This window comes from Somniosus microcephalus, chromosome 8 (genome assembly GCF_052327205.1).
Source record: "Somniosus microcephalus isolate GS21.2 chromosome 8, FLI_Smic_1.0, whole genome shotgun sequence".
NCBI lineage: Eukaryota > Metazoa > Chordata > Chondrichthyes > Squaliformes > Somniosidae > Somniosus > Somniosus microcephalus.
Window position 1 is genome coordinate 60,397,349 of NC_140994.1, and position 144,179 is coordinate 60,541,527.

Below are 144,179 nucleotides of genomic sequence, written 5' to 3' on the forward strand. Positions count from 1 at the left end.
TCACCTTATGTACCTTTTTGTACTTCTCCTGTGGAGATTTCTTGCTGTTGGTTTTCTTCCCAGACCTGCAGACTCTTGCTATGTGTCCTGCTTTTCCACACTGTCTGCACACTTGGTCCTTGAACCAACAATCCTTCTGGTCGTGTGTTGTTCTGCCGCAGCGATAACACTTCCCTGTTCCATAGGACATTTCATTGGTGCCATATTCTTGCGGTCTCCGTTGTATCTCTGCAGCGCCCCTTGCGGCTGCTTCGTGTGATACTGCCATACTGAAAGCCTTGTCCAGCGTAAGATCCTTTTCTGATAGAAGCCGTTTCTGGGTTCCTTCGTTTTGAAGCCCACACACAAACTTGTCCCTTAACATATCTGCTAGTCCCACTCCAAACTGGCAGTGTTTCGATAGCTTGCGCAGTTCCGTTAAGTACTCAGCATTGCTTTCATCTTTGTATTGGTTCCTTTTATGGAACTTAAATAGTTCTGTTATCAGCAGTGGTGTGGGGTTTAAGTGGTCCTGTAGGATTTCTACTATGCTTTTGAAATTCTTATCCACGGGCTTCTCTGGGGTTATTAGGTTTCGCAGTAAGCCATAAGTTTTTGCACCCATGGAATTTAACAAAACCAGTGCTTTCCTAACATCTGGCACTTCATTCGCCCTGCAGTACACCTCAGTACGTTCCACATATGTCGCCCAATCTTCGACTTCATTGTCGAACGTAGAGATACTGCCACTCTTCGGCATCCCTGGGTGTGATTTAACTGTCAAAAATGGTGTCTCCCGCGCTCTCCCTTCTTCTCCGCTGGCACAAAATGGCGTCTCCCGCGCTTTCCTTTCTTCCCGCACTCGCCCTTCTTCTCCGCTGCGGCTTCTAAAAATGGCATCTCCCGCGCTCTTCCTTCTTCTCCGCGGCTCAATAGCGTCTCCCGCGCTCTCCCTTCTTCTCCCTGCGGACATTGTTCAGCCCTTGAGCCCTGGCTGTGCTCTGCGCATTTTTTTTTTTCTGTGCGCCTTTCCCGTTTCCGCCGCTCGGTCCTTAACCCGGCTGCTGCTTTACCCTCTCTCAATTTTGTTTTTCCTCGACGCCGCTCGGTTTTCAACCCCCGGCTGCGCCCTGTGCGCTTCACCCTCTATCTTACCCCGTCGACGCTGCTCGGCTTTTTCTCTGCCGTCGGTCGGCTCCAGCCGCCGCTGTCCGGGAAGGGTCTGCGCTGTACCTGTCATCAGTCTGTTGCTGATCGTCGTGGCTGGGGAACCAAGCCCGGCTCGCCACAGCCTCCCCTGCGATGTTCACTCTCTGCCGGACGACTGGGCGGTTGCTCGTGGTCGACGCCCGTGCTTCTGGCCTCGACTTTCTTCCACCGCCCTCCAGGAGCGAATCCTTGAAGGGAAATGCAGAGTTGCAGGTAGATTCGAATCGACACTCGTCGCCACTGTTAGATCCGTGATTCTGAGAGTATGATGTTTTTCAATAACTACACGGATGCTGTAACTTAACAATCAACAGGTGTTTACTGGAGTAGGGTAGTCTCAAGACTGGGGTACAGAGGCATGCTCAAGGCTTATATACAGGTGTGGTCACTGCCGGTACTACAGTATACAGGAGCTGTAAAAGTAGTTCTCTCTTAAAGGTACATACACTACAGTTATGGTTCTGCAGAAATGCAAGCCCCATACACAAAGTCCAAACACTCATGTACACAAAATTTCAACCTTCTATAAACTTAGGTACAGATGCTCCGCCAAGGCGAAAATTCAAGCCTTAAGTGAAATGAGTTGTCTCTACTGCAGGTTCAGGTTTATCCTAAATTCCAGCAAGTTCCCGGTAGTACCGGCTCTAACTGGAAGCTTGCAACTTGGGGGACAGGAAATTGCATGCTGGTGTAGGATTTGAAGACCTGCAAGCGGGTAAAGAGGCCAGCACAGCAAAAATCCTTGTAGCATTGTAAGTAAAAATGTTCAAATCCAATAATAACAGATCTGCAGGAGCACATACAGCAACCCCACCTCCCGAGTTAGTAAGGAAGTACTGACGGTACTTCTCCACAAAGTTAGGTGAGGGGGGTTGCACTATTTGGATCAGAAAAACATGGAACTCAAAAGAGCAACACAGCAGCAGTTACCTGGACAGCGAGTGCAAATACAACTACATCCTGCATCACAGCTCAACGCTGAAACAAAATTCACGGCCTTACCAGTATAGGAATGGTAAAAGGAGTCATCAACCTCTTGTAAGAATGCAATGTATAAAGCATGTCAGTCACTTAGTGACCTCCCCCACTCTGTTAAAAGTAATTAAATTGCTTAGCTTCAGTGCCCAGGAGGTGGTGCAGTGCCCAACTTGGAAGTGTTTCTTCCCTCACAGCCTTACATGCAATAACTTCACATGGACTCTAATTACATGTTTATGCATCCGTTATCACACCCAAAGTTTTTGTTTTGTGTGCTAAATATTCTCTCAGATTCAGCATCACTAGTCACTCCTGAAAATGGATGCTGAATCCCCTATGATGGGAATGCACCTTTTCTGGCCCAATATCTAGTTAAATAATAGTATGACTTAAGGATCACAACAGAAAATCCTTGACCCATATACCTGCTACTGTAACATCACATGTACAATCACATGTACATTCTCTCTTTATAACTAGGCAGACTGAAAAGCACACCATCAAGACCATGCACAATTTCAAACCATCAACTGGTTTATTTTATATACAGTACATGAATGAACAATATACACAGCAAGAACAACTTCCCACACCCTGAGTTGCTCGAGATCATCCTACAAGATCATCTGTGAGAGCCCGGGGGCAATGTGGCCGAACCAGCGACGATGGCAGCAGTTAGTGCTTGCGTTACATCAATCTGAGACTGCATGAGAGCAGTCTGAGATTGGATCACAGCAGCCAATGACTGAATTGCAGCACTAAGCCATTGCGTTGCGTCAGCCTGTGCTGCAGCGGAGTGCTCCACACTCCTTGCCAGTCCATCAATGCTTTTGGGCACCTTTCCCATTGCACCCATGAGCTGAGTGTGCATGTTCAATGCCTGGGTATTCATTTCTGCAATGAGGCACTCCTCCTCTGCGTCCAGTGCAGCAGGACTCGCTGGCCTACTCTCCCTCTGGGGAGATGGCCCCCAAGCTTCCCTACCCCCATGGCAGTGCTGCAGCCCGCTGGGTCCCAGAGCTTCAGCCTCATCAGACCCTTCCCCCCTGCTCCCCTCCAGGGAAGGCGTGGTCCCAGTGCGGGCATGGGCTCCCGCGGGAGATGCAGGCGCTGAGGCTCCGGCTTCCTCTTCCTCCTCGCCTGGGCTGTCGCTCCCACTGCTTGGTTGAGGGACAGGCTGCTCAGCTGATGGTTCACTATCTGAAAGCAGGGAGGTACAAGAGTGGCTTTAGCGTCAAGACAGGGGGGCGGTAAGGGAGCAAGGACTGGAGACATTTAGTAAGTTGGATTGAAAGTGTAAAAGGCTGGTGTTGTGAGGAGCAAGTGGAATGAGAGAGGAGAGAAAGCTGATGAACATACCATTGCTATCCCCAAGGGGGTCGGCCTCTCCAGTGGCCACGGCACCTATCATCTGGCTGGCAACGATCCTGTGGACGCGCGCCTCCAAATCGCTGAGGGTCTGCAGCTCAGCCGGCCCTCCACCCATCCGTTGCTGCTGCCGCCCATTGAGATAGCTTGGCCTGCAAGAAAAAGGACGGCGTCTGAGTAAATGTGCAGCCATCTGTTTGCCTGATGTGCCTCCCATAGTCGAATAGCCCTTACTATATGCAAGGTGTGGAATCTACGTGTGCGTTTTATGAGATGACCATAGGTCTTGCATGAGTGTTGGGCATTTGAGCACAGAGTGAAGTTGAGATGGAGGGATGTAGAGGTATTGAAAAGCAGCCACTCATCCTGACCACTTGAGTGAGGTTGTTGAACTTCTCCCGACATAGGGTATGGGTCCTGGGCACCATGCTCCTGGAGGAGACGTGCTGAGCCACCCCCCTCCACACTCTTCTATAATCACGTGGCAATGGCCTCTGTTATGTCTGACATTGGTGATAGGTACTCAGTTGCCTTGACCTGAGCACATGGAGTTTGATAGTGCCGTTATTGTTGTACATTCGGCTGCGGACTCCACTTGAAAGGCAATGTTGACTGCCTATGATGACGACAGATCGTCGGACTCGAGTAACAGTCTTTCACGCACTCTCACGTTGTTGGTGTGCTCTATTAGTTGATCACGCACCATCTCATCTTCTGGTGTACCGAACTTGCATGAGCTAGCTAACCCCCTCAAATTAGCCACGTATTGATGCACCGACTCGCCGGGGAGTTGGTGACACTGTCTAAAAATGAATCGCCGCAGGAGGGCACTTTGTGGGGCAGAGAAGTGTGTGCTTAACAGAGCCACAGCCACATCATACGTTTGAATTGAGTCTGCTGCGCATAATGTCCCAAGAACACGCTGGCCCTCCGCTCCCAAGCAATGGGATAACAGTGCCTTTTTCCGTGCTGTACTCACATTTTCTAGTCCAAGAGCAATGAGGTAGGTTTCAAAGGACTGTAACCAGCGAACCCATGGTATCGGGGGCTCACCGGGTAGTGCAAGGAAGGGAGGAGGTCGTGGAAGAGAGATTTCAGCCATCCTCGTCGCCAAATGTTGCGTTTGCAAAGATAATCCAGAGGCCGTATGCAGAGTTCAGTTCATGTTGCTTTTAATGGCTGATCCAAACACACTCTTACAGGCAAAAGCAATCGAATAGCTATATCCAATGTCAGACACAATACAACGATAACAGCACTATCAAACTCCATGTGCTCAGGCCAAGGCAATCGAGTACCTATCACCAATGTCAGACATAACAGCCTCCTGCCACTCTGTGGGTAGAGTACTGATCTTTGGCACTCCACTGCGCCAACCAGAGCCACCAAGGCCCAGTCGCTGAAGCGCTGAGCTCGTTCCGTGGGCCTCGCCATTCTTCTTTGCAGCAGAATTCAAGTTCAGGTCTGTCCAGGCCGAGATTCAAGGCTGCAATGAGCAGGGTGTGGCTGGAGAGCAAGATTGACCCTCCCCTTTAAGAACTGGCCGGCGCCAGTGTGTCTGTGTTCCATTGCTAACTGTCATCACCTGAGCTTCGTCAGCGCTGAGTTAGCGCCTCACTCCTCGGCGTTAGCGCCTTGAGAGGTATGTAGCACCCGATTTAGCGCTCCAACCACCTCCAAGGGAGATAGAAGCCAAGTTTGCAGTCGGAGGCGATAATTAGCGCCAGGCACTAAACTTTGTGCCCGGCTGATAATTGCGCCCCAAACAGGGCGATACCGAATTTCTCCCCCTAAATCTTTAACATTCCCATACACAACAAAATTGAGGTCTCCCACACACAGAAAAAGGATACACCCATACACAAAAAAAGTACACTCCCCTTCTTGCCCCTATCCTCTCATTCATTCCTCCAAACCTCCCCAGTGTTCTCAATAGACTTGAAAACTAGAAGCTTGTAACATTAAGAGCTTGCTAAGGATGACCCAGGATTATTATGCTTTTGACATCTATATGGGATATGCTTGAATTGTCACAGTCAGTTATGACTGGTGTGGAAACTTCACTTGACCCCAGCGCCATTAATTCTCTCAGTAATTGAATTTTGCTAATTTTACAGGCCCACAGTACAAAAATGTACTGAAGCGGGTTCTGTCCATCTTCACAACTGTGAAAATGATGGATTAGTCCTTGCCTTGTGCAGGTACCTCCGCTGGAATCTCAGAAGCTTTTCTTCCATTGTTTGGAATCCATAAGCATGACAAGCAAAATGCTGCCTTTATTGCTTGGTTCTGGATTTTTTTGTAGCCTCTTAATCTGTGGCTGACTTGCTGTGCAACAAGATGGATGTCCTAGGATTGGACAGATGTAGACTTTGTACAGTCTGAGGAAAGTTCTGGGCTGAATCTTGAAGATTTGCAATTGGTTCAGGTTGTTTGATACCCTGGCAGTGATATCGATAAAGACCCTCTGGATATGGCCTCCTGTGCAGTTCCCTCCTCCTCCTGCTCTGTGGTGTCTTGATTGACGTTTCCAATTATGCACTATTCCCAAAGGCAGCCCTACCAGATTACCTATGTCTGCAACCAGATATTTTTTGAGGCAAAGAGTAACAGCAGTGCAAAAGAAGCAAGACCTCTCTGTGCAGACAAGTGAACTTTCAAAAATACTAAAACTAAGCAAAAAACACCCAGAAGTCAAACAATAACCAGAATTAGTAAACCAGCAACTAACCTGAACCCACTTAAATAACGCTGGAGAGGGGGCTTCATCATAGTTAACGTCATGTTGTGCTGAGCCTGGTGAGCACGTGGTGGGTGAAGCGTTGGGGTGGTCCAAAATAGAAAACATCCTCATCTGCATAAATTATTTTTGGCTTTAAATGCTGCCACGTGCAAGTCTGACGTGAACACTGCCTCCTCTACCAATATGGCAGGCAGAGTTTGATGTGTGCGCGCATTTCCTGTCCTCCATTTTGGGGCCTTAGTAGGCTGCATGGCACCTGAAAAATGTGCTACACGGCCCAATCTTTCAACAAATCCTAGGCATTTCACATCAATATTGCACAAAGCCTTATGTGAATGCTCAGCACTCACTGTCGGTAACGGTAGCATAGTTGGAATGTTACTGGGCTAGTAATCCAGAGGCCTGAGAGTTCAAATTCCACCATGGCAGCTGAGGAATTTAAATTCAGTAAATTAAATAAATCTGGAATAAGAAGCTAGTATCAGTAATGGTAATCATGAAACTATCGGATTGTTGTAAAAACCCATCTGATTCACTAATGCCCTTTAGGGGAGGAAATCTGCTGTCCTTACCAGGTCTGGCCTGTATGTGACTCCAGACCCTCAGCAATGTGGTTCACTCTTAACTGCCCTCTGAAATGGCCTAGCAAGCCACAACCGCTATGAAAACCATGATCAGAATAAAACCGGACGGACCACCCAGCATCGACATCGGCACCGGCTACAGACACAACAACAGCACACCCAGCCCAGTTGACTATGCAAAGTCCTTCTCACCAACTTGTGCCAAAATTGGGAGAGCTGTTCCACAGACTACTCAAGCAACAGCCTGACATAGTCATACTCACAGAATCATGCCTGCCTTTCAGCCAATGTCCGACAGGTGGCGGCACAGTGGTATACAGTTGGGAAGGAGTCCTGGGAGTCCTCAACATTGACTCCGGACCCGATGAAGTCTCATGGCTTCAAGTCATGGGCAAGGAAACCACCTGCTGATTACCACCTACCGCCCTCCCTCAGCTGATGAATCAGTACTCCTCCATGTTGAACACCACATGGAAGAAGCACTGAGAATAGCAAAGACACAGAATGTACTCTGGGTGGGGGACTTCAATGTCCATCACCAAGAGCGGCTCGGTAGCACCAATACTGACCGAGCTGGCTGAGTCCTGAAGGACACAGCTGCCAGTCTGGGCCTGTGACAGGTGGTGAGAGAAATAACACGAGGGAAAAAACTACCTGTCGCAGATGCATCTGTCCATGACAGTATTGGTAGCAGTGACTGCCACACAGTCATTGTGGAGACGAAGTCCTGCCTTCACACAGACAACACCCTTCATCGTGTTGTGTGGCACCGTGCTAAATGGGATAGATTCAGAACACACCTAGCAGTTCAAAACTGAGTATACATGATGTGGGCCTTCAGCAGCAGCAGCAGAATTGTATTCCATCACAATCTGTAACCTTATGGCATATCCCTCACTCTACCATTACCATCAAGCCAGGGGACCAACCCTGGTTCAATAAGGAGTGTAAAAGAGCATACCGGAAGCAGCGCCAGGCCTACCTAAAAATGAGGTGCCAACCTGCGGAAGCTGCAACACAGGACTACATGCATGCTAAAAAGCAGAAGCAGCATGCTGTAGACAGGGCCAACAGATCCCACAATCAACGGATCAGATCAAAGCTCTGCAGTCCAGCCACATCCAGTCGTGAATGGTGGTGGACCCTTAAACAACTAACGGGAGGAGGAGGCTCCATGAATATCCCTATCCTCAATGATGGTGGCGCCCAGCACGTGAGTGCAAAAGACAAGGCTGAAGCGTTTGCAACCATCTTCAGCCAGAAGTGCTGAGTGGATGATCCATATTGACCTCCTCCTGAGGTCCCCACTGTTATGTATTGTGTGTTCTATTGTGTGTTCTCCTCCCACCTGTGGTGGCGCTGTCACAGGAGATAAATGGTTGGGTGTTCTCTGTTAAGTTTAGCTCTTTTTGTTCGGAACTTTCCAGAACTTCCTTTCCTTCCAATAAAGCACTTCATGTTTGAATCTCTGAGTCCTAAATTGTGTCTAGGTAGAAAGGTACCGACACAACAAGTGGCAACGAGGAGCGGATGAATCTGCGTACGTTACGGGTGCAGTGAGTAAACAGAAAATTTAATTTGAAATGTGAGATGGCTACTATATTAGGAAACGTCGGTGATTTTGATGAAAATGTGGAGCAATGGAGCGCATATACAGAACGTTTTCACTATTTTGTATTGGCGAATGCAGTGGCAAATGAAAAGGTCGTGCCTACCTTTTTGAGTGTAATCGGGCCGAAGACATTCAATTTACTTCGCAGCCTCGTGCAGCCAGATAAGCCAGGAACTAAAACATATAAGCAACCAGTGGAAATTCTTGGAGCACATTTTTCACCAAAACCTCTGTGAAATCTAAATCTCTCAGCAATAACCAAACGGAATCAAGAGGAGGGGGAATCAGTGACGATGTTTATTGCTGCTTTAAAAAGGTTGTCGGAACACTGCCAGTTCAAGGAGGTGCTGAATGACACCATTAGAGACAGACTTGTGTGTGGTCTGCAAAATGCAGCCACACAGAAGCGCCTTCTTACTGAGGACAACCTTACTCTTGGAAAGGCCATTGAAGTTAGTGTCTCCATGGAGATGGTGGAAAAGGAGGCTCACCAGTTGAGTTCAACAGGGAGAGTTCACAAGGTGTCGTCTGAGCCTAAAGGTGCGCGGAACAGCACATGTTACCGTTGTGGGAAAACGGACCATCACGCTAATGACTGCTGGTGCACGGAGCTGGAATGTCAAAATTGTGGCAAAAAGGGTCACATTGAACGCGCCTGTAGAGGTAAAAAAAGAACAGACAGAGCTGGGAAGCATGGAAGCAAAATGTCTGTATTTGGACAAGAGAGGAAAAAGAGTGTTCATTCAGTGCAGTATGATGGAACAAGCAAGACAGAGGGGAGCGACACCTCTGAGGAGGAAGAGTTGCACATACTAACGGTTGCAGGTGATTCAAATGGCTACTGGGTGTCACCACTGGTGGAGGGACAATCAGTGCGGATGGAGGTGGACACAGGCGCGGCTGTGTCCCTTGTTTCAGACATTGTCTACAACAAAATGCTAAAGCATCTTAACCTTCAGCCAACAAACATTGTGCTAAAGACGTATACCGGCGAACCTGTGGCCATGAAAGGCATCATTGAGGTGACAGTTAAATTGAACGGACAGACTGCAAAACTGCCACTATATGTGGTAAAGGGAAATTACCCATCGCTACTGGGACGTGCGTGGCTAGAGAAAATCACGCTGGACTGGCCTGCAGTCCGCATGATGTCAAAAGGGGAGTCAGGTCTGACTGCAGTGTTAAACAAACATGCAGAACTCTTCAATGGGGAACTTGGGAGCATGAAAAAGATCAGCGTGAGACTGTACATTAAGCCTGACAGCAAGCCGAAGTTTCACAAAGCCCGACCTGTACCCTATGCAATTAGGCCAAAAGTTGAGGCTAACTTGGAGGCCTTAGTCGAGAATGGAGTCCTGGAGCCTGTGAGCGTGAGCAAATGGGCCACACCCGTTGTTCCTGTCCTGAAAAAGGATGGATCTGTTCAAATCTGCGGGGATTTTAAAGTGACTATTAACCCGGTGCTGTCTGCGGAACAGTACCCTCTTCCCCTCATTGATGATCTTTTTACGGGCCTAGCCGGAGGGCAAAAGTTCAGCAAAATAGACTTATGCCAGGCTTATCTACAAATGCATGTCGATGACAAATCAAAGGAGCTGCTGACAATTGTGACACACAAGGGGCTATACAGGTACTGCCGCCTTCCGTTTGGAATTATGTCGGCCCCTGCTCTATTCCAAAGGGCAATGGATCAGATTTTGAGTGGACTGCCAGGAGTCCAGTGCTACCTGGACGACATCCTTGTCACTGGGACAAATGAGGATCATCTTCTGAACTTGGATGCGACACTACAACAACTGAAAGAGTACGGACTCAGAGTTCGTAAAGACAAATGTGAATTCTTTCAGTCTTCAGTTGAGTACCTGGGGCATGTGATTGACGCTACTGGCCTGCATAAGGCGCCGTCAAAGGTCAAGGCGATCGTGGAGGCCCCAGCACCCCGGAATGTGAGCCAGTTACGTTAATTTCTGGGGCTACTTAACTACTATGGGAAGTTTATTCCAGACTTAGCAACATTGCTGAAGCCGTTACATCAGTTGCTATGTCAAGGCAAAACATGGAAATGGACTGAACTGTGCAACGAAGCTTTCGCCCAAGCAAAGAAAGCATTGCTGAAATCGGAGGTCCTGGCACACTTCGACCCAAAGCTACCCGTGCAGCTAGCATGTGATGCATCACCATATGGTGTGGGAGCAGTCATATCCCACATCATGCCTTCGGGTGAAGAGAAACCTATCGCCTTCGCATCACGCACCTTGAACAAGGCCGAGAGTAACTATGCGCAGATCGAGCGCGAGGCCTTGGGAATCGTTTTTGGAATTCGAAAATTTCATCAGTACCTGTTTGGGAGAAGGTTCACACTCCTGACGGACCACCGTCCATTGACTTCAATCTTCAGGCCCCACACCGGAATTCCGTCTCTGACTGCAAGCAGGATGCAAAGGTGGGCTTTACTGTTGTCAGGACACACATACGGCATCAAATATCGCAAATCAGACTTGCACGGCAACACAGACGGTCTCTTGAGGCTACCCTTGCCTGTTACTCCCCCAGAGCCTCGTCAGATAGACATCTTCTACTTTAGACAAGTGGAGGGAGCACCTGTCACTGCAGTTCAGGTGCGAAGGTACACCCGCAACGATCCAGTCCTGTCTGAGGTAATGGACGATGTCATTCGAGGGAGAGCTATAGGAGATTCTCCTAGTTTGAAACCTTACGTTTCAAAAAGAAATGAGCTCTCCGTCCAGGCAGGTTGTCTTCTTTGGGGACGCCGTGTCATTATTCTGCCACCTCTGAGGGAACCTATACTGCAACAACTTCATACAGGCCACAGTGGGATGGTTCGGATGAAGGAAATGGCAAGAAGCTACTTCTGGTGGCCAGGTCTCGATGGGAATATTGAGGAGAAAGCCAAAACATGTTCCCCATGTCAAAGGGTCCGGAATGTTCCACAGCTGGCAACCTTACACCCCTGGGATTGGCCTGCAGAAGTGTGGCAGCGAGTACATGTGGACTTCGCCGGTCCTTTCGAAGAGAAGATGTTTATGGTGGTTGTGGACGCTCGTAGCAAGTGGCCGGAGGTCGCTGTGATGAGGTCTACCACGGCAGAGAAAACAATTGAGAAACTTGGTGAGATGTTCAGCCGTTATGGCTCACTGGAACAACTCGTAAGTGACAACGGTCCACAATTTGTATCACAGGAGTTTGCAACCTTCCTGCATGTGAATGGTGTCCAATACATCAGGTCTGCGCCCTATCATCCCTCTACTAACGGCCAGGCAGAAAGGTTCGTGCAAACTTTGAAGCACGCCTTGAAGGCATCGCAAGGTCAGGGCTCAATCCACCAACGTCTGAACAGCTTCCTGTTGTCCTGCAGGAACGAGCCGCATGCCACAACCAAAACTTCCCCCGCTTCGCTCATGATGAAGAGGCAGTTGCGGACAAGTTTTGACTTACTCAAACCTCCAAGGGCAGAACAGGTTGTCCATTGTCAACAACAAGCTCAAGTTGAAAAGAGAGAGAAAAGAGCCAAGGAGAGACGGTTTCATCCGGGAGAGCACGTCCTAGCTCAAAACTACAACACTGGACCGAAATGGGTTCCTGCTACGGTGATCGCGCAGACGGGCCCTGTGTCTTACTGCTGAGGACGTCGTCTGGAGAAGACACACAGATCAACTGTTGCTAGGAGCAGAGACAGCCACAGAGGCTCCAACGGCTGGTTGGCCTGAACTGTTTCCGGATGATACCGCAAACCAGCATCCTTTGCCACGGTGCTCTTCTCCAACACAGGAAGTCAAAGAGACTGTTCCACCTGTGCAAACTCCTGACTTTCGACTGACACAGGCACCTTCTCCATCCAGGCCTGTGTCAATACCTACTGCTGTGGCAGCCAGCGATGACCGCCGGTATCCTGTCAGAGAGCGGCGGCCTCCAAGACGCTTGGATCTGTAGGCTTAGTGACTTACCCACAAGACTGGGGCAGAATAAACCCCAGGGTAAAGTCAGGGTTTGAGGCAGTCTACCTCTACCCTAGGTTCGTTGAGTGCATTGAAAGTAACTTACCTGTTGAGGAATAATGTGGACCTTCCATTTAAGTGGGGTGGAAATGTTATGTATTGTGTGTTCTCCTCCCACCTGTGGTGGCGCTGTCACAGGAGATAAATGGTTGGGTGTTCTCTGTTAAGTTTAGCTCTCTTTGTTCGGAACTTTCCAGAACTTCCTTGCCTTCCAATAAAGCACTTCATGTTTGAATCTCTGAGTTCTGAGTCCTAAATTGTGTCTAGGTAGAAAGGTACCGACACAACACCCACCATCACAGAAGCCAGTCTTCAGCCAATTCGATTCACTCCACGTGATATCAAGAAAAGGCTGAGTGCACTGGATACTGCAAAGGCTATGGGCCCCGACAACATCCCGGCTGTCATGCTGAAGACTTGTGTTCCAGAACCAAGCTATTCCAGTACAGCTACAACACTGTAGGGGGTGGTGTGGTGTGGTTGGCGCGTACGCCCAGTCAGTTATGCCTCTGACTGTTTGTGAGCGGTTCAAATCGCTCTCTCGCCCCTGGGTTCTAGACACCGGACTTAGGTACAGGCGGCGATACAGAAAAGACTCGAGTAGACAGGTGGTTTGGTTGTAAGCAAAACCAAGATTTTTATTGAAAAAAAGGAAATTAACACAATCTTATGAAAAGTTACTAGTATAAACTTTACAGGCAAAATACAAAATAACTATACTTATACAGGGAATGGGGAACACACGGCACATCGAGGGAAAACAAACTATCTTAACAATCACCTTATCCTTATCCCACCCCCTATACCTAACTAGATTAAGCTATGAGGGGCCAGAATTCATGCTCACCAATCCAAAGTAAAAGCCAACTGTTAACGAGTGCGGGTTTTGAAATCTGGTCTCTGGTCCTTCTAGGTACCCCGTCGCCACATGGTCTTCAAGGGCGCGGTGCTGGGTCTGCATCTGTGACACACCTTCTCCCCTCTGCTACCGTCGTCGTCTCGTCTCGATGGGTTCTCATCTTCTTCTCCCTCGGGCGGTCACGTTATATTTATCGAACAGTCATCAGTCGTTACCGTTTAGATTTTACTAGCCATGCATCAAACGCCTGTATATTCGTTGCGACGTAGACACCCGTTTGTCTTCACCGTCCACAAGGACTTTCTTCCCTAAGCGTCAGCTTATAACTAGGCGCTTGGTTTACTTATTGATACATTTTTTCGCTGCCCTGCTCTGCCCTTATTGAGTTATTACCGTCTTCTTCGTCTCCACTCGCCTCGTCTTGTCGGACTACCATACAAGTCCTAGGTTACCTGCTCAACTTCGTCTCGCCCCTTTTTGCGGCCTGGGCGTCCTGGATGGTTATGGACTTGGGCCTCGCTCCCCTTCCTAACAGTTGGTATGGTGTCACTGGCTACTGAAAATCTGCTCCGGGGAGAGAACCCGCCACGAGGCCAGGGCACGAGTACAAGCGGCTGCCCAAGAGGCCAGATCCACGAGAGCAGAGTCAAGGGCAAGAGCAAGAGTCAAGAGAGCGATTGCTACCCGGGACCTGCAGTTATACTCCTTACGAAAACCCTTATCTGCGCGCCAAATCGGGTTGGTTCATTGTCCCAATCTTGGAGGGCTAATTTAAATAATTGTAGCAATTTAAACTATGTTGAGATACCGCGACAAACGTGGGAGTCGAGACCAGAGTTGATGGAACACACCTGCTTTAATTTACATCATGGCAAAGAGAGCTTGAAAAGCCCGCGCAACCACTTAAATACTCCCCAGACAGGAAGTGCTCCCGGCAGCCTGTCCCTGCGGGAAACAAGTTGCGAGGAAAGGGCCCCCGGCTGGGGGCGGCTGCTGCCGGCAGTGCGCCTGCGTAAACTGTCCGTGCCGCCGTGAGTGGATTATGTCCAATGGTGGCGTGTCGCCACAGAGCGCCCCCCAGAATCCGCTTAGGAGGAGTGGACGAGTCGTGACGGTGGTCTAATGGTTCTGCCGGAGCGGCTCTGAGTGGCCGCCGGTCTAGTTGGTGGGGCCGGGCAGTTCGCCGCCGGCTGTGCTGGCTTGCTGGCGGGACGGCCTCTAGTTGGAGGTCGGGCCACGGGGACCTGTTCCCCTGGTTCTGCGTGTGCTGGTTTGAGTCGGTCGATGGAGACTGTTTCGACCCTGTCACCGAGTCGCAGCTTGAAGACCTTGTCCCCGGTTTGTAGTACCTCGTACGGTCCGTCGTACGGGGGTCGCAGGGGTCCGCGGTGCACGTCGTGTCGCACGAAGACGAAGCGTGCCTGCTGTAAGTTTGGCGGGACGTGAGGTGCGAGTTTGCCGTGTCGGTTGACCGGAAGTGGGGCGAACTGTTGAGCGGAAGAGAAAGAGTTGAGCCGCTGCTGTTCGGCCGACCAAGGCGTGGTAGCCTCCAGGAGGAATTCGCCTGGTACACGCAGCGGTTGTCCGTAGACTAACTCCACTGCTGAGGACTGGAGGTCTTCCTTGACTGCGGTGCGTAGGCCTAGTAGCACCCACGGTAGGCGGTCAGTCCAGGTACTGTCCTGCAGGCTGGCGCGGAGTGAGGCCTTGAGTGACCTGTGGAAGCGTTCACACAGCCCGTTGGCCTGCGGGTGGTATGCCGTGGTTCGGTGGAGCGTCACCCCGAGGTTGCGTGCTGTGGCCGTCCAGAGTTCGGAGGTGAACTGGGCGCCTCTGTCGGAGGTTATGTCGGCCGGCACGCCGAACCTCGCGACCCAGGTGTTAACGAACGCCCTGGCGATGTCAGCTGTGGTGGTGGAGGTCAGCGGCACTGCCTCAGGCCATCGTGAGGAGATAAGTTTGGCCTTGCGATGGCGGCAGAGGACCGACGATGTCGACGTGTACGTGGTCGAAGCGGCGGCTGGGTACCTCGAAGTCTCCCAGGGGTGCTTTTGTGTGCAGCTGTACCTTAGCCCGTTGGCAGGCGAGGCAGGAGGTGGGCCAAGTCCGAACATCTTTGCTGAGGCCACGCCAGACGAAGCGCTGGGAGAGGAGTTTGACGGATGCGCGGGAACCCGGATGGGAGAGCCCGTGGAGCGCGTCGAAGATGCAGCGGCGCCAGGTTGCAGGGACAACCGGCCTGGGTTGGCCGAGTGAGATGTCGCAAGTGACTGCCGTGGCTTCGGGCCCGTGCGCGACCTGGGCTAGGCGTAGCCCTGGCAGGCTGGTAGCCGCCGAGAGGAGGTCTGGGTCCGTGAGCTGGGCCGCTGCTAGTTGCGCGTAGTCGACCACTAGGTGATTCGCGCAGATGGCGGGACGGGAAAGACAGTCGGCAACAACGTTGTCTCTACCGGAGATGTGCTGGATGTCCATGGTAAACTCGGACACGGCCGCGAGCTGGCGTTGCTGCCTAGCGGACCAGGGTTCGGTGTTCTTGGCCATCACGTATGTGAGCGGCTTGTGGTCCACGTACGCGGTAAAGGGGCGGCCCTCCAGGAGGAACCTGAAATGGCGGACCGACAGGTGGAGCGCGAGGAGCTCGCGGTCGAAAGTAGAGTATTTGACCTCCGGGGGGCGCAGTTGGCGGCTATAGAAGGCAAGTGGCTGCCACGCGCCATTGACCCACTGCTCGAACACGGCCCCGACCGCGTGGTCGGAGGCGTCGGTGGCGAGCGCGACCCGGGCATCGGCCCTCGGGTGCGCGAGCAGGGTGGCGTCGGCGAGCGCGTTTTTGGTGGCGTCGAAGGCGGCTGACGTGTCAGCGGTCCAGGCTACGGCCATCTTGCCGGATTTACCTCGGAGGGAGTCGTATAGGGGCTTCATGAGGGCTGCAGCTCTGGGGATGAACCTGTTGTAGAAGTTCACCATCCCGAGGAACTCCTGGAGGCCCTTGATGGTTTTGGGGCGGGGGAATTGCTGGACGGCCTGCACCTTGTTGGGCAGGGGGACGGCCCCAGCAGGGGTGATGTGGTGACCGAGAAAATCGATCTCGGTTAGGCCGAATTGGCACTTCGCCGGGCTGAGGATGAGCCCGTGTTGGGCTAGGCGCCCGAACAGGATGCAAAGGTGTTCGAGGTGTTCCTGTTTGGAGGAGCTGGCCACGAGAATGTCGTCTAGATAGACGAATAGGAAGTTCAGGTCCCGGAGGACCGAGTCCATAAGGCACTGGAAAGCCTGGGCTGCATTCTTGAGGCCGAAGGGCATCCTCAGGAACTCGAACAGGCCGAATGAGGTGATGACGGCCGTTTTGGGGATGTCCGCGGGGTGTACGGGGACTTGGTGGTAACCGCGCACCAGGTCGACCTTGGAGAAGACGGTTCGTCCAGCCAGTCGGGCCGAGAAGTCCTGGATGTGCGGCACCGGGTATCGGTCGGGGGTGGTGGCGTCGTTGAGGCGGCGGTAGTCCCCGCAGGGGCGCCAGCCTCCGCCGGGCTTGGGGGCGATGTGGCGGGGCGAGGCCCAAGGGCTGCTGGAGCGGCGGATGATGCCGAGTTGCTCCATGGTGGTGAACTCAGCCCGCGCGATTTCCAGCTTGGCCGGGTTGAGTCTGCGGGCGTGGGCAGAGACCGGGGGGCCGGTGGTGGGGATATAGTGCTCCACACCGTGTTTGGCGGCTTTGGCCAAAAAGGTCGGGTTAGTGAGGGCGGGAAACTCGGCTAGTAGTGCCGAGTAGTCGTCCATGGCTCTGGCGAGGCAGTAGGTCGTCAGGCCAGCCGAACGGGCCGGGGTGATTGCGCCAGGGATGGGGGCCATAGTGTTGATGTCGACGAGGCGGTGCCTCGGAATGTCGACAAGGAGGCCGTGGGCGCATAGGAAGTCGGCACCGATGAGTGGGCAGAGAACCTTGGCTGTGAGGAACTCCCAGCGGTAGCGGCGGCCTGCGAGGTCGAGCATGACCATGCGGGTGCCATATGTGCGGATGTCAGAGCCATTGGCTGCGGCCAGCGTGATACCCCGTGCGCCGCGTTGGATTTCGAGGGCGGAGGCGGGGGTGATGCTGTGCTGGGCTCCTGTGTCGCACAGGAATCGGCGGTTGGTGCTGTCGTCGGTGACGTACAGTAGGGGCCCCTTTTGCCCCGCGGCCATCGTGGGGGCTGGTGCGGGGGGGGGGGGTTTGAAAGTGCATGGTGGCGTGCAGCGTTGGGCCCTAGTGCCAAAACGGGTGTGGTAGTAGCAGTGACCCGGAGTGGAAGGACGGTCGGGCCTAGTGGGCCGGGGGGACCGCGTGGTCGTTGCCGTGAGGTCAGGTGCGACGTCACGGGCAGTCTGCGCGGAGAGCAGCTGGTCGGCCTTTTCGGCTATCTCATTCAGGTCCGTGGAGCCAGACTCCACAATGAGCGGGCGGATGCTGGCGGGGAGCTGCCGAATGAAAAGCGTGCGAAAGAGGGCGCCGGGGTTTTTGTCGTCCGAGAGGGACAGCATGTGGGAAAGCAGGTCTGATGGTGAAGCGTCACCAAGGCCTGGGAGGTCGAGGAGTTGGCAGTTGCGCTGGTAAGAGGATGCCTGAAATTTTTTAAGAAGCGCGGCCTTCAGATGTTCGTACTTGCCTTCCTCTGGTGGATCCTGCCGCGCTGCCCAAACCTTGGGGACTGTGGCGTAGGTGAGAGAGGTGACGAGCTAGTCGTACTTCGTGGCGTCGACTGTAATGCTTCTCAGCCGGAATCTGGACTCGGCTTGAACAAACCAGGCCTCGGCCAGGTTCTCCCAAAAGTCCGGTAGTTTAACCGTGACTGCATTTGTATCTGCCATGCTAGCTTAGGATTCGTCCTGAGCGTCGGGGTCACCAGTGTTGAGATACTGCAGCAAACGTGGGAGTCGAGACCAGAGTTGATGGAACACAACTGCTTTAATTTACATCATGGCAAAGAGAGCTTGAAAAGCCCGCGCACCCACTTAAATACTTCCCAGACAGGAAGTGCTCCCGGCAGCCTGTCCCTGCGGGAAACAAGTTGCCGGAAGAAAGGGCCCCCGGCTGGGGGCAGCTGCTGCCGGCAGTGCGCCTGCGTAAACTGTCCGTGCCGCCGTGAGCGGATTATATCCAATGGTGGCGTGTTGCCACAACTAACTGTTTTTAGATGGCCGGTAATTGCACATACTGGCCCGATTCCTGATTTACTTTTGTTATTAATACATCTAAAATCGGCCTGCCCAGCTTCGATAGCTTCCCTAAGCTGTTTCCGATTATTTATGCAAACAACTTGATGGCCTTAAGTATAGGCCTCACTGGTTTTGATCTGTCTCCGATTTGACTTAATGCATAATTCAAAGTCCTGTCTGCTTTCAAAACACAAAATTCTCTCTTCACAGAAACTGCAGCCTGGGTTTCGATTTCCCAAAGAGCTGCTTGTGCCACAGAGTCCAACCTTTTTAAATCTTGCAGGCTTTTGGCCACGAGGTGCGGACGCCAAATTGGGTACCCCTTTTCATTAAAATGTCTATGCAGGGTGTTGTGTCTCCTTGTGTTCTTAGTAGTGTGTAATACAGACACTTTTAACTCATTTAGTTTATGACTTTTACTCAGTTGTATTCTTGCTTTTATGATGTTGCTGCCGCATGGTGCGGAGTGATACAAGATGTCCAACCTTACACTGCGCACTGCCTTTCACAGTGTGCCACATAGCAATATAAATACACTAACCAAAGTAGTTCCATATAATGATGTAACAAGTAGTTCCATTTAACGATGTAATAATATAACGATGTAACATCCCTCTTTCTCAAAAAAACTAAAACATGAAATTTAATTTAATTAAAAAAAAATATCTAAACTATTATCAAATACAAAGAATCGTGAGTTTTCTTTTCTTATTCGCGATATCGCTCAGGTGGTTGGATATTGTCCCTCCATCTTGTGGATTTGGTGGTGACCACTCCTCTCTGCGGTGTTTTGGTGTGTTCCGTTCTTGTTGTTGTTGTTGCTGTCGCACTTGGAGTTAGAGTGTGCATGCTCGTGTTTGTTTGATTTGTGGCGCTTGTTTCTGGCATTGTACTGCTTGTGGTAGCTGGTGTTGTCAATGTTGCTGATGTTGTCTGCTGCTTAACCAGTTCAGGTGAAGGTCTGATGTGGAGTCTGTTCCGTCTGTATTGGTTACCAGGTTCGGTCTCTACGAAGTAGGATCTTGGAGTATCAGCTTTTCCAATGACCTTGGCTGGATTCCAGGTTTTCAACACCGGGTCTTGCACATGCACTGATTGCCCATTCAGCAATTCTGGTAGCATCTTTGCATGTTTGTCGTAATGTTTGCTCCCTGCGACTTGTGCTTCTGCCAGCTTCTGTCTGAAGTCCTCCTGGTCCTGGGGAAGATGTATTTTTGCTGGTAGGGTAGTCTTAAACTTCCTCCCATTCAGCAATTCCGCAGGTGATTTCATGTCTGCTTTCAGTGGTGTTGATCTGAGTGATAGGAGGGCAAGGTCTTGGTCTTCCCCCCATCTCACTGCTTTTGATGAGAGTTCTCTTGACAGTCTGGATCTGTCTTTCGATGAACCCGTGTCCCCTTGGGAAATGTGTGGATGAGGTTACTATTTTGAACCCATACTTTTCTGCCAGAGCTCTGAATTCACTCGATGTGAACTGGGTTCCATTGTCACAGATTACCTTTTCCGGGATTCTTTGTTCAGCAAACAAGCTCTTTGCAATTCTGGTGGTAGTTGTGGCTCTCAGATCTTTCATCCTTCTCACAAAAGGAAACTTGGAATAGTAATCTGTCACTATGAGATACCATTCTTGATTGCACATGAAGAGATCTGCCCCAACAGTGTGCCATGGTCTTGACGGTATTTCACTAGGTATCATCTCCTCTTTCTGTTGTGCATTTCTGTATTTCTGGCATATACCACATGCAGAAACCATCTGTTTGATATTTTTATACATGCCTATCCAGTATACAGCTGATCTGGCTCTCAGCTTGCATTTCTCCATTCCCATGTGGCCTTCGTGTATTAGATGGAGAAGTTCTGTCTGCATCGTCTTTGGCACGATGATCCTCGATCCAACAAGGAGAATACCGTCTTCTATTGCGATGTCGTCTCTAATCGTCCAGTATTGACGAATTGTCGCCTGTACCTGCTGGATTCTCTCCGGCCACCCCTGTATCACTTGTTGTGTGAGTAGTTGCAATTCCTCATCTTTGCTAGTCTCATCTCTGATTTGACTGAGCTTTGTAGGGGTAACATTCACTAGGTGGTGGATTTTTACTGTTAGATCCTCCACCTCATGTTTCTCATATGATGACAATCGAGACAATGCATCTGCTAGCACCATTTCCTTTCCTGGTTTATATTTAAGCGTGAAGTCGTAGCTTTAGAGCCTTAGAAGTAGTCTTTGCAGTCTTGTAGGTGCTTCGCACAGATTCTTCTTGTAGATCTGTTCTAGTGAACGATGGTCACTCTCTATTGTAAACTGCCTTCCATACAGGTATGTATGGTACTTCTCGCATCCATACACTACTGCTAATAGTTCTCTTTCTATGTTGGCGTATCTCGTCTCAGCTGACGTCAAGGCCTTTGATGCGAAAGCTATTGGCTTTCCTTCCTGCACAAGAGCTGCCCCTAGTCCTCTGGTAGAAGCGTCTACTTGTAGAGTGACTGGTTTTCTTCTGTCATAATATGACAGACTTGTTTCTTTGCACAACAATTCTTTAAGTTGTTTGAAATTCCTTTCATGTGATTCAGACCACTGGTATTTGGCGTCTTCTTTCATTAGCTCTCTGAGATTTGTTGTATGTTCCAACATGTTTGGGATGAAAGAACTCATGTATTGAACCAAGCCGAGGTAACTCCTCAGCTCTTTCTTATCTTTGGGTGGTTTCATTTCAGCAATCGCTGCAATCGTCTCAGGATTTGGCTTGACTCCCTCTGGTGTGTAAATCATACCGAAGAATTAGCATTCCTTGACTTTAACTATGCACTTATCAGCATTTAACTTGATGCCAGCCTTCCTGGTACGCTCCATGGCCTCATGTAGGTGCATATCATGGTCTCTTTCATCTGCTCCATAGATCTGAATATCATCAGCTATTCCTATAGCTCCTCCACAGCCTCTGTATGTCTCGTCTACTTTCTGTTGAAAGATATCTTGACTGACCTTTAACCCGAATGGTAGCCGCAGGAATTTGTAACGCCCAAATGGTGTGTTGAATGTTGTCAGTGTTGTTGATTCCTCATCCAACTTCACGTTCCAATATCCATTTCTGGCATCTAGTTTTGAGAAAACCTTGGCTCTTGCCAGTGATGGCGTAATCTCCTCTAGCGTTGGGGTGGGATAGTGGTCCCTCTTTATTGCCTGGTTTAGATCTTTGGGGTCCAAACATATTCTGAGACGCCCATTTAGCTTTTCTCGTACCACAACTGAGTTTATCCAGTCTGTGGGTTCAGTGACCTTTACGATCACTCCCTTTTCTTCCATCTCCTTTAGCTCTCTTTCAAGCTTTGTCTTCAGCTCGATGGGTACTTTTCGTGGAGCATGGATAACGGGTTTTACCTCTGGATCGATGGTGATGTGGTATTGGAAATCTCCGAAACATCCCACTGTATCATCGAAACATTCCAGATACATGTCTATCAAGTCTTTTGATTTGTGGGTGATTCTCCAGCGGGGTGTTGCTGTCTATCCTCAGTGACGTTTCCGTCAGCTCGTGATTCACTGAGATCAATCTCAACTTCTCGCAGCTGTTTAATCCCAGGATCGCTGGCCCCTCAGTGTCGGTGACATAGAACATGCAGTTGATGTTCTTTCTTTTATGTGTCCCTTTGACAAAGGTTATTCCGAGTTGTTTAATCTCACTCCCCCCGTATGCTGTCAGCGTGACATTACTTGCCTTTAAACAACCCTTTTTCGGGTAGCCATCTTCTCTCAAGTTTTCAGGAAAGATCTGCTGGTACAGTCTCAATGGGAGAATGTTGCTCTGAGCCCCTGTGTCCAGCTTCAACTTTAAGTTGATGGTTGTGGGCTAACCTTTGACCCTCTTTTCGATTTGGATGATGGTGTGCAATTCTCTCTTCGGAGTATTTTCCGCTCTGGACATCTCGTGAAGCTGTACCTTTATGGTTTCGATGTTTAGTGTATTGTCATGACCATAATCATCATCATCCTGTTCATCCATGGCATGGATATTGTGTTTCTTTCTCTGGTTCTGCTGTCCGCCTTTGTTTTTGATGTATGTTCCTTCTTTCTTCATTCTACACCTCTTTTCCCAGTGGTTTAGTTTGCCACATGCATTGCAGCTTGTTCCATATCCTGGACATTTCCCCCTGTCTGTATAATCGTGCGGTCTTCCACAGTTTCTGCACATGTTTCTCCCGTTGTCATGTGCATGTCTTTGTGTGTTGTACTTTTCTCTCACTGTATCCACTCTTGTCCGTCTCAGAAGCCGTCTGCATGTCAGCCATTTGAGAAATCAGCGTTCTCATTTGCTGCTTCATGAGCTCTCGCAGTATCTATAGCCTCTGTTATTTCGAGCTTTTCTTTCCCGATCAGGGCTTTTTGTACCTCTGCATGCGCTGACCCCCATATCAGCTGGTCCACAAGCCTTTCCTCCATTTCCTTAAATGCACACTTGCTGGCTTCATTTCTCAGCCTTGTCAGGAAACTGTCAGCTGTTTCACCGGATTCCTGTCTTAGACTCTGAAATTTGTATCTGTGTATACGGTGATTGAATTTAGGCTCTAGATGGTTGCTGAATTTCTCAAAGATTGTCGCAGGGTTTTCCTTTTCCTCTTCAGTCAAACTCCAGCTATTATACAAATCTAGACCTTTTTCTTCGTTGGCAGTACCCTTCAGGAAGCTTTTGAATGTAAGGTCACATTTCTGTTTGAACTTGCAGAATGCCTCTACTATATCGTCGGCTTCCCAGTTCATGAGGGGTTGCATTTGTGCAGTCAGTGCAGCGGCAGCCGCCATCTTAGTTGCCCGTACGATTCATACTCAATCACCACAGACACCGGCACTCACGATCAGCTCATATATTCACTTTTCGTCTTATTCATAGTTCGTATGGCACAAGTTGTACAGGAAACTTTCTGGTATCCGGCATGGACGGGACTGAGCTGGTGCCGGTCGATCAACACTGCCGGAGAAACAAGCGCTAATGTTAAAACATACGGAGCTTCTGAGCTCCGTCTGAAGCAACAAACCCTGTTGCTTAGCAACAGCTTCAAAACAGTCGGCGCAGCTTGCAAGCGTCTCTGTAGCTAAGCAACAGCTTCAGCTAGATGCTTGCAGAGCCACGACTGGAGAAAAAAAGCAACGAAAAGTAAAAAAACTTATCTGAACCGACTCCTGAATTTTGCCGGTGGATAGAGCGTTCCGGACATTTAACCTCCGTTTAAACGAAAGTTTCCTGTACTCACTTATACCGCTGCCACCATGTTGTGTCTCCTTGTGTTCTTATTACTATGTAATACAGACACTTTTAACTCATTTAGTTTACGACTTTCACTCAGTTGTATTCTTGCTTTTATGATGTTGCTGCCGCATGGTGCGGAGTGATACAAGATGTCCGACCTTACACTGCGCACTGCCTTTCACAGTGTGCCACATAGTAATATAAATACACTAACCAAAGTAGTTCCATATAACGATGTAACAAGTAGTTCCATTTAACGATGTAATAATATAACGATGTACCACAGAGTCCCTTTTCTTATTAATAACCTTTGGGGAAATGTAGAAATTTTGCGAATCTTACAACACTGGCATCTATCCGACAATGTGGGAAACTGCCCAGATATGTCTTGTCCACAAAAAGCAGGACAAATCCAATCCAGCCAATTACTGCCCCATCAGTCTACTCTCAATCATCAGCAAAGTGATGGAAGGTGTCATCGACAGTGCTATCAAGCAGCACTTACTCACCAATAACCTGCTCACTCATGCCCAGTTTGGGTTCCGCCAAGACCACTCGGCTCCCGACCTCATTACAGCCTTGGTCCAAACATGGACAAAGGTGCTGAGTTCCAGAGGTGAGGTGAGAGTGACTGCCCTTGACATCAAAGCAGCATTTGACCGAGTGTGGCATCAAGGAGCCCTAGTAAAACTGAAGTCAATGGGAATCGGGGGGAAAACTCTCCACTGGCTGGAGTCATATCTAGCACAAAGGAAGATGGTTGTGGTGGTTGGAGCTCAATCATCACAGCCCCAGGACTTCGTTGCAGGAGTTCCTCAGGGCAGTGTCCTAGGCCCAAGCATCTTCAGCTGCTTCATCAATGACCTTCTCTCCAAAACAAGGTCAGAAATGGGGATGTTCGCTGATGACTGCACAGTGTTCAGTGCCATTCACAACTCCTCAGATCATGAAGCAGTCCATGTCCGCATGCAACAAGACCTGGACGACATTCAGGCTTGGGCTGATAAGTGACAGGTAACATTCACGCCACACAAGTGCCAGGCAATGACTATCTCCAACATGCGAGAGTCTAATCACCTCCCCTTGACATTCAACTGCATTCCCATCGCCAAATCTCCTACCATCACCATTGATCAGAAACTTAACTGGACCAGCCACATCAATACTGTGGCAACAAGAGCATGTCAGAGGCTCGGTTATTCTGTGGCGAGTGTCTCACCTGACTCCTCAAAGCCTTTCCACCATCTACAAGGCACAATTAAGGAGTGTGATGGAATACTCTCCACTTGCCTGGATGAGTGCTCAAGAGCACTCAAGAAGCTCGACACCATCCAGGACAAAACAGCCCGCTTGATTGGCATCCCATCCAGCACCTTACACATTCACTCCCTCCACCACCGGCGTACCATGGCTGCAGTGTGCACCATCTACAAGATGCACTGCAGCAACTTGCCAAGGCTTCTTCGGCAGCAGCTCCCAAACCCATGACCTCTACCACCTAGAAGGACAAGGGCAGCAGGCGCATGGGAACACCACCTCCAAGTTCCCCTCCCAAGTCACACACCATACTGACTTGGAAGTATAACGCCGATCCTTCACCGTCACTGGGTCAAAATCCTGGAACTCCCTCACTAACAGCACTGTGGGAGCACCTTCACCACACGGACTGCAGCGGTTCAAGAAAGCAGCTCACCACCACCTTCTCAAGGGCAATTAGGGATGGACAATAAATGCTGGCCTTGCCAGTGACGCCCACATGCCATGAACGATAAAAAAAAAATTTCAAAGCATTTCATTGTGACTAAATTGGACTTGCATATGTAAATAATCATACTTACTGTGCCATATTCTTAAGCTTGGCCTGTAGTCCTTAGACAGTGAATGATATGGTGATATTTTCAAGAGAGCCCTAGAGCAAAACATTTAATAAATTATAATTCAATTAAAAACTCAATAGCTGTTTCTGTTTGGTTTTTTGTTAACTCAAAACGTTTTTTGCTGGAAGAAAAATCAAATTTTCAAGTAGCTTGAATTAAGCAATTTTAATAAAAACACTTCATAAAAAAAGCAATAAAATATCAAAAGCAATTATTGAAATCCACATGATTCAAACCTGAACACTGTACAAGCTAGGCAATGCAAAGTTTAATCATTTCACAAAAGCATGATTTTTGTTTTGCTTCCTGCCGACAGCACATCATTCACAATGTACTTAGTACAGAAAAAAGTTCCATCGGGGGTTCTGGCCTACTTGTTAGTTACAATTGCAGAGAATTAGACACCATGACCATCATAGGGACTGGTTCCTTTTCTTCCATCCGATTGCTGGATCCACTCTCTTGGGCCTTTCCCTCCCGCAGCAGCAACCTCCTGCACAACATCACAATTTCTGTTGAAATCAGCAATCCAGACATCAAGGTATCGTTATCAACACACATGACGGATTCAAACCTCATTATCTTCTGGCAGTCACAGCAGAGAACCCATGCATTCAAAGAAGTTCACTGCTTCAGAGTCAGCCATCAGGGCCTAGGTGGGTGGGATCTTCAACTGTGTAATATGCAGTTGTTTCCTGTTGATGGGATGAATTTACAGTGCCAAATGCAATTAGTAATCAATTATGTTTTTAAAAGCCAAAACTTTGTGTGAATACCACAGTTGTCAACTATTGAGACAACTTTTCTTCTTTGCAATACTATGGTTTGGTCAAAGTGATGCTGGCGCTCATGCATTTTTGTTGTTTCAGTAGGTTATAGGCAGAGCAACATATAACCTACTGAAACCACAAAAACATTGGGATTTTTTTGGAATTCCCAATCACCAACAGCTTGCTTTCTTCTCCAGTCATCCAAGTGAAACCATGATGGTAATTTGTTGATTGGGTTTTTTTCTCACCTGAGTATTTTCTTGCTGATGAAAACCAAAATTCTGCTTGGATACAGTCTGTAAAAAAGGCCAATTTCATTCATATTAAAGATGACTTTGGGCTATAACAAGAAAAAAACTTCAGGGATGCTTCCCATGGGAACCTTGCTCATCTCCCCATGTCTGGACCTAGAGTAGATTCGTAAAAAAATTTTTTGAAGCAGCTAATCTACAATGCAAAAACAAGTCATTTCCAAATTCTTCAGCAACCTTTTCCAGCAAGGCAAGTTGGGGTAGTCCAAGAAGGTCAGCTGTTCTGGCCTGTTTGAACCAGGTTGAATTTGAATTAAGCAGCTTCACTGGATAGGGCCTGCTTTGGATGGGAATTTGAATTAACCAATACTTGTAATTCAAATTAAGAGGTTCTAATTAAGCAATGAATTTTCAATAGAAAGTATTTTTGCACAATTTTATTTCAATTAAAATCATTTGAATTAAGCAACTTCAAATTAAGAGGTATGGCCTACACATGTTCAAAATTGGGGGGAAATTTCCATGACTGCTCCTCCAACAGTTTATAACTCAGATATTGTGTAATAATTGAAGCATTAAAACACTTAAGATTGATTTCTAGAAACCTCAGACAACTGTTGTATCACTAACCTTGCCCTCCACAGTTTGTGTTTATGGCAAATCCACCAAATAATGCAAAGAAACCACAATAAAGTAGCAGGATATGTGCCAGTGATGTGGGAGTTAACATGAGACACTGTAGGGTTAGGCATCTTCCTTAGAAACTGAAGAAAAAGTGATGTAAAGTTATGTTTTCTGGGTTATTTCCCAATTGTTGGTAAAGGTAATCAGTTTGAGTAGAAATTTGAGGGTGAATGTGCAGTCAGTCAGATGGATCTGTTACAGCTTAGGCTCCCTCTCCCAACATCTTTCCCCCGTGTAAGTGGCTTGACAACAGTTTTCATAAACAAACTGAGTTTCTTCCAAAATGAAACCTGCACCACTATTCTCTGCCGCATTCAGGTCAAAGCAATTCATACCAATCATGGTTAACTGCTTACATAGAATACACGAGCAACCCACCCTGTTCTCTTATCACCTCAGACAACCAAAAATATTACACAGTCAGACCACTTTACATGAGCTAAACTACTAGGGAGAGAAAATCCAATGTGCTATTGGGACTAACGCGGGGCAGGACTTCCACCCACAACAATACCCTGTTCCTAAGCTCATCCTAAATTGTGGTGTCAGGTTATTAGAATAGGGGGAGTCGTGAAAGAACAGGAGATCAGCCCCAAAAGGGACCTTGAATGGCTGTCACGGTAGGATGTCTTCCTAGCAGAGATATGCAGCTGGACAGACAGGTCATTGGGGTCAGGGGCAGGAAATTCAATATCATCTGCACTTTGCAATGAGAGGTTGCAGTGGCAGTGAGTGTCCCTTCTTGATCCCCAGGCCTTCTTTACAGTGGCAGAAGTCCAACTACCTCACCAGAGAGGCCAAAATAAGCTACCTGCTCCCACTGGCCCTTCCTTGCAGTCTCTCTATATGTGTTTATTCCTTTTATTACCCTCACAATGCTCTTAAGACTGTACTCTGAATCTCTGATCCCTTCTTCAATCCAGACTCACCTGCTACCTACAAATGCATTGTGCACCATGCATTAGCAAGAATACACCTGTCCTTTCTTGACATTTGCCCCTCAAATAATTTGTTGAAACAGTTGTAAAAAAAATAGGCTACCCATTCTTCACTGCAACACTCCTATCTTCTCTCTCACAAGACAAGGTGGCTGATAATCACCAAGAATCTCAGGCCAAGGGTGGAGGTCCCTGAACAATAGATCTCTAACACCTTATAAGAAAGTAGCCCTGACGATCCATAAGGCCAGTGGCAACTGCAGGTTTGTCAGGACCATTTGCAGTTTGCCTATATAATGGTTTAGTAGCACAAACAAAGCAGCAAGAAATCTGATGACACCTTCAAAAGGTGCAGGTGAACTGCTATGGTAGCTGCATAACATTGTAACATATCTTCTTTTCCTCTAGCTAACCCAAAGCAAGATGCCACTGAGAAAGAGAGGGTGAACAGCCTTTCATCTCTGCCTAACCATCACCCACATCGTCACTGAATCTTTCTCACCCACTGGACACAAAATTCCACCTGATGGGAGGGTGGGGGATGTAGATACTTCCAATGAGGGTTTACACTAAGTGAGGCCACACGAGGGTTCCCCATGGAGTTAGATGAGAAAGTGGGGTACGACAGTGGGAAGCAGAGGCTTCATAGAAGTCAGCCCCTGGTTCCAGAGCTGCAGACTCAGATCGTTGGGTTCCTGCTCTAAAAATGATGCTGGATGAACATGACACTTGCATGGGGACACTGAGGTTCATCTCAGAGAACTTGAGAGATGACAGGGGTCATGCCATTCTCAGTATCAATATCCAAGGAAGATTTGGCACAATATAGCACTACTTAGGTAGGACCAGGGGTCATAATTTTAAATTGCATAAGGCAAGAACTAGGCTAGATGTCAGGAGGTGGCTCTTTTCCCAGAGAATAGCGGACCTCTGGAACAGGCAATCTGCTCATGCAGTGGATGACGATCTGCTGAATTCCTTCAAGCAAGAACTGGACCTATCTCTGGCTGGGGCGGAAATTACCTCATACAAAAGGTAAGTACTGCATAGCATTAGCAGGGCCAGTGTGGTCTCCTGGACTAGTTTCAATCGCCTAAGGAGGTTGGTGAGGAACTTCCCAAATTGTACATTCATATGTACTTGGACTGAGTGATGGCACCAGGAACACCTGCATCTGGCACCCCAATAGGGAAGCCTCCAGACCAACTAGTGCCTCCAATATGGATGCTTTAACCATTTGCCTTCAGGCCTTGGGGACAATCTGGAGAGAACATCGGCAACCGGCTTCGAGAGATTCGGAGTATCATCTTTTAGGGTCTGTAAGTTCTAACTGATGCCATCAAGTGTGCCCTAATCAATGGGTGCTCAGATCCAGGATCCAGTCCAAGCGTTGCGGCTAAAATCCACCTTCATGATGCAGTCTTCTATTCCAATGATAGCTCATGTTGCTTTTCAGCTGGCCCTCTAAGATGCCTGCTCATGTTGGTGGCAGGATAAAAGACCAGGCTGTCCACACACCTACAGTGACATCACAGCTTAAAGGTCTCAGAAACCTTGAAACGAGGGCCACGTTTGGTATTGTGTTTAAATGGAAGTTGAAGTCACAGCTCATTCCATAATTGCTTAATGAACCATTTACCACTTTGAACAGACCTCCTCCGAGACATCATCAAGACAGTGGTGTGGTCTGTAGACTTGGATAGAAGAGTAATTCCGACTCCATCCCTCTCCCTGGCAATTGTCAGAGGCTGAACCAGACTATTCACAACCTTGGTGTCGTATTTGACCCCAAGATGAGCTTCCAACTACATATCCGTGCCATCAATAAGACTGCCTATTTCCACCTCCGTAACATCGCCCGACTCCACCCCTGCTTCAGCTCATCTGCTCTAGACTTGACTATTCCAATGCAATCCTGGCTGGCCTTCCATCTGTCACCTTCCATAAACTTATCATCCAAAATTCTGCTGCCTGTATCCTAACTCGCACCAAGTCGCGTTCACCCATCACCCCATGCTCGCTGACCTACACTGGCTCCCAGTTGAGCAACACCTCGATTTTAAAATTCTCTTCCTTGTTTACAAATCCCTCCATGGCCTTGCCTCTCCCTATCTCTGAAACTTCCTCCTGCCCTACAAACCTCAGAGCTTTCTGTGCTCCTCCAATTCTGGCCTCTTGCACTTCCCTGATTTTAATCGCTCCACCATTGGCGGCCATGCCTTCAGCTGCCGAGGCCCTAAGCTCTGGAATTCTTGAGCTTGAGCACAGAGCTTGGAGACAGAGCTGGGTAACTTGCAATCGGAGTGGATCACAAACTGAAGCTAAGAATTAGATGATAGTAGGAATTCGGTGGAAGTGGAAGGTGGTTTCTCATGTCCAGCTCAAAAGGAGGAAAGCCACAGAACCCGAGGATTCTAAAATAAGTATCTAGATATCTAGGCCTAGAAATTCAGTCTGGACACTTTTGGGGCGCTAAAGTCGGGCGTTCGCTAAAGTTAGCGCCCGCCGGAAAGTGTAGGCCACTTCGCCGAAATTCAGTAGATTTGGCCAAGAGTTTGGGCGAGCGCTGAAACTGGCGTTGCAATGCTATCTTCAGGCGCTAAGCCGGAGATGCGGCCTGATAACGCCGAGGCCGGGCGCAGCGCAGGTGCGGGCATGTTTTGATTGACAGCAGACACCCTGACGCCGGCCAGCTCTTAAAGGGGGAAGGGTCGACTTTGACTGCTGCCACGCCCTGCATAGTGGAGCCCTGCAGCTAGGCCTCAACACTGCTGGTGGGCCAAAATAGCGCCTGAAGCCATGGAGAGGGCCCGTGAACGAGCGCAGCGCTTCTCAGAGCATGCTCTGAGGGTGCTGGTTGATGGTGTGGAAAACAAAAGAGAGATCTTGTGCCCGGACAGTGGCAAGAAGGCTCCCAGGAGGCAGTACAGGAAAGCCTGGAAGAAAATCGCCCGCAGGGTGTCATCCACCTGCGATGTCCCCAGGAGTGCGGACCAATGCCGGAAGAAGTACAACGACCTCACTCGGTTGGTGAAGGTGAGTACCCTTTCCAGTGTCCTCCTCATCCTTGCATGTGCACCTCACATTATGGGCAAAGGGACCTCAAAGGCCTAATGGCCAGCCCTCCTCCCGCAGCTATGGCACTGGCATGATCATCAATAGCACTTTCTGCACTTAACACACTGGCCAAGCTATTCGACCATGGGAGGCAGTGCACACAGCAACAGGGCACCACACTGGCCAAGCTATTCGACCATGGGAGGCAGTGCACACAGCAACAGGGCACCACACTGGCCAAGCTATTCGACCATGGGAGGCAGTGCACACAGCAACAGGGCACCACACTGGCCAAGCTATTCGACCATGGGAGGCAGTGCACACAGCAACAGGGCACCACACTGGCCAAGCTATTCCACCATGGGAGGCAGTGCACACAGCAACAGGGCACCACACTGTACTTACAGGCCGTCCTTTCTCTTGCAGGCCAAGCTGGCGCAGAATTTGAGGAGCCAGTCTGTCACCGGTGGAGGCCGTCCTGAGTACCAGGCGCTCAGTGAGCTGGAGGAGAGCGTGGCTCGACTCATGCGTGGCCGGGTGACTGGCCCTGTTGCCATCGGAGATGCGGACCCTGTACTGGGACCCACTGGTAAGGACATGACCGGTTGGACCTCTCTCGTTGCCCTTGCGCTTCAGATCTACATCCTTTCCCACTGTCCGACAAATGCGCATAATGCCACCACTCAGGCCTCCCTCGCTGACGCCCTGTCCTCACTCTAAAGCTACTCTTGTGCCTTCCTGCTTTCAGCTGGTGAGGAGGTGGTCCCTCAAGCTGAGAGTGCCAGGCCCTTGGAGGAGGAGGACGACGAGGACCAGGAGGAAGGCGGCACATCGGGGGAACCCTCATCCGCGCCAGGGGATGGCAATGGAGGGGAGACGTCTGGCCTGCAGGAGAGCCAGGGGGAAGTGTTGCAGGGGAGGGCAGTTCCTGGGCCCAGTGGTGTTGATGCACGCGGGAAGGGTCGGGCAGCACGGCGGCCTTCTCCCCAGAGGGGGGAGGTGTTGCAGGGGAGGGCAGTTCCTGGGCCCAGTGGGGTCGACGCACGCGGGAAGGGTCGGGCAGCTCGGCGGCCTTCTCCCCAGAGGGAGAGTCCGCCCTCCAGTCCGGAGACGGTCCTTGCCCAGGAGGTGCGCCTCCTCGATGAGATGTCAGCGGCGTCAGAGCGGCGCCACCAGGAGTTCATGGGGGTTGTGCAACAGATGCCTCAGGCCATTGAGTCCCTGGCTCATAGTGTGGTCGCTTTCGGCGAATCACAGGCCAGGGGGGTCGAACAACTCGCGGCAGCGCACGACAGGGGTGTCCAGCAACTCGCGGCAGCGCAGGACGCGAGTCGCGAGTACATGAGTGGTGCCGTCCAGACACTGGCAGAGCTGATGCGGGCACATACCAGGGCAGTTCGGGCACTCACTTCTGCCACACTCGCTGTGGCGCGGAAGCATCACCAGGGCACCCGCCGCCCTGCTGCAGCACAGCGGTCTGGCCTCCACCAGCTTGCTGCGCTTGCTGCACTGCCAGCCCGGCCGAGTGCCAGTGTCTCTGGCGAACAGCGCGCGCCTGCCATCAGCCAGCTTGCCCCCATTGGTGCAGCCGACACTGCCACTCCCCCAGCCAAGGTGCGACGAGCTGCTGCTGAGACTGATGCTGGCCAGCCACAGCTGCAGCAGTCACCAGCCGGCCCCTCCCGGGCCGGGCCTCGTCTAGGCCGACCCCCAAGGGCATCTGCCGACACGCATTGTCACCCTCATGAGCCTTCCCCCAGCCTTGCCACAGCCACAGGGCCCAGGTTGAGGCGGAGCAGCAGGTCGGGCAGGGGCCGGAGAAGCCTGTCTAAGGACTCGCCCTCTCGGCACACCCAGTAGAGTGTGGTGATAGCGTTTTTTTTTATATGGGGGGGCTTGTGTTCTGGGGGGGGGTTATTTTGGTAAGGCCGAAGATCAAGGCATTTTTTGTTTTTATGGGGGTGTTTGTGTTGTGGAGGGGGGGGGCTTATTTTTGTAAGGCCGATGATGAAGGCCATTTGGATGGGCAAGTTTTGTTAGTCCTCCCCAGGTTTTGGGAGTGACAGATGTTTTTGACTGTTTTTTGGGGGTCTTGTCTGTTTTTCTGTTTCATGTGGGAAGGGCCCTGAGTTTGTGAAATAAAGCTTTTTATTTATTCAGCATGTCCAGGTGTCATGTTTCAAGTGGTTGTTGCGTTAACCGGCTGAGGGCTTGCGGAGCGGCTGCCTTCAGGTGCGTTCATTGCCACAGGCCATTCCCTGACAGGGGGCCTAGAAGTGTCGTTCAATAAGCCGCCGGCGGACGGCCCTTGGACCTTGTGGCTCCCTCCTGGGCTGGTACTCCTCCTCCTCCTCCTCATGGTCCTCCTGCTCGTCCTCCTGAGGTGGTGGTGCAATGTCAGGTGGCAGTGCTGAGTCCTGCGGATAGCCAGGTTGTGCAGCATGCAGCGCACGACGACGAACTGGGAGACTCTATCCGGCGAATACTGTAGAGGTCCGCCGGAACGATCCAGGCAGCGGAACCGTTGCTTGAGGACGCCTATCGTTTGCTCTATGATGTTCCTTGTGGCTTGATGGCTTTCGTTGTATGCCTCCTCCGCTGGGGTCCTGGGCGCGCGGAGCGGGGTCATGAGCCATGTACACAAAGGGTAGCCCTTGTCCCCGATAAGCCATCCCCTTGGTGGAGGCTGTGCCTCGAACATGTCAGCCACAGTAGTCTGGCGCAGGATAAATGCATCGTGGCTGCTTCCTGGAAAGCGGGCATTGACAGCTAGGATGCGCTGCCTGTGGTCACACACCAGCTGTACATTTAGGGAATGGTAGCCCTTCCGGTTGCGGTAATCCTCGGCATTGTCGATAGGTGCCCGCATAGCCACATGCGTGCAGTCAATGGCGCCCTGCACCATGGGGAAGCCCGCGATCCTGCCAAATCCGACTGCATGCTGCTCCTGCCTCTGTAGGGTCATGGGGAAGGAGATGAATTGGTGTCTCCTCGCGAAAAGTGCATCAGTGACCTGCCGGATGCAGCGATGCGCGGCGAACTGGGAGATGTTCGCTATGTCCCCAGCAGCGGCTTGGAAGGAGCCGCTTGCATAAAAGTTCAGAGCCACCGTGACCTTCACTTCCACCGAGAGAGACGTCCTGCACATCAGCTGTGGACGCAGATCTCTGTGAAGCAGCTGGCAGATCTCTGCAACCACCTCCCTTCTGAAGCGCAGCCTCTTAACACAATGCGCCGCAGTCATGGTGAGATAGGACACCTGCTGCCGGTATTGCCTGAGTGGGTAAGGCCTACGTTGCCGACGCCTGATGGCCCCTCTGCGTCTAGGCATGGCTGGCCCTCTCTCACAGCGTCTGCGAGCCCTTCGCACATAATGCTGCAACTGAGGGTTGGACCCCCATACAGCCCCCATAATAAAGTTGCAACCAGTGAAATCACAATGATTCAAATGTCAAAGCTCTGGCCAGAAGCCAAAAATACCTCTCCTATGTTGTCCCAAATCAGTAAGCTCTGTCCCTTGGTCTCTGTCCAGAAATCCAAAGCAGTAAAGTCATTGCAGCAAAATGGCTGGGCTTTATAGGTCAGTGTAAGTGCCCTTTAATTAGCGCTCCCCGAGGCCCACAGGGCCTCTGTTGCGTTCCACTTCACAGTTCTTAACAGCGCCACGCCCACATTGGGCGGGCGCCACTGAATTTCCGGTTTGGGGCGCACAAACAGCGTTGCACGACGAAATGACGTCATAAGCTGCGCGCGCAGCTGAGCAGGCGCAAACACTTTGCGCCGGCGCTAAATGTCAACTGAATTTGGGCGTAGGCGCAGATCGGTCTGCGCCCGGGCACTAAGTGCCTAGCGCTGGAAATATACCCCTCTTATGGCGTTAACAGCTGGCGAACGCAACTGAATTTCTAGGCCCTAATATTTAGGTTCTTTGTATTTAGTATCTCAGTGGTTCTTGTTAAGCTTGAGTAAATAATTTAGTCTTTGGATAGTTTGCTTTTGAGGAGCGAATAGACCAATACACTGTAGTTTAGACCTAGTTAACAGTAATTATATAAATCACCTTTTATCTAAGCAGTTTCTTTTAAGCTTCTAATTAGAATGAAGGAACAGCTACGACCCGTAGCCTGCAATTCCTGCGCCATGTGGGAGCTTCATGTGTCCCAGAGGCCCGTATTTGCAGGAAGAGCCTCCAGCTGCTCAAACTCACGTTGAGGGTTTCTGAGCTTTAGGGGCTGCTGGATTCATTGCGGGGCATACGGGTGGCTGAGTGTTTCCTGGATCGCAGGTTCCAAGAGGTAGTCACCCCACAGCCAGATAGTGTTCAGAACAGCTAGTGGGTGGCCAACCGGAAGGGTAGGAAGAGGCAGGCAGTGCAAGAATCCTCTGGGAGTGTGGCACTCTCAATATTCAGCATTGAATACCGGTGAGGGTGACAACACCTCAAAGGAGTGCAGTCCCAAGCCTGGCACTGTGAGGCAAAGGTTTGCACAGGGAGCTACAGCAAAGTGTAGGAATGCAGTAGTAACTGGGGGTTCGATTGTCAGGGGACAGACAGGTAGTTCTGCTACTGTCCACGTGAGAACAGTATGGTATGTTGCCTCCCTGGTGCCAGGGTAAGGGACATCACAGAGGGTGCAGAACATTCTGCGGGGGGGTGGGGGGGAGGGGGAAGAGGAAGAGCCAGAAGTCGTGGTCCATGTCAGAACCAACAACATAGGGAGGAAGATGGTTGAGGTCCTGCAGTCAGAGTTTAAGGAGCTAGGAGGAAGCTAAAAAGCAGGACCTCTAAGGTAGCAATCTCTGGATTATTCCCTGTGCCACGCGATAGTGCAAGTAGAAACAGAAAGATATGGCAGGTTATTGCATGGCTAGAAACATGGTGCAGGAGGGAGAACTTCCGATTCTTGGGACATTAGGACCAGTTCTGTGGCAATAGGGACCTGTTCAAGATGGACGGGTTGCACCTGAATAGAGCTGGGACCAATATCCTGATGGGCAGGTTAATTCATGCTGTGGGGGTGGGTTTAAACTAATTCGGCAGGAATAGCTGGGTGCCAGGGATATAGCATTAAAAAGTAGAAACAAGGTGCACAGAGGACTGGGTGAGACAGTTAGAGTTAGAAGTAATACAGATTTAGGTCGGATCATAGAAAATACAAAGAGGTCTAAGTTAGGTTTGAAGTGCATGTGTGTGAAGGCTATAAGTATATGGTTAATAAGGTTGGTGAGCTGCAGGCGCAAATAGCCACGTGGGAATATTATGTACTGACGATAACTGAGATCTGGCTCAAAAAGGGGAGGATTGGATGCTTAATATTCTTGGGAACAAGGTATTCAGGAAAGATAGGGAAGGAAAAGAGGGGTAGCAATTTTGATTAAGGAAAATATTACCGTACTAGAAAGAGCGAATGGGGGAAAAATTTGTTAGCAACCATTTTGGGTCGCTAAGCCCCAAGAGGGAGGTGGAGCGCTAATTCAAGCACTCCACTTCCTTCTTAGAGCGCTAACCCAGAATATTGGGGTGGTGCGTTCTGCAGCGCCACGCACTGGGCCACATAGTGCTGCCGCATGGAAGGGTTCTTCCCCTCATTAAAGGGGCGAGCCCAAGCCCACAACAAGCGGGGTGCCATGCCAGCAGCCTGGCACTCGAGGAGTGCCGGGCTGCCAGATCGGACCCCACGTTCAAAGACGCAACAGGCCGCGACAAGCAAGTCAGCTGATTTTTTTTCCCCACCCGCCCGCCAGCCACCTCCCCTTTATTTAGCGCCCTGCGAGCCTCCTGCTGCTCCATTCCCGCCCCCTGAATCAGTTGCTGTCATCGCCCGGTGCAGATTTAGGGGGCGCAGGCCAATTTTGTAGGCAGGGCGAAAACAGGGCGTTGCGCACAGTGATGACATCATCACCTGTGCAACAGAGAGGGGCCCTACCGGTTACCGCCACCATTAAACTCCTGCTGAATTTAGCGGGAGTCGTTAGCGGCACCATGCCCAGGCAAAAAGTTGTTGCCGCTAACAAGAGGCGCAAATACAACGAATTTCTAGCCCATAGTCCTTGAGGGATCAAAGACAGAATCTACTTGGTTGGAGTTGAGAAACAATAAAGGAGCTATTATGCTACTTGGTGTATTTTATAGGCCACCAAATAGTGCAAAGCTGATAGAGGAGTAGATTTGTAATGAAATTACTGAGAGGTGCAAGAACTGTAGAGTAGTGATAATGGGAGACTTTATTGAATGAGACAGTGATTGTGTTAAGGGCTGGGAAGGGGAGGAATTTCTGAAGTGTATTCAGGAGAATTTACTTGATCAGTATGTTTCCTGTCCAACGAGGAAGGAGGGATTGCTGGATCTAGTCCTGGGGAATGAAGTGGTTCAAGTAGAGAATGTCACAGTGGGAGAAGGACAAGGATCAATCTAGAATAAAAATACTTTAACTGGAGGAGGGCTAATTTCAGTGAATTGAGGAGGGGTCTGGTCCAGGTAAATTGGAGTCAAAGACTGGCAGCCAGAAATGTAATGGAGCAATGGACAGCCTTTAAAGAGCAGGTGGTTCGGGTAGTCTAGGTACATTCCTACAAGGGGAAAGGTAGGGCCACCAAAGCCAGAGCTCCCTGGATGACGAAGGAGTTAGAGAGTAGGATGAAGCAGAAAAGGGGAGCGTATAACAGATGTCAGCTTGATAATAGCAGTGAGAATCATGCTGAATATAAAAAGTACAGGGAAGTGAAAAAGGAAATAAGAGCAAAAAGACAGTACAAGAATAGATTGGTGGCTAACATAAAAAGGAATCCAAAGGTCTTCTATAGGCATATTAACAGTAAAAGGATTGTCAGAGGAGAGGTGGGGCCAATTAAGGACCAAAATGTAGAACTATTGGTAGAGGCAGAAGCCTCTTTGCATCAGTTTTACCAAGAAAGAGGACTTTGCCAGAGCTATGGTAAAGGAGGAGATTGCTGGGATACTGGATGTGCTAAAAATAGATAAAGTGGAGGTACTAGACAGACTGGCGATAATTAAAGTGGATAAGTCACCCAGTCCAGATGGGATGCATCCTAGGCTGCTGTGGAAAGTAAGGATTGAAATTGCAGAGGTGCTGGCCACAACCTTTCAATCTTCATTAGCTACGGGGTGGTGCCAAAGGACTGGAGGATTTCAAAAGTTACACCCTTGTTCATAAAAGGGGAGAAGGATAAACCTGGCAATTACAGGCCAGTCAGTTTAACTTCAATCTGGGTGAAAATTAACAGCCACTTGGACAAGCATAGACGAATAAAGGAGAGCCAAAGATTTGCTACAGGCAAATTGTGTTTGACTAACTTGAGTTTTTTGATTGGGTAACAGAGAGGGTGGACGAGGACTGTGCAGTTGATGATGTGTATACGGACTTACAAAAGGCATTTGATAAAATACCACATATTAGGCTTGTTAGCAAAAATGAAGCCCATGGGATAAAAGGGGCAGTAGTAGCATGGATACAAAATTGGCTGAGGGATAGAAAACCAGAGTGTTCTGGTGAATGGCTGTTTTTCAAACTGGAGGGAGGTATACAGTGGCGTTCCCATAGGTTCAGTATGAGGACCACTGCTGTTTTTGATATACATTAATGACTTGGGCTTGAGGGTACAGGGCACAATTTCAAAATTTGCAGATGACACGAAACTTGGACGTGTCATAAACAGTGAGGAAGATAGTGATAGACTTCAAGAAGATGTGGACAGGGTGGTGGGTTGAGTGAACACATGGCAGATGAAATTCAACACAGAGAAGTGTGTGGCGATACATTTTGGTAGAAAGAATGAGGAGAGACCATACATAACTAAATGGTACAATTTTAAAGGGGGTGCAAGAACAGCGAGACCTTGGGTTGTACATACACAAATCTTTGAAGGTAGCAGGACAAGTTGAGAAAGCATATGGGATCCTTGGCTTTATAAACAGAGGCATCGAGCACTAAAGCAAGGAAGTTCTGCTAAACCTTCATAAATCACTGGTTAGTTCCCAGCTGGAGTATTGTGTCCAATTCTGGGCACCACACTTTAGGAAGGATGTGAAGGCTTTGGAGAGGGTACAGAAGAAATTTACTAGAATGGTTCCAGGGATGAGGGATTACAGTTACGTGGATAAACAAGAGAAGCTGGGGTTGTTCTCCTTGGAACAGAGAAGGCCAAGAGGAGATTTGATAGAGGTGTTTAAAATCATGAAGGATTTAGATAGAGTAAATAAAGAGAAACTGTTTCCAATGGATGAAGGGTCAATAACGAAAGGGCGCAGATTTAAGGCGATTGGCAAAAGAACCAGAGGCGACATGAGGAAAAATCTTTTTACGCAATGAATGGTTAGGATTTGGAATGCACTGTCTGATGGGGTGGAGGATACAGATTCAATAGTAGCCTTCAAAAGGGAATTGGATAAATACTTGCAGAAAAAAATGCAGGGATATGGGGAAAGAGCGGGGGAGTGGGACTAACTGGATTGCTCTTCGAAAAAGCCAGCACAGACTCGAAGGGCCTCCTTCTGTGCTGTACTATTCTATGAATCCCTCCCTAAACCTGTCCACCTCTTTCCTCCTTTAAAATGCTCTTTAAAACCCACCTCTTTGACCAAGCTTTTTGGTCATCAGCCCTAATATCTCCTTGTGTGGCTTGGTGTCAAATTTTGTTTGATAACACTCCTGTGAAGCACCTTAGGACGTTTTACTGAATTAAAGACACTATACAAATACAAGTTACTGTTGTTGATCATCTTTTTCTTTGGTGTGGTGTGCTCGTCATTTCCTCTTCCTCCATTATAAGTGTAATGTATGTACCTTTAAGGGGGAGAACTACTTTTTACAGCTCCTGTATCCTGTAGTACCGGCAGTGACCACACCTGTATATAAACCCTGAGTAGTGATCTGTACAGTCAGTTGCAGTTTGAACCCTCATTCAGTAAACACTTGTTGATCATTCCCTGCAGTCTTTGTCTGATTATTGAAGGACACAACATTAAGATACACGGATATAACATTGGCGACAATGCAGATTCAAACCTACCTGCAACTCTGCATCACCTCCCAGGGATTCGCTCCTGGAGAACAGTGGAAGGAGGTCGAGTCCAGAAGCACGGGCGTCGACCACGGGCAACCGCCCAGTCATCCAGTAGAGATTTGAGCATCACAGGGGAGGCTGTCGAGAGCCAGGCTTGGCTTTCCAGTCACGGTGGTCCAGCGAAACGGGCTGGCAACAGGTACTGCGCAGACCCTTCCCGGACAGCGGTGGCTAGAGCCGACTGAGTGGCACAGAAAAAGGCCGAGCAGTGTCGACGGGGGAGAGAGAGAGCAGAGCGCAGCCGGTGTTCAAGGGCCGAGTCGCATCAATGGGGGAGAGAGGCACGCAGGAAAACGCGAGGCGCTGCCATTGCCACGAGGACCGCAGAGAGCAGCATTGGCAGCAGCGCAGGAGCAGCACACAAAACCCACAAGGCGTCGCCATTTGCCACGAGGACCACCGAGAGCGGCGTTGGCAGCAGCACGGGAGACGCCATTTTAAGCCGCAGCGGGGAAGAAACGAAAGCGCGGGAGATGCCATTTTAAGCCGCAGCGGGGAAGAAAGGAAAGCACGGGAGACGCCATTTTAAGCCAGTCTAACCACACCCAAAAATGCCGAAGAGTGGCAGTATCACAGCGTTCGACAATGAAGTCGAAGATTGGACGACATATGTCGAACGCATAGAAGTATACTGCAAGTCGAATGAAGTGCCAGATGACAAGAAAGCGCTGGTATTGTTGAATTCAATGGGTGCAAAAACGTATGGCTTACTACGAAACCTAGTAACCCCAAAGAAGCCAGTAGAAAAGGATTTTGAAAACATAGTGTCAATCCTACAGGACCACTTAAACCCCACACCGCTGCTGATAGCAGAAAGATTTAAGTTTTACAAAAGGAACCAGCATAAAGATGAAAGTAATGCTGAGTATTTAACGGAACTGCGCAAGCTATCGAAACACTGCCAGTTTGGAACGGGACTAGCAGATACTTTAAGGGACAAGTTTGCGTGTGGGCTTCAAAGTGAAGGAACCCAGAAACGGCTTCTATCAGAAAAGGATCTTACGCTGGACAAGGCATTCAGCATTGCAGTATCACATGAAGCAGCAGCACAGGGCGCTGCAGAGATACAACGGAGACCGCAAGAATGTGGCACAAATGAAATGTCATACGGAACAGTGAAGTGCTGTCACTGCGGCAGAACAACACACGACCATAATGATTGCTGGTTCAAGGACAAAGTGTGCAGACAGTGTGGAAAAGTAGGACACATAGCAAGAGTCTGCAGGTCGGGAAAGAAAACCAGCAGCAAGAAATCTCCACAGGAGAAGTACAAGAAGGTACATAAGGTGACGGAGAGTAGTTCAGACGAACAGAAGAGTGATATAGACTCCGGAAGCAAGGAGCTGGGTTGTCTGAAACTACAAAATGTGATCAAAACGGAGGATCACCAAACTATCTGGGTCACGCTCAAGATAGCAGGAGTCCAAGTGAAAATTGAATTGGACACAGGATCAGCCCTAACAGTCACAAACCGAAGGGACTACAAGCGGCTATTCTCACATATACCCTTGAGAGATACAAAGATTGTCTTGAAGATGTACACGGGGCAAAAAGTCTACCCCAAAGGAAAAATAAGGGTGAACGTTATATATAACGGCAAGGAAACACCAAAAATGGACCTATATGTATTGCCAGATGGAGAACCACCACTACTAGGACGTGAATGGATCCGGAAGATACAGCTAGATTGGCATTCCATACAAGCACTGACTGTAGATGCCAAAAAGGATGACGACGTCACACCTGGACAACTGTCAAAAATGCTAACTGATGCACAAAAAGTGTTCCAGCAGGGACTCGGAACACTAAAAGGCATAACAGCGACGATCAAAATAGAGGAAAATGCAAGCCCAAAGTTTTTTAAGGCCAGACCGGTACCTTATGCGATCCGCCCAGCCGTCGAAGCAGAGCTGGAAGGTTTGGAACGTTCAGGAGTGCTGTCCAAAGCGGACTGGAGCGAGTGGGCTACACCCATCATTCCTGTAATGAAGAGGTCATTGAGTAATACGCCTGGGGAACCAAAGAAGGTTCGCATTTGTGGGGACTTCAAGGTGACAGTGAACCCAGTCCTTCACACGGTACAATATCCGCTTCCGCGGATTGAAGATATTTTCACCTCGCTATCTGGAGGGAAACGCTTCACTAAGATTGATCTGGCCCAGGCGTACCTGCAAATGGAGGTAGAAGAAGCCTCGAAACAGTACCTCACGATCAACACTCATAAAAGTCTCTACCAATACAACCGGCTGGTGTTCGGGGTAGCATCAGCTCCGGCTATTTGGCAAAGGGCAATGGAACAAGTCCTGCAAAGGATTCCAGGGAGCCAGTGTTATTTGGACGACATCCTGGTCACGGGCGAAAATGACAGTGATCACCTCGCCAACCTGGAGCAGGTGCTCACTAGATTGAAGGAATATGGGCTCCGAGCTAATCGCCACATATGCGAGTTTTTCCAGAAGCAGATCTTGTATTGTGGCCATGTTATTGATAAAGAGGGGTTACATAAGTCCCCTGAAAAGATTGAGGCAGTAGTCAAGGCTCCAGCACCGGAAAATGTGTCACAACTGAGGTTGTTCCTCGGGCTGGTGAACTACTACCATAAGTTCTTGCCGAATTTGTCTACCGTACTACACCCACTGAACACCCTACTGCAAACGGGGGTACCATGGAAGTGGAGTGACGAATGTAAACTAGCTTTCCAGAAGAGCAAAGCATTGATCACATCAAAAGAGGTGTTGGGTCATTTCAACCCAGCACTACCAATTCGGTTGGCGTGTGATGCATCACCCTATGGCATTGGCGCAGTGCTGTCGCCCAAATTCCCGGACGGCTCGGAGAGGCCAGTAGCCTTTGCGTCTCGGTCACTAACCTCAGCCGAGCGTAACTACGCCCAGATTGACAGGGAGGCCCTCAGCCTAGTGTGGGGAGTGAAAAAGTTCAATCACTATCTGCACGGGCAGAAGTTCATCTTGCTGACTGACCACCAACCACTTGTCTCCATCTTTAATCCAAAGAAGGGCGTTCCGGTGATGACTGCGCAACGGCTACAAAGATGGTCCCTTTTTCTAGGGGCGCACCAATATGAAATCGAGTATAAGGGCACGAAACAGCATGGAAACGCTGATGGGCTATCACGCCTGCCACTGCCTACTGCGGAGGAAGCACCAGCAGTGGATCCTGTCGAAATATTTCATTCGACTATAATTGAATGCTTGCCAGTAACTAACGCTGGTACAGAGGAGACCCGAAATGACCCGACACTGTCTCGGGTATATGATTTGACGGTGAAGGGATGGCCAGCACATGGCGACTCACTGTTGCCAGCATTCTCATCCAGAAGAGAACAGCTGTCAGTGTGCCAAGGGACCTTGATGTGTGGATCCCGAGTGGTAATTCCACCCAAGTTAAGGGAGAGAGTGCTCAATGAGCTTCACGAAGGTCATCTGGGAGGGGTGAAAATGAAAAGCCTTGCTGGGGCTTATGTGTGGTGGCCGGGGATCAATCAGCAAATCGAGGACCTGACAAAGAGCTGCTCAGGATGCCAGAAGGTCCAAAATGCACCACCACATGCCCCTCTACACCAATGGGAGTGGCCCTCATCTCCATGGCAACGGGTGCATATTGATTTTGCTGGTCCATTCATGGACTCAATGTTTTTAATAGCCGTGGATGCGCACTCGAAATGGCCTGAGGTGATCAAAATGTCCTCCACCACCACAGAGAAAACTATTGCAGTCCTACGGACCATTTTTGCCAGGAACGGCTTGCCAGAGCAGATTTGCTCTGATAACGGACCACAGTTTGTGTCCGAAGAGTTTCGAAGATTTATGAAAAGGAATGGGGTAAGGCATCACACATCCGCCCCGTATCATCCAGCCACAAATGGATTGCCTGAGAGGTTCGTACAAACCTTTAAAAAAGCAGTAAAGGCCATGTGCGATGACGACATTCCACTGCAGCATAAGGTGGACAATTTCCTGTTAGCCTACAGAAATGCGACACATGCAGTCACCAACCAGGCCCCGGCCATGATGTTCTTTAACCAAAGGTTGAGATCTCGTCTGGATTTGCTCAGACCAAATGTACGAAGAGATGTTGAGAGTAAGCAATTCCAGCACATCAATGAGAAGCCGACAAGGAGCTTCAATGTAGGGCAACCAGTCTTGGCCCGCGACTACCGAACAGAGAAATGGCAACCAGGAACGATATGCACACGGCAGGGGCCACTAATGTACACAGTGGATGTTGGGGAGAACATTGTGAGACGCCATGCTGACCAGATCCTAGAGTCACAGGAACGAGTCAACCCCATGTCTCGGCCATACGTACCTGGTGAGGAACCCGACGTACAGGTTGCATCTACCTCAGAAACAATAGCATTGGAAGCTGATGAATCAACTGACGACAGGGTGTTAGAATCGCCTCCGCACCAAGAGCGAGACACTCGGGAAAGGCATTATCCAGAAAGCCTCCCCAAAGACTGAATTTATAAATAGACTATTTTCAGTTAATGTTGCATGTTAAAAGTGTTAATTGTAATTAGTTGATATTTAATTGTTAAATGAGTGTTATGGTACTGTTAATCTAAAAGGGGAGGAATTGTAATGTATGTACCTTTAAGGGGGAGAACTACTTTTTACAGCTCCTGTATCCTGTAGTACCGGCAGTGACCACACCTGTATATAAACCCTGAGTAGTGATCTGTACAGTCAGTTGCAGTTTGAACCCTCATTCAGTAAACACCTGTTGATCGTTCCCTGCAGTCTTTGTCTGATTATTGAAGGACACAACATTAAGATACACGGATATAACAATAAGGGCATTATATGGGACTGCCCATAGGTGAAGGGATCAATGGCAGAAAGGTGCAAAGCAAAAAGTTTCCTAGCCAGAAACTTAGAAAGCAGCTTGCAGAATACTTTTAATAGAATCATAGTTTACAGCACAGAAGGAAGCCATTCGGCCCATCATGTCTGTGCCGGCCAAAAAAAGCGCTATCCAGCCTAATCCCACTTTGCAGCTCTTGGTCCCTAGCCTTGTAGGTTACGGCATTTCAAGTGCATGTTCAAGTACTGTACTTTTTAAATGCAATGAGAGTTTCTGCCTCTACCGCTCTTTCAGGGAGCACATCCAGACCCTGCCGCGCCGCCCTCTGGGTGAAAAAAATTCTCAACTCCCCTCTAATTACCAATTACTATAAATCTATGCCCCCTTCTCTGCACATTCCTGTGGAACTCCTGCTCATTCTCCTGGGAGCAAGAGAAATTTCCAGGAGTCATAGAGTCATAGAGTTATACAGCACAGAAAGAGGCCCTTCGGCCCATCGTGTCTGCGCCGTCCATCAAGCCCTTTCCAATCTAATCCCATTTTCCAGCATTTGGTCCATAGCCTTGTATGCAATGGCATTTCAAGTGCTCATCCAAATGCTTCTTGAATGTTGTGAGGGTTCCTGCCTCTACCGCCCTTTCAGGCAGTGAGTTCCAGACTCCAACCACCCTCTGGGTGAAAAAGTTCCTCCTCAAATCCCCTCTAAACCTCCTGCCCCTTACCTTGAATCTATGCCCCCTTGTTATTGACCCCCCTACTAAGGGGAAAAGTTCCTCTTTATCTACCCTATCTATGCCCCTCATCATTTTGTACACCTCAATCAGGTCCCCCCTCAGCCTTCTTTGCTCCAAGGAAAACAACCCCAGCCTGTTTAGTCTTTCTTCATAGCTGAGGCGCTCCATCCCAGGTAACATCCTGGTGAATCTTCTCTGCACCCTCTCAAAAGCAATCACATCCTTCCTATAGTGAGGCGACCAGAACTGCACACAGTACTCCAGCTGTGGCCTTACCAGCGTTTTGTACAGCTCCATCATAACCTCCCTGCTCTTATATTCTATGCCTCGGCTAATGAAGGCAAGTATCCCATATGCCTTTTTAACCACCTTATCTACCTGTTCCGCTGCCTTCAGGGATCTATGTACATGTACACCAAGGTCCCTCTGACCCTCTGTACTTCCTAGGGTCCTACCACTCATTGTGTATTCCCTTGCCTTATTTGTCCGTCCAAAATGCATCACCTCACACTTTTCAGGGTTAAATTCCATTTGCCACTTTTCCGCCCATCTGACCAACCCGTTTATATCATCCTGTAGCCTGAGGCTTTCCTCCTCGCAATTTACCACCCCACCAATTTTCGTGTCGTCTGCGAACTTACTGATCATACCTTTTACATTCTCATCCAAATCATTTATGTAGATCACAAACAGCAAGGGACCCAGCACCGATCCCTGAGGTACCCCACTGGACACAGGCTTCCAGTCACAAAAGCTTCCAGTCACAAAAGCAACCTTCGACCATCACCCTCTGCCTCCTGCCACTCAGCCAGTTTAGGATCCAACGTGCCAAGGCACCCTGGATCCCATGGGCTCTTACCTTCTTGACCAGTCTCCTATGCGGGACTTTGTCAAAAGCCTTACTGAAGTCCATGTATACCACATCCACAGCATTTCCCTCATCCACACACCTAGTCACCCCCTCGAAAAATTCAATCAGATTGGTCAGACATGATTTACCCTTGACAAAGCTATGCTGACTATCCCCGATTAATCCTTGCCTCTCCAAGTGGAGACTAATTTTGTCCCTCAGAATCTTTTCCAATAATTTCCCTACCACAGATGTTAGGCTCACTGGCCTGTAATTCCCTGGTTTATCCCTGCTATATCCTACCAGTTTAGGCTATTTAAATAGCGCGTTACCCCGCAGAGAATAACAATCCTTCCTGCAAAAAAGGAGCGTTTCATTGAGACACTGTCGATTGTTCCACATCAGAAAAGGAACCGGGTCCACACTGGCTGACCTGAAACATAAAATGGAATTAAATACTATTCAAAGACTCAGGGAAAAAGCGGAACTACTCAGAATGAAGTACCTTACTCTAAAAAGAATGCAATGCCATATAAACGCCTCGTTTCAAGCAGCTGCAAAAATAAACTGAAGGCGGGCTAACGGTCAGGCTTCTACCGATCGTCGCGTGATCTGCTCGAGCAGCAGGCAAACGGTCCGTGTCACATGCTGCAAACTGCGAGCGCGTGGGCGAGCCCGCCCTTTTTTGAACTGCAGGGCTAAAGTTGTAGTGACGGGAACCACAGCGGAAGGTTCAGATCTAGGCAGTGTCCGTCCAACATAGAGTAACGCTAGAGTTACTTACCCGATTGGGTGAGATCACTTACGAATGGCAGAGACAATTCTTGACCAGTTAGTGGCTACACAAACCAGGCAGAAAAAATGACTAACTGATGTATGAATTACCACACTAACTGACAACAGAATACCGATCAATATTGCAGATGTGAATTATGAAATATTCCCCCAATATCATCTATTACCTGACTTGCGCTCTCTTAGTCAAGACTACCATGGCAACAGTCACAGCCCCCAATATCCTACCAGGGCAATATTAAATAGTATCGTGACACTTTTACTGTTTGGGCTTTTCCCCATACATGTTCTTGATCCCATAAGTGGAATTGTCTTAGCAAAGAGAACGGGGACTGCCAAGAAAATTCAGAAGGTTTCAGGAAAGTATTAGGAAGTTTTCTAGAAAGAGCGTAAAGTTGAAAAGAAATTGTAATAAAAAAGTGAAGCATTTCTGCATAAATCAGGGAGACTACAAAAGTTGAAAGATGAAGAAATGTTGAATTTAGTTAAATAGAAATAAACCCTGTAAAGAGTATTACAGTTGTTTAAATCTGTGAACGTAGAAAGTAAAGTAACTGTACAGTAGAGAGAAGAAAATGATGAAAGAAAGAAAACAATAATCATGGGTGGCATCCCAGGAGAAGGCAGCACTGCCCAGTGCTGCACCACTCATTTGTTAAAATCCCTCCAGTCTGGTTTCCACCCTTTGCATAAGCATTGAAATGGCCCTAATGAAAATCACAAACATTCTCTATGATTGTGACCATAGTACATCATCCTCTTTAACCTCTCTTCAGCATTCACCATTGTTGACCACACCATCCTCCTCCACACCTCTCCTCCATTGCATAGCTGGGAACACCAGAGGTAACAGTGCGGGTGCGGGAGCAGGAAGAGAAGCCATTGCAGATAATTTTCTGGCTACGACTGGATAAGTAAGAGTGGAACCAGGCAAGTGCAGTCCCACCCAGCTGGACGATGGTGGAGAGGCATTGGAGGAGTGTGGTCAACCATGTCAAAGGCTGCAGACAAGTTGAGAAGGACGAGGGGGGATGGTTTACCTTGTCACAGTCACATAGGATGTCATTTGTGACTTTGGTAAGAGCTATTTCAGTACTGTGGCAGGGGCAGAAACGTGATTGGAGAGATTCAAACATGGAGTACCGGGAAAGACGGGCACGGATTTGGGAGGCGACAGCACATTCAAGGACTTTGGAGAGGAAAGGGAGATTGGAGATGGATCAGTAGTTTGCAAGGGCGGAGGAGCAAGGGTTGTTTTTTTGGGAGAGTTGATGACAGCAGATTTGAAGCAGAGGGGGACAGCACCTTAGGAGAGAGAATTGTTAACAATATCAGCTAACATGAGAGACAGGAAGGGAAGTTGGGTATTCAGCTGTTTAGTGGAATAGGGACGAGAGAGCAGGAGGTGGGTCTCATGGACAAGATGAGCTTGGAGAGGGCATAAGGGGAGTTAGGAGAGAAGCTAGAGAAAGATGCGAGTTAAGGGCTAGGGCAGGGTGTTTAAGCCAGATAATTGTGTCAGAAGTAGCAGAGTGTATTGCTGTTATGCCTCCTTCATATTTGTGAATCGGGCACTGAGTTTTTAAAAATTCATTTATGGATGTGGACGTCACTGGCAAGGGCAGCATTTATTGAGAATCGCTAATTGCCCTTGAGAAAATGGTGGTGAGCTACCTCTTGAACCGCTGCAGTCCATGTGGTAAAGGTACTCCCACAGTGCTGTTACGTAGGGAGTAATGTTCCTGTTTAGGCCGCGCAGCTGTCTGAAGTTCCCATGCAGGCCGCTTGCCAGTTTCTCAATGGAAAAACCGTGCATGCACGGAAGTTTAAATGGGCAGCACAGAACCTTAAAGGGGCTGCACACCCCCCAAAAAAATGAGGGACCATTGGTAGGGAATTCCAGAATTTTGACCCAGTGACAATGAAGGAACCGCAATATATTTCCAAGTCAGGATAGCATGTGACTTGGAGGGGAACTTGGAGGTGGTGGTGTTCCTATGTGCCTGCTGCCCTTGTGCTTCTAGGTGGTAGAGATCACGGGTTTGGGAGATGCTGTTGAAGAAGCCATGGCACGTTGCTGCAGTGCATCTTGTAGATGCTACATACTGCAGACACTAGGTGCACCGGTGGTGGAGGGAGTGAATGTTTAAGGTGGTAGATGGGGTGCCAATCAAGCGGGCTGCTTTGTCCTGGATGGTGTCAGCCTTCTTGAGTGTTGTTGGAGCTGCACTCATCCAGGCAAGTGAAGAGTATTCCATCACACTCCTGACTTGTGCCTTGTAAATGGTGGAACGGCTTTGGGGAGTCAGGAGGTGAGTCACTCGCTGCAGAATACCCAGTCTCTGACCTACTCTTGTAGCCACAGTATTTATGTGGCTGGTCCAGTTAAGTTTCTGGTCAATGGTGATGACCAGGATGTTGATGGTAGGGGATTCGACGATGGTAATGCCATTGAATGTCAAGGGGGAGTGGTTAGACTTTCTCTTGTTGGAGATGGTCATTGTCTGGCACTTGTGTGGCACGAATTTTACTTGCCACTTATCAGCCCAAGCCTGATTGTCGTTCAGGTGTTGCTGCATGCGGGCACACAATGCTTCATTATCTGAGGAATTGCGACTGGAGTTATATGTTCCATGGTCTGTTCTGGGTGACCATAGTCGCACACTGGAAAGTTTTTAATTCTCCATTTGTGCATCAAGTATCTGCATGTGCTATGGTTTGGTTTAGGGTTACCCATAAGTTGGAAGATCGAAGCCAGGGTCTTCCGCTTCGGGTTTTTCACAAGGTGTTTGTTTGTGACTTCTTGTGAACTCCATTTGGCTTTCCAAGCATCATCAGGGTTGAAGTCACATTGTCGAAGATTAAGCGCGTGGGTCCAAAAGGGCTTGCGCAACTTCAAGCAGTGGTGAGGGATGTTATTAAGCTGCTGGTGGCTGGAGAGACGTTCGTTTTCCACGATTTGCTGGACTTCCCGGAAAGTTGCGGCATCACAGTGAATGAATGCGGGTGTGATGTGCGACAGCACGGGCAGCCAGGGGGTTGGGGTCGACTTGAGGGTTCCAGTGATGTTGGACATGAGCAAGTCGAGTGTGGCTACTTCTGGCCCATACTCGGCTATAGCGTACAGAAGGGTCATCACTGATGTCCGTGGCACTAATGCTGATGCTCCACGGCTTGAGCTTGCCAATTTCTGGACCAGGTTGACCCTTGTCTTTGTCGGCAGCTACCTTCTTCAAGTGGTCATGGAAGGTTAGCGTGTTGTTAGGTTATTGACTAATCATGGCAATTAATCTCTATCAGTCTGCAATAAACAGTGACAAAAGGCAAGAACAACCCGTGGTGGAAAACATTGGGAACCATGGATCCAAAGTCACTTGTTTCCTTAAGCATGCTACACTTACTATATGTCTTGGCGAGTCGGGCAGAGGAGCGCAGCGCAACGAGCAGCAGCAGCAGACTCACGACACGCTGCAGCACGTCGGCCAGCAGCTCCATTTCGGGTAACTCGCAGTCCGGATGGGAGGAGGGGAGCCGGGCATGGTGGCCAGAGTGGGAGAAGCAGGCCACCACACGTGGAGCCGGCAACAGTGAGGAGGAGGCCGCGGTGAAGAGGAGGACGGAGCGGCTGAGGGATATCGTGCTCCCACTGCCACGGGAAGCCATTGTATTGACTCTGAACGCGGCGCTGTATGTATAGCTGACGCGTCCCTACGGGGAACAAGCATTCCATTGTACTTGTTACATATGGCAAATAAATCTAATCTGATCTGATCTGAAATTACATATACTGTATCACAAAATATTTGCTTTAAAAAATCTATTAATTTGTATTTGAATGAATCAATACTGCTCTCTGCGTCCACCGTCTCCTGAGGAAGTTCCATATAATTTAACTTATTCAGTTGCCTTGAAACAGTGGTCTCGGTCATAGGCCTTTATTCCAAAGTTGTTTTTCAGTTGCACTTTGAATTGTCAGCTTTTTGGGGCCTGCTCATCCGCCAGTTTTGTTGGTTGGCATGTGTGAAGAAACCAAACTAGGTATTTCTAAACACAAGTGCGCATATTGCCCAGCGTTAATTTTGATTTCGAAACATACAGCCGTCACAGGTGCAGTCACTACAGCCGTCACAGGTGCAGTCACTACAGCCGTCACAGGTGCGGTCACTACAGCCATCAGTCGCCACTCCAACCCGCTTGGCGCCATTCACTGCGTCTGCGCTGTTTATATCACGCAAGGGCTTATTTTTTACGTCATCTCGCACATGCGCGTTACTATGTTCTGGAAATTTCTCTGGCGGGGTGTTGGTTGTAGGGGATAGATCAGAAGCAATAGTTGTATGTTACTTCAGACATTTATATTAAAAAGCTGGGGTAGGTTTCCTCTCATTTTTCTGCTAATTAAAAGATACTAAATTGGTACATAAAAAACCTATATTGAACTTTGGAGGTAAAGCGCAGTCACTTGAGATTTTTGTATGAAAGGATCGAGGCCTGGTCTGTGGTGCCTGTTGACTGAAAAAATCGAAGTTAAAACGTTTAACAGCGCGATTTTTCTATTTGCTGCAGTGACTTTCATCGGCTCCTTTAAGCCATGGTGAAGAAGAATACAGTTCCTGATGGGTAAGTATGATCAGATTGACTGTAGACGGATTTAGTTACAGGACTAAATATTAGGTGAGTCCGTGCCTAAAATGTCGACCAACGGGTAAGTAGGAGCGAGACCGCCGCCATGTTAAGCGGCGCTTAAGCGCAACTATTGGTAAGTAAACAATCCCTTCAAAATTGTAAGTATCACGCTTGCGAGTTTCACGTTTTTGGAGGATAAATCGTACAAGGTGGTATATATACGTGTGAGTGATGAGTGTATGTATTCGTGGTTTGTATGTTGTGCACACTGAAGAGTGCACCGCTGATCCTGTTCGAACTACACGTTCCTATAAACCTCTTTCAAGTGTCAAATAGCATTTATGTAGGAAATCTTTTGATTCGCAAGAGACGAAATGTAGACTGTAGCAAGTCCAAGATCTTGCTTATAAAGGATATAAGATTTAATTTTGTACATCGTTGATGCAAATAACCAAATTAAAATGAAATCAGACTTTTAGTTTTGACATTTTGGGTGTAGAATTCCTGTGGTATCATCTGGAAAAACAATGATACCTAGAAGGAACAACAATTAAGTTAATATAATATGCTACCGGAGGTTGGTCAGCTTTATTTGTCATATTTGGCTTAATTGAAGCCCTGATACAGCTTTTCTGTAGGCAGAAATTTTTTTATGCTTACTATTTTATCCAAAACTAGGAACGGACTACAGTGTATTGGAGAGCTCATCAATCTTTCAAAGCTTAAGCACTGAAAGAAAAGATGTATCTAATAAACAGCTGCCAGTTTTAAGTCCCTTTTTATATTACAGTCCAATGGTCCTGGAAAAGTGATGGTAAAAATGGGTTTCCATTACTATTGGTTTGACAGATGTTAGATTATTTATGTCCAGGAGTACCAATAACTGCAATAACCCAGAGCCTGTGGTCAGTGGCAGTCCTCTATCAAGGTAAAAAGGATGTAAAAATTATAGTACTAAGTGCCGATGGATATTGTAGCCTATGGCACACCATTTTGTTGAATGAGTTGGAAAAATTGCAATAATCCAAGTAACTAAGAATAAAATAACATTTCTAAGATAATGCAACGGTAATAGCAGTAATAGAGTGCTCACTCCTGCTTTCACTACAGCAAATAGATACTGAACATTCTGGCTCATCTTTATTTCCAACTATTTTCTTAATATTTGATTTTGTACTCTTGTGTTGTAGTTTAGGTTATTTCCCAGTACTTGCTCTCAAGTTCACTGTCATGTATGGCTTAACAATTAATCATTATTTGTGGTAAACTGCTTACTGGAAAATATGCAGGATGCCCATTTTGTTCTCCTGTCACCATCAAAAGTGAAAAGTAACTGCCAGGCCAAAGCTATTGGTCAAATTATTTGCAGGTGAAGTAATATACAGGATAATAAAACTGACTAGTGCTTAATAATAGGACAAAGTCAATCCACAAGGGTCATTTGAGAGGTTTTTTTTTAGACTCTGATAAGCAATAGATTGGGTTTGCCTGTTTCTAAAGCTCTTAAGATGAGATGTTCTAATACGGGTTTCAGTTTTCACAAAATTTGTTCTTAGCCCAGAACTGAAAACTAGCAATCAGTGTTGTGGTTTTATTCCATGGAACTACTTTCATATTAGTGCAACTTTTTATTTTGAAGTTTTAAAAAAAAAAAAGAATGTTTACACTCTGGGATGTGAATTCTTAATGGATGAAAATTACAACTGCCTTCATATATTTTCCTGGATCTCCTGACTGGGTTTAACGTCTTATAATGGATTTTACTAATGGTTGATCAATCAGATGAAGAGCATCTACTCTGACAGGCTGTGCATGAGACCATCCACGGACATGTTTCCTTACTATCTGCAGGAATTCTTTTATCAGCTATTTTTTCATACAGACGATGTGTCTGCTTCCTATTTTGTAAATTAGTGACTGTCTCCATTCTAGATTGGCTTTTTTTTTTAGAAAAGTATGAAACTGATAGCAATGTGCATTACCATGGCACTCTATTACGCATGAATGAAACTACTCCGAAATATGGAACTGAATATAGAAGTCAAAGGAAATTGGTCTTGATGTTTGGTTATATCCAAATGCAGAGATCTCCCAAAATTATGTATTCCCTCTTAGAAAGGATATTAATCTGATATATATTTTGAGAAGCTGCCTCATCAGTAACTCTTGAGGACTTGAAGCAATGTGCCTCAGCACTAAATAGCACAACCAGAAATTCAACCTGATGCCTTTCAAGCTCCTAATCTTAATTGTTGAAAACAGCTATCTTGAAGATGCATGAAAAGAATTGTATACTGCATTTCACTCTTGGTCTTTTGCCATAATACTACCATCACATGCTTTAATCATGGGTGAGGAATGCCATTTGATCTCTGCAACTAAGTCTGAGATGAGCTTATTTATAAAAGCAAACACTTTGCATAAGTTCAAGCCACACCTTCACCTTGCCATTCCATTTAATTTGAACAGATGCTGCAACCTGTCTGGTAGAGAAAACAAATCTAACCCCCACTGATGAAATAAGTTCAGGGTGTACTTTGTCCATAAATAGCTTCACAGCACTGTGTAGCTCCAAATAAATGTAATCACTTTTCTACTAGACAACCAATGCCGTGCACAGCGAAGCACAAGGTCTAAAGAGTGATGCGTTACTGAGCTCTTAAAACTGATTTTTGGCTTCAAGTTAGTTTGCAATTTTCAAAGCTGCCTTCACAATGTGCTTTAACGCAAGTTACTCCCAATTAATAATGCAACAAAATTGACACTAACCTGAATACTGATAGCAGTGCTGCCTGTGCCCCATCTAAAGCAGTGGCAGTAGGTTTCTGTAAAAGTAGCTTGGCTTTCTGAATGAGGTATCGGGGCTTGCTTAATGTGTTTATCTTGTGTTTTAAGATTTTTGTTAATGTGATGCAGTGCACCTCTTCTGTTAATAGTACTTTCATTGGAGTTCGCATGTGCAAATGCTGTTAGCTTCAGTTGGTCAGAAACATCACTGGACTCATTTATTGCAAGACATATGCACAGCTCTGCATATAGTTGTCAAACGAACGAGCCCTGCAATCTGAGCTGTAACCGAAACTGCTATTCATTTCAAGAATGCAATCCAATTACATATTCTAATCTTAGTACATGCAGCACTGTTCTATTTTATATAGTACACTGTCCATGCCCTTCTAAAACAATGTAGCACCTGATGTACCATTAGTAGCAGCATTGGAGATTTGTTGGTTGTGTGTGTGTTTTGCATATAGTGCACAATTTCCTGTAACTCATTCTGTGCTATTCCTGCGATTTGGGCAACGTTCGCATGGCCTCATTTATTGTTCATCCCTAGTTTTGCAATTTTTTGTTGAGTTGTACAGTGTTCAATTTGTCGTGAGCGATGTCTGTGATTAATTTATCAAAAACTACATCACACTTTTACAAATGCAAAACCCTTAAAATGCTGGGTGCTTCTGAGTGCAATCTTAAACTGACCAGTGTATTCCAATCTGCAAAGTTTTCTGGCCAAACAATAATTAAACTGGGTGATCAAGTACTGTTTCCTTGTAATTAAACTTTCTGGCCTTCAAAAGACTGGTTAACTTAAATACTGTTCCACTGTAGCCATAGAATAATACATTATGCTTTACAACGTATACTATACTGAAACAGCATAACAGCTGATTTAATATGAGCAACTCCATGAAAGATCTATTTTACATACTGCTTTGAAATGCCTCACTTTTATCATACCTGTAAATTTTTCTTTTTTTAAAATAGTCACTTCCTGCTGATCTCGAATTGTTAGGCAGTATCTGAGGTGAGTTGACCTCTAACCTCAGGAAGGCACAGAATTTGTCCCTTGTGGTCACAGAGGGACATAACCACAATTACATACAGATGAACTTCAGCAGCTGAATAATACATTGGGAGGTTCCATGGTATTATAGTCATGTCCTTATGAAACAGCGTATCTTCCAAATTAATACTGAGCATGCCACAGGAGTTCTGTTGGAAGTTAATAAAAGGCATGAGAGGAGAAAAAAAGACCAAACTGATTTGTATAGCAGTTTCAGACTAATTTTTATAGACTCCTGGAAGTTTAATAAATCTTTGCCTCACTAACATTAGAGGGAACTTTTAATGTTATTTTATCACTTGGCATAAAAGTGTACTTGGGCATCCAGTATATAACTCTTGAATCAATAAAACTATTAAGGTGTAGTTAATTAATGTCAGAAGGTATGATTATGCTTTCAAGTTGATGCACCAGAACAGTTTGAATTAGATCTAGAAGTTGTTTAAACAATATTGCTAGTATTTATCTGTAATAGTTGGCATTGTTGGATGTAGTCAGGTAATGTGCCACACATATTTGAGACTGTTGGTTGCTTGAGATTTGGAGTTGGAGAAGGACATGCTGGATTGCGCTAGGCTACAGAAATACCGATCAGAGATTTCCCACAGCTTCCTGTTTGAACAGTTACGGATATCTATCAGTTAATTATTGCCTTATGTGGGGCATATTAATTTAAATACTCTGCAGTATTAGACATCTGGTACAATAGCTCTGCAGTTCAAGTTGTGCCATAGGCTCACACAGCTGCCATTAATTTTGATTTTCTATAAAGCTGAATTTCTTGTTCTGTACAATATATAGAAAGTTCAGGACTTTTCAGAACAGGAAGTATTGCAACTCTGGGCTCAGGTGAGAAATGTATCTACTTGTGCTCTTGGAAGTTACATAATCTGGCCCTACCCATTTGTATAGGTAATCCACAGTGGTAATTGATAGCAAATTGTTTCATTGGCACAGAGTCACTGATCCAAGACCACATAACAGTCTGCAAAATAAACTGTCAAACTACAGCCATAATTAATTTTGGGGTGCCTGCTTCCTTCTGCACCATGTGCTCTTGTATCCAAGTCAAATTTTAATATTCAGTCTTCTGATTAGCTGGAAATCTGCTCCGAAAGCTGGTATTTTTCTCCCCTGCAACCTGTTAGGACCAAATTAAATGATGTATCTGCTCTATAATGGAATGAGGAGGCAGAAGAAAGTTAAGTGTAGATTCTAAGCACAACATAAGAAATTAGTTCAACTAGAGGGCATATAAAAATAGTGGGAGTAGGAAGAAAATGATGATGCAAAAGGTTCTTGTATTTTTTAATTTGAAGTATCACTTGTATAATGTTAATATCACAGTAATAAAGATGCTTCTAAAATCTGAATATAGTTGCCGTAATAGTGGAGTTGGTGAGTATGCGGGGTAAAATTTCAAGTATGGAATTCAACTAATTTAAACATTGCTCTGGAATAGTTATTTGGAAAATGGTGGTTACCTATGTATTCTCATTTTGGGATTCACGTGACACAAAATGAGTGTAGCTAGAGCTGTTTATAACAACCATGTGAAACACAAGATCAGATTAGTCTTGAAATTGCATGTTCATTGGTAATGAGTTAGAAAAGGGTTGGATTTCATGGATAGAAATCAGTCAGTTCACTCTTGGATGGATGATTTTGCTTTTAAGTTATCAATTCTCCAAAACAATTTGAATTGGATTTAGAAGTTGTTAAACAATGTTGTTAGTTAATGAAGCATATTTGTGCATAATTGTATATGTTTGTAAAGTCAATATTGACTGTTGTGGAGACTGGAAGCAAGAATCAAACATGTTGAGTAAGGGTGATTGCCACACTAAGATTAATGTGCAGGAGAGAAATATGGTCTGTTTTAAAGGCAGCAAACTAATTTTCAGATGACGATTCAGTTCATTTTATGACAAACCCTTTTTAACATCCCCATGAGTCCACTATTCTCTCATTGGCAAGTAGGATTCTAGATGTTTTTAGTGTTGCAGGGTAGTAATGGATCAATGGGTTTGAGTGAGCATGACCTTTCTCTGTATCCTTTTATCCTTTTCCAAATACTTATTCGGTTGCCTTTTTTAAAAGATGGTTGCTGTCTCGGTAGTCACTTGTGGTAAAGCATCCAGTGTTGTAATAACCCTCTGCGATAAGAACATTTCTTAAATTCCTCTAAAGATAATCTGTTACTGATTTGCCAAGCAGTGGAAATAATCTTTCAATTTTTACACACACAAAACCTTTCATAATTTTGAAAAACACTTGGATTCTCTCTCTTGATGCCATATCAACTAGGTCCTTACACATGTTTTGTTCAGTTGATTTCTTGTCCTGTACCATGAATATTGAGACCTTCCTCAGCACCAATCATTCCAGCCTTGTGGGTATCTCTGCCAAACACAAGTTATTGGAGGAAGGCACATAGGAGGCAGATAATGAAGAGATATTTACTTTAAGTGTTATTGGGGAGGATAGCAGAGATATTCTGGGTTTGCTGCTTTTAAATTGAGGAAGCAACTAAGGCATGTGACCAGACTCTAGTTTGCCATTTCAGACAGGTAAATGTAAGGAGCATGAGAGCCAAACAGCAACATAAACTACAGGGGCTACTTATGGATAAATCTGTTGAGGATAAATGGATGGCCTACAAAACGACAGGAGCAAAGTAAACAAAAATGCTCTGAAATCAATAAACTGAGAAATCAAAATGTTTTAATATATTAGCAGAAAACCATTGGGCTGAAGTATATGATTGAACAGAAGCAAGTAAAAAGATTAGGGGTGCCAAATAAAAACTGGAAAGGGACATGGCAGGTGTAAAATACAATGACAAAAATTCTGCTAATATAGTTGGAGGAGGATAGTACAACCATATGCAGCTGAACATTAAGATGAGTAGGAGATCATAAACAGGCTAAATGGCTACCTGGAAAGTGCTTTTAATTCAAGGCAGCACTAACAATTTTTCTGTCCAACGTGAAACGTGTCATGGGTTTGACAGAGACTTTGCCCTTAATGATTCTAGATTACCTGCAAGGGCTCCAAAGAAAGAAAGACTTGCATTTATATAGCGCCTTTCACGACCACCAGACATCTCAAAGCGCTTTACAGCCAATGAAGTACTTTTGAAGTGGAGTCGCAGATGTAATCACAGAAACCGCACAGTGCAGATAGAGGCCATTTCGGCCCATCGAGCCTGCACCAACACATATCCCACCCTATCCCCGTAACCCCACGTATTTAATCCCCCTAACACTAAGGGTCAATTTTATCATAACCGATCAACCTAACCCGCACATCTTTGGACTGTGGGAGGAAACCCACGCAAACACGGGGAGAATGTCTGTGTGGAGTTTGCACAGTCACCCGAGGCCGGATTCGAACCCGGGTCCCTGGCACTGTGAGGCAACAGTGCTAACCACTATGCCACCGTGCCAATTTGCGCACAGCAAGCTCCCACAAACAGCAGTGTGAAAATGACCAAACCATAGATCCGTGGGATGAATGAAATATATCCCAGGGTATTTAGAGAAAAGAAAGCAAATTTGTGAAGTACTAATGGTCATTTTGAAGGAGTGAGTAGACATTAGGAAAGTGCCAATAGACTTGAAATAGGCAAATACAATTCCTGTATTAAAGAAGGATGATCGATGTATTACATAGGATATATACGGCACAGAAACAGGCCATTCAGCCCAACCAGTCTGTGCTGGCGTTTATGCTCCACTCGAGTCTCCTCCCATCCTTCCTCACCTAACCATCAGCGTAACCCTCTCTTCACTTCTCCCTCATGTGCTTATCTAGCTTCCCCTTAAATGCATCGATACTATTCACCTCAACCATAGAAACATAGATAGGAACAGGAGTAGGCCATTCGGCCACTTGAGCCTGCTCCGCCATTCAATGCGATCATGGCTGATCATCCAAATTCAGTACCTGGTCCCTGCTTTCTCCCCATACCCCTTGATCCCTTTAGCCTTAAGAAATATATCCAACTCCTTCTTGAATATATTTAATGAATTGGCCTCAACTGCCTTCTGTGGTAGAGAATTCCACAGGTTCACCACTCTCTGGGTGAAGAAATTCCTCCATTTCTGTCCTAAATGGCCTACCCCTTAGACTGACCCCTGGTTCTGGACTTCCTGACCATCGGGAACATCCTGCGTCTAGTCCTGTCAGAATTTTATAAGTTTCAATGAGATCCCCTCTCATTCTTCTAAACTCCAGCGAGTACAAGCCCAATCGACCCAATCTCTCCTCGTACGTCATTCCTGCCATCCCAGGTATCAGCCTGGTGCATCTTCGCTGAGCTCCTTCCAGGACAAGAACATCCTTCCTCAGATAAGGCGACCAAAACTGCACGCAAAGATGTGGTCTCACCAAGGCCCTGTGTAACTGCAGCAAGACATCCTTGTTCCTGTACTCAAACCCTCTCACTACGAAGGCCAACATACCATTTGCCGCCTTAACCACCTGCTGCACTTGCATGCTTACCTTCAGCGACTGGTGCACAAGGACACCCAGGTCTCGTTGCACTTCCCCTTCTCCCAATCTATTGCCATTCCGATAATCTGACTTCCTGATTTTTGCCATTAGTTTCGTAATGGGAAAACAAATAGAATCTATAATCAGAAACAAAATGGAAGAGTATATATACACGTACAAAAATAACATAATGGCCAATGTTGCTTCAGAAAGGGTAGGTCTTGCCTGATATTTTTGATTAGGTAACATCCAAAATTAATAGGGAAAACTATTAGACATGGTACACTTCAACTTGCAAAAGGCCTTCATACTGTACAAGACAGTCAATGAATAGTTAAGGTAATGGACTGAAGGAAGCGGAGGATAGTTATAAGCAGAATTAGTTTGAAATTGTGGGGGGGGGAAGCGAATCCTATTGGGTTCTGTACTGCGATCCGTCCTGTTCATGGGGTATAAACTTGGATTTGCTGTCTTAATGTGAGGTAACTGCTTCTGCTAAGAATATAAGAATTGGAAGCAGGAGTAGGCCATATGGCCCCTCAAGCCTGCTCCGCCATTCAATAAGATGACGGCTGAACTTCTACATCAACTCCACTTTCCTGTCCTATCCCCATATCCCTTGATTCCCTTCGTGTTTAAAAATCTATCAATCTCAGTCTTAAATATACTCATTGAGCATTCACAGCCCACTGGGGTAGAGAATTCCAATGGTTCACAACCCTCTTGAGTGAAGAGATTTCTCCTCATCTCAGTCTTAACTTTATTATTCGTTCATGGGATGTGGGCGTCGCTGGCAAGCCCAGTATTTATCGCCCATCTCTAATTGCCCTCGAAGGTGGTGGTGAGCTGCCTTCTTGACCACTGCAGTCCGTGTGGTGAAGGTACTCCCACAGTGCTGTTACAGAGAGAGTTCCAGGGTTTTGACCCAGCGACGACGAAGTTACAGCGATATACTTCCAAGTCGTAATGGTGCGTAACTTGGAGGGGAACTTGCAGGTGATGGTGTTCCCATGTCCCTGCTGTCCTTGTCCTAATAGTGGTACAGGTCGTGGATTTGGGAGGTGGTGCCGAAGAAGCCTTGGCGAGTTGCTGCAGTGCATCTTATAGATGGTACACCCTGTAGCCACGGTGCGCCGGTGGTGGAGGGAGTGAATGTTTAAGTTGGTGAATGGGTTGCCAATCAAGTGGGCTATTTTGTCCTGGATGGTGTCGAGCTTCTTGTGTTCGAGCTGCACTTATCCAGGCAAGTGGAGAGTATTCCATCACACTCCTGATGTGCCTTGTAGATGGTGGAAAGGCTTTGGGGAGTCAGGAGCTGAGACACTTGCCACAGAATACCCAGCCACTGACCTCTTGTTGCTACAGTATGTATGTGGCTGGTCCAGTTAAGTTTCTGGTCAATGGTGACCCCCCCCCCCCCTTCAGATGTTGATGGTGAGGGATTCGGGGATGGTAATGCCATTGAATATCATGAGGCAGTGGTTAAACTCTTGCTTGTAAGAGAGATAGTCATTGCTTGGCACTTGTGTGGCGCAAATGTTACTTGCCACTTACCAGCCCAAGCCTGAATGTCATCCAGATCTTGCTGCATGCGGGCATGGACTGCTTCATTAGCTGAGGAGTTGCAAATAACACTGCAGTCATCAGCGAACATCCCCACTTCTGACCTTATGATGGCGGGAAGGTCATTGATGAAGCAGTTGAAGGTGGTTGGGCTTAGGACATTGCCCTGAGGAACTCCTGCAATGATGTCCTGGGGCTGTGATGATTGACCTCTAACAACCATTTTCTTTTATGCTAGGTATGACTCCTTTATGCTAGGTATGACTCCAGCCAGTGAGTTTTCCCCCGATTCCATTGACCTCAGTTTTACTAGGGCTCCTTGATGCCACACTCGGATCAAATGCTGCCTTGATGTCAAGGGCAGTCACTTTCAGCTCTTGGCCAAGTTTGGACCAAGGCTGCTGGAGCTGAGTGGTGCTGGCAGAACCCAAACTGAGCATCGGTGAGTAAGTGCCACTTGATAGCACTGTCGACGACACCTTCCATCACTTTGCTGATGATTAGTAGACTGATGGGGTGGTAATTGGAAGGATTGGATTTGTCCTTTTTGTGGACAGAACCTGGGCAGATTTCCACATTGTCGGATAGATGCCAGTGTTGTAGCTGTACTGGAATAGCTTAGCTAGAGGCGGGGCTAGACGACAGCGGGATGTTGTTGGGGCCCATAGCCTTTGCTGTATCCAGTGCACTCAGCCATTTCTTTATCATGTGGAGTGAATCGAATTGGCTGAAGACTGGCTTCTGTGATGGTGAGGTCCTCAGGAGGAGGCTGATATGGATCATCCACCTGGCACTTCTGGCTGAAGATGGTTGCAAACCCTTCAACCTTGTCTTTTGCACTTGCGTGCTGGGCTCCACCATCTTTGAGGATGGGGATATTCATGGAGCCTCCTCCTCCCGTTAGTTTAATTGCCCACCACCGTTCACGACTGGATGTGGCACGACTGCAGAGCTTTGATCTGATCCATTGATTGTGGGATCGCTTAGCTCTTGTCTATAGCATGCTGCTTCTGATGTTTAGCATGCATGTACTCCTCTGTTACAGCTTCCCCAGGGTAGCACCTCATTTTTAGTTACGCCTGGTGCTGCTCCTAGCATGCTCTTTTGCGCTCCTTATTGAACCAGGGTTGGTCCCCTGTCTTTATGGAAATGGTAGAGTGAGGGATATGCCGGGCCATGACGTTACAGATTGTGGTGGAATACAATGCTGCTGCTGATGGCCCACAGCGCCTCATGGATGACCAGTTTTGAGCTGCTAGATTTGTTCTGAAGCTATCTCATTTAACATGGGGGTAGTGCCACACAACACGATTGAGGGTGTCCTCAGTGTGAAGGTGGGACTTGTCTCCACAATGACTGCAGAGGTCACTGCTTCCAGTGCCGTCATAGACTGATGCATCTGTGACGGGTACATTGGTGAGGACGAGGTCAAGTAGGTTTTTCCCTCGTGTTCCTTCTCCCACCACCTGCCACAGGCCCAGTCTGACAAATATGTCCTTCAGGCCTCGGCCAGCTCTGTCAGTAATGGTGCTACCGAGCCACCCAGTGTATATTCTGTGCCCTTGCTACTCTGCTTTTTCCAAGTGGTGTTCAACATGAAGTACTGATTCATCAGCTGAGGGATGGAAGTAGGTGGTAATGAGCAGGAGGTTTCCTTGCCCATGCTTGAACTGAAGCAATGAGACTTAATGGGGTCCGGAGTCAATGTTGAGGACTGCCAGGACCACTCCCTTCCTCCTGTATACTACCATGCTGCCACCTCTGTTGGGTCTGTCCTGCCGGTGGGACAGGACGTACTCGGGGATGGTGATTGAGGAGTCTGGGACATTAGCTGAAAGTTATACTCACAGAATAATACCTATGTCAGGCTATTGTTTGACTAGTTTGTGGTACAAGTCCCCAGATGTTAGTGAGGAGGACTTTGCAGGGTCGACTGTGCTGAGTGTGCCATTGTCTTGTCCGTAGCCGGTGCTGAGGTCGATGCTGGGTGGTCCGTCCAGTTTTTTTATTCTTGTTTCTTGTAGCGGTTTGTTAGGCCATTTTCAGAGGGCAGTTAAGAGTCAACCACATTGCTGTGGGCCTGGAGTTACACACAGGCCAGACCAGCTAAGGACGGCAGATTTCCTTCCCTAAACAACATTAGTGAACCAGATGGGTTTTTATTACAATCCGATCGTTTCATGCTCACCATTACTGATCCTAGCTTTTTATTCCAGATTTATTTAATTAACTGAATTTAAATTCTCCAGCTGCCTTGGTGGGATTTGAACTCGCGCTTCTGAATTGCTAATCCAGCAACATCATAACTGGGCTACAGTTTGCGATAAGGCCGACCCCTTATCGGCCACTCAGCATCTACCCTGTCAAGCCCTCTTGGAATGTTATATTTTTCAATGAGATCACCTTGTTCCTCTAAACTCCAGAGAATATAGGCCCATTCTACATTTCTCTCCTCATAGGACAGCCCTGTCATCCCAGGAATCAAGCTAGTGAACCTTTGTTGCACCCCCTCTAAGGCAAGTACTTCCTTCCTTGGGTAAGGAGACCAAAACTGTACACAGTACTTCAGGTGTGGTCTCACCAATGCCCTATATAGTTGCAGCAAGACTTCCTTACTCTTGTACTCCAAACCCTTTGTAATAAAGGATAACAAACTATTTGCTTTTCTAATTGTTGTACCTGCATGTTAACTTTCTGTGATTCGTGTACAAGGATCCCCAAATTCTTCTGAATACAGACATTTACTAGTCTGACCTTTTCAAAAATATTCTGCTTTTCCATTCGAACTACCAGAGTGGATAAGTTCACACTTCCCCACATTATACTCCCATCTGCCGCCACCTTGCCCGATCACTTAACCGGCCTTGTATCCCTTTGCAGCCTCTTTACATCCTCCTCGCAGCTTACTTTCCCACCTAGCTTTGTATTGTCGGCAAACTTGAATATATGACTTGGTCCCCTTATCTAAGTCATTGATACAGACTGTAAATAGCTGAAGCTCAAGCACTGATCCTTTCGGCATTCCACTAGTTACAACCTGCCATCTGTTTTCTGACCTAATCCATGCTAATACATTACCCTCAATCCCATGAGCCCCAATCTTGTGTAACAACCTCTTGTGTGGCACCTTATCGAATGCCTTCTGAAAATCCAAATATACTAGATGCAATGGTTTTCCCTCTTATCTGCCCTGCTAGTTACACCCTCAAAAAAAACTCTTAAGAGAAATCGTGTTTGACAAATCTATCATGAAATCGTGTTGTCTTGTTTTATGATTTTCCAATGCCCTGTTACCATGTCCTTACTAGATTCTAGCATTTTCCCTACTACTGATGTCAGGCTAACTGACCTAAAATTCCCTGTTTTCTCTCTCTCCCTCCTTTCTTAAACAGCGGGGTTACATTTGCTACCTTCCAATCCATGGGGACTGTTCTAGAATTCCTCAGATTCTAGAAGATCAGAACCAATGCATGCACTATCTCTGCAGCCACCTCTTTTAAAACCCCAGGATGGCTTTTAGTCCCATTAATTTCTCCAGTACTTTTTCTTTAAGTTCCTCACTCTTTCATTAGACCCTCAGTTCCCCACAATTTCCAATATGTTTGTTTGTTCTATTGTGAAGACCAACATACAGTATTTGTTTACCGTCACTGCCATTTCCTTACTTCCCATTATAATTTCTCCTGTCTCTGCCTCTAAGGGACCCACATTTACTTTTGATACTCTCTTCCTTTTTACAACTTGTAAAAGCTCTTACAATCTGTTTTTATATTTCTTGCTAGTTTACGCTCCTATTCTATTTTCTCCCTCTTTATCAATTTCATGGTCACCCTTTGCTGAATTCTAAATTCCTCCCAATCCTGAGGCTTACTATTTTTTGTCAACATTGTAAGCCTCCTTTTAATCTAATGCTATCCTTAACTTCTCCAGTTAACCATGGTTGTAGCACTTTTCCACTGGAGTTTTTATTCCTCAAGGGTATGTATATCTGTTGCAAATTATGAATCACTTAATTTCAAAAGTAATTACATGTATGAAGCTTTGTTTGACAGTAGGCATTCTATAAATGGAAATAGTTTTTTAATGCACTTGGAAATTTTATGTGCCTTGCATGGATTTACTTTTTTTGCTGCTCTTTCCTCTCTTCCTTTCCCCCAACCCCCCACACACCCCCCAAAAGTAAATGTGTGAGCTTAATCATAGTATTTAAGCATGGGACAATAAATTGTACTAATTTTGACAAACCAACTGAATTAGAGTTTGCATGGTTGCTGTTTACCTTCTGAACTTGTGACTGCACTATAGTTTTCAAAATATTAACTCCCATCTTGGAAAATCTGAACAATAGCCAAAAAACACACAGATGCCCTCAATGAATTTGACAGATAGGATAACTGGAACAGGCATCCTTATTGATGGATCACTATACAAATCTGAGTGGCTTCTACGCACATTGGGTGAAAATTGTTCATAAACTGGTTGCAAAGAAATGTGACATTGTCCAAACTAATTGTTTTTGTTCAAGCAGTCAAACTGCTGCAGTAAATGCTAGCACTGCAGCTAAAGGTATCGAGCCTTCTGTCCAACTGCCAAGTAAACCTTTTTTGGAGAAACATCTAATTATAGATTAGGTAGATCATACTCTGAAAATTTCAAGAAGCACCAGCAGAGCCTTAAGAACCTTGCTAGCCATGATTCCAAACTCTCATCTTTACATGGTTCATGTTTTGGCCTTTTCAGAGGTTTTGTACCAGGAAGCTCTTTTCCAGGAGCTAAAAGATTCCAGCTTGGACAGTGGAAGGGAGGAGAACTCTGGAAGAAAAGACCTCTTGCCACTTCTTGCCTTGCAGGGACTTTAAGTCAGTGCCGCTCCCCTGTACTGCTGGAAACCTCAAATAGAATTGGTTTATTCAGATGTTGGGGTGAGAGATTTCCTGGGCAAGCTACTTTTACTTCATGCAGATTGCCCTAGTTTTCAGAGCAATTAATTGATTTGCTACCATGGAAAGTGTTGAATATAGTGGGGTTCTTGGTCACTGAGATGGAAATGCTTGCCAAAGACCATTTTAGATCATAAAAATGAATATTTTTGGTCCTGTTACTTTTTAACTCTTTATAAAAGGCCTATACCTGGATCTAAATATTCTAAACTTAATATTGAAGAAAAGATTTGAAGGAGGTGCCTAGCGTTGTATTATCTCTCCCTGGATTCAAGCCACAACATGATGACTCCTTCAAGCTATAAACCTGCCACAACCATTGGAGGAATAGGGAATGTGAAATTTCAGCAAAAGTGCCTCAAAGTACATTTGGTGATTCCATCACAAGCCAACTGAAATTATTTTTCCCATCATTCACAAAATCCATATGTGGTGATAGTCATATAGTGATTCTTTACTACCCAAAGAAAACCGTTGGTTCTTTGAGCGTTCGGTTATGAGCACTGTGCTTGCGTGTCCCAGGGGCGTAGTTAGTGCGATGCATCCCCTGGGATCACGTGAGCCATGGGCAGCCAATCGGAGGAGGGAAAAGCCCATTCATAAGATTGACGGGTAGGCCTGTCAAAACTTATAAATACTACGGGCCCAAAATAGCAGTAAACCTTCGAATACATTTTTTTTTTAAATCACACTTTTTAAATAAACTATAAATTACATTAAATAACTTTTAAACAATTTAAATTTTTGAGAAAAATAATTTTATATTCTAACGGGGCTAAAAATAAACTTGCCTTGCTTTAAAGTATTTTAAAATAATAAACCTGTGGAAAAAATGTTTTAACTTTAATTTGACCACTTACCTTGCAAAAAGCAGGCCTTACGCCTGCTTTTTAAATGTGTAAATCCTGCAGGCTTACCCTCCCAGGAAAAGTTTTTTTATTTTTTATAAACAAGTTCAAAGCGCATGCACAGCCTCCCCTGCGCGCGTGTTCGACCTCTGAACCTCTTCGTTCAGAGGATCGGAAGTGCTGGTTTCCCGCGCATGCGCAGTGCTTGCAGGAAACTAGCAATTCCATTCAGCCTACGGGTGAGTACTCCATGCGTACTCACCCGTGGAGACCCGAATTTCTGGGCCATATATCTTGTCAAAATGAAAATGCTTTTCGGGATGCACCTAAAATTGCATTCTAGATCAGTGTGTTTCTAGTCTAACAAGGAAAGAAGTATTGTTCAGTTTAGCCCTGGGAAATTAAGTGCAACAAATAGCTGATGAGGAGGGGAACAGTTGGGAAATAGCAACCACAGCATAGGTTCAGAGGGTTAGACTTGGCTGAAGGTATGATGGATATGTTAAATATTTAGCATCTGATTTTGCAGATTATGGTGGAAGTGAGAATATAGAGGTACTAGGTGTCAGCTGTGGCTCAGTGGTAGTGCTCTCACCTGAGTTAGAAGGTGGTGGGTACAAGTCCCACTCTAGAGACTTGAGCACATAATCTAGACTGGCATTACAGTGCAGTATTCAGGACGTGCTGCACTGGAAGTCCATGGAATTGAAGGCAACCATTTGACATGGGTAGGGAATTGGTTAGGAGACTGAGTAGTGGTAATGGGTATGATGTATTCCAATTGGCAGGATGTGACTACTGATGCCCCCCAGGGATCTGTACTGGGGTCTCAACTTGTATATGAATGACTTGGTTAAAGGAACAGAGAGCTGTATATCTAAGTTTAATGATGACACTAAGTTAGGTGGCACAATAAGTGTAGATGGGAGCATAAAGTTGTAAAGTGACATTGCTAGATTGAGTGGGCAAGACTGGCAGATTGAGTTCAATGTGGGGAAGTGCGATGTCATTCACTTTGGACTGAAGAACAATAGATCAGAGTATTTTCGAAATGGTGCGAGGCTAGGAACTGTGGAAGAGCGGAGAAATATAGGGGTTCATGTACAGAAATCACTAAAAGCTAGTGGACAGGTACAAAAAATAATTTAAAAGGCTAATGGGTTGTTCACCTTCATCTCAAGGGGGCTGGAATACAAAGGGGTAGAAATTATGCTAGGTAATTCAGAAGAAACTTAATTTGCCCAGAGAGTAGTGAGAATGTGGAACTCTCTACCACAGGGAGTGTTTGAAGAAAATAGTATAGATGCATTTAAGGGGAGGCTAGATAAGCATATGAGGGGAGTATCGGGTTATGCTGATAGAGTAAGATGAGGAAAAATGGGAGGAGGCGCAAGTGGAGCATAAATGCCGGCATGGACTGGTTGGGCCAAACGGCCTGTTTCTGTGCTGTATATCCTACGCAAGTTGTATAAAAGCTCTAGTTAGAATGCATCTGGAGTACGGCGTTCAGCTTTGGGCGCAACAACTCCGGAAGGATATAATGACCTTGGAGGGGTTGCAGTGCCGATTCACCAGAGTGATAATGGGATTAAAAGGATTTAAATTATGAGGACAGGATGCATAGACGAGGCTTGTATTCCCTCAAGTATAGTAGATTAAGGGGTGACCTAATTGAGGTGTTTTAAGATGATTAAAGGATTTTGTAGGGTAGATGGAAGCTATTTCTTCTGGTAGGGGAGTCCAGAACAAGGGGCATAACCTTAAAATTAGAGCAATGCCATTCAGGGGTGATGTCAGAAAGCACTTCTTCACACAATGGTTAGTGGAAATCTGGAAAACTTTCCCCCAAAAAGCTGTTGAGGCTAGGTCAATTGAAAATTTCAAAACTGAGATTGGCAGATTTTTGTTGGGCAAGGGTATTGAGGGATATGGAATCAACCTGGCTAAATGGAGTAAAGATACAGATCAGTCATGATCTAATTGAATGGCAGAACAGGTTCGAGGGGCTGAACGGCATACCCTGTTCCAATGTTGGAGGTGCTGTCTTTCAGATGAGATGTTAAACCGAGGCCCTGGCTGCCAGCTCAGGTGGAAAAGAGATCCCATGGCAGTATTCGAAGAAGAGCAGGGGAGTTCTCCTGGTTTCCTGACCAACATTTATCCCTCAACCAACACTTAATACAGATGATCTGGTCATTTATTTCATTGCTGTTTGCGAGACCCAGCTATGTGCCAATTGGCTGCCACATTTCCTACATTGCAATAATGACGATACTGCAGAAGTACTTCATTGGTTGTAAAGCACTTTGGGATGTCCTGAACTTGTGAAAGGCGCTATATAAATGCAAGTCTTTCTATGGAACAATTGTTAAAGGTAACTAGGAAAGGAATTGGTTTTTTAAAGTGTAGAACTCATTGGATCGGTCACGAGGTCCTGATGGAATGAACCATGGTTGTTAAATTAAGTCATGGAGGAGGATCTGGTCACAATTTTTAAATCCTCTTCAGATATGCAAATTGTGCCAGGGGACTAGAGAATAGCTAATGTAAGGAGAAAAGGGTAAACTGGGTAACTATAGACCAGTTAGACTGTCAGTCTTAAGATCAGTAATTCAAGATGAAATTAATAACCATTTTGAGGTGCATGGGATAATCAAGGACAGTGAGCACAAATTTGTTTATGACAAGTTGTGTTCAAAATATTTAATAGAATTTTTGAAGAAGTGACTAGATAGATACAGGAAATGCAGTAGCTATAGTGTATGGATTTTCAGAAGATATTTGATAAAATAGCTCACAGAAGGCTTATTACAAAATTAAAAGAAAATGGAACAGCAGCATGGGTAGAAAGTTGTTTGACAGGTAGGTAACAAAGGATATGGGTTAATGGTTATTGCTTGGATTGGAGCAGGGTTGGAAGTGGTATCTTTGGGGTTTGTGCAGTCAACTTTTGTTCATGCTTACAAAATTTGCCAATGACTTAAGTTAGTGGATTGCAAAAACAGCTAGCAGCACTGTAGAAAACTTGGGAGTGTATCGGTTAAAAAAAAAAAAAATGGGCAGGCAGGTGACAGATGCAATTGGAGAACTCCTAGGAACTCTAACTTGGAAAGAAAAACAAGTAATTTGAGTATAAACTGTATTGAAGGGTGTGAAAGAACCGAGATCTGGAGGTTCAAATGCATAATTCCTTGCAGGTAGATGAAGCCATTAAAAAGACCAATTACATTTTGGATGTTATAACTAGAGGCATAAAGTACAACAGCAAAGAGGTAATGATAGATTTGTACAAATCTATGGTTAGGCCATAGTTAAAAGAAAAAGAAAGTAAGACTTGCATTTATATAGTGCCTTTCATGACTTTACAGCCAATTAAGTACTTTTTGAAGTGTAGTCACTATTGTAATGTAGGAAACACGGCAGCCAATTTGTAACACATCAAGCTCCCACAAACAGCAATGCGATAATGACCAGCTGATCTTTTTTAGTGATGTTCATTGAGGGATAAATATTGGCTAGGACACCAGGGATAACACTGCTGCTCTTCAAAATAGTGCCATGGGATCTTTTACATCCACCTAAGTGAGCAGACGGAGCCTCGGTTTAATATCTCATCCAAAAGACAGCACCTCTGACAGTGCAGCACTCCCTCTGCACTGGAGCGTCAGCCTAGATTTTTGTGCTCTAGTCTCTGGAGTGGGACTTGAACCTACAACCTTCTGACTTAAGACACTACCAACTGACCCACAGCTGACACTACTGTTAGAATATTATGTGCAGTTTTGGGTAACCCATTGTAGAAGAGACGTTAACAGCACAGATTTACAAGGATGATAACGAGTGATTAAAGATGGAAATACTGAGGCTATTTCCACTAGAGCAGACATGGCCAAGAGGAAATTTAAGACGTTTTCAAGTTATGAAGGGGAAAGGCTATTTCTCTGGTTGGAGAGTCATAAATTTAAAATTTCCAAGTGAGAGGGGTTAGGAGAAATTTGTTTGTCGAGAGTTGTTGGCATATTTACAGCTTTGTGGTAGGAGAGTAGTTCAGGCAGAGATTAATACATCTTTTAAGGGAGGAGCAGATAAACATTTTGAAGCAGGCGAAGATACAGGGCCATGGGGAGAGAATAGGGCATGAGATGCAGTTAGGAGATTTTTTTATATACTGTGGATTTATAAGGGCATGGAATGCCCCATCATATAGTGGTGGAAGTAGAATTCATAATACAGGAAACTTTTTGGTATCCGGCACCAATGGGACCGGTGTGTTGCCAGTTTATCAAAAATTCCGGATGACTGAGCGGGTTATCTACCCAGGCTATTTTTAAACAAAGAAAAATTTAAAAAATCAAGAAATGTGCAGTATACAGTAATTGGGTACTCACCTACAGAATGTTGTTAAATGGATGGTGAAAGATGCTTGATTAAGTACAGTACTGCCAGTTGATGGTAATCCATAACTCTTTAATTACTTAACAGTAAAACAAAACTTTTAAACGACTGTACAGTACAGTATAAAGTACGGTGGTTGACTGTACACTTATTCCAAGCCAACTGGTTTATCAGGAATATCCATGCCAGCTGGGTCATCAGGATCATGCACTTCCAACAGATTCTTCAGGCACTTCCACTGCTCCAACTCTTTTGGAAGCTTTCTTAAACATGTCCCGGATGTCTGCTTGCTTAGTGGACTCTTGCCTTCTTTGTAGAAAGGCGGAATGCCGAATATGGAGGTGCATAACTTCTTGGGCAGAATAGCAAGAGTGGCTTTCAGCAAATTTAAGTAATGAAACAAAATCTTCTGCAGCTTTAGCCCAAGAAATTTTGTTCGCTTGAGAAATCTCATCCTCTTCAGTTTCCATCACACTTTCCTTTTCTTTGGATTCAAAACATTCTCCATTATTTCATCATCACTTAGCATCTGCATCAACCCACTGCTCAATATCACGTTCACTGAGGTGACAGAGGGTTTGCTGGGCCTACATTTTTCACCATGCCAGCCATTTCCATTACTGTAGTCCTCCTCGGACGAAGATTGAACCCATGAAATTCCTCCTCTGAAGAAGAACCTTCAGCAAACATTATAGAAGGCCACAATTTGCACCAGGCTTGTCTCAAAGTGTGACCTTTCACCAAGTTCCAGGAACATGCAACATTCATCTTTAAGATTGTATTCCTTCTGAAATGCGTGAATACCTGTATTGTCATCTTGGCTTATCAGTTTGCGTAGGAAGTCTTTCTTGTAACGACACTTGAGATTTTGGATAACGCCCTGGTCCATGGGTTGTATGAGAGAAGTTACATTTGGTGGCAAATAAATGGTGAAAATATTTCCAGAAATTCATGCGGATGGGCTCTACAATTATCAAGCAATAAAATGCATTTGCTATCTTCCGGTTTCCCTATTCTACAGAAATGTTCCCTCACAGATGGAACAAAAATATGATGGAACCAATTTGAAAAGATTTCCTTATCCATCCAAGCATTTCTTTGAGCTTTGTACTCAACAGGTAAGTGCCTCACATTCTTAAATGCACGGGGATTTTTATACTTCCCAATGACGAGAAGTTTAACCCGGTGTGATCCAGCAGTGTTAGCACAGTTACACGATCTTTATTTTTCTTGTAACCTGAAGCATTAGCCTCACTAGCCCCAGCAAGTGTTGATTTCTGGCAAAAACCTCCAAAATAAGCCAGTTTCATCGGCATTGTATAGCTGTGCTGGCGACAAATCCTGTTGCTGCACAATCCGATTGAAATAATCGCAGTATTCTTCTGCGGCGTTGTGATCAGCTGATTTCTTCTCCCCGGAAATAACGAGTCATCTTATCCCGTGCTGTACCTTGAAGCAAGTTAGCCATCCATCAGAGAAAGCACACTTGTCAGTGAGCTCCATCTTTGCGTAGAAATCCTTCGCTTTTTTGATTAGCATAGGTCCGGAAATCGGAACACCCTCTGAACGCTTAAGAGAAAACCACTCATAAAGCACAGTATCCAGCCCTTCAAGCTTAGGCTTACGAAACGTACGCCGTTTCTCCACACTCTTAGATGTCTCCAAGCTTGAATAAAACTTGAGCAGCTTATCCTTCTGCGATTTGATGTCGTAGATTGTTGACGAACCGATTTTGAATTCATTCATAATGTTGATACGCTTCTCTCCCCTTTCTAGTCGTTGGCATATATCGATTTTCTGTTTTAAAGTTAACACCACTCTCTTTTGGTTGGACCAACTTTTGGGATTTCCATAATGCAATCCAATGAGTACCAGCAGCGTGGGAGACACACAGTACTGTACCCCCGAAAAATGGCGGATCAGAAGAGACTACCGGCAGCGTGGGAGAGTCAGACTCCTGATGCAGGGTTTTTGAGGTGTTCCGACTTCCAATAGCGCCAAGAGGCTGAGTAGTGGCAGTTTGGAGAACTACCCCCACTGACTAACTCGGCCACTGCTGGAGACTCGGACTCGGCAACATTGCCGGTTATTGAGGTGTTGTTTTCGGAACGAGAATTTTGACGGTTAATAGAGGATTCCGGATATTTAGGTGCCGTTTAAACGAAAGTTTCCTGTAGCTCTTAAAAGGGAAGTGAATAAATAAGTGGACAGCAGAAGGAGTGGGCTGAATGGCCTGGGCTTTTGACTTATGGTTCTAATTCCCCTCATTTTACTTCTCGCTGGCCAATAAGCACTATGGTAAGCTAATGTCCGTTCGATCTTTTCTGTGACAATCGTATGGTCCAGTGTGTTTTCTTAATGCTATCTAAGTCAATTACCTCAAACAACTTACACTCATTAGGTATTGGACTAGATCTTGCGATCAGCGTTGAACGAACAGCGCTAGCCGTTCACTGCACTTGCCCACAGACTTTCTGTGGGGTTTTTCATTGGAATGTGCTGTGATTTAGCGCAGCGCCCTCTACAGGGAATCTGGGACCTGTGAACAGGGCAAACAACTGTGTATCTCCTTAACCAATCAGATTGAAGAACTGTTACTGAGCAGCGCAGAGTCTGAACCAGGAATGTTTAATGCCGAATCATGTACACAAGCGAAAGAAAGCTGGGATTGAGAGATGAGACAATTTTTTAAAAATATATTTAAATTTTTAAATCTCCCAACAATAAGTAAAATCTGAAGAAATGAGACTCCACACTTGTTAAAGTTAATTTTCAGTGCCAGAGAGGTTGGTACTAATTAAGACTGATCGTGCCATAAAAAATTTACTTATACTGGCATGGACCAGCCCTAACTCTCTTCTGGTGAGTTTAGTGTGTATCTATCACATAAGCACAACTTCACGCTGTTCAATGTGTTCCAATGCTGAGTCTCTCGGTGAGATACTGTTCCAGCGAAGCTTCTGAAAGAGCAGGGCCACTCTGACAGCAACTTCCTGATTTCCACGTTTAACTCTGTGCGGTTGCTGGAAGTTGCTATCTGATTTACACTTTAACGGTGAGCGCTGAGCCTCACCGTTACTTTTACCGCAAAATCCGGGCCATTATTGGTACTGTACTGCTGCATGCTAGTGTGCACGTTTTTGGTTTTCAGGATCCTGCAGTACATTGCTACACTCATTTGTACCCAGTTTGACATAAGGAAAAGCATTAGATTGCTCACTGTATTAAGTATGATATTTGTCATTTGTTTTTAGTGCAGTTCAACTATAAATACCCACCCTTACCCCTTGAATCACTAACTAACTTAAAATTGTTTGGAACACTTTTTAAAATAAATTTGCATGTCTTTGAATATTTTAGATTTCCAGCTTTATGCTCTGATTTCTTTTGCTGAAGTTATCAATTGGAGGAATTTCACTCTCTTTGAATACACCTAATGCAACCGTGACAATTTTCTTAAAGGACTGGTTTCTCTGTAGGATAACAGCCAGCTTTTACTTTTATATGGAGCTGAACTAAATAGAACAAAGAAAAGCATATCTATATAGTGGGCTACAAAAAATAGATACTTATGGAGGTAGTATAGCTAGAAATGTTGCATTGCAGTACAGTAAGAGAACTGCATTACTCTGATATTAGAAAACTTGACTAAACATAATTGGTTGTCCTGACGTTAAAAAAATCTTAAAACTGTGGTCAGCAAGCATTTGTTAGAACTGGCTGGTATTTGGCTGTTGAAACATAGAAACATAGAAGATAGGAGCAGGAGTAGGCCATTCGGCCCCTCGAGCCTGCTCTGCCATTCAATGCGATCATGGCTGATCATCCAATTTCAGTACCCGGTCCCTGCTTTCTCCCCATACCCCTTGATCCCTTTAGCCTTAAGAAATATATCCAACTCCTTCTTGAATATATTTAATGAATTGGCCTCAACTGCCTTCTGTGGTAGAGAATTCCACAGGTTCACCACTCTCTGGGTGAAGAAATTCCTCCACATTTCTGTCCTACATGGCCTACCCCTTATCCTTAGACTGTGAACCCTGGTTCTGGACTCCCTGACCATCGGGAACATCCTTCCTGCATCTAGTCTGTCCAGTCCTGTCAATTTTATAAGTTTCAATAAGATCCCCTCTCACTCTTCTAAACTCCAGCGAGTACAAGCCCAATCGTCCCAATCTCTCCTCATACGTCATTCCTATCAGCCTGGTGAATCTTTGCTGAACTCCTTCCATGGCAAGAACATCCTTCCTCAGATAAGGCGACCAAAACTGCACACAATACTCAAGATGTGGTCTCACCAAGGCCCTGTACAACTGCAGCAAGACATCCTTGTTCTTGTACTCAAACCCTCTCGCTACGAAGGCCAACATACCATTTGCCTTCTTAACCGCCTGTTGCACCTGCATGCTTACCTTCAGCGACTGGTGCACAAGGACACCCAGGTCTCGTTGCACTTCCCCTTCCCCTTCTCCCAATCTATTGCCATTCAGATAATTATCTGCCTTCCTGTTTTTGCCACCGAAGTGGATAACCTCACATTTATCCACGTTATATTGCATCTGCCATGGTTTTTGCCCAATCACCCAACCTATCCAAATCATCCTGGAGTTTCTCGGCATCCTCCTCACAGCACACACGCCCACCCAGCTTTGTGTCGTGTGCAAATTTGGAGATGTTACATCTACAGTAGTTCCCTTGTCTAGATCATTAATATATATTGTGAATAGCTGGGGCCCAAGGACCGATCCTTGCGGTACCCCACTAGTCACTGCCTGCCACTCGGAAATAGACCCATTTATTCCAACTCTTTGCTTTCTGTCTGCCAACCAGTTCTCTATCCAAGTCAATACTTTGCCCCCAATCCCATGTGCCTTAACTTTACACACTAATCTCTTATGCAGGACCTTATCAAAAGCCTTCTGAAAGTCCAAATACACCACATCCAACTGTTTCTCCCTTATCTATTTTACCAGCTACATCCTCAAAAAAAATTCCAGTAGATTAGTCAAGCACGATTTACCTTTTGTGAATCCATGTTGACTTTGTCCGATCCTGTCACTGTTTTCCAAGTGCTCTGCTATTACATCTTTTATAATGGACTCTAGCATTTTCCCCACTACCGATGTCAGGCTTACTGGTCTGTAATTCCCCGTTTTCTCTCTACCACCTTTTTTGAATAGTGGGGTAACATTAGGTACCCTCCAATCCATGGGTAGAGTTCCAGATTCCATCGAATGTTGGAAGATGATCAGCAATGCATCTACTATTTCTAGGGCCACTTCCTTAAGTACCCTAGGATGTAGATTATCAGGCCCATGGGATTTATCGGCCTTCAATCCAGTCAATTTCCCTAACACCACTTCCCTACAAATACTGATTTCATTCAGTTCCTCTCTCTCTCATTAGACCCTATGTTCCCTGACATCTCTGGGAGGTTATTTGTGTCCTCCTTTGTGAAGACAGAACCAAAGTATGTATTTAATTGGTCTGCCATTTCTTTGTTCCCCATTATAAATTCCCCTGATTCTGACTGCAAGGGACCTACGCTTGACTTCACCAATCTTTTTCTCTTCACATATCTATAAAAGCTTTTACAGTCAGTTTTTATGTTCCCTGAAAGCTTACTCTCATACTCTATCTTCCCCTTCTTAATTAATCCCTTTGTCCTCCTTTGTTGAATCCTAAACAGCTCCCAATCCTCAGATTTACTGCTTTTTCTGGCCAATTTATATGTCCTCTCCTTGGATCTTATGCTATCCCTAATTTCCCTTGTTAGCCACAGTTGAGTCACCTTTTTTGTTTTATTTTTATGCCAAACTGGGATGAACAAATTCTGTAGTTCATCCATGCGGTCTTTGACTGTTTGCCATTGCCTATCCACCGTCAACCCTTTGAGTGACATTCCCCAATCAATCCTAGCCAACTCACGCCTCAGACCATTGTAGTTTCCTTTATTTAAATTCAGGACCCTAGTCTGAGTCAACTACTTAATTCTCCATCTTAATGAAGAACTCGATCATATTATGATCGCTCCGACCCAAGGGGCCTCGTACAACAAGATTGCTAATTAATCCTTTCTCGTTACAGAATACCCAGTCTAAGATGGCCTGATCTCTGGTTGGTTCCTTGACATATTGGTCCAGGAAACCATCCCGTAAACATGCCAGGAATTCCTCCTCCACAGTATTGTTACTAATTTGGTTAGCCCAATCTATATGTAGATTAAAGTCACCCATGATGACTGCTGTGCCCTTATTGCACACTTCTCTAATTTCCCTTTTAATGCCATCCCCAACCTCCGCATTACTGTTTGGAGGTCTATATACCACTCCCACTAACGTTTTCTGCCCCTTGGTATTTCTCAGTTCTACCCATACAGATTCCACATCATCATAGCTAATATCCTTCCTTACAATTGTGTTAATCCCTTCTTTAACCAGCAATGCTACCCCACCTCCTCCCTTTTCCTTTTTGCCTATCTTTCCTGAATACTGAATACCCCTGGATGTTGAGTTCCCAGCCTTGGCCACCCTGGAGTCATGTTTCCGTAATCCCAATCAAATCATATTCGTTTACCTCTATTTGCGCAACTAATTCATCCACCTTATTACGAATGCTCCTAGCATTAAGACACAAGGCCTTAAGGCTTGTTTTTTTAACGCTCTTAGACCTATTAGAATTATTATTTACTGTGGCCATGTTTGATTTAAACTGTTGATTTCTCTGACTGCCACTTTTGTTTTTCTCCTTCCTATCTTTTGTTTTTATCCTTGTTTCCCTTTCCTCTGTCCCCCTGCTCAGGTTCCCAACCCCCTGCCATTTTAGTTTAAACCCTCCGCCAGAGCACTAGCGAGCACTAGCAAACACTCCCCCCTAGGACATCGGTCCTGGCCCTGCCCAGGTGCAAACCATCTGGTTTGAACTGGTCCCACCTCCCCCAGAACCGGTTCCAATGTCCCAGGAATTTGAATTCCTCCCCCTTGCACCATTCCTCTAGCCGCGTATTCATCCGACATATCCTTCTATTTCTACTCTGACTAGCACGTGGCACTGGTAGCAATCCTGAGATTACTACCTTTTGAGGTCCTATTTTTTAATTTACCTCCTAACTCCCTATATTCAGCTTTTAGGACCTCAACCCATTTTTTACCTATATGCACCACAACAACTGGCTGTTCACCCTCCCCTTACAAAATGTTCTGCAGCCGCTCTGAGACATCCTTGACCCTTGCACCAGGGAGGCAACACACCATCCTGGAGTCTTGTTTGCGGCCGCAGAAACGCCTATCTATTCCCCGCCGCAATGCAGTCTGCCAGTAGGTGCAACTGGACACACTTCCTGCACTCATAGTTGTCAGGGACACAGGAAGTGTCCCTGAGTTCCCACATAGCCCAGGAGGAGCATGTCACGGGGCCGGGAATGTTTACCATGTTTAATTTCCATAAAATGATGGCTATGCTAACCAGCTGAGACACTTGTTATTAAGACCTCTGCCTTAATTCAAGGACAGCTTTGGTTGCCAAAGTATCTGGGCTTGAGCTGGCACCTAAAATCTACCTGTTGGCACATGCTTGTGTTTTACAGGTATCTTTTTATGTTGTCTTTTATATGATATCCACTTTTTTTTTTAAAATATGTCCCCACAACATCATGTTTAGAGTCACAGGCAAACTAATTTTGAAGAAATTTGGGGGTTTTAAATCAAAAGGGAAATTTTGGTAAGTAATTTGTTGCAACTGGGATTAAACCTGTATTGCGCTACCTATGACCTTCACTGATTTACCAAAAGTAGTTTGGCCTTTGATTGGATATCAGATAGTTGAGGAAGAACCAGTAAATGGAAGTCTGGTGGTAATACTGTTTAAATTGGCAATCTGTGGTTATTTATCCTTTTTCCCCTGGAGAAGCAAAAGCCTGGGAAAAGTATTCAGACTCTAAGAACAGTCATTTCTAGAGCTGCATTTCTTAAAGGAAAAGAAATTTTTGGATTCACACTCCCATCTCTATATACCTTGACAATTATGGCCTCTAGGCATCATTACTTGCGATTAAAATGTTGTGGGTCATTGGAGTTGCAGGAGTGTATTGCTGGTGACTATTGTGATATTAAAATGATACTAATAGTCAGGCTGTTTGTCCATTAACTCTGAGAACCAAGTACTTCACCATTGAAATGCAGGTTTAAAGAATATGTAATGCCATATCATCCAAATTAGGCTTCCTATGACTTTGTTTTTAATCTTTCCCCTTGTTAAAATATTACTTTCCATACATTTCCATCTTGGGCAAAAAAAAAAAAAAAACTTTTTATGGGTGTTGGGAGTCCTTGGGGGCAAAAGAGCCCGGCACTCGAGGAATGCCGGGCTGACTGATCGCAGCCGGAGGGCAGAGGGGCAGGTGCTGGCAGGCAGCCCACAAAAAATGGTTGCCCAGCACCTCCCCTTTAAATATCGTCGGGGCGCCAACATGTTCCCGTAAAGGTCAAGGGTGGGACCAACAAGCCCAGGGAACCCTGGATGTTGAGGGATACACAAGAATGGATTAGGAGAAAAAGGGAGGCCTTTGGCCGATGCAAAGGACTAAAAACAGTGGCAGCCCCAGAAGTGTATAGAAAGTGCAGGGGGGGTACTTAAAAAAAAAAAAAAAAAAAAAAAAAAAAAAAAAAAAGAGCGAAGAGGGGGCATGAAAAAACACTGGCGGGCAAAATAAAGGAAAATCCCAAGGTATTTTATAAGTATATTAAGGGCAAGAGGATAACCAGGGAAAGAGTAGGGACGAAAGTGGCAATCTGTGTGTAGAGCCGGAAGATGTAGGTGAGGTTTTAAATGAATATTTTGCATCTGTGTTCACTATGGAGGACAATGTAGGCATAGAAATCAGGCAGGGGGATTGTGATATACTTGAATAAATTAGTACTGAGAGGGAGGAGGTGCTAGCGGTTTTAGCGGGCTTAAAAGTGGATAAATCCCCAGGCCCAGACAAGATGTATCCCAGGCTGCGCTGTGAGGCAAGGGAGGAGATTGCAGGGGCTCTGACACACATTTTCAGAACCTCTCTGGCCACAGGGAAGGTGCCAAAGGACTGGAGGACAGCTAACGTAGTACCATTATTCAAGAAGGGTAGTAGGGATAAACCAGGAAATTACAGGCCAGTGAGCCTAACATCAGTGGTAGGGAAATTATTGGAAAAAATTCTGAGGGACAGAATTAGTCTCCACTTGGAGAGGCAAGGATTAATCAAGGATAGTCAGCATGGCTTTGTCAGGGGGAGATCATGTCTAACCAATTTGATTGAATTTTGAGAGGGGGTGACTAGGTGTGTGGATGAGGGTAGTGCAGTTGATGTAGTCTACATGGACTTCAGTAAGGCTTTTGACAAAGTCCCACATGGGAGACTGGTCAAGAAGGTAAGAGACCATGGGATCCAGGGCAATTTGGCACATTGGATTCAAAATTGGCTTAGTGGCAGGAGGCAGAGGGTGATGGTCGAAGGTTGTTTTTGTGACTGGAAGCCTGTGTCCAGTGGTGTACCGCAGGGATCGGTGCTGGGTCCTTTGCTGTTTGTAGTGTATATTAATGATTTAGATATGAATGTAGAAGGTATGATCAGTAAGTTCGTAGATGACATGAAAATTGGTGGAGTGGTAAATAGCGAGGAGGGAAGCCTCAGCCTACAGGACGATATAGACGGGTTGGTTAGATGGGCAGAACAGTGGCAAATGGAATTTAACCCTGAAAAGTGTGAGGTGGTGCATTTTGGGAGGACTAACAAGGCAAGGGAATACACAATGAATGGTAGGATCCTAGGAAGAACAGAGGATCAGAGGGACCTTGGTGTGCATATACATACATTCCTGAAGGCAGCAGGAGAGATAAGGTGGTTAAAAAGCCATATGGGATACTTATATTCTATGCCTCGGCTAATGAAGGCAAGAGCAGGGAGGTTATGATGGAGCTGTACAAAACACTAGTTAGGCCACAGCTGGGATACTATGTGCAGTTCTGGTCGCCACACTATAGAAAGGATGTGATTGCTTGGAGAGGGTACAGAGGAGATTCACCAGGATGTTACCTGGGCTGGAGCGCTTCAGCTATGAAGAGAGACTGGACGGGCTAGGGTTGTTTTCCTTAGAGCAGAGAAGGCTGAGGGGGGACCTGATTGAGGTGTACAAAATTGAGTGGCATAGATGGTGTAGATAGAAAGGAACTTTTCCCCTTAGTAGAGGGGTCAATAACCAGGGGGTATAATTTCAAGGTAAAGGGCAGGAGGTTTAGAGGGGGTTTGAGGAAAAAGTTTTTCACCCAGAGGGTGACTGGAATCTGGAACTCATTGCCTGAAAGGGTGGTAGAGGCAGGAACCCTCAACATTCAAGAAGCATTTTAGATGAGCACTTGAAATGCCATAGCATACAAGGCTACGGACCAAGTGCTGGAAAATGGGATTAGAATAGACGGGGCTTGATGGCCGGTGCAGACACGATGGGCCGAAGAGCCTCTTTCTGTGCTGTATAACTCTGACTCTATTTAGCGCCCCAAAAAAGTTAGCACCCCTGCGCCCGAAATTGAATAGTAGCGCCCCAAGCAGGGTGCGGGGTGCCAGCAAAAGAGTCCAGCACTCGGAGTGCTGGGCTGACTGGTTGTGCCCAGAGGGCAGAAGGGGCAGTTGCTGGCAGGCAGACCACAATAAAGATGGCCGCCCGGCACCTCCCCTTTAAATATCTCAGCCGCAAGTACGCACCCCTGACCGTCAGATATAGCATCCGGCGGTACATCAGGGGGCGCGACCCAAGTTTGCAGTCGGGGCGCTGCACACGTCTATGACTTCATCGCCAGAGGTGCAGCGCCGTGGGACACTATCGCCGCTGCTAACCTCCTGCTGAATTTTGCAGGAGGCATCAGCGGCAATGCGCCTGGGCGCTAGTTGCTTTGCGCCCCGTTTGAGCCCCCTCCCCCCACTAACAGGAAGCGCAAAGCAACTGAATTTTGCCCCCTTGTCTTTTATTTTCGTATTATAATTCAGATTCCAATGGTCTAGAACCTTTTTAAAATGCAGCCTTTCACAGTTTGAGTTTCTTCAATATCACCAATTTTGTTTGGGTTCATGCCACTGTTCCTCTTTGCAGTTATCAGGTGTGTTCTAGTTGATAATTAGTTGACGTTGCTCTATTTGGTCAATGTTTTACAGTATAACTGGTTTTCCTGTAAAATTCAGTGAAATAACGCCACAAAGCACGGTTTTGGGGTGCGTGCGTTGGAACTTATTGCTTAACTCATCATTTTTTTTTTCCCTAGAGTAGAATCTACTTTTGTAGGTTTATCTATGTATCTAATGAATGTGTTTTCAAGCAGTAATGCGTGTCCTGGGTTCATATGAAAAATAGCTCAATTTTTTGTGAATTATCCTTTCATGTAATATCTAATTGTTATCTTTTGTTTAAATACACAGTTTTGGTTGGCACAGGTTATATTGCTATCAGTGTAAATGACAAAACTTGGTGTGTGAATGTGAAGCAGTATTTTTTTTTTTAATGTTAACCGTTATACTTCCAGATTTTCTAAACGATCTTAGTTTATCTTTGTTCTTTGACAACCACCAGCATTCGAATGGTGATGTAGGAATAACCCTAGACTGCAAGATGTTTGGCAAAATAAAAGGATGAAATGTAATTTTTGGGGTATATTTCAAAATTTAAAATAAACCACTCTTACTAAAGTCTTTGAGTGCTGTAGTTATCATGATTGACATTGAAACAAATAGTTTAAATTACATTTAATTCAATTTTTAGTATATTTAGTGTGCAGAAAAAATATTTTTTCGCTTGTTTTAAAGCTAGTCTTATACTGGTGACATCAACAAAAAGTAAGTTATAGCAGTCTGTCTCCAATAGTTATTTGGGTGCCTGTACATCTTTCCTTTCACATTTGATCATTGGTGAGACTAATGATGAGTGCCCCACTTGCTTCAATTCTGTCTTTTTTAGTTTAAGTATACGATAAGTTGATTATCCAAGGCTTGTATGTGCATTTAGCCATGACACATTTTGCCATGTATTGGTCTATCAGACTTGTCTTTAATAAATGTAATTTTAAATTGAGCCTTGCTACTTAATATGTAGCTATATCAAATGTGATGTCCGCTCATTTCCATTTCCTCCTTCCACCGCGCCCCCCCACCACAACTGATCTGAGTTGCTAGATAATGCAAGGACTTTGTGAAAACTGTTTAATCATAAAAATTAATATTTTCTGAGTCAGAATTGCATTGCTTACCTGACACATCAGCTTTAAGGAGATTGAGGTTGCATGTTCTGTGGACAGAGGAGTGCAGCTGATTTGAGGGGAAATAGAATTTATAAGGATGGAAAGGAATATGTTGTAGTTGAGAAGTATTTTAAAAGGTAAAATTTTAAAATAACAGCCTGGATAAATGAAGGAACTGGTGACAATTTTTTTTTTTTTTAAACTTGGAAATGAAGAGCCTGAAGAGAGAATTGGTGCATTTGAAGTGAAGCCTGCAAGAAGCAGCTTTTGTTACTGTAGTGGAAGTTGCATTGCTGTGGTAAAATACCTTTTTGACTGCTGTGAAAACACACGAGCAAGATGAAAGCAAACAAATCTCCTTTATTGGGCTAATGCTGTAAATGAATGTAACTCATTGAATATGGTCAAATGTACTTAATGTATTATCTTTATAGGATGTACAGTTGTAAAATGTAAAGTTTCATTAAAACCTATTTTTAGGTCTGTTATGTTTTACTGTTCAAAGAATTTCACACTGAACAGAAGTTGTGTGACAAAGTCTCGATCTTAAAAATAAAAGTCTACCACAACCTTGAGGTTTGTATGTAAAGTTGCTACATGTAGACGACTATATAGCACAGAGGATGATATGGTTTATCTAATATATGACAATTAACCTTTGCATCCCACACTAGGTAGTGAAAAGACTGGTCAGAGTTCTTAAGTGGGTCATTGGAACTGATAATAATGGAATCGACATGCATATTTATAGTAAAGCATAGGTTTTCAAATTGGAATGCCCGGGGAGGTCTGCAAAATAATGCAAATATTTTATGTATTTAGTACCTTAGTAATATACAGAAATAGTACATTAGTATTGGCAAATATTTATATAAATTCTAGTTTCCTCTGTCTTTCAGAAGTTAGGACAGGGAATCCCAGGAGTGTCCGTTTTTGCAGGGGTCATGAGATAGCATCGAGCAGAAACTCTACCAATTTGTTCCCTCCCTAGCCTGGAGAAAGCTGAGAGCTAACTTGGCACAGGCAAGGGAGTAAACCTTGGCCTTTGTCCATTTGCTATGTCTCTGTAGTATGCAATATAATTTGAGCAGTCTTATTTAATAAAAATCCTTTAAGTTGCAAATAAAATATTTGCTCTTGAATAAAAACACAAGTTCTGTGTCAACAGTGCATTGTTAGAAGTGTAAAATTACCCTAATCCACCAGATATGGCCCTGTTGCTTTTAACATAGACAAGACATTCACATCACAATCTTTTTTTTCATTTGTCTTTTTGAGCCTATTTTTCTTTCCTGAAGGTGTTGATAGCTTGCAGGGGGATTGTTCCACGGGTAATGGTCATTCTCCAGTATCTCATTCAATTAGCCCAGAAAGGGTATGATTGGCAGTCAGCATAATGGATAAAAACTTTAATGGGAACTTCAGAAACAGTATGATATTCAAAGGGATGTGGCCATGGGACGAAGAAGACAATTTTACAGCGAATAAAGGAATGACATGCTTAAGTATTTTGCCTCTATTTACGGAAGAAGGTTAAGGAAGGTCTCCAGTAGGACAGAGGAACCACTAAAAATTAAAAAGCAAAATGTTAAAAATATTAATGGAATTTAAAAGCCTTAACGATTTATACTTCAGAATACGGAAGGGAGGGGGATTGGTTAGTGGTAAGAAGAGTTACTACTAATTTTCCAAAATTCTTTAGAACCTTGAATTTGTACAAAAGGACTGGGGGTAACAAGTGTTAAATACATTTTCAAAAAAGGGATAAGCCTGGTTGAAAAAAGACCAACTAGCCTCGTGCCCATGGTATGAAAACTACTGGAGTCCGTAATAAGAAATACAAGTAAACACAACTAATTGGGAACAACCACATGTATTTGTAAAGGGCAGGTCAAGTTTGACTAATCAGATTGTTCCAGGAAATTACCAAGCATTGAGAAAATGCAATGATTGTGGTATGTTTGGACTTTTGAAAAATGTTCAATAAAGTGCCACCTAAGTGACTTGTGAAGATTAAGGCCTGTGGCATTGAAGGTAAAGTGGTGGCATACAAAAAGGGATGGATGGAGGATAGAAAACTGGGAGTAAATAGATGGTTCGTGGATAGACAAGATGTAGCTGTTGGTATGCACTAAGGATCTGTATTGGAACCTTCATTCTCCAGATGGATAAATGATTTGAATATGGGCATGAAGGGGTTAATATTGAAATTTACTGTTAATACCAAATATAGGATAATGGCAAACTGAGGCATGTAAGCTAGCGGGAGGACATACACAGCTTAGGGAAGTACGCAAATGTATGGCAAGTACAATCCAATGTAGAGAAATGTGAAGTCATACAATGAGAAAATGAGTAGAGAATGGAAATGTACCCCAAATGGAAACATTTTCCTCAAACTGACAGAACAGAGCTTTGGCGATGCAGGTAGTGGTCCAAAACTATGCTGCTCATATCCTAATTCGCACCAAGTCCCATTCTCGTATGAGCCCTGTGCTCACTGACCTACATTGACTCCCAGTTTGGCAATGCCTCGATTTTTAAAATTCTCATGCTTGTGTTCAAATCCCTCTGGCCTTGCCCGTCTCCCTCCCTGTAACAACCTCCAGCCCTACAACCCTCAGAGCCTTTGCGCTCCTCCAATTCTGGCCTCTTGCACGTCTCAATTTTCATCGCTTCGCCATTGGCAGCTGTGCCTTCAGCTGCCTAGGCCCTAAACTCTGGAATTCCATCCATAAATCTCTTTTCTCTTGTCACTCCTCAAACCTACCTCTTTAATCAAGCTTTTGGTCCCCTGTCCCAAGATCTCTATGCGGCTCGGTCAAATTTTGTCTGACAACGCTCCTATGAAGTGCTTTGGGATGTTTTTACTATGTTAAAGGTGCTTGTATAAATCCAAGTTGTTGGTACACAAGATGTTTAAAAGCAGGATTTGTAGGTAGGAAAAGTGATTAAATACGACAAGTGGAATTCTGCATTTTTATATATAGGAAAATTAAATCTAAAAACAAGAAAGTGATGAATCAGCACAAGACTTGCGTCAGTACATATTTGGAGTGCTGTGGGCAGATTTGCGTAATCGGAACTGGTAAAATGCATTCGCTAGAATGATGGGAGGGATGCGAAGATGTAGTTATGATGGATTTGGATAAATTAAGGCTGTATTTGAAAGGTTATTTCTACTGGTCAGTGAATAAGCAATGAAGGCATACATTTAGGGTTACAGTAAATGTAAAGTTATATTCTAATATAAGACTTTGGCCTCCTGTGATGGAATTTCTATGATTCTAGCCACGCTCTTCAGCCATGGCGACAATCATAACCAAGTTTAATCATCATAGGAAACCTGAATGATTTTGAAGTATTTCTCCACCCCCCCCCCCCCCCCCCCCAAACACTGGCACTGAGGCTAATGGTGAGATTCTTACCCAGTTGATTCCCTATTCACTTTGGCAACACAAGGTATTTAATTTGCTGAATACATTGTTGTGGCAATGGCAACTAAAACTAATAGAAAATACTCCTTTTAATGGATATGTGGTACCACAACTGAATATTTCTCAACTGCTCTGTATTTCTCAAAGCACAAGTCTGGAAAAATTAGATCAGTAATCTAGTAACTGAACCTTAGAACAAGGGAGATTTTAACCAAATATGCATGTACAATAGATTATTTTGTGACATTTATCGACTGATAGCAACAGTAGGGAAGTGTTAACATTACTTATCTAGTGTTAATTTCACTATCTTTCATTAGGACTTGTGTTTGGTTACAGTATATGCGATCTATATTCAATCAGGGCATCTAGAGAAATTGGATGATTTACTCAGTTTTCTGGAAGTCTAAATTGTATACAGCATTTTCAGAACTTGTTAATAAATCTTGCAAAACAGTCTACTGTAGATTTGCTAAAGTCTACCTTGTTCTGAGGTTCATATAGTTACTGGATTACTGGTCTAGTTTGCAAGGCTAATGCTTTGATAAAACAGTTAGAAATAGTCAGTTATGGTTCCAGACATGCACTCTTTTGTTATCCATAATATATATTCATAGTTCTTATTTAAAAGCAGTAAAATAAAATCCTGACACTTTCACTCCTACAAACTACAGCAATAGTCGTAGTTCCAGAATAGTAACATAATCAAGGGATTTGCATTATATCTAACCATGTTTATATGAAAATTTGGGAGGGGTAGCTGCAATGACATTTTAATCTGTTACTCAAATTATAAAAATGCTTCCCTTGAGGGTAGCCTCCTTTAGGGGCATGTTGCATTTATGCCCTATAGCATTGACTAGGAAGCTTTTATTCCTTTTACCAGGTTCAGTTGATACTTAAAATGTCTTTATACTCATGTTTTCAATCTGCCCATGTGTAGCACTGAGTTAAGGCAACATGTGTGACTGGTTAAATGATTGATTGGGATGTTAGCAAGTTATAAATTGGGATGTTAGCAAGTTATAAATTGCACTTCAACATGAAAATAAATGGAGGTGCTTCCTTCTTGGAGCCCAGGGTTTTCAAAATGGGAGGATGCAAAGGGGTGAAAATTAATTTTTAAAATTAAAAATCTGTTGTGATCTTGAAGGCCAGGTGCAAATTACTTCATGCAGAAAACAGCATCATGCAGCATCTACGCAGACTTTTTTAACAATGTAAAGCAGGTTCCTGTATGTAAACGCTCCAGAAGTGGTTCTGTTTGAAGTGTGAAACCTGCTCCAGAATTAACACAAGGACTTGATGCAATCAATTCATCTGCTTGAAGACAGTCCTGCGTCCAGGAAAGTCAAGGTTTTGATTCTTGGTGGAGACGCATCCAAGTCCAGTTCAGCACAGAATCTCCCTTGTGGTCTGAAGAAAAGTTTATACAAAACATCAACCTGTCTTTAGTTTGGACAGAGTTCCTGTACATTTACAGCATTTCTTTTGACTCCAGCAGTTCTTTTCTGGTTTCTGAATTTAAAAAAAAAAAATCGGGGTGGGGGAGGGGAGAGCGAGAATATTAGCACCTTCAGGAGAACAGATATTTAGAAGAAAGAGAAAGGCATTGCCTGAGTGACTTACTTAAATACTGTTTAGTGCTAATTTCTTAGTCATAGAAAGTCTATCCAGGCTCCATTTAAGGTAGCTCCTGCCCCATCTCAAGTGTCATGGCACCAATCCACACATAACTGACTCGCACACCCTTTCCCTTGCTAATGAATCAGACACTGGTATGTACAGGGGTAGACTTGTGTTAAGGGAGCTTGAAACATTGTGAATAACTATTTTGCACAAGTGCACACACACTTTCTCAGTTTCACTGAGGAGAAAGCAGAAGGGCAGTAGCAAAGGAGATGATGGAGGAAGGACTCCCATTCCACAAATAAAGTATTTTACTTTGTGGTCTCAAACGTTTCAGAGTGATCATAGAGCTTTGCCGGGGGGGGGGAGGGAGGGAGAGAAGAGAGAGAGAGAATGTCAGCATCATGATCATCCTCCAGGCCACTGAGGTAGTGCACCAGGGGTGGGGGAGGAGGATTTCATCATCATGATCATCCTGTGGGCCAGTGAGGTAGTGCATCAGGTCTGGCTTACAGCAGTATATACTTCTAAATTGAGACCAGAGAAGTCAACAAGTTCAAAAGTGCCTGTTCATAAAAGCAACTTACTTGAAATATTAGGGGTTTTACATTTACCTCTACCTAGACTGCTCAGCAAAGGCACCAAAAGAGGCAATCCATCAGACCTCGGTTTTGCTGAAGTAATTGTGATTTATGATCAATGGAAAAATCTCAGCTGGGTCCTTCTTGGGACCTGGACTTCAGTAATGGTCATTTCAACAAGGGAGCTTAATATCTCCCACACAGGAACACTGCCATATGAGCAGAGTACTTCATCTAGATTGAGTCTAGAATATGTCAACAATACCTGTAAGTCCTGGGCCTGATGGTAACTGCTATTTTTTTCATGCTACCCATGAGGACTGTTGTATGACCCTTTTCTATGGAAGGGTAATGAGGTCTGAAACCAGGTTCTGAAGTTAGAAACCTGGAGTTGCAAATGATGTACCACATAGAATTGATGTGATGCAAGAAGCCAGGGACTCCACCTCATTCCTCTGATGGAGTGAGGTTTGGGGACACAATGGGAGAAATGCGGGCCAGTTTATCTCGAGTCTTTTTTAATGGCAGTCTCTTGGTACAATGGTGTTTTGTTGATTTTTTTAAAAATTACAAACAGGCTATAACATATGACAGACTTATGAGGTACAGTATTAGTAAAACTTGCTCTTCCTGCCAGTTAATAGAATTCTAAGTGTTTCAGCATTTTAATTTAAGACTTCCTTTTACTGTTGCCATGTTGAAAAACAGTATTGATTCATGGGTGCACTGTAACAACAGATATAATAATCTTTATAAATTGCACACTGATTGTGATCGTACAAAAGTACACCAATACTATCACGCTTGTGCCAGTTCTCTGAAAATGTATCTGCTTAATCCAATTCCATTGCTCTTTTCCCATATCTTTTTAAAATGTTATTTTTCAAATATTTGTCCACTTCCCTTTTAAAAGCTACTTTGGTTTCTGTTTCTGATGTAACATTCCATGTTCTAACAACTCTATGTATTATAAAAAATACCAACTTTTTCTCCTCATTCTTTTGATAATCTTACTAACTCGCCGACCAGTGCAAATAATTTTTTTTCCTATTTACCATATCAAAACCCTTCATAATTTTCAACATCTGTATCAAATCTCCTTGTTTGTTCTAATAAACAGTTTTGTTATCCTGTAAGTCCTGTGAAAGTGCACTGATATATAATAAAATGATAGATTGCCAATCTTCCCTAAAAGTAGAGTACCTCTTCAGTTAAATTAGTTCACATTCTGATGATTCCTGTTTTCTCATGATGTTTCAGATCCTAAAGTATTTTACCCAGGTGTAACCTAACCTGGCATGGGTGTATTGTGATTTAACGCTGAAGCTTCATGTTCACTATTCTATCCCTATATGAGTCTTTTGTACCTAATGTGTATTCTGCACCTTATTTTTATATTGATCCATCATCTTTTAAAACTACATTATCCTTTTTTATAATAACATAAGTAAATTTAAAGTCTACTTCATACATTTTTTGTATGTCATCCTTTCCTGTGTTATCTATAAGGTGCTCTAAATCATGCTAATGCTTCTATTACCAGTATTTAGATCATTTTTTCAACCAGTGCCAATATTATGCCCATTCCTTGCTGTAAAAATTACATGAACAGCAAAATTGGTGAGCTGTTAGCATAAGATTAGCTAACAGTTAGCATAAGAGGGCAGCATGGTGGCATAGTGGTTAGCACTGTTGCCTCACAGCGCCAGGGACCCGGGTTCGAATCCGGCCTCGGGTGACTGTCTGTGTGGAGTTTGCACATTCTCCCCGTGTTTGCGTGGGTTTCCTCCGGGTGCTCCGGTTTCCTCCCACAGTCCAAAGATGTGCGGGTTAGGTTGATTGGCTATGATAAATTGACCCTTAGTGTTAGGGGGATTAAATACGTGGGGTTACGGGGATCAGGTGGGATATGTGTCGGTGCAGGCTCGATGGGCCGAAATGGCCTCTATCTGCACTGTGGGGTTTCTGTGATTTCTGTGAAGATTACCTAATGATTCAAGTAAACCGTAGAAATTGCCACATAGTTGTAACAGAAAACATCTTGTAATCGGTCCATGGCCTTGCCTATCCTATCTCTCTGCAACCTCCTCCAGCCTTATATTTTGCTCCCACAAACACCCTTCGGTCCTCTGATTCTGGCTTTTCTGTTCGTTCTCCTCTTTCCCCTCTCTCCTCTTTCTTCCTCCCCCCCCCCACCCCCCACTCTATTCACTCCAGCATTGGTGATATAGCCTAGGCCCAAGCTTCTTCACTTCTCTATCCTGTATGGGCCTTTTCAAAATGCATCTTTTAAATTTTTAATCAGACTTTCAGTCTTGACATTCATTTCCCTGTGTATTTCCACTTGTGAAGCGCCTTGGAGCATTATACATTAAAGTTATATATAGGGATCAGCAATGGTACACACAATGTATATTTTTAGTGGAATAAAAATCATGCAAAACCTTCAAAAAGAAGTGATGTAAAGATACGTTTTTAAATTGAGGTTTACTGTAATCTCATTGCAGAATTTTGTGATCTGCTAATCTAACTACAAAAAAATTCGATTCAGGCCTATTTTGTGGTCTGATCCATTGTAATATTTTGTATGGGAAACTAAATCAAAATATGTTTACGCGCTATGCGTATATGCCTGCTAATTTACATTTTGAGAGTAGGACTTGTGTGTTATCCTAATCCCACAAAGTTCAAATTTGCTATTTCATATAATACAAATACCATGTACTATTTATATTGCAGTCTAATTTCATTTCAGAACTATAATGATTGCATTCAGTTCATCTTTAACTATTTTCCTTTGATAAACACTATGTTTGGTTGGCAAAGAGATTGAATAAAAAGAATGAACCATATTGAAATGGCTAAACAGTGTGATTTTAAAATGTTCAGTTAATTTAGTTTCTATCTGTTGCTCATATATGACAAATTAAACACTGATCTCATGATATCATAACTTACAAAACTTTTTTTCCACATATTTAAAATAGATGGAGAGGCATTATACCTGTTGGTCGACGTATACCAAGGACTAGATTTGTTGCTTTCAAAGTCCCTTTGAAAGGAGTAAGCATATTTTTGGTTTTTGTATTCTAAATATTAAATATGGCTTCAAATTGAATTAGTAAACATGACTATATATCTATCTGTTTTTCTTGTCTCTTCCCTCCCCCCCCCCACCCCCTCAACCAAATAAAATTCCATTCTGCCTTATTTGGCCCGGAGTATTAATATGATTGAGTGATGTATGAGTGGCGCATGGTATAACAACATCTGGAGCGACCTATTGGAAAAGTTTTTAATTGTTTCCGCCCTCCTCTGAGTTTTCTCCCCTTTCCTCCTGATGAATCGCATGCTGGTGTGTGGCCCTCCAGTACCCTGTCCAAGAGATAATTCTTGATATGAAAGCCTAACATCCTATATGTACCCAAAACTGGACATTATATTCTAATGGCAGCCTAACCAATGATTTGTATGGGTTAGCTCTTTGCTTTTGTATTATCTCCTTCTGTTTTACAAAACCAGGGATCCCATATTTTTTAATAGCTCTATCAACTTGCCTTCCTACTTTTAAATATTTGTATATCTGAACATCTAAGTCTTTCTGCTTATCTTCTCTCATTTTGCCATTTAATGTATATTTCCTTTCCTTATTTGTCCATGCAAAATGTATACCTCACATTTCTCAGCATTAAATATTTCTTCTAACTCTTCCTCTGCCATTCCTTCACCCTCCTTGAGGAGATTTCCTTTCATCTCTACTCCGCTTTTTCTTTAACTATCGTCTACACTTTGTGTTTATAAAATCCTTTACTATTTCCCTTTGCCAACTGCCAATCATTCTTCATACCCTGTCTTAGTGTTTCTAATCTTTCATTTCCCCTCTATTTTCTGTACTCTATTTGATTTTCTTTTGTGTTAATAGCCCTAAATTTGTATTATCTCATTTTCATAAAATTTCTCTGCTCATTCAAGGACCCTTTTATTTGTTCTAAAACATCTCTTTGAACATTTGTCTACTGTCTTATCTGCCATTTTTTCTTACTAATTTATTTATCTGGGCTAGTTCACTTTTTATCTCGATTTCTTTTTCAGTCAAGTATCTTTTGTCATTGTTTCCTCTCCTTTTAACTTTTTATACATTGAACCTAATTGTTATGGTCCTTGTTTCCTAGAAGCTCCTTGCATTTAATTTACCTACTTGCCCCACTTCAGTTCCTAGAACTAGATCCAGCATTGCCTCCTTCCTTGTTGAACAAAACATACATCTGATACTCCATAAGATTCAAAGCTTAAATAAGAACATTTGTTACATTTTCTCTTTGCAGGCAATAAGTCAAAGGCTTACAGCTAATCAGAAGTTTTCTCCAAAAGACCTTATAGCCAAAGTCAAAGAGCAGAATGAGGAGCTTGGATTAATTATTGACTTGACGTATACGACTCGCTACTATACCGAAAAGGTACCAAATAGACCCAGTTAAACTTAAAACATAATTATGGCCTTCATTGAAATTGAATAGTCAACTTACGTGTCTGTAAAAAAAAAAATTATTTGGTTTAGGATTTGCCTAAAAGTGTACAATATCAAAAACTCTACACCGTTGGGCATGAAGTACCAGATGATGCTACCATTCTTCAGTTTAAACGAAGGGTCAGAAAATTCTTATGGGAAAATGCAGATAATGGTAAGTATTCACAGTTATTATCATTAACTTGACTATTTAGTTGGTATGGTGCTTTATAGAGGGGAAAAGGAGAACTAGCACATTAGAAATATTGGGGGGAATTTTAACCAGGAGGAGTGGGTAGGGGGGTTAAATCCGGCAAAAATGTGAGCCTGTCGGAGAGCCGGCTCCAACCTGCTGACTTCTGCATTTAACTCTGGCACATTAGGCTGGTTGCGCACAACCCCCTTTGAAGAGGCGGGTTGCCTAATAACATGTTAACGCTCATTTGGAGTGATATTTCAACACACTTTTAAGTTTAACGGTGCATTCACAGGTTTCCCGGGCTTCCTGAAACTCGCCATTGAAAGCAAGGCGAGAACACAACTGCAATTGAAGGGGCTGATTAGAACTCGTGGAAATACTGCAATAAATATTCAGTACTCACAGCTACCTTCTTAACTACTAGTGGGAACGGGTTTGTTCACTACTTTTGCTGAGCATTTACTTTTTACACTTTGGAGGTTTCCTGAATCACATCAGGCTGGGTAGCACCTTGCCTGCCTTAGATTGGATCTCGGACAAAGAGCAATATGACCAGCAGCAGCAGCCTGCTGTTGAGAGACCTGCAGCTGAACAACAGAGAGGGGTGCAGCTCGCAGGAGGCACTACCCGCGACACAGCGTGTACAGTTTCCTTGACACGTGCTTCAGGAGGCTCAGGTTGTCACGTCGGGTGGTGTCACGTCGGGTGGTGTCAGACATCTACCACCTCCTAGAAGAAGTCCCCTGCTGGACCTGGCAGCCACACGTTACCAGTGGCTGTCAAAGTGATCACCGCCATCAAATTTTTTGCCTTCAGATCCTTCCAAGGCTCTGCTGAAGACATATCCAGGATCTCCCAGTCGGCGGCCCACAAATGTATAAGACAGGTGACTGATGGGTCGGCAATTTGTGAACTTCACCTACGATGTCACCTGTCAGAATGAGCAAGTTTGTGTCTCTGGCTGGCTTTCCACAGGTGCAAGGCATCATCGATTGCACATACTTGGCAATTGGCACACCACCAGATCACCCAGGAGTATTTGTGAACTGCAAGTGCTTTCACTCCCTCAATGTGCAGCTGGTGTGCATTCCCAAAAAGATATTTCTGCAGGTTGCGCAAGATTCCCGGGGAGCTGCCATAATGATTTTGTCCTTCTTCTTCTTATCGTGTCCACGGACAGTCCATACATAGCCCAGCCAGAACTGGACACATTTTTGCGCCTTGTTGAATTCGGCAAGATCTGCAACAGTGCAGGGTTCCTCTAACGATGGGCATTGCAGGAGATGTTGCATAGTCTGTGCCAGTCCTGTAACAATACAAACTCCCTGATCTCTTTGTACCTGCAAGCAGACTTGAAGGGTGCCTGCTAGGAGACAAAGGATACCCACTTTAAACTTGGCTGATGACACCCGTGAGAAACTCAACCAATGAAGCCCAACAGCACTACAATGAATGCCATATGACCACCAAATCCAAATGTGTGATTGAACAAGCCATCGGTATGCTGAAGATGCTCTTCAGGCACTTAGAAAAATCTGGAGGCACCCTTTAGTATGCATCAGCCAGGGTATCCTGAATAGTCATGGTGTGCTGTGCTCTACACAACATTGCGCAGCAGCGAGGTTTGGACCTGCAGGTGGAACAATGCACAGAGCGCAGATCATCTATGGATGATTCCGAGGAGGAAGAAGCTAATGATGGCAATGCAGCACCAGCTGCTCACGCTGCCGCCAGGGATGCCCTTATTAATCCAGGATTCACTTAGGTTGCACTAGAGGTCTGATGTCAGAACCACATCCAATGGCCACTCGTTTTCCCCCCCCGCCCCACCAATGCCACTGACATAAAGCAGTCCTGCAAACAACCATCCACCCCTTGCACAACCCCACTCCACCCTGTCAAAATTCATGTCTTCCCATTCATCATCAGGCAAGTAAAAAGGTGACGTGCCACCCAGCAATCAAGAATGGACAAAACAGGAAAGTGGAACAAGCTAATAAAATTTATGCAATTCTACTAAAGAATGGAAACTTCACAACATAGCATGTTCTCATAAACCCATGTGCATACCCTTGTGCAACAACAAAGCTTTATTCTTCCTTTTCCTGCTACTGCTCCTAAGTGGTGCAAACCCTGTGGCTTCAGCAGAGGTAGAAGCAAGCTGCTCGGATCCCTGCTCTGACTGCTGAGATGCTCTTGGCTGACAACCTCTGGGTTTTGGAGCCCATGATGGCCCCGCTAAAGACTGCTTCACCTGTGCAGGGGCAGATTCAGCCATCATGACACGAGGCAGCATGTCGGGTACTGACTGGGAGGGGTCAACGGGTGAGAAGTGAAAGCGCTTTGAGTGGAGTCCCCTTTCGCCATCATCCTTCTCATGGGCCAGCCGCACTTCACTGCTACCACTCTGCTGGAGAGCAGCTTGGTGCAGATCAGTGTGGCGCTGTAAGGCCACGGCCAAGGCTATGGTATCTGTCATCCTATTTAAGGCGCCAGACATGTTGGCATCTAGAGTGTGCACGGCAGTAGTCAAGGCGTGCATGGGCTCATTTGATATTCCACAGAGTTAGCCACTCTATCCATGCAGGAAGACATCATTGCAATGTCCTGCGACATCATCCCACTTATGCTGCTCTATTCTCCTTGCGATCATGGTCAGTGTGCTTGGAAGGCCTGTCAGTACATCGCACATTCTCTGCTGCTCCTCAATGATTATCCCTTTCATCGACTGCTCCCGGAGTACAGCATCTGTGTCCTGCTGAGCGGAGCTTGGAGAGGCCTGCGCCCTCCGACACAGACTCTCCACTGCTGTCCTGCCACCAGTGTCTGCTGGTGCTCACTTGTGAAGTGTGAGTCACCAGGTGAAAACCCCGACTATCTGTCTAACCCGCCTCGCCAAAGTATGAGTCTCTGAGCTGGTGCGTGGTAAGCATGGGTCCTGTGACGGTGCACCCTCAGAACAAATCATCTTTGGATTGGCCCTTTAAATACTGAGTTGAAATTGTGTCATGCAGGTCCTCATCATGCCTGCTGCCATGCAATCAACGGTAAAAATGGAAGTACCTGTACAGTAAAATGATAATGAGGTGGCAGCGTTAAAATGCTACTAACAGACGCATTGAACTTCCAGGTTTCCCACACGATATCGGGCCACACCCCGCTCCCGACACACTTCCGAGTTATTATCAGGGCCATCGTCTTGCTTGTCATGGGGAAGGGAAAAGAAAGAATAGTTCTCTTTTTAGATACAATTTTTAAGGATGTAAAAATTGCATTTAAATGATAAATACTGCAATGGTGATGGTTGCCACCATTTTAGACTACTCTACAGTTTCAGGAACTTCAATTCCATTGAACAGTTAATACCAGTTTGTTTCTAATAAGCTGCTACTTTTTTGCTAAGTAAAAGCATATCATAAATATGTAGTTACAAATTGAGACATTCGGAAGCTATAAAACAAATCCCTTAGCCCCCTGAGGTCTCAGATTGAAAAGTCAGTGTGTGGCAGAGCAGTATTGGCCAGAAGGTCCTGTGTTCGATTCCCGAGCTGTACTGACTTATCAAATTTAAGCTGGAGTGGCGGTAGGAGCACTGCAGTTGGCCTCAGTACTGCTGAGATTTGCAGGGGAAAATTGGTCACTTCTGATCATCTATTGACCCATGCTACAAAGTATACATGTATGGAAGATGTTGGCTGAGGGAAGGATCAGTCTCAACTACCCTCTCTCTTGTACCCATCCCCTGATTTCATGTTAAAATAGTCTGCTAATGCTCATTGTCTAGTCTCCTGCATGAATGGCCATGTGGGCAATGTATGGGGGAGCAACTGTGAAAGCATACTGCAACAGGAGTCATCGCTTGCAAGAAGAGGGGAGAAAATTGACAACAAAAAAAAATCATACATGACTACGAGTTCTCACTAACTTTTTATATTTAAAGTATTAAAGTTAAAATGAAAATGACATTAATATCCCTAGTTAAGTGGTTGAAGCTTGTGAATTACTTAGATTTTTATTGTGTAAATTGAAGAATAAACACTTTTTATGCTGTGCTGAGAACCTTACAAGCATTGTAGAATTTCATGGTAACATTGCCCTGTATTACTTTTTCACTTGGAGATATTTCAATGTTGATTTATTCTTTCAAATTTATTTTTAGATAAAATCATTGGAGTTCACTGTACTGGTGGAATTAATAGAACTGGATACCTTATCTGTAGGTAAATATTGTTTAAATCTGAATCATTTTCTTTCACTGTGTCTTTAAGCATCCTGACATATTCTCCTTCATGAGGGGCCATATACAAATATAAGGTGGTGATGGTTGTAAGTGTTCACATTTTTATTAATACATTTCAGCTTCCTACTTCTCTTGACAATTATGCAGTTAGGGATAACCTACGAATGAAATATGTTAACTGCAGCAAATCTATACAAACTAATTAGATTAAAAAGTAGTTTTGCTACTTTAGATCAAGTAAGTCCTATCTTTTTATTTTGCCTGTATATAGAAAAGAAGACGAGTAGTATCACAGAATCATAGAATGATACAGCTCAGAAGGAGGCCATTTGGCCCATCGCGCTCTTTGAAATAGCTATCCAATTAGTCCCTTTCCCCCACAATGTTCCTTTAATTTTTTGGGGGGGTGTGCAGCCCCTTCAAAATACCATGCATGCTAAAAGCCGGTGAGCTGGCTGAGCGGGAGGTCCAGTGCGCAGCTTAATGGGAACATTGCCCACAGCGCTGCAGATTTTTCCCCTTCAAGTATTTATCCAATTCCCTTTGAAAATTATTATTGAATCTGCTTCCACCACCCGTTCTGGCAATGTATTCCAGATCATCATAACTTGCTGCGTAAAAAAAAAAGTCTCCATCTCACCTCTGGTTCTTTTGCCATTTACTATAAATCTGTGTCCTCTGGTTACTGACCCTTCTGCCACTGGAAATAGAGTAAATAAGGAGAAACTATCAAAACCCTTCATGATTTTAAACACCTTTGTTAAATTTCCCCTTAACCTTCTCTGCTCTAAGGAGAACAACCCCAGCTTCTCTAGTCTCTCCATGTAACTGAAGTCCCGCATCCCTGGTCCCATTCTAGTAAATCTACACTGCACCCTCTCTAAAGCCTTGTCATCCTTCCTAAAATGTGGTACCCAGAATTGGACACAATACTCCAGCTGGGGCCTAACCAGTGATTTATAAAGGTTTAGCATAACTTCTTGCTTTTGTTGCCTCTGTTATATAGCCATGGATCCCGTATGCTTTTTTAACAGCCTTCTCGACTTGTCCTGCTGCCTTCAAAGATTTGTGTACATACACTCCCAGGTCTCTCTGTTCCTGCACCCCCTTTAAAATTGTACCTTTTAGTTTATAATGCCTCTCCTCGTTCTTCCTACCAAATGCATCACCTCACATTTCTCTGCGTTAAATTGAATCTGCCTTGTATCTGCCCATTTCACCAGTCTGTCTATGTCCTCCTGAAGTCTGTTATGAGGAAATTTAACACAGAAAAGTGTGAAGTGATACATTTTGGTAGAAAGAATGAGTAGAGAACATATAAACTAAATGGTACAATCCTAAAGGGGGTGCTCGAACAGAGTGACCTGGGGGTATATGTGCACAATTTGTTGAAGGTGGCAGGGCAGGTTGAGAAAGCAGTTTAAAGGCTTACGGGATCCTGGGCTTCATAAATAGAGGTACAGGAAACTCTTTGGTATCCGGCACCAACGGGACCGGGATGGTGCCGGTTGATTTAAAAATTCCAGATGACTGAGAGGGTTATCTACCAAGGCTATTTTTAACAAACAAAAATTTAAAAATCAAGAAATGTGCAGTATACAGTAATTGGGTACTCCCCTCCAGCGCGGGAGAGTCAGACTCCTGTTATTGAAGTGTTCTGACTTCTGACAGCATCAAGAAGCGAGTAGTGGCAGTTTGGAGAACTACCCCCACTGACTAACTTAGCCACCGCAGGAGACTCAGACTCTGCAACATTTCCGGTTATTGAGGTGTTGTTTTCGGAGTATGAATTTTGCCGGTTAATAGAGAATTCCGGATATTTAGGTGCCGTTTAAACGAGTTTCCTGTATAGAGTACAAAAGTGTGGAAATTATGGTGAACCTGTATGAAACACTGGTTCGGCCCCAACTGGAGTACTGTGTCCAATTCTGGGCACCACACTTTAGGAAGGATGTGAAGGCCTTAGAGAAGGTGCAGAAAAGATTTACGAGAATGATTCCAGGAATGAGGGACTTCAGTTACATTGATAGACTAGAGAAGCTGGGGTTGTTCTCCTTGGAGCAGAGAAGATTGAGAGGAGATTTGATAGAGGTGCTCAAAATCATTAGGGGTCTGGACATAGTAGATAGAGAGAAACTGTTCCCATTGCAGAAGGGTCGAGAACCAGAGGACACCAATTTTAAGTTGATTGGCAAAGAACAAAAGGTGACGTAAGAAAAAACTTTTTTACGCAGCGAGTGGTTAAGATCTGGAATGCTCAACGGGTCAAATGGCTTTCTTCCGTGCTGTAACCATTCTGTGATTCTATGGTTCTACTATCCTCTTCACTGTTTACTACTTTTCAGAGTTTCGTGTCCTCTGCAAACTTTGAAATTATGCCCCATATACCCAAATCCAGGTAATTAATATATATCAAAAAGAGCAGTTGTTTTAATGCTGATCCCTGAGGGACACTGCTGCACATTTCATTCCAGTCTGAAAAACAACCGTTCACCACTACTGTCTGCTTTCTGTCTCATAGCCAATTTCGTATCTGCGCTGCCACTGCCCTTTAATCCCATGGACTTCAATTTTGTTAACAGGTCTCCTTATGTAGCACTTTATCAAACGCCTTTTGAAATTCCATATACATATCTCTTAAAAGACTTTTTTTTATCAATGGCTTGGGGGCCTCTGATTTTCTGCAAAATTTGAAAATACTGCACATGTAAGGAAATTACATAAATTTAAAGTACATTACATGACATACTATATGCTGTAGCTGATTTAGAAAGACAAATTTTAAGCGGTGATTAATTTTAAAATGTAGTTGAACAAATGTATTAAAGCTTTTACACATTTTGTTAACCTAGAAATATTTATATAATAATATGGTTTGTACTAAAGTGCTTTATTTTCTGAACGAATTAAAGGTACCTAATTGACGTAGAAGAAGTGGACCCTGAGACAACAATTGAACGTATGTATCTTATTTATGCTAAAGGCTTTCATTTCCATATCAAAGATAGACTTTCAAGTGACTTTTTTTTCATCCTATTTAAACTTAAGTTTTCAATACTGCCCGTGGCCACAAAATGGATGGAGTCGTGTATCTGAATGACCTTCGAAATGGACCAATGAGAAGGTGATTATGTGGCTTTTTAAAAAATTATTTGGTTTTATTCTGGAATTATAAAAGCAGTTTAGCATACGATGTGATTCAGTTATGCTCTCGGATGACTCGACATGTTTATCCAGTGAGTAGCTGAGCCATAAACACCAAGAAAGTTCCAGGTTCAATTCACAGTCAGCCGGGTCACAGTGGTGAAGTTCATTTGGACTCGATGTCCTCGGGTGAAGAGGGAAAAATCAGCCATGTTTCCCACTCCAGATCACTATCCAGTAAGTCTTACTGGAGGTGTGGACGTTGGGGTTACAGGTTAAAACTGTGTTAATTTATATGCTCCTCCAGTCAAATAGCCTTCCCAAATACTTTGTCTAGGCTCTTGTATGAATAATAACCATTTGATAAGTTCTATGGGCAGCAAGTGCCTTTTGGTAACTTATCCCAGCAAGGAGGCAATGCTTAATTGCTCAGTTGGATGAGGGCAAAAAAAATGCATTTTACCCAAAATCATTGTGAGCAGAATGATATTCATGCATTTATATACCATCTTTTACATTTAAAAAAGTTGAGACGCTTCACAGATGAGCATAAGGAAAACTAGACACTGAGCCAAGAAGCGAAGGATTAGGTAGGGTAACTGAAAGCTTGGTTGAAGAGGGGGATTTGAGAAGGCAGCTGAAGAATGTGGTACCAATGATTAGAATGAAGGGAGGGGAGTTTTGTATGAATGACAGAGGAACAGAGTGTTTGGGGCAGGGTGTAGAGCTGGAGGAGATTGTAGGTATAGGGTGGGGCAAGGCCATGGAGAAAGTCATAAATGAGGGTTAGTATTTTGAAGTAAATACATTGGGGGATGGCAAACAATATAGATCAGCAATAATGGGATCATTGGTGAGTGGGGCTCAGTGTGGGACTAATGCTTGCAGCAGAGTTTTGGTCAAGTCATAGTTTATGGAGGGTGGAGAATGGGAGGCCAGCAAGTAGAGCTTTGAAGGTCCACTCATGTGGGATTCAAGCCTGGAATGGCAGCAGTAGGGAAGCTTGGCTGAGTGGTTTATTCATAATGCCCTCTGAGGTAGCCTACCAAGCTACTCAATTGTAAACAATTGCTACAGGACACGATCATAAGAGAAATATTGGATTCACTTACTGACAATGTCCCAGATATCTGATTAGGACAGGACTCGAGCAGTCCCAGTGCAATCAACTCCGAAAAGTCTTTCCCACTAACATCTGGGAACTGATGTCCAAATTGGGATAGCTACCTCCTTGACTAGTCAAGCAACGGCTTGACATAGTTTTACTCAGTCATCTCTATCAGCCAGCATTCAAACTCCTCCATCACCATCCCTGAATGTTTCCTGTGCCACCAGCACGATCCACCCACCAGAGGTGGGCACAGTGATGTACAAGTAGGTGGACTTGGCCTTGAGGGTTCATAACATTGACCCCAGTCCCCATTAAGTTTCATGGCTTCAGGTCAGCCAAGGCCAAGGAAGCCTGCTGATTACTACTCCTTCCCTCAACTGAATAATCAGTACTCCTCCATGTTGAGCATCACTTGGAGGAAACACTGAAAACAAAAGCACAGAATGTACTCTTGGTGGAGGACTTCACCATCTCCATCACCATTAAGACAGCCTGGTCAATGGGGAGTGTAAAAGGGCATGCTGGGAGCAGCACCAGGAATAGAATGATGCACCAACTAAGCAAATCTACAATAAAGGGCTGCTAAACACAAGAACTAGCAGGATATATACAGTGTTAAACCACAACCAGCAGATCAGAGCAAAAATCTGTAGCCCTGCCACATCCAGTCCAGAATTGTGGCCAATCATGCAATTAATGGGGGGAGGAGGTGGAGGCTCCATGAACATCCCATCCTCAATTATGGTGCACCCAGCACATGAGACTTTCATATTTTAACTGGTGTATTAGGGGTTCTGTTATCAAAAATGTCGCAAGGAATACTAAACCTTGAAGCTGTGCTCCTGCAAATAATTACGTGAATGATTAAAATATATATTTTTCTGCCTTTGCTGATTTGTCACATGTAATGTTTTCCAGCTGAAAGGATGAAGTAGCCTACGCTGCAGTTTACTTTATGATTTGTCAATATTATTTTGTGAATGCTGAGCAGAAGGCATGATTCCCTATTAATTTGATGAAACTAAATGGAAGTGTGCTGCAGGATGTCATTATTATTTTCCTTTGTTACTGCTATCTATTGGTACATGGTGACTTGTACAAGATAACTCTTAGCATGACATGCTACCACCCCATAGAAAACTTGTAGCATACATTCTCTTTTCTTCCTTTCTATCTGCTCTGCCAGCCCCACCCCCAAATACAATCAGCAGAGTATTTCAGAAAGTAATTGTTTTGCCAGTTTTGTGATTCATCATAGCATAAAATAGCACTAGTTATGTAGAAAGACAATGGTGAATAAAACATTGATACTAAACTCATTTCCATGCAATTTAAACTTAACAGAATTATCATGTTATATATGTATATAAATTTGTTATTCTTGGATTTTTTTTTGCAGTAATTTAGGAATTGATGTGTTCGATGCAGAGCCAGAGCCAGAACCGGTACCAGAACCACTGGAGCCTTACCCCTCGTACTCTTTTAAAGGACCACATGTTCCTAGACCACTGCTTGATGAGTTTCCAGAGTAAGGGACCAAATTTACTTTCTGTATATGCTCTGGAACTGTTACAGATGCATATGAAATATTTCAACAAGCTGTTAGTATTTGGTTTCTAATTCAAATTTTTACACAAGAAAAAGTTTCATAGGGTAGAAATAACTATGTTTGTAAGGCTTTTGGAAAAATACAAATGTTATCTTATAGAACGTGGTCCTGCAATAAACATCTGCTCCATAGCTATTGGTGACAGACATTTTGTAGGAGCACATGATCCCATTAGGAAGCCTCTCTTCAGGTAATCACATAGTTTGGCAGTTTTGTATGTTTTGACTGGGTGCCTTGTTTTATGTCATAAACCTGTACTGGATCAGTTCGCAGTGTCCAACCAGCGTAGGTTTATGACATAAATCATGCAACCCACTCTCCGACTTAACAAGTGAATGTTTTATATTGAAGTAATTCCTCTCAACGTCCCTAGTATCCTTTTCCTTTTAAGCTCAAAACAAGTTATATTTGAACCTTTATAGAGGTTTTTTTTTCCCTGATACACATTTGTAGAAATTAGTTTTATAAAATTACATTTGTATGTTTGTGTATTTGATATTCATATATTATCTGTGTAGTGTAATAAGAAAACAAATGATAGTGCTTTTCTCCCTCCCTTCCCCCTGAAATCAGGCCTGATTCAAGACATGGACCGTCATTTGGAGTCCTGCCTCTTTCTGCTAGAGACTTTGATGCTCCCCCTTATAATAGGTGGCATGACAGGTAACTTGTTTTAGCAACCGCTAAATGTTTGTTTTGTTAAACAATATAAAGTTGTTATTTTTACTCAGAATATTTTAACCTTTAGATTGCAGACTGATCCATGGAAATCACAATTTCTCTGGTTCATCCATTTTTGTAATTTTTTTTAACTCTCACTGTATGCAAAAACAAATATTATTACTACAGCAACAAAGCTACACATCAATTATCTTTATTAAACAATAAATAATTACTTATTGGTGCTTTTATTAAAATTATATTTGTGAACAGTTTAATTCTGAAACCATGTCTTCCATTTTCGCTGCCATTTTTATTTTTAACTTTCATTTTTCTTTTATCTACCTGATGTATCTGAATTTTCTATACTTAATTTTCAAATAACTAACCTTTAAATGCTTTACTTGTTATTGCTTCCTTCTGGCTTCTGCAATCTACATTTAAATCTTCTGGCCTTGTGTGACTGGAGCTAGTACTATTGCGTCATATTTTATTGTTCTTGCTGTTACTTGGGTCTTGTTGCAAGCTAAGCCCAGTATGATAAAAAGCAAAGATGGGGAGAGGGGGGTGAAATCACCTTTCCACTTGGTCACAAATTTCTTAAAGGGATATGTCTGTGCCTAATGGCAAAAATCTTACTTGTATATGAGGTTGAATTACCTTAAAAGAATGAGGAAAACCATATGTAAAATAGGTCATAGTCATAATGGCACAGAAGGAGGCCATTCGGCCCATCGAATCCATGCCGCAATAGCTGCTCCCACCTCACCCATGACATGTGGCATGAGGTCTGGGTCCCCATGGCCTACCTGCAAGTCGACCATCCTTTGCAAACTGCCATGGATGAGCTCGATGGTGTGAGCAGAGCTGAGTACAATGTTGGAGGTGGACTCCTCCACACTCCTTGCCAGTGCATCCATGCTCTTGGGCACCCTTGTCATTGCACCCATGAGCTCGTTGTGCATGCCCATCGCCCGTCTGGTCAACGCTTCCACATCAATGTCCTCATCTAAGTCCTGTGCAGCAGAACTCTCGCGTGAACTCACCCTCTGGGGAGATTTTTTTAAAATTTGTTTTATGGGATCAGGGCGTCGCTGGCAATGCCAGCATTTATTGCCCATCCCTAGTTGCCCTTGAGAAGGTGGTGGTGAGCCGCCTTCTTGAACCGCTGCAGTCCGTGTGGTGATGGTACTCCCACAGTGCTGTTAGGTAGGGAGTTCCAGGATTTTGACCCAGCGACAATGAAGGATCGGCGATATACTTCTAAGTCAGGATGGTGTGTGACTTGGAGGGGAACTTGGAGGTGGCGGTGTTCCCATATGCCTGCTGCCCTTGTCCTTCCAGGTGGAAGAGGTCGCGGGTTTGGGAGGTGCTACCGAAGAAGCCTTGGCGAGTTGCTGCAGTGCATCTTGTAGATGGTACACACTGCAGCCACGGTATGCCGGTGGTGGAGGGAGTGAATGTTTAAGGTGGTGGATGGGGTGCCAATCAAGTGGGCTGTTTTGTCCTGGATGGTGTCGTGCTTCTTGAGTGTTGTTGGAGCTGCACACATCCAGGCAAGTGGAGAATATTCCATCACTCTCCTTACTTGTGCCTTGTAGATGGTGGAAAGGCTTTGGGGAGTCAGGAGGTGAGACACTCGCCCCAGAATACCTAGCCTCTGACCTGCTCTTGTTGCCACAGTATTTATGTGGCTGGTCCAGTTAAGTTTCTGGTTAATGGTGACCCCCCAGGATGTTGATAGTGGGGGATTCGGCAATGGTAATGCCATTGAATGTCAAGGGGAGGTGGTTAGACTCTCGATGGCCCCGGAGCTTCACCCACATCAGACCCAGCTACTAGGGTCCCCTCCAGCGACCGCGTTGCCCTATTATCGGATCTAGCGCCTTCGGAAGACACAGGCAGTGGGGCTCTGGCTTGTTCTTCCTCTTCCTCTCCCACGTCGCTGCCACTAGGACGCTGAGGGACAAGCTGGTCAGCTGGTGACTGATTATCTGAAAGCATAAAGGCACAAGAGTGGAGTTAAGGTCAGGGGAGTGGGGCAGGGAGGGAGCAAGGAATGAAGACAGTATACCTAGATGGAAAGTGGGAAAGGTTTGTGGTGTGAGGGTGAAGTGGTATGAGAGAAGAGGGAGAGGTGATGAACATACTGTTGTTCCCAAGGGGGTCGACGTCTCCGACGGCCACAGCGCCCACGATCTGGGCCCCAATGATGCGGAGCACTCGCTCCTCCAAGTCTGTAAGGGGATGCAGGCCCGCCTCACCACCTTCTGTTCATAGCTGCTCCCTCCTGTTGTGAGCAAGCTTGGCCTTCAAGAAAAAGGAAAGCGTGTGAGTGGGTGTGCAGCTATGTGTTTGGCAGATGTACCTTCCATAGTTGAATAGCTGTTAATGTATGCAAAACGTGAGATGTGGATGTGACTTTTAGTAGGTCGGCATAGTTGGTGGGTGAGTGTTGGGGATGTGGACAGTGAGGTTGAGCTGGTGCAATGTAGAGGTTTTTGAAGCATGTACTCACCCTGACCACCCGAGTGAGGTTGTTTAATTTCTTCCGGCACTTGTGGCCGACACGTCCTGGGCAATCTCCCTCCACATCCTCCTAAAGGCCTGTGGCAATGGCCTCCTACCAGTGTCCGGGAAGACCAATGCCCATCGGCATTCCACGGCCGCAACCAGAACCTCCAAAGCGTGGTCGCTGAACCAACAAGCTCTCTCTGGGCCTCTGATCTGCCATGACTTCTTGGAGTGAAGGCTTGCAGTTCCTTGCAGGCCCAGTTCACAAGCAGCAATGATCAGAGTGAGGCTGTGCAGCATGATTAAACCTCCCCTTTAAGAACTGGAAGGTGCCAGTTTGACTAATTTCTAATTGACAGCGCCAGAACTTGATTAGCTCTCTGAAGGTAGCGCCCTGCTCTACGACGTTAGCGCCCTAAGAGAAGTGTGTAGCGCTTGATTTAGCGCTCCTCTTCCCTCTTGGGGTGCTAAAACTCAATATCGCAGTTGCCGGGCACTAAATTGGCGCCTAGGTGATTTAGCGCCACAAAATGGTAAATACCGAATTTTTCCCCCCCTACTTCTTTACATCTAACCTAATTCTTTGCCCCTCATGTTCTGTAATTCTGCCATCCCAACTCAAATAGCCTATCAAATTGAACAGATTCTAATCTCTTTTTAAAAACCTCAATCATATTTCTTTGCAGAAAAGTGCAAAGTGATACATTTTGGTAGGAAGAATGAGGAGAGGGTAAAGGATACAATCCTAAAAGAGGTGCATGAACAGAGGGAGCTGGGGGTATATGTGCACAAATCGTTGAAGGTGATGGGATAGGTTGAGAAAGCAGTTAAAAAAGCATACGGGATCCTGGGCTTCATAAATAGAGGCATAGAGTACCAAAACAAGGAAGTTATGCTGAACCTTTATAAAACACTGGTTCAGCCTCAACTGGAGTATTGTGTCCAATTCTTGGCCCGCACTTTAGGAAGGATGTGAAGGCCTTAGAGAGGGTGCAGAAAAGATTTACGAGAATGATTCCAGGGATGAGGGACTTCAGTTACGTAGGTAGACTAGAGAAGCTTGGGTTGTTCTCCTTAGAGCAGAGAAGGTTGAGAGGAGATTTGATAAAGGTGTTCAAAATCATGAGGGGTCTAGACAGAATAGATAGAGAAACTGTTCCCATTGGCGGAAGGGTCGAGAACCAGAGGACACAGATTTAAGGTGATTGGCAAAAGAACCAAAGGCGACATGAAGAGAAACCTTTTTACTCAGCGAGTGGTTAGGATCTGGTATGCACTGCCTGAAAGGTTGGTGGAGGCAGACTCGATCATGGCTTTCAAAAGGGAATTGGATAAGTACCTGAAGGAAAAAAATGTGCAGGGCTATGGGGAAAGGGCGGGGGAGTGGGACGAGCTGAAGTGTTCTTGCAGAGAGCCGGCACAGGCTCAACGGGCCGTATGGCCTCCTTCTGTGCTGTAACCATTCTATGGTTCTATGAAGCCTGTGTTTTCTATTGAAAAATAAGCCAACTCATTTAGCCTATACTGATAACTAAGAGTGGATATAGTTTTGGTCATCCTACTTTATACCTTCTCCAGAGACTTTCTATCTCCTGCCAGGTGAGGGGACCAAAATTAAATAAATATAATTGGATTAATTAAATATATTAAGAAAAATATTGATTGCAGTTGTGGATGTAATATTCCTTACACTAGCAGTACAACATAAAATCCTATTTGCTTTTCAATGGCCTCGTCACACTGCTTCTGAGTCTTCAATGATTTATCAACTATTTTCTCTAGGTCTCTATCCTGCTCTGAAATATTTGATGGGTACTCCTGCATTCCATACAAATGCCTGGAGTTTTCCAGACCCAAGTGCATCACCCTGCACTTATCCACATTGAAGGACATCTGCCACACATGGGCCTATTCCCCCAATTTGTCTAAATTGGCCTGTAATCTGTTATTTGATCTAAATTCCTAACTCCCATGCAGTTATGTGCGGTCTGCAAACTTGTGAATGCCTCATCCAAATCATTTATGAAGGTGATGAACAACAACAGTCACAATGCTGATCCTTATGGGACTTCACTTATAACTTCCATGTGGATCTACTCCCATGACGCTCTGCCTATGAGGTTGCAACCTATCTCTTCCAGCATAATATCTAGCCGCCAAACCCACATGATACAATCTTTACTATTAACTGTCCATGCAGCACCTTCTCAAAAGCTTTCTGGAAATTGAAATATACAACTTCTAACAAACTTCCATGATCCACTAATTTGGTCACTCCCTCAAAGGGTTCAATCAGGTTAGTGAGGCATGATCTCCATTTCCTAAAATCCTGCTCGGATTCTCTAATAACTGCTAACTTTACAGGATCAAGAGTTTTTTTTTATTAACTAGACATTAATTTTTTAGCCTCTTGATTACAAGCTTTTGAGTATTTCCCCAGGTCAATTATTCAGGATTGTTATGTTTTATAGTGTTCTAAGTTGCATTAGGCAAAGAAACATATGGATTAATTAAATGTATTACCAAGAAAAATATTGACTGCAGTTGTGGCTGTATTATGATGGCAATACACTGAACTTTTACTCTTGTATAACTTACTATAAATCCATATAAAGAAAACGTATGTGCTTTCTTTAAAATATGTAACTCCATTAATAAAAGCTTTTTTTGGAAAAAAAATTGTTTAGGCCGCGACCTCTTCCTCCTCCACTTCCGCCACCACCACCTTCACTTCTTTACGGTGAACACAGACCTCTTCCCCGTTTTGACGACTGTGCTCCAGAGGAATATAATGGACGTTCAAGGTAGTTAACCATTGGAGTGTAACTGGGCAGAGCTAAATACTGTTCAAAATTTTATAGAAGTGTATTGTCAAGGGTTCAATTCTGAATTCCCAGTCTGTCACCGTATTGTATCATGTGCAGTCAGAGAAAGTCAAAGCTGTGTCTTTTCTGAGCTGCCCTAGTGTGTCTCTTAGTTGACTGGCTTTTATTGACAGCAGAAGCCTGTGTATAGGTCATCCTCCCAGTCTGTTGCCACCTATTGGTTTGTGACTAAGGGAGATCAAGAGGGATTTGGGAGAAAATTGAGGGATATACATCATTAAATAAGTTAGAAAGTATTTCTATTTATGGGGTACAACCTAATGTTGGCATCCAGTTAATCAAAATGGATACTGGATGCAGGAAAAGCTGTATTATCACAGTTACATTTGACTGAGACCTTTTTCTTTTTTACAAATACAGATTTGACCATTTCAACGAGCAAAGAGTGATACGTAGTTCAGAAGAAAATTTACGTCTGCATAGTAGATTTGCACCTTATTCTACGAGACTACCAGCACCTCAAGATCGCTTCAGGGATGATTTTGAAAGGAAACCTTACACCATTTCAGGCAGAAGAGAATTAGAACCACAGAGCTCTGCCCCATATACCATTTTTACACGTGATTACAATCATGGCCAGCCACCAGAGCGTGGTCTCAGTCTAAGTAAACTAGGGGGTGGTTGCTATGATAATTTTGATGGCTTTCGTGAATATGAGTGGAACTAAATCACTAACTTTAATGTATATTCATTTGTTTTTCTTTTGGGGGTGGTAAGCGCTTGTATTTTTCATAGAAGTTTGCTTTTTCCAAAATTTAATATTGAAGGACCACAAACCCCTCTTTCCCCCCCCCCCCCCATGCCTTTTACTATTTCTGTTGACTTAGAACCGTGTAGTTGTAAAGAAAACTGTTCGTTTTAGCAGTACAAAGTATGATGAAAGCAGAAACAGTTACTCAGAATTTTTTTTTTATATAAATCAGTATGAATATATGCTCATTGTCTTGGTTCCAAGTTTTTTGAAGGTGAATTTCTGAGCACAACCGATTGTAGATAACTTTTTTTAATAAAATTATTAGAGACTTTAAATGTATCCTAAAATTGTGAATTGCACATGTTGCCTCAATTTAATTTACCACCACAAATGTTTGATTTTACTTGTGTTCTGCACATGTTCAGAAAGGAAAAATACATTAAGGAAGTACACTTCTTTAATCTCACTCATTTCTTGCTACAAATAAGCTAACTTCCATGATGCAACATACCAACTAAGTCATGCAATTCAATGAGGTAGTCTTGTTCATACCTGCTGAACTCATAGAAGCATATTCAGTCAAGTGGTACTAAAAATAAATGTTTTTGTGCTTTAAAATAAAAAGTCTGTTGAGGTGGTTCCTTTCCAGTGGGTTTTATTACTCCTTGTTAAAAGGACATTTTTAAAAAACATTTTGGTTGGCAGTTGTATTGCACATGGCATACACGTGGTGATGTAAAAAGACTACTGAGCGCTTGGTTTGAGTATAAAACAAGGCTTTAATCAACTGTTTCAAAACCATGAGATTTCTAGTTACATCACTAGTTCCTGGTTACTGAAACATCCTGAGCAAGCTGGGCCCACGCCCGAGTATTTATACTCCTTGGACGGCGCCACCAGCTGGCCGCCCAGTGTTACTTCATGAGTCATGACACGTGGTGTGCAATTATGGGTGATGTGTGGCTTTCTGGTAGTTTGCAGATTGCTTGACTCTTTCACACCTCCACCATAGTTTTTGTGCTTATGTGGAATTTTGTTGCAGGTGAAGGTTTTTTTAATCCAGGTAAAGAGCCAATAGACAAAGCAAGAATAACAACAAAACTGAAAACAGTGGAGCAGAGAAAAAGTAAGTCGAGCAATAGTGGCTAAGTGACACTAAACATGGGTTTTCAAAGCTTGTAGATTATGGGAGGAGGGCAGACTGAGGGAGGTAATAATTTCCCCAAAGCTTGGATGTTTTTGGAAAGTGAGGTGGAGCAGCAGACTGTGATGCATCTTGATTTTATGATAAAACTATTCCATTATGGCCAAAAAAGATTTGGAACAACAGAGTTCTTTTTACACATAGTTATGTTACGGCCAGCCAGCAGAGCATGGTTTCAATCTAAGTAAATTAGGGAATGGTTGCTATGATCATTTGGATGGAATTAATGCTTATAGTGATCAGTAGCATTACAAGTATGCACACTACATGAACATACATATAATTAATTGTTGAATAATACTGAATAAAGTTCCACACAAAAACCTGCTGTACAGCTTAATGTATTGGGTATCCTAGGTAAAATTGGGAGTTTGTTTAGGATCTAGCTGCAAGAAAGGAAGCACCAAGTACTAATTAGGGGTGTTATGTCAGACTGGTGAGATCTACTGAGTGAAATACCCCCAAGGATTGGTGATGGTGCCCCTATTGTTTCCAATCTACATCAGTGACATGGATTCAGAAACTCAATGAAAATTGGGAGATACTGAACCTGATACAACAGCCAAGAAACTAGATGGATTTAGACAAAATTTGTATTTTGAAATTTGAATAACTGAAATGGTTTGGGCATGTTTCAAGAATGGAAACGGCTAGACTACATTGCATAGCCCTGTATACAGAGGTACATGGAACAAGAAGCTGAGGAAGACCAAGGAAGCTGGATAGACCATGTCAAGATTGACTTGTCACAGAAAGGGATTCAGATGGCTGAAGCAGCCTGGCTAGTTCAGAACTGACAACAATGGAATTAACTCATTCGGCCCCAGCGTCGCTGCTGAATTGACGGATGGGAATTTAGTAGTAGCAGTAATCAACAACATAAACAGAATGCTGAACTATGTGCCAGTAGAGTATATTAACATTCCCAGTTAGGAAGCAAAGGTTAGAGAAGTAGGGCAATGGTGTCATAGGCCTATTTCTGACCTATGCTCCTCTGTGTGATTTCTCCATTGGGAGTGTGAGATTGCTGAATTTACCTTTTTAAGTCTAAGCTGAAGTTCTGAAACCTGATCAGGCTGCACCTCAGTACTGCCACTGAGTTCTGGTCACTGAGTCACAAGGGAAACCTGGAAGCCGTGCAGACAATGCGAATCCTTTGTGTCAGAAGACTTAAGCTATGAGGAAAGGTTAGAAAATTTCAATCTTCAGCCTTGAAAGCAGGTGAGTGAGAAGGGAATTTATTTAGAGGTATATGGAATATAAAATACTCATCATGGGTACTATTTGAAGTAAAACCATGACTGCTAGACAAGGAGACAGGTACTAACTGGTAAAAGTTAAGTTTAAGACTGACGTGAAGAAGCAATTCTTCACATGAAGTCTTTATATCTGGAATGGTCTTCCAGGTGATGGGGGAGCTGGCGGAAACATTTTTATGCATGGACAGACTGAACAGCCTCCCTCATCAGTACCTGTCTCTGAGATTAGCAGAGAGCTGAAAGAGTAATTTTGGACTGAAGTGCAATTTTGTGACTGGATTCTGAGCATAAGGACCAACCATCACCAAGTCCTCATGTAATAAGAGTGGTAACTTCTAATATAGAGACCGCTGACTGGACTGTGATGAAATTCTTTGACATCTTTGCAGTCATTGAGAAAATTGAAACAGTTTAAAAAGTCTGTACCTCAACTCCATTACCTGACTTTGATCCATATCCTTTGGTATCATTGTCTAATTAAAGTCTGCCAATCTCAGTCTTGAAAATTTCAATTGATCCAGCAACCACACCCTTTTAGGGTAGAGATTTGGATTGTTCTTTGTGTGGGGGGGGGGGGGGGAGTGTTTACTGATTTTATTCCTGAATGGACTAGCTCTTTGAGCCCTTTGTTCTGGATTCCCCCACCAGAGGAAAAAGCATCTCTGTATCTATCGAATCCTTTTATCATTTTAATCACTCCAATTAGATTGCCCCATAACCTTCGAAACTGAAAGGAATACAAGCCAAGTTTATGTAACCTGTCCTCATAAAGGGTTAAATTATGTTCCAGAGAATCTGCATTGTATCCCGCCCCTGTCACCACCACCGTGCCCCCACCCCAAGGCCAATATATCTTTCCTGAGGTGTGGTGCCAGAAACTGAATGCAGTACTCCAGATAGGGTCTGACCAAGGCTCTGTACAATTGAATCATAACTCCCTCCACTTGGCCTTTATTTCAAGGGAGTTGAAATACAAACACTCCATTAGGCTTTGATTACATTTTGTACTGGTGCACTAGATTTTAGTGATTTGTGTACTCGGACGTCCACATCCCTTTGCTTCTCCACAGTTCCTTGCCTCTCACCATTAAGAGAATGTTCCAATTTGTCTTGGATCCAAAGTGGATTACCTCACACTTCCCCACAATGAACTCCATATGCCAGTTTTGCCCACACACTTTATCTGTTTATGTCCCTTTGTAACTTCCTGCCCCCATCTATACAATTTACTGTGCCTCCTAACTTAGTGGTAGGGCGGATCGGGTTGCGGGGGGTGAGATCTGTTCGCGAAGGGGCAAGTGTACCCAATGCACAGGTTATTTTTGTGCAGCTTGGAGGGGCACTCCTGCACCTTTCAGGCCCAGGAAAATAAATACAAATTTACTTTTAGGCCCCTCTTCAGTTGGACCACCAGCTGAAACTGGGCAGAGTGTACACAGTGCACACTCAGCCCAGTTATGCCCTAAAATGGCAATTGGTGATTTAAACAGGCAGGTGCTTCAGCCCTCCAGTGATGGGCTCCTTTGAAGGTGGTTGTGACTGGAGAAATGGTGTAAACAGGGTAGTAAGCCATTTTAGGCCACTGCTGCCCTGTTTATGCCAGGTAGCCAAAGTTAAAATCTAACCCCACAAGTGATAATCACTATCTGTGAGATAAAATTGAGCAGTTCATAATGGAAAAAAAGTTGTTAATATTTTAACAGTGAATCTTCTCTGAAATAAATCTTTGAGAATTCAATCTCCAGTTTGTTATGAAGTCTTTTGAAAGAACAAAGAAACACAAATCCTCAGGATTAGGACAGACAGTCTTCTACTTCTACTCGGAGAACTATCTAACGCATGCTGGAAAATTCTACAAATTGCACATGCTCAGGATCCACAGATGTGGTTGGTAACACCCTTCAACTGCTCTGGAAAATAGCCACTCGAAACCTGGGCTTTTGAAACACACCGAGGCCTTGAAACAAAAGCTTTAAATAAGGTATTAAAAGATACAAAAAAATCAATGGGTAAATTTAAGTAGATTATTGTGAAATATATTTGCTTTTATGTTTTTATTTTTTGGATACTAACGATTTCAGTTTCTGGGGCGGGGAGGGTGGGGTGGCAAACAAAAAGCTTTCCAAAAAGTCTTTTGAGTAACTATTGGTTCACCCTTTTTTTGATAGTTTCTTCTGACTGCTCATTGATAATTGATTGTTTTCATAAGTTCTAATGTAGTTTCTCATTGGCAGTTTTCTAGCTGCTTTCCTTGCTTTTGATTGCTATATGCCCTACCTCTTCAGTTCTGATTTGTTGCTGTTTGACTTTAAGCTAATCAACAATGAGGAAAGTGTTATAGAAAGTAAGTGAAACTTACAGGAAGCATATGCTATATGCAAGACTTTATTATATACTAGTCAATTTCCTGACACACAGATTAAGCTCAAGTGTACTCTTCAGGTGAAGCAGGGTTAGAGGGTGAGGGATAATTGGATCTGAGATTGCAGATGTAATTAAATCTCCATTTTAAAATCATACACTCCTTATTTCTATATTTCTATTATGACCGAGCTTGCAGACCTTTCAGTTCTTACATTGAGCAGATGGAGGTGTTTTTTAGGGCCAATAACATTGAGACCGAAGGTGCAGATGAGAATTTTAAAGCTCAAAATAAAGTAATTCATGAACGGAAGGCAGCAAATTTTCTAACGGAGATCGGGCCAGATGTCTACGGAACGTTGACAAACCTACTCGCACCAGGGAAAGTGACGGATGCATCGTTTGAAGACATTGTCGAGAAACTCGAGGACAATTTTGACCCAAAGCTGTTAGAAATAGCAGAGAGCTATAAATTTGGTACCAGAAACCAAAAACAAAGTGAAACCATCAGTGAGTACATTGTAGTTCTTAAGAACCTGTCTTTGCATTGTAACTTTGGCACATTTTTGGTTCATGCGTTGCAAGATAAGTTTTTGTGTCGACTGGTAGATGAGCGCACACAGTCCAAGTTACTGAACATGCCGAACCTAACATTTGGCATAGCATGCCAAATTGCCCTATCTATGGAGAGGGTGTCTAAGAATGCTAGGGAACTCCATCCAACTCAAGTGACTAGTGCAAGCTGAGGTCTACAGTCACAAAACCACTGTCAAACCTAAAGCTGTGAGACTGAGACAAAAGCATGTTGGTGAGAGCAATTCAGTGAGTTGTTATCGCTGCAGTGGAAATCACTCATCACAGTCCTGCCAATACATAAATGCGAAATATTTTCACTGCCAGAAGCAAGGCCATGTTTCAACAGCTTGCAGAGCTAGATCTAAAGCAGGAAGTAAGAACCATTCTAGGGGCAATGCAAAGCAGCAACAACAAAAGGGAGGAGTTTACAATATTGAAGTGAACACACCTGATGTATCTATGCCACTAATAGCAATGCTAGCAGGCGTGAGAAAGTCTTCCATACAAAACTTTTGATCAACAAGCAATATATTGATATGTGTATCGACACGGCGGCAGACTGCTGTATTATGAGTAAGGACACATATGAGAGTAAGTTTAATCAAATACCACTTACAAAGAGTACTGTAGAGTTAAAAACCTACTCCAGAGAAATTCTAGAGACATGTGGACTGGCCAGTCAGTAAAGCTGCCTATTATTGTAGTGAGCTACAACAACAGGCCAACTCTCATGGGCAAACACTGATTGAGAAAGTTAAAACTAGACTGGAAAAACGTCTTCAGTGTAGATGCTTCAAAGAAGTGACTCGACACAATGCTGGACAAGTATGAAAGCATGTTCACAGACAGTGTGGTATCAAGGAGCCCTAGTAAAACTGGAGTCAATGGGAATTGGGGGGGAAAACTCTCCACTGGCTGGAGTCATATCTAGCACAAAGGAAGATGGTTGTGGTGGCTGAAGGTCAATCATCACAGCCCCAAGACATCACTGCAGGAGTTCCTCAGGGCAGTGTCCTAGGCCCAACCATCTTCAGTTGCTTCATCAATGACCTTCCCTCCAACATAAGGTCAGAAATGGGGATGTTCGCTGAAGACTGTACAGTGTTCAGCGCCATTCACAACTCCTCAGATAATGAAGCCGTCCATGCCCGCATGCAACAAGACCTGGATGACGTTCAGGCTTGGGCTGATAAGTGGCAGGTAACATTCGCACCACAGAAGTGCCAGGCAATGACTATCTCCAACAAGCGAGAGTCTAATCACCTGCCCTTGACATTCAACGGTATTACCATTGCTGAATCCCCCACCATCAACATCCTGGGGTCACCATTGACCAGAAACTTAACTGAACCAGCCACATAAATACTGTGGCAACAAGAGCAGGTCAGAGGCTAGGTATTCTGCGGCGAATGTCTCACCTCCTGACTCCCCAAAGCCTTTCCACCATCTACAAGGTACAAGTCAGGAGTGTGATGGAATACTCTCCACTTGCCTGGATGAGTGCAGCTCCAACAACACTCAAGAAGCTCGACTCCATCCAGGACAAAGCAGCCCACTTGATTGGCCCCCCATCCACCACCTTAAACATTCACTCCCTCCAACATCGGCGTACTGTGGCTGCAGTGTGTACTATCTACAAGATGCACTGCAGCAACTCGCCAAGGCTTCTTCGGCAGCACCTCCCAAACCCGCGACCTCTTCCACCTAGAAGGACAAGGGCAGTAGGCGCATGGGAACACCACCACTTCCAAGTTCCCACACCATACTGACTTAGAAGTATATCGCCGATCCTTCATCGTCACTGGCTCAAATTCCTGGAACTCCTTCCCTAACAGCACTGTGGGGGTACCTTCACCACATGGACTGCAGCGGTTCAAGAGGGCGGCTCACCACCACCTTCTCAAGGGCAATTAGGGATGGGCAATAAATGACGACCACATCCCATATACGAATAAAAAAAAAGTTATGAGGGCATCACTGGGTATGACGCGCATGTCCACATCAAGTCCAACACGAAGCGTGTCTATTGTAAGGCAAGGCCAGTCCCCTATGTGTTGAAAAGTCAGGTGGAGGAAGAACTAATGAAGCTCAGAGAGAACGGAGTGCTAGTAAAAACTGATGAAAGTGAATGGGCTACGCCGATTGTGGTAGTGGCCAAAGCAGACAAAACTGTACACTTGTGCGGTGACTACAAAGTTACTATCAACCAAGCAGTTGACGATGAGAAGTACCTGTTATCTACATCACAAGATTTGTATGCAGCACTCTCTGGGTCAAAGGTTTTCTCTAAGCTTGACTTGTCACACGCTTACGCTCAGCTGAATGTTGACAGAGAGTCAACAGTATCTCACCATCAACACACACAAGGGACTGTACTCATACACCAAGCTGCCGTACGGTATAAAGTCCTCCCCCAAAATCTTCCAGGCTGCGATGGATAAGATTTTGCAAGGAGTTCCAAATTTCTTATGCAATCAAGGCAATGTGCTGATCGCAACAAGCAGCGAGGAAGAAAATCTAGAAGTGTTAGATATAGTGCTTCAAAGGTTGAATGCCCACAATGTCAAATTGAAAAGGAGCTCTGAAAGTTGATGGATGCAAATGGCTTGCAACCAGTGAAGGAAAAGGGTGATGCTGTCATCAATGCTCCAAAGCCACAGAACATGTCTGAGTTAAGATCTTTCCTTGGAATGGTCCAGTACTACGCACGTTTCTTACCTGAGTTAGTGACCATGTTAGATCCATTGCATGAGCTCCTCAAGAAGGATGTCCAGTGGAAGTGGACAAAAACGCAACAGGAAGCTTGTAAGAGAAATCTCTCTAGTGATGCTCTACTTGTGCACTACAACACAGAGCGTGAGCTTAAGTTAGTGTGTGATGCTTCCAGCTACGGTGTGGGAGCTGTCATAAGTCACATAATGGATGACGGCCAAGAGAAATCAATCGCGTTCGCATCGCGAACCCTCACAAAGAGCAAAAGAAACTACACACAAATTGAAAAGGAAGCACTCGCCATTGTGTTTGGAATCAAGAAATTCTAACAATTCCTGATCAGCAGAAAGTTTACCCTGATAACTGATCACAAACCGCTCCTAACAATATTGGGGCCCAAATCTGCCATCCCTGGAATGGCCGTATCAAGAATGCAACGCTAGTCAGTGTTGTCACAATATGACTACAGTGAAGGAGCTATTTTCACGCTAGGTTCAGTTGATAAAGACTTTCCCCGTGAATGCAACTGAGATTGCAGATGAGACTCAAAAGGACTCAGTACTGAAAAGAGCATATGAAAACAACTTGAATGAAAGGACTGATCAGTGTATGGACACAGAATTGAAACCATTCCATAATAGTCGTACTGAATTGTCTTATGAGTAAGGTTGTATCAAGTGGGGAAACAGAGTGGTGGTACCTACTTCTTTGAGGGATAGAATTCTGGCCAAACTTTATACTGAACATCCAGGGATCGTCAGTATAAAATCAATTGCAAGAAGCTTTGTTTACTGGCATGGATTGGACAATGATCTTGAATCACTTGTCAACAAATGCAGCGTTTGCCAAAATTGCAGAAACAAACCACCCAAAACTTCACTACAACCCTGGTCATGGCCAAGTAGACCTTTTCAGAGAGTACATGTAGACTTCTGTGAGAAAGCAAATGATTATTTCCTGGTACTTGTAGATAGTCACTCAAAGTGGATTGAAATGAAACACATGGGCTCAAAAACTACAACTGAACGTACCATAGATGAGTTGAGGTCTATCTTTGCATGTCATAGCTTACCTGAAGAGCTTGTTTCTGACAATGGCCCTCAGTTTCATTCTGCTCTATTCCAAGAATTCATGAAATGGAACGGTATCAAACACACTCTCGTTCCATCATATCATTCAGCTTCAAACGGAACAACCAAAAGGTCAGTCAGAATAGTGAAAGAAGCTCTCAAAAAATAAGTGTTGCAGGGCTGTTCGGGCCACAGCATGAAGCAACGTTTGGCAAATTTCTTGCTGAAGTAAAGAACTACTCCGCACACTACAACTGGACATACCCAGCAGAACTCTTGATGAAGAGATTGAGAACATGATTGAGTCTTGTTCAACCGAATTTGGCCTCCGAGTTGAACAGAAACAGTTGAGTCAGAAATGTTATTATGACACCAATCAGAAATAACGCAGTTTCAAACATAACGAGTGTGTTCGTGTTCTCAGTCTCCCTGGCAAGTCGAGTTCACACAAGTGGGATATAGGAACCATAGTAGAGATTGGTGGATCCAAGAGATATTTGACTGAAATTGGTGACAAAATCCGAAGTGTTCATGTAGATTAAATGATCTCTGCTAGAGATGAACCAAGACATGATTGTGAACAACTTGATCATGAACACATACATGAGTTTGACTCAGTTCAGACTTCAATAACTGAAGTACCAGGTTCAAACAAGTCTGAGATAGAAACAGGATCCTCTTTGAGTTCGGAACCAAAACAGCCAGAAAATTGGTTCAACACCAAAACCTTCTGTAAGGAGATTAGGAAGGCTCCACAAACCTTTTATTAAACTGGATTTGTAGTTAATTTGTGGTTCATTTAAAAGAAAAATAGCCAGGAGTTTATGTGGTACATGTAATGCTGGGACCATAGTTCTATTGTGTTTGAGAGGGGAATACATACTTTTTTTAAGGGGAAAAGCAGTGTAATGCAGTGTAATGTATTATCACATGGTTTGATATGAGCATGCTCGGTTTGCTCTGGCCTAATAAAGCAAGCACATGGACTAGCAACTCATCCTGTCTCTGTCCTTCATTTGTTCCACCCACATATATTATAATTGCCCATCCCTAACTGCCCTTTTGAAGGTGTTGGTGAACCGCCTTCTTGAACTGCTGCAGTCCATGTGGTGAAGGTGCTCCCACATGCTGTTAGGGAGGGAGTTCCAGGATCTTGACCCAGCGATGAAGGAATGGCGCTATATTTCCAAGTAAGGATGATGTGTGACTTGGAGGGGAATCTGCAGGTGATGGTGTTCCCATGCACCTGCTGTCCTTGTTCTTCTAGGTGGTAGAGGTTGCGGGTTTGGGAGGTGCTATCGAAGAAGCCTTGGCAAGTTTATATGGGCAGTAAGCATGATAAATGCAGATGTGGAAGTTTATAATGAAAAAAAAGTGGCAGGAAGTGCATGCAGACATAATTTTTTAAAAGTATATTATTAGTTGATCTCCTGTGCGATTTCACACGAAACGTCGAGAGCAATTGTAGTTTACAGGTGAAGCGGGGTCAGAGGATGGGGAATAATTTGACCAAAGCATGCAGACTTCATTCAGTTCCTGTTTTAAAGTCAAATATTTCCACTGAAATTGCTCAAGGCGGATGCTTCAGTTAATTTTATCAGCGGTTTAAATCACAACTTCGGGGGGGAGATGGAGGCACACTCCACCTTTGAGAACAAATTCTCAAGTTCACACTTTTTTTTAAAAAAGCACAAAGACGGTAGGCTGCATTTTCCCCGCCCTGCATATCACAAGGCACCACCGTGTGAAAAAGGCCTACTGAAAGCAGGTACCCTGCTCCTTCGCTGCCAGCAACACCAGCGATTCTCGCTGCAGGAAGCGCTTCTCCACCCGCACCAAGAGGCTGCTTTCGCAAAGACCCCGATTGGGATTGGCTGTGGGAAGCTATCACAGCCAATCAGACGGGAGGATCCATGGGGGTGACAATAAATGCAAGATGGCTCCTCATATAAATCCACGCGCCGAGAGCCGCTTTCCTGTTCGCAAAAAACTCGATTTTCTTCAGCTTTTCACGCGATCTGTTTTCCGACCGTATCCCGAGGGTTAACCGGCTGTTCTATGTTATAATAAAACAACCGTTGAAAGACCATCGGGCACTTAATACTGAGTGGAATTAAAGGGTTTTGATCTCCTACGTGGAGGAGATGAATTAAATCCCCTCTCCCGGCTGCTGAGGTTGACAGTGGCGCGGCCTCTCGGCGTTTGCTGCCGGGACAGGCGAGCCTGGGCCACCAACGGCCGGTAAATGGTGAAATAAAGCCGCAAACACAGTTCAGAATAGAGACGGCGACGTATTTTATGCCACAGATTCTCCATGGCGGTCTCCAGGTTGGTGATGTGTTTCAGTTCCTCATATTAAAATAAAACGCGAGGAGTGTAGTCAGAAAGGCCTATTTGTACCGAGCCGAGCGAGAGGGGACAGTTTGAACGATGTGGGGTCCGCTTTTCGATGGCAAACTATAAACCCAGTTGCGTGTTATAGCTGACCTGGACCTTTTGAATGATTACGAAACTTTTTGTGTGTCTATTCGGGAGTGGTTGTAAATCGCGCATCGTTGAGGCCTATCCCAGAATAATGACGAGTGATGGCTGGGCCAGCGGAAGATGAGTTTACTTTTTATACTTTAGTAACTGCCTTAGAGTGAGTTTTAAATTGCCTACTCCTACGGGTAATATACAGCAAATCCTACGTTTGTAAAACCGATGTTTGGACAGAATGGATTGATTTGGGTGCACGTTTTCATCTGACTTGACACGTACTGAATCGTGAACAGCTTTGAATAGCCTCCAGGTATTAGGATAAATAAATAAATATATATAAAGTTCGTTTCCCGTTCACGTACCAGTTACAAAGCAAACCGAAATTTGTATCAAATTCATAATCTATATTCTAGGTTCTTAATGAAGGATCTTGTAACGCTTCACTAATACTTCTAAATTTAAAATACTTCAATGTTGTTCACAAGGTATTTATACATTTGGCCCATCTTAGTTCAATCTCTGAGAGTGCCTCTCAGATGTCTTCTTTCAAGGCTGAAAAGCCCAAGTTTCTTCCATCATTCCGCATAACTTGGACACTAGGGATCAACCTTGTGGCTCCGTTCTGTCTCGGTGACCAGAATGGGACACGGTACTCAAGATATGAAGCAAAAAACAGAAAATGCTGGAAGCATTCGGCAGAGCAGGCAGCATCTGCGGAGAGAATAGACAGGCTGATGTTTCAGGTTGAACATCTTCATCAGTACCCGAGGTGTGGTCTGACCAGATCACTATATAGTTAGATCATGACCGCCTCTAACTTGTATTCTACTGTTTTGGCTTTGTTGATTGCGACTCATTATTGATTGGACGTGTTGAGCCGACTAAGATTCTTGTGTTTCTCTCAACTTTATCTTTACTTATTTCAACGTCATTCCTGGATTACATGTGTCACCATTTTTTCCTTTATTCAGCACCTTACACTTGACATCTGCACTAAATGTCACTTGTCTGCTCACCTACATATTTTGTCCAACTTTTTTTTGAATACAGTTTTTGTGCTGCTTTTTTCATTTCCACTGCCCTACAAATTGCATTGAGTTTCTGAATCTGAGTCATTGTAAATTAGAAACAGTAGTGGTCCCAACATAGATTCCTGGGGTAACAACAGAAAATGCTGGAAATACTCAGCAGGCCAGGCAGCATCCGTGAAGAGAGAAACAGTTAACGTTTCAGGTCTGGGAACATTTTCTTCTGTTGTTATTTCAGATTTCCAGCAGCTGCAGTATTTTGCTATAGATTCCTGGGGACCCAGCTTAATACTCCCTCCTCCTTCTCCCCTGCTCCCCAACATGACTCCTGTAACAAATACCTGCTTTCTTCCCATAAGCCAATTTTTCATTCACTCCTAAGATTTTTCCTGAATTTGTTTGAGCTTTAATAGTTTTTCATTAACTTTTTTAAATACCTAGATACAACTTAGGATGTCGCTTCTTCAAAGGGAGCTGTTGTAGAGAGAAGAAAAGCTAAAATGTAATGTTTCTAAAGGTATATGATACTTTTGGGACAGTGGGAGAGGAGGAGGAGACAAATTTCATAAGTATAACTTTTCCTCTGATGCTAGATATATTAGCTGTTTAGTAGAGGTATTGGATTTTTTGTTTTTTTCAGTATTTTAATCGTGAGAAGCACAAGTGAAGCTCCTAGTCATGGCAGCATTCAAATATTTGTTCTGCATTTTCCTAGTCTTCGTCTCTTTTACTAGTGGAGTCATTTTTTTAAACTTTTCAAAAATCAGTCGGAAACACTTATCCATCAGAGTATCTATCCCTACTTTAACTTTTAAAACAAAAAAAATCAGTTATAATATGACTAAGATGATGCACCCCTAATGTTGCCATCTGCTGGTACCAAGTGCTAGAGAAGGGTAAGGTATAGGGATCAATACAATATTAGGCCTACATCTGTTGCATTGTAAAGAGATGACTTGCGTTTATATGGAATCTTTTGTTTTCTCGACAACCCAGAGGTTAACTACTTTTAAAGTATAGTCACCATTTTGTAGGCAAATGTGGTAACCAGTTTGAGGATTGCAAGATCGCACAAACCGCAAATTAGATAAATGACCAGATAATCTGTTTTGGTGGTATTGGTTGAGATAAATGTTGGCCAGGACACTGGGAAAACTCTCTTGCCCTTTGTCAGAGGTCCATAGGATCTTTTACAGCCACCTGAACAGGCAAACATTAACTTAGTTTTTAAGATCTTTTCTGAAAGATGGCAGCTCTGAAATTGCTGCACTCCCTTAAAACGGCACTGAAATGTCAGCCTATATTATATGCTCAGATCTTGGCGTGGGGCTTAAACCCACAACCTTCTGAGGTGCTGAGGCAAGCTGACATTTTAAAACAGTGCACTGTCTTAGAAAAGGTGTGGCCCCCCCCAAAAAATGTATTTGTTTTATTGAAGAACGACAGAAGACTAAATGCATTAATACCATAATTTTTAATAATGGAGTTTACAGCTGATGGTAGTACCAGTTTGGTCTTGGCTACAGGTAAATATAAAATATGCTCCAAACTACCTAGTGTACTACGGAGTCCAATACTAAGGAGAAACTAGTTTTTAAAATGTGCCTTGCTCAGTCAAAAGCTGCTTTGAATTATCAGTCACTGCAGCAATTCAAGCCTGGCATTCTTTCAGTTGGGTGCTTGAGTAGTTTTCCACCAGAGGGGATGGATGCCAGTACTGGGAAAAAATGTTTTCTATTTTGTCAAGGGTCAGTATTGAGCGCTCCCAAGTTCAGGTATAGAATGGATTAAATACACCAGTGTGACTTTACCAAGATTACTTTCTTCGTGGATTTTTAGTGCGATTGCCAATTAATTGCTTAAATGTGGGTAAATTGAATGTTATTTTCCTATAGTTTTCACATTCATGAAGCAATAATTTAATTTATTATGACATGTACTGGTAATGTCAGACTTTGGAATCTAAGGCTTCCTTAAAACTGTGATTATCATGGATTAAAGAACTGTAAAGTTGTCTTATACTTAATACAGAAGGGCCACTTTCCTGCAGGCGATGCTTCCCTAGAACTGGAAGGGCATTGTGGTACTCCAGTCCCAGGCATTGTGTGCAGTAGAGTGTGCTATAGGCTGCAAGTGCAACTGTATATGCTTTGCATCTGCTACTGTCTTTGTAACAAAGAGAGCTCATAGCACACAGTATGAAACTTCCTGCAGATGGTGCTCATTTGGGTTATCCATAATAACTTGGTCTGGGTGATACTTTTGCCTTGACTGAGGACTGCCTTTGGTAACCTATTCTCAACAGTTGGAACCCTATGTTTAATAAATGGGCCATGGATGAAAAAAAATACTTATTGTAGGATCAAGTACAGTCTATTCCTGATAAGTTTTTGTGCTTTAAATTATAATTTGAATTAAGCAATGTTAACAGTGGGAGCTGGTATATTTTTTTAATTGAATTTCCAGATAATTTGAATTGCGTAACTTTGAATTAAGGGGCGATTCAGTGAGCCAGGGCTCCAGGTCTAGATGGATTGGACCCTCTCAAGCAGCTAATGAAATTGGATGTTATAGCAAGTATTGTTTTTAGGGAAATCTTGGGAACTGAAGTGATGATTGTGCCTTTGGATGGGAGAAAGGGAAGTGTGATGACAATCTATATAAGGGCAGAGATACCCAGAAACTATAGGTGGCCAGTCTGACATCCATAGTAGGATGTAATGAATAATGAACTACCTGGTTAAATGTGTAACTATGAAAAAATTTATGTAAGTATAAAAGGAGCCAACATGGTTTTCAGAGGAGAAGGATCATGCCTGACAAATTTACGATAGTTCTTTTTGAGGGCGTAACAAACTTTTTGGGTGGGGTAAGGAAGGACTCTGGGTGGTGGTCATTTAGGCTTCAGCAAAGCTTTTATAGTGCCACCTAGGAAATTGGCTCCACAAAATTGGAAAGTATGGCATAGGTGGAATTCTCAAATAGATTGAAAATTGGTTGTTCAGAGGAAGCAAAAGGTTGTTGTACATGGAGCTGGACTGAAATGTAAAGAGATAACTAGTGGTCTGCTTCGGGGTCATTGCTTGACCGTTGCTGTTTACAGTGTACATAAATACTTGGAATTGGGACTAGTATTATGGAGTATATTTCCTAGACGCTAAGACAAGCCGAATGGACTACAATGGTCTGTTCGGTCCTGTACAGTCTTATGTTCTTGTGTGCTTGCATCAAATGGGGACCATAAATTGCAGTGAAGTGGATTTTTTTTTAAAAACTCATCGCTAAAGTGGCCTGGTTGCTAATGACCAGCACCATAGTAGGAGGACACTGGTTGTAGGCAGACTCTCTGAACAAAGTTACTGTGTACTACCTTTGGAAAATGGGTTAGCTGCCAGTGCTGGGTTAGCCTTTTGGTGAAAGCACTAGCTTAAAGTACTAGCTTAAAGTAACACAATTTTCAGACAGCTGTAAGCCTGAAGCTCTAACTGCTGCAGTGTGGACTGCACTTTGGAAGTGGTTCCAAACGGCAATCTCTCGGCACAAGTTTGAGTTGCAAAGTGGAACTAGCGCCCTCTTAAGTGGCTGGAACTAATCCTGGATGCCTAATGGCTCGCTTTCCCTTCTCTGTGACCTTAACAGGCCTTGCTTAGTGGTGGATGAGTGGTTGGCAGACTCTAGTCTCTGTGGCCAAAGCCATAAACTGAAACAAGAAACATCATTGGCTACATTATCAGCCATCAAGTCTGCCCTATTGTCAATACCACAGAACAGTTTATCCAACACTGACTTCTTAAAAAAATTAAAAGCTTTAACTTTGTAAACAAACAAGTCAAAAATACAGTAAAGTCATTGAAAAAAACTATTTTGAAATACCAGTATGTTGAATTGAAATGCTAAATAGCCACTTTTTCTTTTCAATAGGCTTGATCGTCTCTTTATTTTACTGGATACTGGGACTACACCAGTAACTAGAAAAGCAGCAGCTCAACAGTTGGGTGAAGTGGTTAAGCTCCATCCTCATGAACTGCACAACCTGTTATCCAGAGTAAGTAGATGATCAGCTATTTTGATCTAAAATATGTATATCCAGTTTGTCATCATAGTTATACAGCACAGAAAGAGGCCCTTCAGCCCATCGTGTCTGCGCCAGCCATCAAGCCCTGTCTATTCTAATCCCATTTTCCAGCACTTGGTCCATAGCCTTGTATGCTATAGCGATTCAAGTGCTCATCTAAATGCTGCTTGAATGTTGTGAGGGTTCCTGCCTCTACCACCCTTTCAGGCAGTGAGTTCCAGATTCCAACCACCCTCTGGGTGAAAAAGTTTTTCCTCAGATCCCCTCTAAACCTCCTGCCCCTTACCTTGAAACTATGTCCCCTGGTTATTGACCACTCTACTAAGGGGAAAAGTTCCTTTCTATCTATCCTATCTATGCCCCTCATAATTTTGTACACCTCAATCAGGTCCCCCCTCAGCCTTCTCTGCTCTAAGGAAAACAACCCCAGCCTGTCCAGTCTCTCTTCATAGCTGAAGCGCTCCAGCCCAGGTAACACCCTGGTGAATCTCCTCTGCATCCCTCCTATAGTGTGGCGACCAGAACTGCACACAGTATTCCAGCTGTGGCCTAACTAGCGTTTTGTACAGCTCCATCATAACCTTCCTGCTCTTATATTCTATACCTCGGCTACTGAAGGCAAGTATCCCATATGCCTTTTTAACCACCTTATCTACCTGTCCTGCTGCCTTCAGGGATCTATGAACATGCACACCAAGGTCCCTCTGATCCTCTGTCCTTCCATTCATTGTGTATTCCCTTGCCTTGTTAGTCCTCCCAAAATGCATCACCTCACACTTTTCAGGGCTAAATTATATTTGCCACTGTTCTGCCCATCTAACCAACCCGTCTATATTGTCCTGTAGCCTGAGGCTTCCTCCTTGCTATTTACCACTCCACTAATTTTCGTGTCATCTGCGAACTTACTGATCATACCTCCTACATTCATATCTAAATCATTAATGTACACTACAAAAAGCAAAGGACCCAGCACCGATCCCTGCAGTACACCACTGGACACAGGCTTCCAGTCACACAAACAACCTTCGACCATCACCCTCTGCCTCCTGCCATTAAGCCAATTTTGGATCCAATGTACCAAATTGCCCTTGATCCCATGGGCTTTTACCTTCTTGACCAGTATCCCATGTGGGACTTTGTCAAAAGCCTTACTGACTACATCAACTGCACTACCCTCATCCACACACCTAGTCACCCCCTCAAAATTCAATCAAATTGGTTAGACATGATCTCTCCCTGACAAAGCCATGCTGACTATCCCTGATTAATCTCTGCCTCTCCAAGTGGAGACTAATTCTGTCCCTCAGAATTTTTTCCAATAATTTCCCTACCACTGATGTTAGGCTCACTGGCCCTTAATTCCCTGGTTTATCCCTACTACCCTTCTTGAATAATGGTACTACGTTAGCTGTTCTCCAGTCCTCTGGCACCTCCCCTGTGGCCAGAGAGGTTCTGAAAATTTGTGTCGGAGCCCCTGCAATCTCCTCCCTTGCCTCACATAGCCTGGGATACATCTCGCCAGGGCCTGGGGATTTATCCACTTTTTAGCCCGCTAAAACCGCTAGTACCTCCTCCCACTCAGTACTAATTTCTTCAAGTATATCACAATCCCCCTGCCTGACTTCTATGCCTACATCGTCCTTCTCCATAGTGAACACAGATGAAAAATATTCATTTAAAACCTCACCTACATCTTCCAGCTCTACACTCAGATTGCCACTTTGGTCCCTAATGGGCCCTACTCTTCCCCTGGTTATCCTCTTGCCCTTAATATAGACTTATAAAACACCTTGGGATTTTCCTTTATTTTGCCCGCCAGTGTTTTTTCATGCCCCCTCTTTGCTCTCCTAATTTCTTTTTTAAGTACCTCCCTGCACTTTCTATACTCCTCTAGGGCTTCCACTATTTTTAGTCCTTTGTATCTGCCAAAAGCCTCCCTTTTTTTCCTAATCCATTCTTGTATATCCCTTGACATCCAGGGTTCCCTGGGCTTGTTGGTCCCACCCTTGACCTTTACGGGAACATGTTGGCGTTGTACTCTCTATTTCCTTTCTGAAAGACTCCCACTGCTCTGATGTGGATTTTCCTACAGGTAGCTGATCCCAGTCCACTTTGGCCAGATCCTGCCTTATCATATTAAAATCGGCCTTCCCCCAATTTAGAACCTTTTATTTCCAGTCCATCTTTGTCCTTTTCCATGACTACCTTAAATCTCACTGGATTATGGTCACTGTCACCAAAATGCTCTCCTACTGACACTTCTATCACTTGCCTGGCTACATTCCCTAGAATTAGGTCCAGTACCGCCCCCTCTCTTGTAGGACTTTCTACATGCTGGCTCAAAAAGCTCTCCTGGATGCACTTTAAGAATTCTGCACCCTCTAAGCCTTTCACACTCTGACTATCCCAGTTAATATTGGGGAAGTTGAAATCCCCTACTACAGGTAGACTATCCTTTATCCGAAAACCTTGGGACCAGCTGAGTTTTGGTTTTCGGAATTTTTCGGATTTCAGAAGGTATTGGGAAATTTGGTGGGGGTCGGGGGGAGAAAAGAATATCGGACGGGCCGCGGTTCGGGTTGGGGGTCGGGTCGGGTCGGGGGAGAAAAGAATATCGGTCGGGTTGGGTGGGGGTGGGGCGGGGAGAAAAGAATATCGGAGGGGTCGGGTGGGGGGGGGGGGGAGAAAAGAATATCGGACGGGCCGCTGCAGATATCGGACGGGCCGCTGCAGCTATCGGACAGGCCGCTGTATTGTCGGGTTCACTCTCCCGGTACCTCCTTCACACTGCCAGGCTCGGCCTGCAATCTCCTACCCAGGAGGGAACTCTGTGACCCTCTGCCCTGCTCAGCGTAAGTCGTGCGCCACTCTGGTCATGTCGTGCGCACGACTTACGCTGAACGAAAAAACTTTCGGTTTTTAGAGGTTTTTGGTTTTCGGAAGTTTGGATAAAGGATAGTCTACCTATTATTACCCTCTTATTTCTACACTTCTGAGATTTGCCTACATATCTGTTCCTCTTATCTCCCCCTGACTGTTTGGGGGCCTATAGTACACTCCCAACAAAGTGCTTGCCCCCTTTTTGTTTTTAAGTTCTACCCATATGGCCTCATTAGAGGAACCTGCTAAGATATCATCCCTCCTTACAGCAGTAATTGACTCCTTGATTAATATTGCGATACCCTCTCTTTTACACCCTGCTCTGTCTCGCCTTTTGGAGTTTCATTTTTTTACAGTTAAAATATTTGGCTGACTTGCAGTGAGTGAGAAGCATGCTTCTACAAAAACTGCAATTTGATAGAATTTAGACACCATCAATAGAGGTACTTGTGTATAAATATCAGCTGAATGTTTGTTTGTTTTTACATTTTTGTTTGACAGATTAGAATGGAAGTAGTAATTAAGCAGTATAAGGAAGCTATGAAGGAAAACGAGACCTGCTGTGGGCTTCTGCACCACAATTGCCTTCCCAGCTCCATATTTTGTGAAATTGTTCTAGTTTTATATCCAAAGTTACCTTTTCAATCTTGATTTGTGCCAGTCAGAGTCAGTATTTGAGGGTGAAAGTAGAAGTCCTAATATAATATAAAATCAATATACTGTTTCAGAAATGGGTCTGAAAGGATTGAGTAGGAGGAAAATGTCTCGGGTTACCTCTTACCAATATGTTGGAAAATAACTTGACAACTTTGGTCACTGCAACTTTGGCCTGGATTTTGCAGTAAGAATAAGGGTGAGGCTAACGGCGTTCACCGACCAGTTATTAAGAAATAAATCTGACAGCAACTTCCGGCATCTGCGCATGCATATTTAAACGTGGAAATCAGGAAGTTGCTGCTCCTCCACGAGCTTCACTGCACCAGTACTTTGCCAAGTGATTTGGCATTCAAACACATGAAGGGTGTGAAGTTGTGGTATTTGCCCACTAAAACTTGGGGGTTGTCCATTCAAGTGTAAGTGAATTTTTAACACCGTGATAATTTTTTTAAACTTTTTTTTCTTTTATCTCTCGCGCTCTCTCTTAATCCCATCTTTTTCTCCCTCTATTTTGCTTTCTGTACATGGTTTTACATTGAATTAAATATTCTAACTTACCCTTCCTGGTTTAGACTCTGCATGCCTCAGTAAGGATTCTTCAATATGATTGGTTGAAGAGACACGCTATTGCTTGCCTTGTTCACACAAGTCCCAGATTCTGTGTAGCGGGTGCAGCGTTGTTTCAGACTCCCGATGACTGTAAGTTGCCCCACAAAAGCCCACAAAGTCTGGGACGCTGTAAGCATAATGAATGGTGAGTGCTGTTCGTTTGCCGCTGACTGCAAAATCCAGGCCAATATGCTTTCTCAACTTTTCACCAAAGTTGGATGACTTCAAATTTAGAATTGTGGCTCACTTCAAAAGTATTTTACCATCATGTACAGGTGCTTGTATACCTTAGCTTCATAAATGCAGGTTGGCTGAGTGGGCAGTGAAGCATGGATGCTCTTCTAAAATTTGTCTCGTCATGTTACAGCAAAATAGAGGGAGCTTTACCTTGCAACGAGTTTGCTTGTTGCTTCCACAACAGAATTACATAGAAATCATAACCCCTAAACAGGTTGTTTGCCCTAACCAGTTCACTTTTGTGTATCCTCCATATGAGCAGTAGTCCTAATCCCATGTGCCTCTGCACCCATATCCCTTATCCCCTTTCCTTCAACCACCTATCTAACCATTTTTAAATGTTGACATGGTCTCTGCTTCAATCACTAACTCTAGTAGTGCATTCCACAGCTTCACAACCCTGTCTCTTGAACACGCTTTCTGGACCATGTTAAGTTTGCACTACATCTTGTTTAAAAACAATCATGTTGCAAATCACTTGATGGCTGACAATTTATCTCTGATGGTTAGACTTCCTACTCCTCATCCTCCATCGAACACCTGAAACCCTATTCTGAAGCAGCCACTCACATTTTCCTGCTCTACCTGTGGCAAAATGCCTGCGTGAAACTCCCTCAGACAGGGTAAGTAGTTTTTAAAAAAAAAAAAAAAAAAAAAATGCAGATCCCACCACATGTACACAGCACCTTGTGCAAAAACAGGTTGCACTTGTGCAAATGCAAGACGGGTCCACGTGTGTAGAACCTTTTTGTTAAGCAGGGATTGAAAACTATCCATTCACTATCTGGGTTTCCTTGTTTGTTTGAATTTATCTGGCACCCATATTTAGAACAAGTTGGGAGGAAAAATCGCAGCACACAACAGACCTCGATGGGTATCATTACAAAAAACACTATTTAGTCTAAAGCGCGGGCATCCAATCTGTGGTCCCTTAGCCCTGGAATCCTGTCATCAAAGCCCAACTAACTCGGTCCTATTTGCAATTGTGTTTCTTATTTCCGTGTTAGTCCTAATTGAATTTTGTGGCCTGGTGCTTTGGAAAAGGATGTTCTTGATGCTGTTGCCTCATTTGGTGGCTAAATCCTAAATCGGAATACTGAGATCTGTCAGTATCAGCGAGATATCTGCAGATTAATGGAAACATAGATTTAAACTTGTCTCCAAGGCTCTGTGGTACATACCTACGTGACCTATGGAACCTGATGTTTCAGTTGTCGCAGTAGTAAAACGATATTAAAAACCTCACTGGGATAATCCAAAAAATAAAACACATGCCAAGCCAAAGAAGGAGACACCAGGGTGGGTCACGAAGGCTGGTCAGAGGTTTGCCCAAGAACGGTGTTGGGAGAGGACTGTGGTGGGGCTCAAGGAGGGAGCCCTACAACCCAGGTGACTAAAGGCAAGCTGCCAACAGTGGGATGCAGAAGAGTTGCACAGGAGGCTGGAGCTTGAGGAATGGTGAGTTTGATGGAGGGTGGAGTGGGATTTGTAGGGCTGGATGAGACCACATAAACGGAGGGGTGAGGCCATGAAGGGATTCAAATGTGAATGAGAAATTTGAAACAGAACAATCAAGTCTGGATCAGTTCTGGACCAACAGTTAACATTTTAAAATGAATTTCCTTCCCATTGCCTTTTTTTGCCCCCAGTGACAATTTTCATTGGGGACAATTTAAATACTGTTGACTTCTCCAGAATGGTTTATTTTTATTTTTTTATTCATTGATGGGATGTGGGCGTCGCTGGCTAGGCCTGCATTTAGTGCCCATCCCTAATTGCCCTTGAGAAGATGGTGGTGAGCCGCCTTCTTGAACCGCTGCAGTCCATATGGTGTAGGTACACCCACAATGCTGTTAGGAAGGGAGTTCCAGGATTTTGGCCCAGCGACAGTGAAGGAACGGCAATACAGGTCCAAGTCAGGATGATGTGTGGCTTGGAGGGGAACTTGTAGGTGGTGATGTTCCCATGCGTCTGCTGCCCTTGTCCTTCTAAGTGGTAGAGGCCGCGGGTTTGGAAGGTGCTGTTGAAGGAGCTTTGGCGAGTTGCTGCAGTGTATCTTGTAGATGGTACACACTGCAGCCACAGTGCGCCGGTGGTGGAGGGAGTGAATGTTGAAGGTGGTGGATGGAGTGCCAATCAAGCGGGCTGCTTTATCCTGAATGGTGTCGAGCTTCTTGAGTGTTGTTGGAGCTGCACTCATCCAGGCAAGTGGGGAGTATTCCATCACACTCCTGACTTGTGCCTTGTAGATGGTGGAAAGGCTTTGGGGAGTCAGGAGGTGAAACACTCGCCGCAGAATTCCCAGCCTCTGGCCTGCTCTTGTAGCCACAGTATTTATATGGCTGGTCCAGTTCAGTTTCTGATCAATGGTAACCCCCAGGATGTTGATAGTGGGGGATTCAGCGATGGTAATGCCATTGAATGTCAAGGGGAGATGGTTAGAGTCTCGCTTGTTGGAGATGGTCATTGCCTGGCACTTGTGTGGTGCGAATGTTACTTGCCACTTGTCAGCCCAAGTCTGAATGTTGTCCAGGTCTTTCTGCATATGGACACGGACTGCGTCAGTATCTGACGAGTCTCGAATGGTGCTGAACAGTGTGCAATCATCAGTGAACATCCCCACTTCTGACCTTATGATGGAGGGAAGGTCATTGATGAAACAGCTGAAGATGGTTGGGCCTAGGACACTGCCCTGAGGAACTCCTGCAGTGATGTCATGTGATTGAGATGAATGACCTCCAACAACCACAGCCAACTTCCTTTGTGCTAGGTATGATTCCAACCAATGGAGAGTTTTCCCCTTGATTCCCATTGACTTCAGTTTTGCTAGGGCTCCTTGATGCCACACTCGATCAAATGCTGCCTTGATGTCAAGGGCAGTCACTCTCACCTCACCTCTTGAGTTCAGCTCCTTTGTCCATGTTTGGACCAAGGCTGTAATGAGGTCAGGAGCTGAGTGGCCCTGGCGGAACCCAAACTGGGTGTCAGTTAGCAGGTTATTGCTGAGTAAGTGCCGCTTGATAGCACTGTCGACGACACCTTCCATCACTTTGCTGATGATTGAGAGTAGACTGATGGGACGGTACTTGGCCGGGTCGGATTTGTCCTGCTTTTTGTAGACAGGACATACTTGGGCAATTTTCCACATTGCTGGGTAGATGCCAGTGTTGTAGTTGTACTGGAACAGCTTGGCTAGGGGCGCAGCTAGTTCTGGAGCACAAGTCTTCAGTACTATTGCCGAAATGTTGTCAGGGCCCATAGCCTTTGCAGTATCCAGTGTCTTCAGCCGTTTCTTGACATCACGTGGAGTGAATTGAATGGGCTGAAGACTGGCATCTGTGATGCTGGGGACCTTGGGAGGAGGCCGAGATGGATCATCCACTCGGCACTTCTGGCTGAAGATAGTTGCAAATGCTTCAGCCTTGTCTTTTGCACTCACGTGCTGGGCTCCACCATCATTGAGGATGGGGATATTTTTGGAGCCTCCTCCTCCTGTTAACTGTTTAATTGTCCACCACCACTCACGACTGGATGTGGCAGGACTGCAGAGCTTTGATTTGATCTGATGGTTGTGAGATCGCTTAGCTCTGTCTATCGCATGTTGCTTCTGTTGTTTGGCATGCAAGTAGTCCTGTGTTGTAGCCTCACCAGGTTGACACCTCATTTTTCGGTATGCCTGATGCTGTTCCCGGCATGCTCTCCTGCACTCTTTGTTAAACCAGGGTTGATCTCCCGGCTTGATGGTAATGGTAGAGTGAGGGATATGCCGGGCCATGAGGTTACAGATTGTGGTTGACTACAATTCTGCTGCTGCTGATGGCCCACAACGCCTCATGGATGCCCAGTTTTAAGTTGCCAGATCTGTTCGAAATCTGTCCCATTTAGCACGGTGGTAGTGCCACACAACACGGTGGAGGGTATCCTCAACATGAAGACGGGACTTCATCTCCACAAGGACTGTGCGGTGGTCACTTCCACCAATGCTGTCATGGACAGATGCATCTGCAACAGGTAGATTGGTGAGGACGAGATCAAGTAGGTTTTTCCCTCTTGGTTCTCTCACCACCTGTCGCAGACCCAGTCTGGCAGCTATGTCCTTTAGGACTCGGCCAGCTCGGTCAGTTGTGGTGCTACCGAGCCACTCTTGGTGATGGACATTGAAGTCCCCCACCCAGAGGACATTTTGTGCCCTTGCTACTCTGTGCTTCTTCCAATTGGTGTTCAACATGAAGGAGTACTGATTCATCAGCTGAGGGAGGGCGGTAGGTGGTAATTAGCAGGAGGTTTCCTTGCCCATGTTTGACTTGATGCCATGAGACCTCATGGGGTCCTGAGTCAATGTTGAGGACTCCCAGGGCCACTCCCTCCCGACTGTATACCACGGTGCCACCACCTCTGGTGGGTCTGTCCTGCCGGTGGGACAGGACATACCCAGGGATGGTGATGGTGGTGTCTGGGACATTGGTTGTAAGGTATGATTTGGTAATTATGACTGTCAGGCTGTTGCTTGACTAGTCTGTGGGACAGCTCTCCCAATTTTGTCACAAGCCCCCAGATGTTGGTAAGGAGGACTTTGCAGGGTCTACAGGGCTGAGTTTGCCGTTGTCGTTGTCGTTTCCGGTGCCGAGGTCCGTCCGGTTTTATTATTCTTGTTTTTTGTAGCGGTTGTTTACAACTGAGTGGCTTGCTAGGCCATTTCAGAGGGCATGAAGAGTCAACCACATTGCTGTGGGTCTGGAGTCACATGTAGGCCAGACCAGGTAAGGACGGCAGATTTCCTTCCCTAAAGGACATTAGTGAACCAGATGGGTTTTTGCAACAATCGACAATGGTATCATGGTTGCCATTACTAAGACTAACATTTAATTCCAGAACTAAATTGAATTGAATTTAAATTCCACCAGCTGCCGTGGTGGGATTTGAACCCATATCCTCAGAGCATTTGACTGAGCTTCTGGCTTACTAGTCTAGTGACATAACCACTACGCCACCGCCTCCCCGCTGATTGCTGATTCTAGCTCCTTTTTCAGATGTCTTGGTATTTGATGCAGTAGAAACATCAACAATCTTCTTGCTGCTGTTCCAAAATGAGCATTTAAAAAAAAAAAACTGAAATACTATACACCGCTTTACATCTTTTTTTGAATGGCCTTTCTATAAATGTACATTAATACAATTAGTCTCTGGACATAGTTCATACTTGTATATCATTAAAGGTTTCAGGATGTCATTCAGGTGGTTGACTATTCTGGGAGGGTGGCAGGGGTCTTGGTGATTGTTGCCAGGAGCAGGCCCTGATACTGTAATCCCATCTTCCCTCTTGTGTCAGCTTATGTTTTCCCTCTTGTCAGCTTCTGTTTCTCCTATAGTGTTTGTCAATGCACCCCCCACCCAGAGCAATCACTCATAATGGGTGACATTTTAAAAATCATTTGAAATCTGCTTATAGTTATATCAATTTAAAAGGTAAAAACAATTCTGAATGGTGTTTAGACAGGTTTTTCAGTCTACTCCATTCAAAATTATGTTTATTGCTAAAAATCAAAGCAACATAAATAGCACCACTAAGTGGGAATTTAGCACATTAAAATTTATTGACTTATTAGAAAATTCAAATGCAGGAACTTTTAATTAAGTATACAAACTCTAAACCACTTTTGAAGGATTGGATGACTGAGGGTTGATATTGGAGAAAATGTTAAATCCATTCACCTAAACTGTTGGGATACAAAATTTATTTTGTTTAAAAACAATATTGCTCATTTATTTGACAGCAAAAGTTGTATTTGCTTTTTTTTTAACCTGGACATTGGCTAGAACAACAATCCTATAGGGAAACTTTGGGCTGTGATAGCACAAACCTGTTCACAAGCAGTATAAACATGCAGTTGTATTAGAAAAATGTCTCTAGTACTTCATGCATATGCTTTGTGAACTTGTTTTAAAATTGATTTCTTGTCTGCAGAATAATCCCTAATAAGACCTGTTCAGTTTGTTTAAATAAATGCATGGTTTAGAATTCTGCAAGCCAGGGCATTTTCAGACCTATTGATTCGCTTTGCTGTCTGTGTTGTATATGTCAACAATTTGGGACCTGTTTGCAAATTATATGTAAAAGTCACTTAACATGCTATGGTGATGGAGGGGGGGTGGGTGGTGGTGGTGGTGTGAAGAGAGGGAGAGATGCACCACATGACTCTTGTGCACTTCCTAGCAGATGGTTCTACAGATCCATTAGCAGAAGCCACGTAACCGGTTGCCTGGCCAGGGAATGGTGTATGTTGTAATGGAAACTTAAAGGGAAGGGAAAATAGCAGAACAAGAATTCAGTACATGGTAATTTTTTTTTAAATTCATGGAATGCGGGTGCTGCTGGCAAGGCTGCATATTTTGCCAACCCCTAGTCGCCTTGAAAAGATGGTGCTGGGCTGCCTTGAATTGGTGCATTCCTTGTGCTAGTGCTTCCACAATATTGTTAGGGTGGGGATGTATTTGGTTAAAGTACACCGAACTTTTCGGTTTATGCAAAATCCATATGAAAATCTTGTCTGGGGGATGGGTGGGGAAAGGAAATAGAGGTTCAGTTTAGAGGGTTCAACAAAAATTTGGCACGCTTATTCAATTAGTCTCTACTCACTTTATTTAAAATGAAGAGGAGAATGGAAGAGGAAAAACTCCAGCACAAATGATTACTTCTAAATATATTTTTTTAAGTCATAGGGGGGAAAATTCAGTTGTTTGCGCCTCCCGTTAGCGCCTTAAGAGGGCGCTAATGGGGCACAAAGCAACTAGTGCCCGGGCGTGGCGATGTTTGCGCCGCTTGCAATATTAACTAGACATGTTGCGGCGGTGCTAAACACTACCGCCACGATTTCCTGCGCCGGCAGATCATGACATCAGTCGAGTGCGCAACGCCCCGGTAGCACCCCGGACTGGATATTGAGTGGCGCCCCCTGCCTTACCGCTTGCCGCTAGCAACGACAGATTGAGGGGAGCGTTTTGCAGTCAGGAAGGGACTGGGGGAGCGCTATTTAAAGGCGACCGCTTCCTACCTTTTTTTGTTGGTGACATTTTTGCACCACGCATTCTGAGAGAGAGAGAGACTTCTGGAGAGATTCAACATTGTGTGAAGGAGTTTTGCATACTGAGCAGCACTTTGCAGGTTCATTTTGATTTGCCCTTCCTTGTATCTATTTAGAAGAGATTGCGGGGGCTGCACTCTGAGCTCTTTCCCTGGGTCTCTCCATTGTTCTTTCCAGCAGATTTGATGTACAGGTCTCTCCAGGCCAAGATTCATGGCTGCAATGAGCAGGATGTGGATGAAGTGCAAAATCAACCCTCCCCTTTAAGATAAAAACAGAAAAATGCTGGAGAAACTCAGCAGGTCAAGCAGCATCTATGAAGAGAGAAACTGAGTTAACGAGTGGCATAGTGGTTAGCACTGTTGCCTCACAGCACCAGGGACCCGGGTTCAAATCCAGCCTCGGGTGACTGTGCAAACTCCACACAGACATTCTCCCCATGTTTGCGTGGGTTTCCTCCGGGTGCTCCGGTTTCCTCCCACAGTCCAAAGATGTGCGGGTTAGGTTGATTGGCCATGATAGAAAATTGGCCCTTAGTGTTAGGGGGGATTAAATATGTGGGGTTACGGGGATAGGGCTTGGGTGGGATGGCTGTCTGTGTAGGGACCGGGTGCTAGGGTTTGGATGATCAGCCATGATCTCGTTGAATGGCGGAGCAGGCTCGAAGGGCTGAATGGCCTACTCCTGCTCCTATCTTCCATGTTTCAGGTCGATGACCTTTCGTCAGAACTCCCCTTTAAGAACTGGCCGGAGCCAGTGTGTCTGTGTTCCATTGCTGACTGACATCACATGAGCTTCGCCAGCGCTCTGAGGTAGCACCTCGCTCTTTGGCCTTTGCGCCTTAAGACAGGTGTGAAGCGTCTGATTTAGCACTCCAATCACCTCCAGGGGCGATAAAAGCCAAGTTTGCCATCGGAGGTGATAATTAGCGCCAGGCGCTAAACTTTGTGCACGGCCGCTAATGGCGCCCCAAACGGGGCGATACTGAATTTTCCCCACAGTTTTAAGAAATCAGAGACATATGATTTTGGGCACATTAGCTTTGTTCTAATTCCACCCCCCCCCCCCCCCCCCCCCCCCACAAACACACGCACACACACACTCTTGAATGTGCTAACTTTTGTTGTGGTATAGGTTTTTTTTCAGTGCTGGCTATTGTCTGATACCTTGGCCCAGTAACTGTTTTTCAGATGTAAGCCTAGGTGGTGAGTGTTAGAGTCTGCTCATCTGTGGAGAGCAGGACGGCACTGAGGAACTGAACTCAGGCAGCAGTCTGCCTTCAGGAGAGGAGGGAAAATTGTTAAAGATCAAACTTTTTAAAAAGTTGCAAAGGGATGAAGAGAAGGGGAAAATGGATGGAGAGAAAGAAGAACCTGCATTTATATAGTGCTTTTCATGTCCTCCGGATGCTGCAAAGTGCTTTACAGCCAATGAAGTACTTTTGAAGTGTAATCACTATTGTAATGTAGGCAAGCGTGGCAGCAAACTTGTGCACAGCAAGGTCCCACAAAACAGAATAAGATCAATGACCAGACAATCTTTTTTTTTTAGTGGGGTTAGTTGAAGGACATCTCCCATTCTCCTCTTCATATAGTTCCATGGAATCTTTTATGCCCACCTGAGTGGGCAGACGGGGCCTCTGTTTAATAGCTCAGCTGAAAGTTGGCACCTCTGACAGTGCAACACTCCCTCAGTACTGCACTGAATGGTCACCTAAATTATGTGCTCAGATTTTAAGATTGTGGTGTGATTGTTTTCGACGTGATGAGAAAATCTTCGTGTTGCTGAAAGCTGTACTGAAGCAAATACTGCTGCATTCAGGAAAGATGGTGTTTTGGAAAGATCTAGGTTGATGTGCTTTTTATGGAGGATAAAAATCAGTTAAATTTAACTGCCTTGAATTAAAAAAAAATTCTTTCAAAAGGAAAATCGATTTTAAAATAGAAAACTAAAATAATTTTAGGCAGAATAAGTAGTGCTAGATTTGCAAATGTAAACCGTAACCCAAATTAAGCATTGATAAATTAACAACAATTCTTTGTTCCATTTCTAAATAACAAAAGCTGGCCAGTCTTTTTTTACTTTTGCATAATCTGGTGCATTTAAGAACATAAGAAATGGGAACAGAAGTCAGCCATGCAGCCCTTCGCGCCTGCTCCACCATTCAATAAGATGTTCGCTGAGGACTGCAGTGTTCAGTGCCATTCACAACTCCTCAGATAATGAAGCAGTCCATGCCCGCATGCAATTAAGACCTGGATGATATTCAGGCTTGGGCTGAGAAGTGGCAGGTAACATTCGTGCCAGGCAATGACTATCTATCTATCTATCTATCTATCTATATATATATATAAAGCGGCTCTTCTGTCTGTCTGTCTGTCCGCCTGGTCGCGATACGTTTGGAAGTTACAGAGCGTACCGACGCGCGCGTCGCCTCAAAAGAAAGCTTGCGATTCCGGACCGGTCATCGGCGTATTTACGTTTCGGCCGGACAAAAATCCCGCCCGCGGTATCCCAAAAACGTTCAGCGTTCCGCTCATTAGCATCTCATTAGTGACCGTGTGACGTCGAGGTCTTCCTACAGTTGAGTGTCGAGTGACTCGACGATTGACCAATCCTACGCTTCGGTGACCTGACTGGTCGACCAATCGGTGCGTGTGTGGGCGGGCCTTATCCTTCTGAACCGAGGTGAGTGGCCGCCATCTTGATTTTCCACGATTTTTTCCCCCACACTTTCTGTGTGTTAGGGAACTAAGGTAAATATTTGAATTATGTGTTAGGGAATTAATTAACAATTTATTTCAGTTTTATATTGTGTTTAGCAACCCCCCCTCCCTCCTCCTCACCCTCGCGCAGGGGGGACTCGGTGCTGGTCTCCAGGCCCGCTGCAGGCAGGCCTGAAGCTCCAAAAATGTCTCTATCTCTCTCTTCCCTCTCTCTCTCTCTCTCTCCTTCTCCTCTTCCCTCTCTGTCTCTCTCTACTTCCCCCTCTCAGGTTTGACGGTGTCGGGGCCTGAAGTGAGCCGCTCTAACGGCCGCCAGCCCGCGGGGTTTCCCTGCCTACTCCCCGCGGGCTGGCGGGGGGGGGGGGAGAGCTTCGGGAAATCGGGGGGGGGGGAGAGCTTCGGGAAATCGCGGGGGGGGGGAGAGCGTCGGGAAATCGCGGGGGGGAGAGCTTCGGGAAATCGCGGGGGGGGGGGGAGAGCCTCGGGAAATCGCGGGGGGGAGAGCTTCGGGAAATCGTGGTGGGGGGGAGAGCGTCGGGAAATCGCGGGGGGGGAGAGCCTCGGGAAATCGCGGGGGGGGGGGGAGAGCGTCGGGAAATCGCGGGGGAGAGAGAGAGGGTGGGGGAGAAGAGAGAGGGGGTGGGGGAGAAGAGAGAGAGAGGGTGGGGGAGAAGAGAGAGAGAGGGTGGGGGAGAAGAGAGAGAGAGGGTGGGGAGAAGAGAGAGAGAGGGTGGGGGAGAAGAGAGAGAGAGGGTGGGGGAGAAGAGAGAGAGAGGGTGGGGGAGAAGAGAGAGAGAGGGTGGGGGAGAAGAGAGAGAGAGGGTGGGGGAGAAGAGAGAGAGAGGGTGGGGGAGAAGAGAGAGAGAGGGTGGGGGAGAAGAGAGAGAGAGGGTGGGGGAGAAGAGAGAGAGAGGGTGGGGGAGAAGAGAGAGAGAGGGTGGGGGAGAAGAGAGAGAGAGGGTGGGGGAGGAGAGAGAGAGAGGGTGGGGGAGGAGAGAGAGGGTGGGGGAGAGAGAGAGAGAGAGGGTGGGGAGAAGAGAGAGAGAGAGGGTGGGGGAGAAGAGAGAGAGAGAGGGTGGGGGAGAAGAGAGAGAGAGAGGGTGGGGGAGAAGAGAGAGAGAGAGGGTGGGGGAGAAGAGAGAGAGAGAGGGTGGGGGAGAAGAGAGAGAGAGAGGGTGGGGGAGAAGAGAGAGAGAGAGGGTGGGGGAGAAGAGAGAGAGAGAGGGTGGGGGAGAAGAGAGAGAGAGAGGGTGGGGGAGAAGAGAGAGAGAGAGGGTGGGGGAGAAGAGAGAGAGAGAGGGTGGGGGAGAAGAGAGAGAGAGAGGGTGGGGAGAAGAGAGAGAGAGGGTGGGAGAAGAGAGAGAGAGGGTGGGGGAGAAGA

General features: G+C 44.8%; 1 protein-coding gene across 1 annotated transcript; it reads left to right on the forward strand.

Annotated features, from left to right (window-relative positions):
• Positions 1 to 51,902: 51,902 nt before the first annotated feature.
• On the forward strand, positions 51,903 to 112,180 carry LOC147113547 (RNA/RNP complex-1-interacting phosphatase-like). Its single transcript, XM_085994769.1, has 12 exons — positions 51,903 to 52,028; positions 52,224 to 52,277; positions 93,266 to 93,341; positions 94,604 to 94,735; positions 94,837 to 94,960; positions 99,144 to 99,204; positions 102,137 to 102,183; positions 102,273 to 102,348; positions 104,879 to 105,007; positions 105,662 to 105,751; positions 110,950 to 111,066; positions 111,508 to 112,180. Exons 2-12 carry the CDS (start codon positions 52,249 to 52,251, stop codon positions 111,812 to 111,814), a joined length of 1,188 nt encoding a protein of 395 aa, XP_085850895.1. The 5' UTR covers positions 51,903 to 52,028; positions 52,224 to 52,248; the 3' UTR covers positions 111,815 to 112,180.
• Positions 112,181 to 144,179: the final 31,999 nt, after the last annotated feature.

Bases quoted from the DNA above. Each gene is read 5' to 3' on its own strand.
- LOC147113547 (XM_085994769.1), top strand. From the start codon at position 52,249: ATGGTGAAGAAGAATACAGTTCCTGATGG. The intron at 105,008-105,661 runs GTAAGGGACCAA...CCCTGAAATCAG, and splicing joins CTGCTTGATGAGTTTCCAGA to GCCTGATTCAAGACATGGAC. The intron at 105,752-110,949 runs GTAACTTGTTTT...AAAATTGTTTAG, and splicing joins TATAATAGGTGGCATGACAG to GCCGCGACCTCTTCCTCCTC.